Genomic DNA, 122,200 nt, shown 5'->3' on the forward strand with positions numbered 1-122,200 from the left:
TCTGGGTGTCCGAGAAGGCAGCCTGGGAAAGCTGCGCGCTGCCTTTCGCCAGGAAGCAGGAGGAGGACAATGGACCGGGAGCAGGGCCATCTTTAGCAGATGCAGAGGCTTGGGAGGGAAGCTGCGCACCCGCCAGCCATATAGTTGGTGGGCATGCAGGGAAAGGGGAGGCTGCCAGCAAAGCCACACAGCTCCCCCACTCGCTAGGGCGCCCCTGAGAGGCCAGCGCCCTGGCACAACGAACCACTAAGACCAATGGAAAAGACGGCTCTGGGCAGGGCTGGCACAATACCTTTTCCTGCCTGAAGCAAAAGACAGGGTGGCACCCACTTTGCGTTCTGTGCACAGAAGGTAACCAGACTGCCAGCTGAGTCTTATGCCAACACTGGTGATAGGGCAGCATCTCCCACACCTGAGAGTAGCAGGTTAATTTAGATGAAATTAGGATTACCTTAGGAAAAAAATAGGATAGGCCATGTGGCACATGCCACTCTGTCCTCCATGTCCTACCACTGCTCCTTGCCCTGCAGCACCTGAACCATCTCACCCTGCCCAATGGTAGAGCTGGCCTGTGAATAGGTTTAGAATTGTACTTGGAACAGGCAGAAAGAAACCAAGAAATACATCTAAAATGAATCAACACAGACCACAAAAAATTATTTGGCAGTTATCCTGTATTTGGATTACCTTATCAGGTTTACAATTCTGCAGTTTCTCAGTTCTAAAAGCGCAACATTCATTCATGTTAGCGATATACCAGTAGCATCAAATGACAGAAGGTACTCCAGAGGACTTGTCTACTGAGTATTCCCCCTGATTTGCTTACACAAAGCTTATGTGGAGTTTAGATTACATCTGGTCTTTATTTGGCATTTGTTCTGATTTGTTTGCTGGGAGGTTGTATTTGTGTGGCAGTTATACATCTTCCCATTAATCATTCATTCATCTGACATTTCTCAGTGGGTTTCCCTGTTGCTTTCCTAACTGCAAAAAACCCATTGCTGTTTTTTAAAGTGGGTTTGAGGTGCCAGGACAAGAACACCTTAATCCTACAAACCTACATTTGCACTTGATTCCCTCCCACAAAATACTGACCAACTTGGAGGTGACCAGAAAATATAAACAGCCATGGATATATACAGTAATATATAATATATAAACACCCAGGGATGATGCCTTGAGCTGAAACTGCTCATAACCCTGTTTTCCCAAGAGAGCATTATGTGCTGAGGTGGGATGTATTGCGGTCACAGTGAGCTGCAAATAACTGCACAGGCTCCCCCTCATCCACCACAGCTTTAGGCGGTCAGGTTGCACACCCAGCGGGGAAAACAAGCATTTGGTCTGATTGGGTGCAGCGTATTTGTGGGCTCAGAATGATCAGAAATATGCAACCATCATCCTATGCAAGTCTGTTCAGAAGTAATTCCCACTGAATTGAAATGAACTTTCTCTTAATTCAGTTGATTGCAGCAGCCTTACAGCCCAATCCAATGTATGTTTACCCAGGAGTAATGCCTACTGTGCTACTCCTAGGTGAGCATGCAACACTTTACTAGACATGTCTCAAATTGCTGTTTTGATCAGTACTTGCTAAAGACCTCTGTGTGGTCTCTGCACCTTGCATAGTCTTTCTACAATGAGTAAGCTTTTAAACAACACACACAAAAGTGGGGCTTCCTTCTGAATTGCATTGTGTGTTTAGGATGGCAGCTTTAAAGTCCAATGCTATGCATGTTTACTCAGAAGTAATTCTCTCTTGTTCAAACATCACAGTTTTAATATGTTGTGGGTCTGTAATGCATAACTGCTAAAATCTTAACCTGAAGCAGATTGTAAGATTCGTGTCTGACAAAACCCAGGTTTTCAGAATTATGCTGGCTGGTAACCTAGGATCTCTGTGTGTATTCTTTCAGAAAGAAGAACATGTGATGTTGAAGTAGCAGCTAACAGGCACCCTGCAGTACCATAAGCATTAGGGTGTCCCCTAGTGGCACCATGGAAAGACTCAGATTCTGATGCAGTCTGCATGTGGAGAGGGAAGGGATGTGATCTGTGCCCATTGTTTTGCAATTATGTAGATCCTAGTGTTATCCCCCACTATTCTACATGGGAATCATGGAACCAGTTTTGATGCCACAGGGAATCTGGCACATAATATACACAATGCAAAAACATGCCAAGTTTTTTAAAGTGTCAATCCGCATGCACAGAGACTGCTGGTATGTTATAACAGCTGAAAATGCATCTACCTGCATTATTGCAATAGCATACTGGAGACCCTTGCCTAGAGGTATCCTGAGCAGTGTTAACTCTTTCTATGCATGTATGGAGGGCTCTCTTTCACTCTGCTGTGGAATGAGAATGTGAAAAGGGATTTTGGATCTCAAACTGGAAGTTTCAGCAGAACCCAGAAAAAATAATTAAGGGCTGCAATCCTAAACACACTTACGAGGGAGTAAACCCCAAGTGAACATAATAGGAACTTTATTCTGAGTAAACATATGCACAGGATTGTGCTATAAACCAGATGAAACTAATCTAGATTGGAATCAAATGATTCTTCCCATTTTAACATGGAAAGTGTGGGTGGGGAAAATTCTTCTTCACAAGAACAGTATAATTCAGGGTCATCTACTGAAACTGATTGGCACTAAATAAAAAAATTCCTTCCAGTAGCACCTTAAAGACCAACTAAGTTAGTTCTTGGTATGAGCTTTCGTGTGCATGCACACTTCTTCAGATACTTCAGATGGTGTATCTGAAGAATCATAGAATCATAGAGTTGGAAGAGACCACAAGGGCCATCGAGTCCAACCCCCTGCCAAGCAGGAAACACCATCAGAGCACTCCTGACATATGGTTGTCAAGCCTCTGCTTAAAGACCTCCAAAAAAGAAGGAGACTCCACCACACTCCTTGGCAGAAAATTCCACTGTCAAACAGCTCTTACTGTCAGGAAGTTCTTCCTAATGTTTAGGTGGAATCTTCTTTCTTGTAGTTTGGATCCATTGCTCCGTGTCCGCTTCTCTGGAGCAGCAGAAAACAACCTTCCTCCCTCCTCTATGTGACATCCTTTTATATATTTGAACATGGCTATCATATCACCCCTTAACCTCCTCTTCTCCAGGCTAAACATGCCCAGCTCCCTTAGAAGTGTGCATGCACACGAAAGCTCATACCAAGAACTAACTTAGTTGGTCTTTAAGGTGCTACTGGAAGGAATTTTTTTATTTTGACTATGGCAGACCAACACGGCTACCTATCTGTGATTGGCACTAAGTCAGGGCAAGCAAAAGGAAGAACTTCATTGCACATAGTTTATTGCTGCATGATATATAATTCATTGCCACAGATACAACTACAATACTGTCATTACCATAGATTAGTTTTAAGGGTTTAGACAAATTATTTGAGAACAAGAATTTTATTTTTTTACTAATAGTTATTATCAATAGCAGCAAAAAAATGGAGCCTCCCTAATCAGACCTAGTATATCTTTGTTTGCTGCACATATCCTGCATCTCCATCATGCCTTCCATATGAGCTCCTCAGGGGCATCTGGCTAGAGACAGCTAAAAAACTGGGTGGAGTCAGCAACCTTTGTGCTGATCCAATTTAAAATAAAATTCAATATTTCCAACCAATTCTTAATGTTCTCAGTCTGGTGCAGTTGAGTAGGGTATCATTCTTTTGATGCTTACTTCCTTTTCAGTGCTAAAACAGTAAGCCAATGCAAGATGTAGCTATGTCTCAAATACTGAAATATTTCAAGATTATAGCTGTTCTAAGGCAGTTAACAATATACAATTTTATCAATGGTCAATTCAAATTACAGTCAATAAGACTGGTACAATGCTATTCAACAGCAAACGACAAAAAACTCCAGCAGCAGCATATATATGGTAAAACCTTCAATTAAAAGCCACAGAAAGCAAATGAGTTTTTAAAACTTTCTTAAAAGCTTGAACTGATGGAGCCAGTCATACATGTATTGAAAGGACTCCCCCCCCCCCCGAAGAATACAACCTCCACAGAGTTTGCCAGCCCAGAGATTTTATGTCCCAAGAAATGAAGAAAGCATGGTGATTGCTTTTAGTGATAGGAGTGGAAAGATGAAACTAGAGTGGGCACAGTCTAGAGAACTGCACGACTAAAAGCCCAGTGGGTACATGACTCCCATTCTCTCCCCTACCCCACAACAAAGAGCAACTCCTCACATTTCATTTGGGGATATATATTTTTTGCAGGTGAGTTTGCAGTATGCAGGCAATTAAGAGTTACACATCCCACAATGGTCTATTGATGTTTGTTTTTAATTTCTTTTTGCTTTTAACCGGTTTTTTTAACTTTTTGTGATTTTATTGCTTGGTTTTATGTTTTTATATTGTTGTAAACTGCTGTGGTGTATTTTTATGATACAGTGGTACTAAATATATATATATATATATATATATATATATATATATATATATATATGCAGGTTTTGGTGTCTTCGGGTGTCTTCCCGTGTAAGAGTCGGGGTGTCTGGGCGACGTTTCGACGAGGTCTCACTCGTCATCTTCAGGCTGGTGCTTTCGGCTTCTTGTTACTGGAACAGAGCAGAATCTGGTGTTTGAGTTCCTATAAATACTGTTGAGGGGTGTGGTGTATAGCCTCCAACGTTCTAGGCAGAGAGGAAGTTCCTAGATTAGTGTGCCTTTTCTTCTTTTGTTCCTTAATTACTTGAGGGATATCTTGAGTGATTTCATGAGTGATATTCTGAAATCACTCAAGATATCCCTCAAGTAATTAAGGAACAAAAGAAGAAAAGGCACACTAATCTAGGAACTTCCTCTCTGCCTAGAACGTTGGAGGCTATACACCACACCCCTCAACAGTATTTATAGGAACTCAAACACCAGATTCTGCTCTGTTCCAGTAACAAGAAGCCGAAAGCACCAGCCTGAAGATGACGAGTGAGACCTCGTCGAAACGTCGCCCAGACACCCCGACTCTTACACGGGAAGACACCCGAAGACACCAAAACCTGCATTCCTGTACCCGTGAAAATCTACGAAAGCAAATATATATATATATACACACACACACACACACACACACACAATAAATAAACAAATAAATATGGCAAAGAAGTCTCCTGCTTCCCATAGAGATGGGAGCTTTTACAGGTTGGAGTTGTCTTGGAGTGGAAAGCACTAGAGACGAGACTTATGGTGCCTATCTGCAGACGTGCAGGTTGAGGAGCCATAGGAGTGCAGAAGGCATTGCACAGCCAGGCAGTGCTAATCCTAAAGGCACAAAAGTCCCATGTCTTAAGGACTCAAACAAGTCATCCTTCTCTCTAAATAGGGTTTGCAATAAAAAATTAAAAATATTAGCAGATGCACTCAACGGGCTGCCTAGCAAAATGCTGAAAATCACCAGCTGTGTGTACTGGCTTTTTCTCATAACCACCATGTGTCAAAGTTGTTGAGAGAATGGGCCTTAACTCTATGATTCTGCAGTTCTAACTGCAATGTATAAGCTGAAGAACCAACAGCCAGAACAAGCTATAAGAAGAAAGCCCCCAGAACTCACCGTCTTGCAATGAGGATACAAGTCTCTTATTCTTCCTCCTGATGTTCCATTGCTATTGCATGAATGTTACAGGATGTTTACAGGCAAACTGGTACATAGCCTACCGTTTTATATTTTATTTAAATTGTGGCTTTGCCCATACCAGCAGTGTTCGGATGGCCCGAGACAAAAATTTCCTACTGCCTACTCTGCCAACCACTCAGGATGTGGTCAGCTCAGCAAAAATCTCATTTTCGGTGTCTGATTCATCTCACATACCTTGTGGATACCTCCAAGAGCATTTTCTCATAGGGTACACAGACAGGGCAACCTAGATATGCCCTAAGACTTCAGCCACCTGCTCTGATTTTTGTTGGGAGAAAAGACAGCAAGCACTTCACAAGGAATGTGACCAAGTTATTCTCAGAGTGCAATTCAGCTGTGGACTTGCAGTCGCCTGATGCAACTGAACTAGACCAGAACATAGTGGAATCTGGCTGACTGAGATGTCTTCAGAGGCGGTGACATCAGCTGGAAATTGCTGAATTCCATTCATTTTAGCAGCAGAACCAAGGAGTGTTGAAGCTGGAGCAGATTCATGTGTGTGTGTATCAGCAGCAGACTTCCAGTGTGAAGTCTGAAGCTCCAACAACTTTTCTAGAGTGTGATTTGGTTGTGCCACCCATAACTGTGTTTGACATACAGTGGTACCTCAGGTTAAGTACTTAATTCGTTCCAGAGGTCTGTTCTTAACCTGAAACTGTTCTTAACCTGAAGCACCACTTTAGCTAATGGGGCCTCCCGCTGCTGCCGGAGCCCGATTTCTGTTCTCACCCTGAAGTAAAGTTCTTAACCTGAAGCACTATTTCTGGGTTAGCGGAGTCTGTAACCTGAAGCGTATGTAACCTGAAGTGTATGTAACCTGAGATACCACTGTAATTAGTGCTGATCAGCAGACAGCATTTGGGAGAGTTGGCCCAGGGGTGTTGGGATCAGTTGGGGATTCATACCAGGAGCCCCTTGGTCTGTGCCCCTTGAGCCTACAGAGTGGAAGAAGCAGCAACAGTATAGTATTGTTCTCTTGGGTCCCAGAATAGTTTTACCTAGACAGCACACTGGTTCCTTCTGAGTTGACCTGGTTGTAAATGCTTCCAGGTCAGGGATGATCAATGCCAGACTTGCTAATTTGGTGGTCTAATCGGGGTTCATATTTTCAGTGCAATGGGACGCAAAACACAGTAAGTGGGAAAAGATCAGCACACACTCAAGGTAGTAACTTAAAATGAATTCATTGGTTTAGTGATGTATAATGCTTCATCCAAAGTACAATACCCATCTGACCTGAAGATTTGGCCTCCTCCTAGCATCCTCCAGCCCATATAATTACTGAACAGAATTTGTAAGTTCCCTAGCATGACCTAACTTCTAAGTGACCTAGCATCCAAGCACTTTGAAATAAAAGACATAGTTACTTACAGTTGTGGGGCAGGATCCTGTGGCCTTCAGCTGGGTAGGAGCATGTGAAGGACAGACAGACAGACAGACAAAGATTCTTGAAATATATTTATATTTATCAGGAACTGGACCAGGAAGATGGCACTTCCCATTTTTACAACTATTTCATTACTTCTGTAGGCACATAAGATAAGGACCAGCCTACCTCAAGCTGGCACCCTCCAGGTGTTTTGTACTACAACTCCCATTAACCCTACCCAGCATGCCCAATGCTAAAACAGGTTTGGACTTGGTCAGTGCCTGGATAGGTGACTACCTGGAAACCACATATATGCTGCCTTGGGGTCCATGCTGTAAGGAAGGCAGGATATAATAAGCAAGTTTTTAAGACAAGCTTTGCAAGAGGTTTGTTGTCAAAATTAAAGGTTTAGAATTTACAGCCACACAGAACCAAGTTGTTAAAATAGGCATCTAATCAAAATTGTAAGTCAGTACACAGTGTGTGTAAGATAGTGGAGCATGTTTACTTGCTTTACTTTATCAGATGTTGTTAGTACCCCAAGGTGGTACTCTGGAAGGCTAGCACAGGAAGACAAGATACAGGCAACTATTTTTTTCATTCTAGGTTAAAGTTAAACTAGATTTTTAAAGTGCCAGCTTTTCACTAGTTTGGGTCTTATCAGTGTTGTTGTCATCATGTTACACAAATGAACACGTGTCTATATATGGCAGGCTTGGAAACCCCCATGTCATGCATAAACACTGCAGTTGTATATGTGGTCAAGGCACTCTAGACAGCTACATAAACCAGCCTAAAACACTTACACCACCTGCACAAGCTGAGTATATTTTTCAGACACCGCAAAATCCTTCTGCAGAGGTTTACTGTTTCCTTATGTGAGCTAACATCCATTCTTCTAACCATTACACAAATCCCTAGTAAATGACAGGTTGTTCTTCAAAGACATTGTGTTCCACAAATAGGATTAAGAAAGCTGAAAAGGATATGGACTAGCACCAGGCAGCAGATTAGCGGCAGAAAGAAGAACAAAAATGCTTGTAATTTTGCAGAATCAGCAGCTCCAATTATGAATTTGCTGAGCTGGGATCCATTTCAAGGCCTTTTCGTACATGGGAAAAAACCTCTCCCCATGTTTTGCTGCTGTTGTGTGGGAGACATGGCACATCTGGAAAATTTGCAGTGGCATAACTGCTTTTTAAAAAGTGGGTTAAAATTTATGTATGCATGTTCCTCTTATCCCACACATCACTGAGCTTCTCCTGTTGCAAGAGTGGTATCGGCAAGTGCACACCTTCCATTAAACAGCCACACTAAAAATAAAAGCTACGTCAAGAACTCCCTATTTGTCCCTGCCCTGAGTAAGCATCTCTACTCTGCCGCCATGGCCACTGGTGCAGGATAAAACACAACCCTTGAAAGTGGAAAACAAACAAAATCTCTACACGAAACCAAGATTCTCACTAAAGAAGAAGAAAAAGTCAGCAGGAAAAAAGAGCTCTAAGCTGCCCTTCTTTGTACTGGGTAGTATATGTAAGAGCGAGAGTCTCCTGACTAGTAGCCATACTGAACATCTGCCTTCTAGCAGAGCTCTCTGGGTAGTCATAGAATCAGAGAATGGTAGAGTTGGAAGAGACCATGAAGGTCATATAGTCCAAACCCCTGCAATGCAGAAACCTTTCTTGTTTTTTATTTTGTTGCTGCATGTACAGTATTTAGTGCCATGAGTTTGAAGGAACTCTGGAAGTTAATCAGGGAAGCAGTACGATGGATAAATCCATACAGGGTGGAAAGCCTAACAAAGTGAAGTAACTGAAAGTGCTGCATTACACTTTACATATATATATCTGCATTTAGTGCATTGGCTGCCTGTGTCTCATACAGTACACTGGTCAAGAAGCAATAATCAGTGGGGGGTCTCTATTAGAGGTGGCCTTTCCAATAAACAGGAGACAGCAAGATGCCTCCAGCTGTTCCTTCTGAGTGCCTCAGCTATTCTCCTCTGCTGCCTCAGGTGTGGTGGAAGACACTATCCTGTCACCAGGGTTGAAGGAAGATTCGACTGCCCTTCTTGCTGGCTTCTGTGCACAGGAGGGAAGGCAGTGCCATCTTGACTTTCATCTCAGGCAGGAAAAAAATATTGGGCCAGCCCTGATCCCTATTAAGTGTAAATCATCTTGAGATGCTTGTTTAGAAGGGGGTTAAAAACAAATAAATAATGATGATAATAAACAAGTGTAAACTCAGTGGCCACAGCAGGTGTGTTTGTTTGCTACCATGTAATATTGAAACGGTCCTTAAATCTAGCATAGTGCTTTACTTGTGGGGTTGCTTTTAAAACAACAACAATAACACGCAGGCCTCCTGTGTCTTTAGTAACTGGATGAATGCAGAAATTCACTAGATAAAAAGCTTCTTATGCTGAGAATTCAGTGATGGGAAAGCTTCACCTGTTGCATTTCTGCTCTCAGCTTTGCTGGTCCTCACTTGGTCCACAGACAGAGATTTCAGAGATAAAGCCCTTCCTGTAATGGGTATTCAATGACGGATAAAGTCTCACCTGTTGGATTTCTGCCTGATCACTGATCCACAGCTGGTTCATGGGCCGACTCAACCCATAAAGCTTCTGACAGCCTTCTTCAGGCCAGACCATTTATTTAGCGACCCGTGTCAACTAGCTGCTTGGAGGGTTTAAAAAGGATTCGGTGTGGTTGTTTTTAGAGGGTTCAAAGATAGATCTCAGGTGGGTGACATCTGGCATCGCACACCAGCAGGGCTTTCCAGGGAAATGCAAACGAAAGCGCCTGGGCGCCACAGAGCAATAACATGAAATATCTCTTGCTTCGCGGGGCCTCCTCTCAGTGTCAACCTTTCCTGGGGCTACCTTCTCGCGGGGAGGCACCCCCCGCCCCTGCCCACTAACTTCTTGTTAGTTTGCCATTGTGTGTTGGGCCGAGAGTGCTGCTAATCCATCACTAATGCGACATTAATAGCCAGCTGCCGCGCACACTTTCCTTCTGGGCTGCCCTGAGGGAGAAGCGCCGCTCTCTCCCCGCGGCCATTCTTTCGCACGTTCGCCCCGGGTCTCCCCGCAGAAAAGCAACCACAGGGGGGTCATTGTGTGGCTTGGAAGAAGCGCTTTGATTCAGCAAATGACTCTTTCCTACCGCCAGGGCCGAGGCAATCCTGGCTGTAGAAAAGGGGGTCCCTGAAGGGAGGCTGTTCCCTCAAAGGGCGAAATTAATCAAACCCACCAATCTAGCAAACAAAAACTCGGTTGGGCCTGGCGTGTTGTTGTTTTTTTACGCCGCATTTCACAGAGACGCTCTCGGGGATTTCACATCCCCGTTGGGAAAGGAGAAGGGCAAGCAAGGCATTCACCCCTCTTTCCTTGGAGGGAGTGGTATGCCCCAGGGACAGATGTCTTCAGATCTTTTTAACATTTGGGATGCCGCCGATGCCGAAGTTAAATGAAATACCGCAAGGGGGGTGGAGAATTTAAGCAAGCGCACCAAAAGCATGGCAGCGGAGAAGCTCGCGCTCCCGGGGGGTAACGGGGAAACTCAAATCAACTGAGCAAAACACACACACACACACACACACACACACACACGAAAGGTAAGTGGAAACAGAACATAACTTTTTGTAAATGTAAAATTTAGAACTTCTAGCAGCTCACACCAGGTGAGTAAGCGTGCATTCCTTGGAGCTAAAGAGAAATAAGCAAAGAGCACTGCTGAATTAGCTGGTTCCTGGAAGTAATCTGCGACTGCCCAATTGTCGTTTTCTGCCCGGTTGTAGTTTCCTGAAATTTTCTGATTGGCGCTGCAGTTAATGGAAAGAGCAGACTAAAGCTTCTGCGGGGTTTCTTTGGCTTCCAGAGATTTAGGACCTGAACAAATGAATGCCTTAGCTCTGCAGGAAATGTTTTCAGGTTTATGGTTCTGGGGGGGAAATAGGCACCGCGATTTCACATTACTACTTGTAAGATACATGTTTTGGCGAGCACCTTGTCTGAAATTGCCTCTCCATTTAGATCAGAGGTGGGTGAACTTTGGGTTTGTTGGGTCTACTTTGTTTATTGTTGGGGGTTTTCCTGGATCTCTCCAATATCAACGAACCAGAGCCAGATTCAAAAGGCATACAACTTAGTATTAAAGGACAGGGTACCTCTGAGCCTTGGGATTTCATTTATGTTGGAGTATGAATTACACTTACAGCCCTTTCCCACAGAAGTTCAGTCCTAGTTAGCTTTTTTTATTTATTTCAGCAGCCTAAATGGGGGGTGGGTCGGAGTTGTTGTTGTTGTTGTTGTTGTTAAATGATTGGGTGTCGGAGACACCAATCTCTTGCAAATCAGTTGGTGGTCTCCCAATAGATCCTGATATATCTACTGCCTGCTCCTGATTTAAATCAGCTGCCCTGTATTTGACTGCTTCCTCCTCCTGAATAGAACTGTGGCCTAGTGGTAGCTTGCATGGTTCCTTTGTTTTAAGAAAGAAAATTATTGTTTCTGACCACAAAAAGCTTCTTAAGGGGGCAAATCTCAAGGACATATTTTTCCTTGTTTGTTTTTTACTGTGTTCTGCTTTCCATGTGAGTTAAAAGTTCTGAGGGTTGAATCTTCAGGAGGTTGCTATAACATTTTTGGCACATAGCAACAAACACAGAAGTTAAGGACTATTACTGAGAAGCATGTGTGAGGCTTAATTTGATCCAGGGCTGAATGGCAGAACCTAACTGGATAATGGATCAGAACCTGACTAGATAATGGGGCACAGCCTAAGAACATGTACAAAACTAACTTAAAAGCCCCTGTAAGCATGTGCAGAATGCACATCCTTACCACAATGCAATGTCAAGAAGCCCCCACACATCTGGGAGTAGGGCAGGAAATACTTCTAGGCAGTCCTGAGCTATATGATCTCTCACACTCACCACACACAGCATTTTTGTTGCTTGCATTAAGCTTACATGTTGTAAAGTTGGGCCAGAATTGTGGCATTGGATTTCTGATTTCTCACTCTGCTTGTCATTCCTTGCTCTAACATCTCACTGAGTGATGGAAAGGGTTCCTTTAAACAGTGCACTTTTACTTTTTAAAATGGATTTGCATAGTAACTTTGCACAAGGTAATTTTGGGTGTGTTTTTCTAGTGCTGTGCTTCTATGACATGTGACCCTTGGCTGTTTGTTTGCCTGCATCGGGGATTCAATGCAGTTGCAACAAGGTCACATTCAGTCGGCAGAGGATGAGACTTAATCTCTGGATCATGGACCCCATGTTCGACAAAAGATTCCTGCATTGCAGAGGGTTGGACTAGATGACCCTTGTGGCCCCTTCCAACCCTGCAATTCTATAGTCATTTTTAACGCACCTGTTTATGAAGAGGTTGGAGGACCTTAGTGATAGAGTCCTCAGCATTTTATTCAGAATTAAATCCAGTGGATATCAATGGGCTTTTACTTCCTAGTAAGCATGCTTACTAAGTTACAGCTTAAGTATACTGACTATGGCACATGCTATAGCTAATGTATGTGGAATTCACCATGAGGTGGTTTAGGCTGCAATTAGGCAGCCTAAAGTCTGCTGAGTCCCATAGACTTTGGAGGTTGGGAAACAGGTTGGCATAGCAGTTCACCCACAAAACAGTGTTGCAAGAGATGAGACTTGAAACCCAGATTTCTCAGATCAGACCACCACCTTTACTTCATAACCTTTTCGCACCCTATCCCAGCTTTTCCGCTCTGTATCATGCACACGGAAGCCTTTGCCTACAGAGCAGTGGAGCATTGGCACTAAGGCGAAGTATGACGGTCCCTTGAGATCCATGTGCAGACTGAGGCTTCTGTCCCCACCCCCTCAGTTGCTGAAAGTCTTCACCATCAATTCTGAAGCTCCCATTGCACGGGGGACAGCAATTTATCAAAGCTCTGCTAGTGTGAAATCGGCTTGGTTGGTGGGTGGAATGTTGCAGGTTCCATGCAGGATGGGAAGTAGGCAACTGCAGTGGCCTTTATCTCTCTGGAGCAGAGAAGTTGGCCTCTCCTCCCGGCCTTGATGGGATGATGGATGGCTTGCATGCAGGGGGCACTAAAAGGACATTTGTCCTTCAGTGTTCTTTATTTTCGGAGGGCACGTCTGGCAGCCAGCGGAGAGAGCGAAATGAATCCCTTCAGTGTTGTGGCGTTCCCTCCTGCGTGGCTGTCGAAGCCGACAGAGCCTGGGAGAAGGGAAGATGGGACATGGCTCTTTGGGAGGAGAGCCAAGAGGGATGATTGGAGTATTTATGATAAACTTCCTCCTCATAGTGTGGCTGGGAAGCCTCTCCGGAAAGCGCAATGTAACACAGGTTATTTTGTACAGTGTTTCCTTTGGCAAGGGGAAGCTTGGAAGGGAGGGGAGGAATAGCTGGCTTAAGAAGCCAGCCCAATTCTCAGAGACAGACAGGCATACAAAGCTCAAAAGAAGAGGTCGCTGTTTGCAGATCAACAGATTCTTTATCCAGTGGCACCTCCACAGAGTGTTCAAAACAGAACGTTTCACATGCATCCTCCAACGCTCAGTTGTGGTTGCTGGATAAATACCTCAACAAAGAGCCAAAGGAGCAAGCAAGCGGGGGCTTTTATTTATTTTAACAGGCCCTGTAATATATGATTCCTATTTTTCATAAGGACTGTTGCCCTTTCATCGAGTAAGTTAGGGAATTCCAAAAAATGGTTTCCCATTGACAGAAGTATTGGGGAAAGTTCAGAGTGTTCTTTCTCCTACATCCCAGAGTCATGAGGTACACATATGTCCATGCTGACAAGGAGAAATATAATGTGTGAGCTGTGGGTGGCAGATGGAGTTGGCACGTGGCCATTTCTGTTCTTATACTGGGTGCACAGTTATGTTGTACTTTGAGAACCCCCACATTGTTAAAATAACTAGAGTCACTTTTTTAAAGCACAAACGAAAACATCACCATTTCACTTCTCTCAGCAGCCCCTACAGTAACCCTCACAGGGCCAATTGACACATTACGTTAAATCATAGCTGTCAACTTTCCCCTTTTCTTGCGAGGAATCCTATTCGGAATAAGGGAATTTCCCTTAAAAAAGGGAAACGTTGACAGCTGTACGTTAAATGTGTGGCACTTAAAATGAACCCAGCATCCAAAGGAGGCTCGATCAAGATTGGCACCACAGCACAGAGGGAAGAGTTGTTATTATCTTTAAATTTATTACCTGCCCTTCACCAGCAGGTCCCAGGGTGGGTTATAACAATTTAATATTCAGAATTAAAAACAGAACAGATTACGCTCCCCCCTAAACATACCCTGCTCCCAATTAAAATATTGCTCCCTCCCAGGGTTGCCACCTTTGGTCGGGCAAAATAAGGCACAGGTTGGGGGGTTGAGGCATGCACACACACTCATGAGGCCAGATCCTTCACCACTTTGGGATGGGGGCTCCTTGCATTCACCTTCCCTCACCACCCTGGCCCCGCTCTTCCCCTCAACTCACATAGATGGGCAGGGGCCAGGGGTAGCCGGCCAGCTCCCATGGGCAATTTGAGCCACAGCTCCATCTTTTTGCCCATGCTGGCATTGGCTTGAGCGCAGAGGAAGAGGAGAGGTCAGGTTGGGGTGGCAGAAGGGGCCAAGCAGCGGCAGACCCACACCATGCCAGACCATCAGGCAGGGGCTGAGGAGAACCAGTGAGAGGGAAGGAGGGGGAGAGGGAGGAAGAGGACGTCACTCTTTCCCCCTTCTTCTGTTGTCGCTCTCGCTGGTCTGGGCTCCTCATCAGCCACACCAACAGTGACACTACCGCCATTTTGGGCCAGCCGAGCTTGAATATAGGAAAAAGGCTTGAAGTCCAAACAGGACAAGGACACTTTTTAAATATACATAATAATTTTTATTAATTTTTCCAAATATTTTTAAACATGACATACATCTTATATATAATACATAAAGACCAATTGACCATCTCGGCCTTAGACTTTCCTCCTCAACTAATGGTTTTCTTATTTATGCTCCAATATTGCATTTTGTTATTATTATTATCTTTAAATCCTAATCTTAAATAAATCAATTAAAAATCATACTTGATAATAATTGATAAATTTGACCCTACAAAACTTCTTGTAGCCCTACTTAGTGATGTTAATTGTTTACAATTGTCTTTCAAATACAACAAAAAATTATTCCAGTCCTGCTGGTTCTGAATCTTCCCATTTAATTTTGCCAATTTGGCATAGTCCATTAGCTTCATCTGCCACTCTTCTTTCGTCAGAATCTCTTCCTGCTTCCATCTTTGAGCCAATAATATTCTTGGTGCAGTTGTTGCATAAAGAAACAATGTTTTATCTTGCTTAAGCAAGACAGGACAAGGACACTTTTGTCCAAAAATGGGGCGATTCCCTTTTTTAAGGGATGGGTGGCAACCCAACTCCCTCCCTCCCCCGCCAAAAAAAAATTATTTACTGTAGGAAGTAAGCTGCTCTTGGGACAGTGGCTTACAGAGGAAAGGCTTTAAAACCCTTCTCCTTACAGTCATGATGGAGGACCCCCGGAACTGCTATTTTAGAAATACATAAAATGCAGTCGCACATTTAATGTAATGTGTAGTTTGGCATCGCAGTTCACAAAGATTCTGTTCTCTTAAAAGTAAGTGGAATGAATATATTGCGAGGAGCAATTGCCACTCCCAGCTTCCCTCACCCTCCCACCCACTCCAAGGCCAAAACATATAGGTTATCATCACAGTAGAAGGCATTCACACCTGTCCAGGAGTAATCAAGGTAAAGGTAAAGGTACCCCTGACCATTAGGTCCAATCGCAGATGACTCTGGGGTTGCAGCGCTCATCTCGCTTTATTGGCCGAGGGAGCCGGTGTACAGCTTCCGGGTCATGTGGCCAGCATGACTAAGCCGCTTCTGGTGAACCAGAGCAGCGCACAGAAACGCCATTTACCTACCTACCGGAGCGGTACCTATTTATCTACTTGCACTTTGATGTGCTGGAGCTCACCCCGTCACGGGATTCAAACTGCCGACCTTCTGATTGGCAAGTCCTAGGCCAGGGGTCAGCAAACTTTCTCAGCAGGGGGCCAGTCCACTGTCCCTCAGACCTTGTGGGGGGCCGGACTATATTTTGAAGAAGAAAAAAAGAATGAATACCTATGCCCCACAAATAACCCAGAGATGCATTTTAACTAAAAGCACACATTCTACTCATGTAAAAACACGCTGATTCCTGGACCATCCACGGGCCAGATTTAGAAGGCGATTGGGCCTTAGTTTGCCTACCCATGCCCTAGGCTCTGTTGTTTAACCAACAGCACCACCCCAGCTGGAGTAATAAGCATAATCTAACCCCACATTTCTTACTTGCTGGGGACAGGGCGGGAGGAATGGAAGATGCTGCATACTAGCGACCTCTACTGGCACAAGTATAATTATTCAAATAATGCAAATACAGTAGTAGAAACAGAAAGTGCTTGAGGAATTCAGTCTGCAGATTTTTCTACCTGATCTGTATCTCTTGGCCTAATATGCAGATTGGAGCTTAGCTATCCACCAAATATTGGAATGAATATTTGTGCTGATGAGTGTTTTATTTATTTATTAAATAGATTTCTGGACAGACATTCACCAAAAATGGACAGTTTTCAACAAAAGAAACGCAATATGAAACACAATACTGTACATTATAAGCAGAAACATTAAAAATTATTATACAGCACATAAAAATACATAATTAGCAGCATCACAACATAAAAAATGACATCAGCCTTTAAATACCTTTTTTTTAAAGTGAGTTTTTACCTTGTTTCTGGTGAATATAAAGTGGATCCTCCAAGATATTTGGAGTCTACACATTGAGGAAGGTTGGTTTAAACATTTTAAAAAATGCATTTAGATACATATTTTGAAATAAACCTGTATCTATACATTTAAATTGTATTTTGAGAGAAAATACACATTTAAATATACATCAAAGTATGTATTTACCTGCTTTTGAGAGGAAGTCAAAAAGAAATTTGCAGATCGTTGCAATGTGCAAAAATGTCCTGGACTGGAAATACACATATAAACCCATTCCTACTATATGCATAGCACCCCTGCCTGTTTATTTGCCATGGATTAAATAGAAGTTCTCTAGCTTGTTTGTTGCACAACCTTGCCTTTTTATTCTTTGAGAAGAATCAAAGAGAAGAAGCAGAGTTGGAGGTTATCTAAGTCATTTTCAGAAGACCTTGACTTGGTTTCATCAGGAGGTGGTTGGATCCCAGGCATTGTTTCTAGATGCTCCTTTAAGCACTTGGGAAGTGAAAATAGCCAGGGGCGGATCAGCTTATCAGTACATATTGGACAAACAGTTTACTTCTGGGGCCCTTTCTTGCGTATGCTTGCCACCTTTTTCCTGCAGAAACTCCTTTGCCTTTAACACCTGCGTTCCCAGCAAACAATTAAGAGAGCGAAGCATTTCTAGAAATGGCTAGCCAGGTGAGGTGGAGCTGCCATGCTAAATTCCTGGCAGGAGGGTCTCTATTATTTACCTGCACAAAGGGTGGATTGGTACAAATGCACCTGCTGGAATGCCAAATTGGTGGCACTGATGTGTTTGCCAGGCAGAGGGCCTTCTCGGTGGTGGCACCCGCCCTGTGGAACGCCCTCCCATCAGATGTCAAGGAAATGAACAACTATCTGACTTTTAGAAGACATCTGAAGGCAGCCTTGTTTAGGGAAGTTTTTAATGTTTGATGTTTTATTGTGTTTTTAATATTCTGTTGGGAGCTGCCCAGAGTGGCTGGGGAAACCCAGCAAGATGGGCAGGGTATAAATAGATGATGATGATGATGATGATGATGATTATTATTTATTAGCACTCTACTGACCTCCTCACCTCACTTCTTCCCAGTAAGCCAAGAGCACCCCATCTGCCAGGAATCGAGCATAATCAATCCACTTCACCCAGCAAGCTGCTTTGGAGCATTTCTCATCACTACATCTTGGAAAAAACTTTGCCTGTGTTGCAGGTCAGTTTTCTTTATTTATTATTACGTCTGTATCCCGCCTTTTCTCCAAGGAAGTCATTTTATCCTCACAGCAACCCTGAGGTAGGCTAGGTGATAGGGAAGGGCCTAAGGTTTCACGGCTGAGTAGAGATTTGAACCCTGGTCTCCCAGGTTCAGCGTTCTAACTGCTGCACCACACTGACACTCTCATCCAAAGAAAACAATTTGCTAGTGTTCGAAAACAGTTGCTCCCTTGTTGCCCCACCGTAAACCCCCCCACTCAAATATTAAATATAAAGAAACAGATTAGGGCCAGAGAGCAGATGATCCTGCGCTGTGTTTGTAGGGTGCTTCCAGACACGGGGGTGTTGTCTGATGGGTGCTACACATGCATGCAATTTTTTTCAAAACACTCACACGTTGTTGGTATCAAAATGCTGGCCTGTATTTTCCCCCATTTAATCTTTATTTATCCTTTTCAAGGGAAATCCGAGGGTGGTGGAAAACCTGTTTCCAGTGACTCATTTGTGATACCTAATCAGCCTGTTTGCAACATAAAACTGCTCTTTTTATATTAAGTAGCTAAGTCAGAAGGAAGAAAATACAAGAAAATGAGAAATCTAAAGGAGAAAGCAAGAAAAAAGGAAAAGAAAGAAAAAACTAAAGAAAGATAGAGGGTAAAATAAAAGGACTTCTGGCTCTCAGCAGCTACATATGATATTCGATCCAACCATTCTATAGTCTTTAAACCAGTATTTTTTTCAATTTTCAAATCCAGATATTACAAGTTCATTTTCTCTTTCACGCAAAAAATCCATAAGAAATTTCCAATCCTTTGCAAACATTAGTAATTATTTTTCTCTAATTAAACATGTTGGCAATTGTGTTTTCTATGGATGGCTGTTTGCTCCGATTCAGCAGTAAAGCATGGGATTTTGCAGAGAAAGAGCCAAGGCAAACAAAAACAAAAACCCTGCTCAGATAATGGAGCTTTAAAGTGCAGAGCTGTGCCTGGAAAGTGCAGCGCAGAAGGAAGTCTGCATGAGCCCTGAGTTCAAGAGGCGCTGATTTGGTAGTTCCTCATTAAAGTGCTTTAAAAAAATTATTTCTCCTCCATCCCTAGCAAACACTTATAAAAGTCTTGCTGTACTCTCCAGACACCAGTTCCAGACTTTAGTGGTCACCCCCGCCTCCTGTGATGCTGTCTGAACACGCATCGCCCTGCTGTGTGGCAGGGCCAGTCCAGTTTTGTACCTAGAGAAAACTTTCAAATTCTGTCTGGCAAAAAGATGATGATCCATCCCTGGCCATGTGCTGGGCCTTTCTTTCTCTGCTTGCTGTCTGGATATGTCTGCGTGATCCAGGAAATCTTCACACCATCACCAGAAAAGGCAAAAGTCATGCATCAGTCACTGTCTCTAAATAGGTACACAATGGGTGATTAGATTAGTCGCTGACTGTTTCTTTGAAATGATGCGTTCTGTTGGCGGGTGCTTTCGGAACTTGGTTTGCACACTATCTTTAGAGCATCCAAGTGGAATAAACCTCTTCAGATGCTATATATCAAATTGTGTGGCCTTGTCTATTGGAGATGTAATACTCTCTGATAAAGAAAGAACATACTACACCTTCCGTAAAGGTTTGAAAGTTCTTAGTCACCCGGCAGCCTTGTCTGTAAAGGTAAAGGTAAAGGGACCCCTGACCATTAGGTCCAGTCGCGGACGACTCTGGGGTTGCGGCGCTCATCTCGCTTTACTGGCCAGCATGACTAAGCCGCTTCTGGTGAACCAGAGCAGTGCACGGAAATGCCGTTTACTTTCCTGCCGGAGCGGTACCTACTTATCTACTTGCACTTTGATGTGCTTTCAAACTGCTAGGTTGGCAGGAGCAGGGACCGAGCAATGGGAGCTCACCCCATCGTGGGGATTCGAACTGCCGACCTTCTGATCGGCAAGTCCTAGGCTCTGTGGTTTAACCCACAGCGCCACCTGCATCCCTTGTCTGTATCTGCAGCCAAATACCTAGCCGGCTGGTGGCATCCACTGTTTCCCCCAAAAGGTGCAGTTAGGGTGACATATGCATGAATTGGGGCATTTGGGGTAGAAAGATAATGGGGAAATTGGGTGCAGCATGTTGCAAGTGAGCATAATATATGAGATTGTAGTATGTGTTTGCTGCTTATTTCAGGCCCAGGGGCCAAATGTGGTAATCTGGATCCCTCCATCTAACCTTAGGGCTCTTTCCAGGCAATACCACCCACCGGCTTACCTCACACCCTCCTTGAGTGTTTTTTGGCTGGGCTGCAATGTGCCCTTGAGCTCTCAGACTGATTATCGCTTGCCTAAATGGAGGAGAGAGGGAGATGTGTGTGTCGAAACTAGCGTACTATACAAAGGTGAAAACTACATTCATTGTTCTGCCCACTTTGCCAGAGCTAAGGCTCCTGCTAGTGCAATGGGGCTTCCCCTACTTTCCCCCAAATCCACTCTGGAGAGTCATGAGAACCACCCAGAAAAGAACGTAGGGAGAGGAGAAACAGAATAGTTCGGTCTGGCAATTACAAATGCTCATGCTGATCTGCCTCAGCAAAGCAGTGCCATGTAAAGTGTGTTACATTAGTACGTGTGACTGTGGCAAAGTCTGCCTTCCTCAGGACAATTTGCAGCTGGCACATCCCCGATATTGTGGAAAAGCACCCTTGGCCACAGCTGTCACTTGTCAATTCAGAAGCCGCGGTGGACTCGGACGTGCTTCCAAGTTGCAAACTTGCTCCTTAAGAGGGGACTGCAACTCCATTCAGAATGGGCTGGATTCCGTGAAAAGATGCTCTGCCAGAACCTCCATCTTGCCTTGATTGAGCTTCAGTTTGTCTGTTACATTATACCCCTCATGAGGCAGATTCTTCACACTTACAATGAGCAGAATTTTCAGGCTTTATAATGATATAATATGGAAAAAGCCAGCTGCCTTGACTCTACAGCTGCTCCCACAACTCCATAGTATATAGATAGATTACTGATAAGCCTAATCAGTGGTCGTATTGTATGACGGTCAGAGTTGAAGGGAAGATTACCACAAATATACTTTGGCATTTTACCTTGAAGTGTGGTAAACAACCCCAGAGGGTTTCTTCCTCTGAATAAACACCACACATTTCTTCAGTAACCCATAGAGCAGAGTGAGTAAAGTTTCCAGGGTAAGATTTTTGAGCTGTTCTGCGTGTTTGCCTGAACTGCAAATTAGTTGCTCAGAGCGGACTAAGAGGAAGCAGTTGTTATGACTGATAATCTTAATTAAAATAAATTAATTTATACCATGCCTAAGTGGCAATCATTTTGCAAGCACCATCTTATTCACCCAACACTATAGTACAGGTTATTCCTGCTTCGCAGATGGGGGATGGGGGCAGAGAAGCAAAATTTGCCCAAGGGAGTCCATTGGCTGAATTTTTGAAGTCTTCAAAAGTTCCAAGGTTCACATTTTACCCAGTGTGGTCTTGTAAGGGCTAAGCCAAGAGCAGCAGTCTGAGGTGGGAATCAAGAACCGTAGAACTAAGTCATCAGAACCAAAGAACAAACTGGGAAGCAGGGTTAAGAAACAAGACAGGAAGTTGGCTGGGTCAAGAAGAAGCCACACCTTAGGGCTGAAAAGCAAGTCAGGACTGTAGGAAAAACCGGGAGGCAGAATCAACAAGCAAGCCAGAACCAAAGAGCAACCAAGATATCAAAGCATGCAAAGACCTAGGAAGGTATTGTTTCTCAAACAAGTTTCAGCTGCAACAGGAAGCCTGCTTATATTGGAGTTTCCAATAACTAGCCTGGGTAAGCCTTTATTGAGCACCCAGGGTCTGAGAATACTTACTGTGAACCTCCCCCTGGAGTTCAGCTACCACTATGGAACATCTACCCGCAGATCCCACTAGTGGTTAAGCGTTGGGTATGAAAACAAGGAGCCCAGACTGTAATAGCAGCTTGTTTCCAAAGGGCAGTATGGGGAATCTATGCTCAAATAACTATTTGTTGTTTCTGATGTTTGGTTGGGAACAAGTGAGGAAACAGCTACACAGAGAGCGATTGGCTTTTGGCAATATAGGAAACAACTTGATTTTCTGCACCCTATTCTGAAGTACACTACTGGAGCAGGTGTCTTAAAAATGGTCTCCAAGCAACGTCTCTTCATCAGCGCTTCACTTTCTCCATGTCAACACAGGCTGCAAGGCAGCTTCTGTGTAGAAGTAGTGAGGCTTTTGAGACTGTCTGGGGACGGTATAACCAGTGGGTTTGAAAAATGATAACAAATGCCCTCCTCTTTGTGCCTTTGAATTAGCTGTGATGCACCCCCCCACACCCTCTTATTTGCTGTGCTGTCCAAAGGGAAATGCAGCTGGAGCCACACAGCTTCTGGCCTCAGTCCCACCTTGAGCAGGCTGGATCAGGCCAGTGCCCCATCTAAGTCAGCATCCCAATGGCCTGCCAGATGCTTGTGGGAGACGAGCAGGACCTGAGCACAAGAGCACTACGCCCCCCCCCCAAGTTTGAAACAGCTGTGGGAGGAAGGGGGGCTTGACCCTTCCCTTGCCTACTTCTTTCTCACTGCAATTTCTGCCCCAAGGCTGTTTTCCTTGCTTGCAAAGGTAAACATGATCAGGAATTAAAAACCGTGGAGAGGAAAATGTATTGCAGGGGAAGGGAAGGAGGGGCAGTGAAATAGTGGCAGATGTGGGGAGAGGAAAGCACCCCTCCTTTACTGCTGCAGACCACCATCTTCCCTAAGTTGTTTTTCCTTAATACAGTGGTATCTCGGGTTACAGACACTTCAGGTTACAGACTCCGCTAACTCAGAAATAGTATCTTGAGTTAAGAACTTTACTTCAGGGTGAGAACAGAAATCGTGCTTCGGCAGCGTGGCAGCAGCAGGAAGCCCCATTAACTAAAGTGGTGCTTCAGGTTAAGAACAGTTTCAGATTAAGAACGGACCTCCGGAACGAATTAAGTACTTAACCCGAGGTACCATTGTAGTAGCAGTTGTAGTAGTAGCAGCAGCAGCAGCTGTCAGGGTATTGTTAAATGTGTTTGAATGTAATGCATAGTAGTTTTACCCTCAGTACCAAGTACAAAACAGTGTTATAAAAAGTGGCCCCTGAGCTTTCTGAAGTGTAGCAACATCTGGTATCCAAATACTAATGATCTCATTACTTATCATTGGAGGGCTCAGAGTATGTTTATATTGCAATGAGTTATAAGTGTGGAATCAAATTAATTTTGGGTATGCAATGCCTGTGTGTTGGTCTGGATCTGGCTGCAGTGAAAGCAAACATACTGCAGCTTTCTCTTTTTCTTAAGGATCAGTTCAGGGGCGAGGGAGGGATTCCTGGTAGCCTTTTGCAAGAAAGAGGCTGTCCCTCCCCTTTGGTGCCATGCGTTGGCTTGTCCTTCTGTGCCTGGAAGGATTTGGCTGTGCTGATTCCACTGAGGCTGAAAAGGTATTGCTCACCTGCCCCTCCCCTCTGACTCAAGTCAAAACAAGTAACACAGTTTCTTTGGCAGAGCAAGACAGTGCCTGGAAGAGGGAAGCAGCCGAGGGGTCGGAAGTGTGAACTCAACGAAAAATCCAGCAGCTTTGGAGATTGGAACACTAGGACGGAACTGGCTTCCTCTCGCTCATTTTTCTCCTGATACCAGCTATTCTGAATCGGGGACCGAGCCCAGCAGGTAAGGGAGTCCTGTTGCTTTCTGATTCGAAAAGGGAGAGAGGGCTGTTGTTTATTGATGATCAATATTTCCAAATCATTAGAAAATGTTGTGGAGTATTTATTTTTCGGAATGTAAGTATCCAGCTTCCTGGTGTTCATGAGATAATTAGACATAGAATGGGACCTGTTACTTTATTGGGAATCCATTAATACTTGGTTGCATTTTTTTAAAAAAACAGCTCTGGTGAAATCAGCAATTCTCTTCCTCTTCTCTATGGGTTATTTCACATGTTGCAGATTCCCTGCTTAAAGGAAGTCACAACCATAGCATTAAAATCCACAGATGGGTTGCCATGCGTTGCATGTGCAAGCTTTTTGTCCTGGTCGTGGCTTCATGGCTTCTGAGTGTATGCGGTTACATCTACATGCTGCCTGCCTGTGATTTCTTACATGGAAGTTGTTTTTGTATTGGAAATCCATAATATGAGGTGCAGCTCTTGGTCTGCTGGGACCCTGGGCGCTGCCCTGTTGTTCTCTCTCTCTCTCTCTCTCTCTCTCTCTCTCTCTCTCTCTCTGTCCTCCCTGTTTCTGCGGGGCAATGCAGATGAAGTTCTCCTGGGCTAAAAGGTGGGAAGGCAGCCCGGTGGCTGGAGGCAGAGCAGAGACAGAAAGGGCCTCAAGACAATATCGTTTTCTGTGCTGATTATCTTGCCTGGTGGGAGGAAGGAACATTTGAAGTTTTTGGCAGGGACTGTATGCACATAGGAATGTAGGGTCCTGCAAAACTGGGGTTATTTCATGATGCTTTTATCCAGCCAGTAGTAACTGGGGAAGTGATACACTGGGGAGTAAGAGGCTGCCACCAATGAGGGATTACCAAAGGGCCGGCGAGCTAGATGCCTTTACCAGAGGGATGTGGCAGCAGAGATATAGGGGCTGCTAGGTCTGCAGGCATATGGCAGCTGACTAGCTGGCATCCCCCAAGCTTGGGCATGAGCTATGATACCAGCAGCTGACAATGGGTGTCAAATACCGTCGTACCTTGGATCCTGAATGCCCTGAAACTTAGATGTTTTGGCTCCCGAACGCCGCATACCCAGAAGTGATCGTTCCACTTTTTGGAACCCGAACGTCCAATGGGGCTTTTGTGGCTTCTGGTTGGCTGCAGGAAGATTTGATTTTCAAACATTTTGGAAGTCGAATGGACTTCCGGAACAGATTCTGTTCGACTTCCAAGGTATGGCTTTACCTGCAAGGTGCTGACTTAGCACCCTCACATGCCCCGGGCACTAATTCGTCAGATAGGGGCCCCTTACCCCTTGGCCACCATTCAATGTCCTCAGTGCACTGAGTGCCCCTTTTAAGCTCACTGCCTCATCTGCCAGCTGCTTCAGGCGATCTCCTAGTCCTACACATTTGCTGGCCAACTCCACATTATGGAACTGGGCTGGGGATAGTCTTGGTATGGCTGGGGTTAGTGGTGGTGTTCTTCATTTGAAGGAAGTGTTTCCTTGAACACTGCAAAAGGGGAACACACAGCCTTCAGTGGCAGCGGGATTGTGGGGAGGACCCCTAAACATTGGGGTGGGGCGTGTACATATAAGCCATTTCAAAATGGCACAGGGAGTAACTTGACAACTAGTATTGCTTCTAAAGGCACTATCCGCTTGCTATCCAGGACACCAGACCTCTTCCCTATACTGACCTAAGTGCAGCAGCCATTCTTGTTGGAGGCAGGCAGGGCCAGCCCTGCCATTGCACAGAGTAGGGCCACCACCTCAGGCAGCTGGTTGTGTATGTCATGCAAGGGCAGCAAATTCTCAAATTTTGTTTTTTCCCTTATTATATTTTTCCTGCTATAGGGGTTGCTTTTGGGATTTGCTGCCTCGGGTGTAAACATAACATTTCCAGCCTGGGATGCAGTGTGGCTTGAGGTGGGACGGGTGCCACTTGCTGCTTCAGGCAGCAAAATATATTGTGCCAACTCTGGGCTAGTGTTGCTGCTTCCCAGCAATTGGGGTTTGGTGGTTTCGCAGCTGCAACGCCACCGAATTCATTTTTGGTGCAATCGTTTTTCTGGTTTTCTGAAGTCTGTGGTATTCTTCCAGGCAAACAGATACACTTTGAAGATACGCTTCAGTGCTGAGTATATTTTAGCCACACGTTGGCAGCTGATACAAACAGGGAGAATATAGCAAACGAGGTATAATGGGAAGGTATTGAATTGTGGGAGCTCCTACCTGGATATGTGGAACCCTTCCTTCAGTGGAGGCAAAATAGACAGCCAAGCTTTTCAGGGTGTGGGGTATCTGGGAGGCTCCTTGGGGGAAAGGTGGTGATAATTATTGCTTAGTATTGAGATTTTAATCTCTTAATTGTTCAATTAATCAATTAAAACTGCACAGTTAATTAAAAATAATAATTCAACCAGTTGGCAGCCCTGTTTCTGCCTTGGTGTGTAGAAGACAAACGAAAAAGAGCTCACTCAGCATGAGTTACTTTTAAAACTGCCCAGGGGGTTGTTTAAACATCTCTGCGACTATGGGGGGGGGGCAGGAGGAGGGCTTGACTCACAGTCTGGGATTGGGCACCTGGAGGACTTTTCCGGATTATTGGTTTATTGCACGATAAACACACAGTTGTCCGTATTATGGTGGTAAATGTCTGACATGTCTTTCCTGAAGTAGGGGGTCTGTTCTGGCCAGGGATATTGTGTTTTCTGAGCACACGAATTGCTGTGATGTGGAATTGTAACACATTTGCCATAGCTTGCTCATCTATTTGTAGCGTTCAGCTCTGTCTGGACCAGGATACTGTTTTGTCTCTATTACAGAGATGGGTAGAGAAACTCTGGCCTTCCAGGTGTTGTCATTGGACTCCCACTCCCATCATCCACAAGCTAGTGCAGCCAATGGTCAGGAATGATGGGATCTGAAGTCCAACAATGAGGGTCATAGGTTCACTATCTATTGTTTTTGACATTGCTGGTGGCAAGCAGCATTCGTCATAGGGACATGGGAGGCTTCCTGAGCCCAACGATTGGTGTGCTTAGCTCATTACTGTCTCCACTGACTGGCAGCAGCTCTCCAGGGTTTCAGGGCTCTCTCCCAGTCCTACCTAGAGATGCTGGGATTGAATTTGGAACCTTTTACATGCCAAGTGTGTGCTATGCCACTGAGCCACAACTCTGAGATTATGTCCCAGTAACACTGCCACATATTTCCCTTCCCAGTCTTGCACAATTATATAAACTGTGTGGGGGGGGGTGGGTGTGGGTGTGGTGTGTGGTGTGTTTTGTTGCTGCTGCTGTACTTATTTCTCTGGAGTAGAATTGTGCCCTTGCTGTATTATTCCAGCACAAGAGAGCTTCATCACATCCATGTCCCATCAGTTTGTTAATCTTACCACCACCAGTCTTCCCCCCCAGTTCCAGGCTGTGCACTTATTTTCTTCAGCCCTGGAACATCTTGTGTTCAAAACCAAAAGTAGTGTTCTAAGTATAGGGGGAAAGGTAGGGGGCTTTTGGTGAAACCACACCTGCCTGCATTTTAGCTAAATCACAGTTTCGCTGTCACTTCTAAAAATGATAGCTATTTGGCCTCCAAGCCTGAGGCTCACCATCATCCCCTCTGGCCACCCTGAAATTTGAGCATGGAGAGCAGGGAGTAGGACTAAGGATGAATGGATCTGCCAATGTCTGTTTCCCAGAGTTTCTCATTATTCTGTGCTTCTTCCTTCCAATTCCTCAAGTCCTCATAAACGTTCATCAGCGTTTTAGTGCAGATCTCCCCTGCTAAACACATTTTTGGGGGAAGCAATTATCCCTAACATAATGCATTTTGGATGTAGTTTTCACTAATATATGCATTTCATGCACACTGTTCCCTGATGTACCCATTTTTGTACACATTCTTTGGCTGGACAACTGCTTTGCAAAATCTGGAGAAATCCAAATTTCTGAGGATGACTGTGTTTCAGTTTGCATATTGTTTTAGGAGGTGTGGAACAGGGAGTTTCGAATTGAAATGTGAACCAAGCATAATTTCTCTCAAACCCTTAGGCAGGACATTGCTCCACTGAGTCCAGCTAATAACCCCTCTTATTTAAACAAGCAAACCAAACTTTATTCATTGCTGTTATCTGGAAAGCCCCTGAGTATGTGTCAGTAGGTCAAAGCTGCAAACATATCCCGGAGGGAGTTTTGTCAGGCTGAGTAGTTGGGCAAGAAATGCGTAGAAGATAACGAATTTTCTTTGCAGAGCTGCAGGTGGGACACTACCAGCCCTTTGGAATTTGGGCTGCGATGCTTGATGATGACTGTGCTTCCCCCGAGTAGGCATGTCCAGCATTTCTAATCTTCCAATGGGGATTCTGCAGACATAGAAGGATATGGAGGCTGATTCCCATAACCATTAGCTGCATATTGGTTACTGCAACTCCACATGAAATTGATTCATGCGCTGAGCTGGTTGTGTGCAGGCCACCAATTAGGTGGGAAAGCCACCTGCAATTAGCCTCACCCACATGGTTCTTCTGGTGCCAACACCCATGTGGGGCATTAAGCCAAAGGAAAGTGACTCCCACATCCCACATGCATGTGAAGAGGGGCAGGCGCTTAGATGTTGACTGCATGTTACGCACAAGTGAGCCCTGGTGCTATATTCCTCTCCTTTTTTTTCCTTCTTTTTTTTCTTTTGAAAAGCCACTTTCCCAGCTATTTGCAGCAGTGAAACAACAGGCAGGGAGATGTTTTGGCATGCCTCCTCCCACTACTCCTCTGAAGTGCTTTTCTGTAATGATAATGATGGTGGTGGGGCTCTAATAGATGCATTTGATTATAATGAGTTGGCATCCCCTCCGTCTAGCTGACTTCCTACCCTGAGATTTCCCTTCCTTGAGGAGGGGGAGTCATGTGATTCCATTGCAACACGGCGGAGGTTTGATTACTCAATTATAAAACATCTTGTTTTGGTTCAAGACGCCAAGGTTTATGGCATGAGCACAGTTTCTCTACAGGAGCATGCAGACACACCTTTGGGTGCTAAAGTTTTCAGAGGGCGCACAACTGCCTTCCAGATTTTGCTGGGAAATGCTTGGAGTTTGCCAGTGATTCCTGCTAGTTAGAGCAGAACTTGGGAAGAGGATAGCCTGGACGAGAACAGACCACCAAGACAACTTTTACAATACTTCCTATTCCAATCTTGCTCTTTTACAAGGAGCTTGGAATTCCACAGTCTGCTTCCCAGCTTGGTATATTTGATATTACGTACATGCTCAGGAGTTAAATAAAAACTGGGCTCTGTGCCCAGGGAAACTAGTTCTTCTCTGGTAGAAAGGTTTATGCATCTACTCAGCGGCTGCCTGCAGCAAACTTCCTCTTGGCTAGCAAACAGGCAGCCTGAGTCTAATCCACGGGCGAGATAAGCTTATTTGGCACAGTGGACCACACTGGAAATGTTGTTTACCATCACATAGCCACACTTTTCTCTACAACCATGAGTGTTAGAAATATGCTGGTGTTATTTAAAATGAAAACTGGGAAGTCTTGGGATTCTAACAAGTCCATAGGTTGCCTAAAGGACCTTGCCTTATATGTTGCACAACCCTCTTCTAGTCTTTCCCAGGCATTGTTTGTGCAGCTTTAAAGAGGCCAAGTCAGCAGGGTAATAGCCCAGCGCGGGCAGAACAAAAGAGAGGGTGTAGACTTAGAATATTTGGATAGGAATTGGGCAGCTGAATAAATTCAGGAGGGGTGTGTGAGAATTGTTGGAACTAAACTTGCTTAGCAGCCTAGCATCTCTGCTTATTTTTGCAATCAAACTGGGAATAACCTATTTAAGGCCTGCATGTATTCCTGGTAACGTAGTGTCTTGCATCAGAATGGGTCTCTTCAGTTTTGGTGGTGCTTTAACATGCTTGGACATGTCATTAGGATGGGACTGGAGGCAGGAAGGACCAGTTAGAAGTATGTAGCCTTATTGGGTACACGAATGATCATGTCAGTCTTTGCATTCAGATACATGAATAGGAGAGAATGGAAACTGACTTGAATGAATGTTTCCTTCAGAAGCCCCTTGACTTGAAAACTTTGTTGACTGAAAAATTGCAGCCAGTTCACCCTACAGATTAGGATTCAGGGTTTGTGGCTTTATTGCTTGGTTGGATGTTATTCCTACACGTCAGTTTATTACGCTGTGTTATGTTATTATTTGCAGTGGACTGCAAAAGTTTCAGTATGCAAAGGTTGCATCTCTTTGTTCAAGTAGAATTGCGCTCTGGATTTTATGCTGATCTTTGGGGCCTCCCATAGGGCTCTTCAGGTTTGGATTATCATCCCTTTCATTGGGGCTTGCAAAGCACTGTGCCTTTGCCTGTGCAGTTTCATTAAAAACCACGTGGGCTAAAACAGGTCACCTGGTGTCATTGTGATGTCATAGGGATATAAGGGTCTAACCCATGGGTAGGCAAACTAAGGCCCGGGGGCCGGATCCAGCCCAATCGCCTTCTAAATCCGGCCCACAGAAGGTCCAGGAATCAGCGTGTTTTTACATGAGTAGAATGTGTCCTTTTATTTAAAATGCATCTCTGGGTAATTTGTGGGGCATAGGAATTCGTTCATTCACCCCCCCAAAAAAATATAGTCCGCCACCCCACCACCAAGGTCTGAGGGACAGTGGACCCGCCCCCTGCTGAAAAAGTTTGCTGACCCCTGGACTAACCTAACAGCCGGATCCAGTTCCCCACTCTGGATTTTGGCTTGGATATTTCTCTTTATTCATGCCACTTGATCCCTTAACAATACAGTAGAGTTTGGAATGGCTGTCCTTTTTGTTTCTTTGGAGTGTCACTCTCCAGTCATGCCTGTAATCATAGAACATAGGTGGGCTTCATCATCAGTGAATGTTGCAAATAGGAAACAGGCACAGTTCATGGTACTGCTTCAGCCACCCCTTCCTTGGTGGCTCTTGTCTTTCTACTTGTCCACGTTAACTAACTTCTGCTTTGTTTCATGGTGATAGCTGTCTGAATGTGTGAAATTGTGGATATATAAGCTGCACAACTTTGGTGAAGGAACACTTTGAAGCTTAATCAGAGTAATGGCAAAGGAGTGTTGGCACATCTTCACAGGGCAGGATCAAGTCCTGCTGGTTTGATACCTGTTTGGCCCATGTGAGGATGCTGGACTAGATGGTCTGATCCAGCAGGGCTCTTATTATATGCTCATGTGCTTATCTCATCACTAAATGCAAAGTGCAGTGAGTGATATCTGCAGAATGGATGGAGGCAGCAAGGGTGTGTTCCTTGTCTGCTGTTCATCTGACCTGGCCCTGCAATTTCCCATGTCTGCCCATTTTTTTATTCGCATTGATCAGATGTGGAGATTATCACATGTGAGCCTTGACAAACCCCATGTGAGCATGCACACTTTAGACAATATTTCATTTTGAAAAGAGATACGAAACATTGTTTCTCTCCTCCCCTCCTTTTTAAAAAAAGCTAGACTAAAAAGCTTGGCCATCTTGGCACCAGTCTTACTGTGGATCTTTGAAATATAATAGGTTTTGCTATGAAAGTCAAAGTGAAAACCCAACTTTGTTGAATTGCAAGTGCTGTGAATAGACAGCTCTGAAATGAACAATACTTTATTAGTCTTCATGGGAAGCTTATGCAGGCATATTCACTGTAACAGGAATCCCCAGTAAGGTGCCTGCGGGCACAATTGTGCCCTTTAGGATTTTTCCTGGCACCCGCAAAACCTCTGTCCCCTACTGCCTCCTTTGTCAGTTGTAAGCAACCCCAGTAAAAGGAACCCTGATCCACAGAACCTGACATTCAGCATGCCTCCCTAGGCAGCTTTGGTAGAAGAGGGAATTTCTGTAGGTAGAGGATGTCCACAACAACCTTCTGATGGACTCTCCTCCTTGACATAATTACTGAAAGTGCAGCAGCCCTGTCCTCTTTTGCTTCTGGCCACCTTCCCGTAGCTGCATTGGGATCAGCTGCAGAGTTGTGGCATCTTGTAGTTCTGAGGGGGGTACACTCTGCCATTGCAACTGTGCCGCTTAACTCAGTTTTATGGATGGGAATAATCTTCAAAGGTCTGAAGCAGTGTCGCCGTATTTCAGATCTCTGCTCAGTGCTGTGAACCTTGTCCGCCCAGGCCCAGCCCCCTTTGCATTTTGTTTACCAGGAGACTGGTAGGGCCAGGATAAGCTCCAGACAGAAACTCAGTGTGACTCTCAAATTGACTCACCCAGGTTGGGGCAGGGGAGTGGCGTGTAAACACCAGGGGTTTGCTGCAGGAGGTAGGCTTGGAGCCACCCCCAGCTGTAGGGAAAGTGAGAGACTATCCCTGCTGAATGACATGTCCCAACATCTGCAATGGGACCTTGAGCAGCTCTTCTGTTACTGGAGCTTGGGTTGGAGGATGGAGGAGTGTTCTTTTCATGGGGAAGCTCCTTTCATTCATTGCCAGAGCTGAGGAGCTGTTTGCTTAGCACACCCCGCCAGGATTAAGAGGAGGCTCCCCACAACTTTTCCCCTCCCAGCCTAGCAGGAAAGAGAAGAGTAGCAGGTGAACTAGTCAAGCACATGGGGAGCTGAGAATTGCCAATCAGGTTTCCTTCTGGAAGCCCTCATAAATTGCAGTTAACTGTGACAGAACACAGCATGAATATTTGCTTCAAGGACTATGTAGTGCTGGTAAGACATGGACCTGAGGCCAAAGAATAAATCTGCCCCTGCCTCCCCGCAACTTTCCCCAAACCAGAAAATCCTCTTTCCGGTGTAGATATAAAGAGCTGGTGGAGCCTAGAGGCCAAGCTACAAACCAGGATGTCCCCAGTTTGCTTCTCACTCTGCCATGAATTCACTCTGCAGCCTTAGGCAAGTCTCTTTCTCTGAGGCCAAGCCCTTCATCTCCCTCCCATCTGCCATACAGAATAATAGCACTGACCTACTTTATATTGAAATACTTTATTGTCACTTGTAGAATTTGTATACAGTGAGATTACTGTTGGGTTACTATAGGGTTGCTGTGTGATGTGCAACAAAAAAATGTAAGTGAAGTGTTTTGAAAACTAGGAAAACGCTAAATCAATTCTAAATTATTATTGTGTCTGTTACAGTTCATGCTCTGTGTGCTGCTACACTTGAATTGGGTCATAATATGAATATCCAACTTTGTATGCATCGGATAAATATTACCTGTGCGGTAGAGTTACAGACAAAGATTGATAATTCTGCTTGTTGGTTTGCAGAAGTTTATGGGTGTTTCTGAACAGGAGCTTTCCCTGCCTTTGTTTGGGTGCCCCAAACAAAGTGTCAAGACACCTGCTGTTGTTCTGCTGTGTGGGCTAATTTTGGTCTCACATAGTGCATTGGATTGCACAACAGCCAGGCTGTAGTGGCCCAGACCAGCTTTTATATTTTATCTTTGCTGAATAGATTGATAGATAACCAGCATGGAATGCTGGGTTTGGGTTTGCCAAAGGCCAGTTTACATAGGAGCCCTACAGTGAGGCTCCACTTGGTCGGATGCTTCTAGGTGACTATTTCATGTATCACTTGTGACAGATGCTGCAGTAATTGATAGAGAGCCCATATCTTGCATTCTCTCAGCCCTGTTATTGCCACTTGCCTGCTCCCTTCTTCCAGGACCTGAATTTCCTCCTTGTAGTAGTCGGAACCAAGGAAATCATTACAGGAATTTCTGCAGCACTGGGCTAAGGCATTTTGTCCCCCAAGATGTAGCAATGAAAGCCCCTCCCACAGTCATGGTGTACAGTATCCAAGGATTGTGGGGTGAGGGGAACAGCCACAAGCGCTTCTCTCCCCGCTTTCTGGCAGTCAAAATATAACGGTCAGAAATTAAATAGCTAATAATTTGCTACCCTTTCATGACGGCCAAGTTCAGCTGCTTGAGGCAGTTGCCCCACTATACCTAAGCGTAGAGCCGGCCCTGAACTTTGGAACTGGTAGGTCCTTTAGCAACATGGAGGCTCTGACCGTGTGGAAGCTCTATATAGAGGGGTTGTATATGAACTGGAGTGAAGATGTGGCATAAGTATATAAATAATGTGTGTGTAGCACACCTGTCTTTGCCTTATTGTGTTAGCAGGAGACATCACAGCACTTTCCAGGTGTGATCCTACTGCCTCCCTCCGTAGAGCTCGGTCATGAAGAGTAAGGATGAGACCAGTGACACAGACAGTGGGATCATAGTACAGTCAGGTGAGTGACGGATGGGGAAATTCCTGCTCATTATCATGTAGTGCCAGCATCGTCTCCTGGATTTGTTCCTGTGTCAACAGGTTTAAGCAAGAATGACTGCACTGTTTGGGGTGGGTGGGTGAGGGGTCTTCTTTCTGCCCCAAGCCTGTAAACTTACCATAGAAGATTAGACTAGAAGGTATCACCACAGCTGCATGGAGATCAAAGCACAGCTGTGAAAAGAACCCTCTGACTCATTAGTCATGGCTGGCTCCTTGTTGATTCTATTTCAGTCTGGCTTCCTCCTAGCTGGGCTATGATGTAGCCCAAAGTGTTCAGCTGGGGATGCCCAGGATACCAGAAAAGAGTGTGATCTTGCGTGGACACATGCAGACAGGAGCAAGGGCTATCAAGGGTGGTCTTGGATTTGGGGGGCTGGTGTTACATGGCGGAATCCTAGTGCTTTAAAAACAGGAGTGGGTAACCTGTCACACGTCAAATGTTGTGGGACTCCCATTAAGTGCAGCCAACTTGGCCAGTGTTAAGGGATTATGAGAGTTGTAGTCCAACAATATCCGAAAGACCACAGTTTCTCCCCTCCCCCTACCAGTTTAAAGTATCGTGCTTCTCAATCTCAGGCTTGTGGGTTCGAGCCCACATTGGGTAAAAGATTCCTCCATTTCAGGGGGTTGGACTAGATGATCCTTGTGGTCCCTTTCCAACTCTAGAATTCTATGATTCTATCTTGTGATATAACTGGTTCCTCATCATAAAAGATTTCTTTTCAAAAAACCTTAGTAGCATTGAAATACAGGCAGAGGGTAGTGTTCAACTTACTCAGGGTAGACCCATTGAAATTAATGGACCTAACTTAGTCATGCTCATTGATTTCATTGGTATTACTCTGAGTAAAACTTAGTTGAGTACCATCCGGGGTGTTGCAAAGTGGACGTAATCCCTACTGATGACTCCGTAGGAGGCTATTTCACTAAAATCCTTCGGCTGCCCGGTATGTGGCATACTTTCTGCATGAGTAATATCTGATCATTGTACTTACTTAGTTATATATAAACTTTAGAAACAGCTTCCATGAACAATTAGCGTAAAAGTGCTGAACAACATACTTGTGGTAGAAGTAAATAATCAGGCCACACTTAAGATGTGATGTTGTATATACAACAAGATTCCCTCTCATGTAGGAAGCTATGGCATATGATGCATCTCTTAATGGTTTTGAACTATCTGTGTGTACAGACAATGAATGGTAATCTTTTTTCATAGGGTGGGCTCATGCCAGTGAAAAGCACTACTTTGGGATCTATAGTGCGTGGCAGCTCTAAGCAAGAGTTGCAGTGGGGGATCCAGACAAACAAAATAATAAGAGAGTTCCTAGTCTGATTCCTTTTGCAACCCCAAGTGCTTATTTGATATCTCAGGGCACATCTGAATAGAAACTGCTCCCAGTTTAGCAAGTTAGTTCTAAACTGGAGACGTTTCTTCTACCATCACCACTCAGAAAGTGTTGTATGGTTTCACACAATCCTGCACCCACCCCTACACTTATGAGGGAATGGTCTCCTATTGTCCTGTATGAATGAGCTAGTGTGGGTTGAGATCTGACCTTTATGTGGCTTGTGAGGAGTCAACAATCTGGCTGAGTGCCTCTGATCTGTGGAAGAAGCAGCATGAGCTAAAATCTTCTGGAACTGCTGTCTTAAGGCTTACAAATATCAAAGACTCCTTTTTGTTCCGGTCTGTGAGCAGAGCACCCAATCTGTTTGCTTAGTTCTGTAATAAACTTAATGATCAGGAATATCACCATGGAGTCTCCTCCTTATCTGATCTGCGATGACCTTGAGGTGCTTGCAGCTTGGAAGTAAGAGCTAATCAGTCCTGGCTGTTGTACACATTCCATACCCCACCTGATGAGCTGTCAAGACAGCCTCTCCTTTGATGTCCCATGCCATTTTTATGATAACTGCTAATGACACCGGTCTTTAAGATGCATTCGCAAGACCTGCAGCTGGCTCCAGAAAGTTGCCCAAGGGCCTCTCTGTATGGGTCATTAAATATTGCTGCTTCCCTTCCCGCCCGTAGCACCTGACAGGTCATCAGTCTGTGTCTGTCTCAACCCTTCCAGGACTAGACAGCCCCATGTCTCCAATGAAGGATCTGACACAAGCTATGAGGAAACAGCAGAAGGCGCTGGAGGAGCGACTAGAGGCCTGTGTGCAGGAGCTGCGAAGGCTGTGTTTGCGCGAAGCGGTAAGGGGCCAGGAAGTCTGCCGGGTTGCCACACACCCTTTGGGCTGCATGAGGTGTCCTGCTAAAGTAAAGAGGGCCCATCTTTAAGGGCTGTGGTTCTTTGGACTCGGACGCTCACAGAAACTGGAGAGGCTTTCCTCAAAGATCAAAGACACTCAGACATGAGGGAGGGGCAATGTAACCCAAAGGTAGTACTAGGAGAAAATATCTGGGGGCGAATAAAGGGCAAAGACTGTATCAAGAACACTTTCCCCATTGGAGAGTTGCTCCTGCATTATTCAAGACGTTAACTTCTAAAGCAACCCATAATTAACAAGCTTAATTAAGCAAGCCTAGCCATATGCTGTAAGTGAATCTGATGAGGTAACTTTTCCCTCTTGACCTGAGATACTGCAAATAGTTAAAAATTGAACATGGAAGTTTCTCCCAGAGAAAATTTTCTGGGCCCCCTGGAACAGAACCAACCCATCAAACCAACCACTATTAGTTGTGGTATTTTAATGCGCCAAGGAGAAAATAATTAAAACAATAAACGACCCTTTCTAGCCTATTGCTATTACCCTCAGTTAAAAGAGTACACAACAAATGGGTTTTTGTTTGGTTGGTTGGTTTTGCAGGACACCAGAACTGTACCTTGCTCTCTTGAATGTTTTAGGGAATATTTTCCGGAACTTTCTATTACTTCCCCAGTCTATTTCCTACCTAACACTATCTCTTCATGTGCCTTGCCATTAGTTTTCAGGGGGGCACTGGAAATAATTGGATTTGTAAATAAGTTTAGGGGAAATGTTTTTTAAAGGGAAATTTAGAGCTGCCCAGTGGTTTGCCATTGTAATTGGAGCACAAAGCACACACTGCTACAACACACCTGTGCATCTTCGTGTGTGTGTGCGTGTGTGCATGTGTGCATACATACTTTCTTGCTTAGAGACACATTTCATGACATTTGGAAGCCTACAAAGAGTGGGAGAAAATCCCCAGAACTGGGAATCTGGCAGCACTAATGCAGAAGAGTGTTATAGTCAAACTTCACACAAGAGGAATCTTGAACTCCCAACTAACAGTGGAGTGTGGGGCATGTCTTTGGCAAAGGGAAGAGAAATGGGTATGGTTGAACAGGACCTGGTCTGCGGGAGTCTGGACTACTTAAATTACTTTTCACATTTTTATCAGTCACTTTTTCATCACCTAACATAATACAACTTTTGCATAATTTGAATTTTTGAACTGCCCACCTCCCCCCACCCAGTACCGTAACTGTCCATTTTAGGTCTGGCTGCACTTAAAAAAAAGCAGCTTTGGTTTGGAATGAACTCAGGCCTGGTTATTTTGTGTGGCATCTATCTATGGCTGTCGTCGCTGCCTGAGGTTAACTTGATGCCATGGGACACTGAGGAAATAGAAGAAGCTGCCAAGCTAACAAAATAATGGCATGAGATCCTATTTAGAGAGAGAGATTGATAGACAGGTATTTTGTAAGCTGCTCTGAAGACCCAGGGTGTGACTGAAAGTACACTGTTCTAGGAACTGAACCTTCCCTTTGCTGTTTTCTTGACAGGAACTGACAGGATTGCTTCCTTCAGAGTATCCTCTGAAACCAGGAGAAGTGGCCCCAAAGGTCCGACGTCGAATTGGTGCTGCTTTCAGACTGGATGAGAAGGCCTTTCTCTCCAGAGGAGTGGTAAGAGGAATATTGCTGAGGTGCTTGTCCCCCTGAGTTTAGGGAATATGGGCAGAAACAACATTTCCAATTATCCAGGGCGCTGCTTGGAAATCTGCTTGTGGTGGGAGTCACTATCAGCTGTCATGGCAACCCTTGCTGCAAGCACAGAAGTGTCCAGAATGAGATGGGAAGAAAAATGTTGTGCTGCTGATACTAGAGTCACTAGACCATTTTTTCCTGGCAGATGAAGCTGCAATTCAAAAGCAACTTCCCCTCTCTACTGGCAATCACCAGCAAACCACCTCACTGAGAATCAAACTGGTTTCTTCTGAGAGCCTTTACAGCCAGAGATAACAAAAAGCCACACAATTTCAATTTGCACAGTAAAAGAGTTCTCTGTGTCAAGTGCAAGAGGGCGAAAAGCAAGTTTCCCCCTGGTGAGGGCATGTACATACCCATGTAATTTTCCATCTGTAATCCCTTTCACCAATTGTCTACATGAACCTGCAGTTCTTAACAGGCAGGCAGCCTTTATAGAAGTGGGGAATTTATTTATTTTTTCACCGTTTTTGAAACCAAGTTAAACTAATCCAGGAACACCCCAAACACGTTTCTTTGTTGACAAGGGATGGCTTGCATTAGGATTATGCTGTGAATTCCCACTGAAGACGATACAGTGCCAGAAAGCAGCTGTCAGCTAAAAGAGGACTTTGGGGAATGATTAGGTTGTTTGGGTTCAGCATCCTGTTAGAAACTCCCAAAGGGACAGAGACGCTTCAGGCTCCAAACACACAGAGGGAGTTAGGCCTCATTTCCATCAAAGGTGTGGGATCTGTTCAGCTATGCAGTCTCACTCTCTTTCTCTCCCCTGCCATCTGTTTTAATAATAATCTTAGTAGGAGGCGGCCTAGGTGTGGTGCTGCTTATTATTTTTTTGCTGTGTGCCCATAGTGGGTGGCACAGGGTGTGGGCTCCGAGTGGAACTGTGTGTGTTTTGTACAAGTGTTCTTGCTTACCATAGCTTCTTTCTCTCTCACACACACTTAGCGTAACTTTGGAAAGCTTTTCATTTCACCTTCACCTTGCCGAATGTCACCTACTGACCTGCCTTTTTGCTCCCTTTCCCCAGCCATTAGGAAGCTCTTGCCCCAGAAACATAGAACATTTCCACTTAGTCTGTGGATAGTTTTCCTCCTTCAGAAGCCTGCTGGGCAGGGCAGACAGCTGGGAACTGGGCCCAGGACATCAGTCCTATGGCTCATACAGAAGAACACACCCCTGCCGATTTCTTAAATCCTGAATAATTACCATCACTGGCTCAGGATTCGCAAATCCCTAAACTGGATTAGAATCTCCCTTCTGCTCATAAGCAGGCATTGAAGGAGTGGGAAATCACCCGTCTATTGTTATTTAATTATCCTGACTGTGAGTGAGACAGAAAGATTTAGTTCAGCCTGTGATGCGCTCAGATGCAAAAGAAGACATTTGGGCTCGTGTGCTTTTAATATTTGAATTGCAGCTGGTGTCATGCAAGCTACATTTACTGAGGTTCCCACTTCTATGCAGCTATTAAAAATGCAAGAACCCTGCTATCTTTTCATCCGACCACTCTAGAATGCACATGGAATGTAACTGGGAGATGCATGAAAGTCAAACTCAGTAACTGATTTGATCTACCAAAGGACGTAAGGAAGGAGCCTATGATTTATGAGTTGAAGCAGGGGGTGGGGTAATGGTAGTAATGCCTTGGAAGCATCCAGCTGCCAAGAGTGCCCTAGAAATACAAGAAGCTGCCTAATGCCCAATCGGGCATTGGTCCATCTAGTTCAGTATTGTCTACACCCGTGTTTCTCAAAATTGGGTCTCTAGCTGTTTTTGGACTACAGTTCCCATGATCCCTGACCACTGATGCCTGCTAGCTAGGTATGATGGGAGTTGTAGTCCAAAAACAGCTAGAGACCCATGTTTGGGAAACCCTGGTGTATTACAAACTAGCAGGCAGCAGACTTCCCCAGCCCTAGCTGAAGATGCTGGAAATTGAACCTAGGATCTCTTGCAAGCTCTTCCACTGAGCTGTACAGCCCTTCCCCAGGCTTCTCCATTGCTGTGATTTTGGATTCTGCCACTTTAGTCCTCGTGTACCCCCTTTTGAAACGCTGGGTCGCTCCATCCTTTCCGAAGAGTTTCATAGTTTGGAATCCATGTCTGTTCTCCTCCGCAGGATCCTCTGAGCATGTTGGAGAGAGACCTAGCTCTGCAGCTGCAAATTGCTGAAGCAGCGCGATGTCTGTCCCGGGAAGAGAATCTCACCAAGCAGGTTCGGAAGCGCCGCAAAAGTGCTGTGCTGAAGGAGGAAAAGAAGCTGAAGGAGCTGGAGCAGTCTGTCACAGAGTGCCGCCAGGCAGCCAGGCATTCGTCACAGCTGAGGGCCAGTGCGCCAGCCTTACAAGGTGAGCTGGAGCTTAGAGTGGCAGGTCTGAGAAATGGGTCCTTTGCGTGTGGTGATAATGACAATAAAAATATACAAAGGGAGGTACAGTGGTACCTCGGGTTACATACGCTTCAGGTTACAGACTCCGCTAACCCAGAAATAGTGCTTCAGGTTAAGAACTTTGCTTCAGGATGAGAACAGAAATTGTGCTCTGGCGGTGCGGCAGCAGCGGCAGCAGGAGGCCCCATTAGCTAAAGTGGTGCTTCAGGTTAAGAACAGTTTCAGGTTAAGAACGGACCTCTGGAACAAATTAAGTACTTAACCTGAGGTACCACTGTATAGTAAAATTGTTCTTTGTGGCCACTGTACAGCAGGACAAAACTGAATGGTGATAAATTGAAATGAGTAAGTATAAGGAAGAGGGTTTATTAATTAAAAAAAACCCCAACCAAAAAACCTTGAGTTGTCAGGAAATGAAGACAGAGTCTGGAATTAAATATCTGTCCTTAGAAATCAGAAGTAGGTCAGACAGGCTTCTGACAGGCGTGGTTTAGTTGGAATTCATCCCAGTTCAAGGGAGGAAACTGACCTTTTATGGCTTCTTCCTGCCCCTGTAATCTACGCAAACTGCAGTTTTCTGTCAGCGGTTGCCAAAGTGAGCTCAATCAAGAACAGGGAGAGCCAGCTGGAGGAGGAAGCATGTAGAAACCTGCAGCGAATGACGCAAAGACCTGCAGTGCCAGATTAACCCTTAGGAAGGCGTAGAAAGTTAGATAGCTCTGGATCCAAATCTCTTGGTTTTATAGGGACTTGGGGAAGTTTGCTGCATAGGGAGCAATGGGAAATAAGCATGCAGGGGATGGCATTGTAACACTCACTCTACCCCCCCCCCGACCTATAGATCCACTCTCATAACACTAGAAACTGCAGGCACTCAATGAAGCTGAATATTGGAAGATGAAGGACCATGCACTGCGCTTCACACAGTGCATCGTTAAACTATGGAATTTGCTCCAACAGGAGGCAGTAGTGGCCCCCAGTTTGGATGGCTTTGTTAGAGAATTGGACAAATTCGTGGAGGGCAAGGCTATCTAGCCATGGTTGCTATTTTCTGCCTCTGCTGTCAGAGGCACCATGACTCTGAATACCAGTTCCTGGGAGCCACAGGTGGGCAGGCTGCTCATGTTCTGGCTTGCAGGCTTCCCTTGTGTGTCTGGTTGGCCACCGTGAGAACAGGAGGCTGGACAAGGTGGGCCATTGGCCACTGGCCCGATCCAGCAGACTCGCCTTACATTCTGATGGTTCTTGCCCAGGTATTCCATTAAGGAAGCATCTATATTGATAATAGGTCCACTGGTGTGGGTGGGTGGGCGGTTGCTTATATTCTCTGTCCAGCGTTTTTTGCGCAAGACTGCAGGAAGATGCAAGTTTGCACGTGAGAAATTGCTGCTTCCCTCCTCTGCCGCTTGCCTGAGGAATCCCTCAGCTGCCCTGCTGATGGACGAGATGTCTAGGCAGATTGGGCAAGAGGTCTCAGCTTCTGAATGAGGCCATCTGACCCTCCCGTTGGCCACAGAATCGCCTGGGGGCAGGCGGTAAAAGAAACTCAGTGGCTGGCAGCTGCATTTCAACACAGAGTTAAGCATGCTTAAGGCCTCCGAAAATCAATCAGCTTGAGGGCACTTAACTCTGCATTGGATTACGGCCAGTTTATAGCATCCATACTGCATTTGAAGAGTGAAAGAATTTTTAAAATATTAATTCGTAATTAAGTGTTTTGCCTGTTTGGGAAGAAGATTCCCAAAATATGACTCTAAATCCCCTCCCAATTGCTATTAATTCACTGCATCAGGGAATATCTCTTTGAGGAGCTTAAGTGTGTGAATGCAGGGCTTTGAATGATGTGGTTTGAGGCTCTGGGAATTAGCTCAGAACTAAGAAGTGTCTGAGAGAGAGAGAGAGGGAGAGGGAGCTTTTATTTCCCCTTTCTAGAAGCTCAGTGGGATTTATGAGCACATATTTCTAGGGAGCATCAGAGGGTTCTAATAACTGCTTGAAAATCTGATCATTGTTCCTCCTTGTCTGTGCCAATTCTTGTGTCTTCCCCAGGGTTCAGTGCCTCTGATGAGAACTCCTTGTTGGATGCTGTTGCGGTAGAAGAAGGTAAACTAGATAACTGTGATCTCTGCACTGTCATTACCGTGTGCTTGTGACTTTCCTTCACCTAGCGTAAAGTGGTAGTTAAGCCTTTGAAGAGACAAACTGTATCTGATCACTGCTCTCTGACATCTTGTCGAGGTTTGGCCCTGATTCATACCACATGACTAAGAATTAGGCCACAGCAGCCAGCTAGACTTGCAAGACAGAGAAGAGAGTTAGTGAATGGATCTCATCTAAATTTTCAAAAGATTCAAGTACAAAGGTGACTGATAAGTGGGTCTTTTATGACTGTGGATATCTGCTAAATTCCACATCCTGTTTTGGTTTAATCTAGAGTGATAAGAGTCTGTGATAAGTGATTTGGTATATTTTGAATGATATAGCCTAAACCAGTGGTTATTCATGCTTTTTAAAAAATCTATTATTAGATATCTTACTTGCCTTTTACTATAAGGTGCCAGGGTAGACTACAGCAATAAAATAAACAGTTTTGAAACAAGCAAAATAGTCACAACTATAAAACAAGAAAAGTGTAAAACAGTTAAAAACAGTTCTGTACATAAAACAATTACAATCAATTCCACATATGAAAACTGTTAAAAGTAGTTCCAGTATAGATGCAGTTTGGGATGAAGTCCTCCATTTAAATGGCTTGTTGGAACTGGAAAGTCTTCACAGGTTCTGAAAACACAACAGAGGGAATTCCAAGGGGCAGATTCCAGCACACTAAAGGCCCGATTCCTGTATTGTGCAGGGTTGACCCCATTACAATATGGTATTTGCAGGAGGCCCTCACCTGCAGAGTGCAGTGATTGAGTGGGTTTGTAAGGGGTGAGATGATATTTAGGTACCTTGGTCCCAAGATGCATGGGGATTTGTACACCAGTTCCAGCACCTTGAATGTAACTCAGTAGATAATGCTACCATCCAGGTTTTAGCGTTGCAATGCTGCAGTTCTTTCCTTTTCCTTTTCTGAAGAATCCCAGGTGCTGAGTGCCCATCTTCCGCCAATGCTCACAGCTTCAGCTCGCCTCCAACCCCCGCCTGGTTCTTCGGCTCAGCCTCTGCGTTCTGCGCTACTAGAAGGGCAAACCCACTACCAAGCCACGGACGTGGAGTGCTCTCCCATCCAAAACAGCCCATGGAAAGAGACCAGTCTGGACAAGCCCTATGAAAAGCCAAAGAAATCCACTGAGGCCAGCAGTGTGCCAAGGTCAAGACCTTTCTTCTCTCGCTCTTCTTTGGATATGCTTGCGTGGTCTTGAGATCAGCCTCTGTTAATGTTTGTTTGCATGCATGTAATATGGAAGCTACTGTAGAGTCTGTCCATTACTTCATTTTAAGAACAATAAGCATTGTATTGTTTTGCTGCTTTATTGTGATTGTGCAATGTTTCCATTTTTTTATTTCCACAAATCCACCTTAAAGTTGTTTAATTTAATAACATGAAATGAAATTGCCTGTAAATCCCAGCCAATATAGGCTTCACAATTGCATTGGGAAAAGTGTCCTTTGAGAACCACTGACCTAGAAACTTAGTAGTCCAATTAACTAAGCCAGAACAGCGGGTTTTGTGGACCCACTTGAGTCTTGCTTTCTCTTTTTACTCCTGTTTTTCACTCTTAGGGGAGATGAAAGGGAGGGGGATTTGACCCCTGACCAGAGCCTCTCACTCCTTTGCACACAAAGAAAGATGACAGGACTGCAGGCAGTTTCTTACTTGATGTTCTTATTGTGTTCTGTTATAGCAGTCCAGGCCTGCTGTCTCAACCGTCACCCAGCCGTACCCCTCAGACAACTGCTGAGGCATCGCCATGCCACTTTGTTCCTCCCAGGAAGCTGGAAGTAAGGAAACAGGCTGGTTCCAGTGCCCCACAGACACCTGAGTTCCTGGGAAGGAGAGGACAACCTCAACTCATGAGGTACTCTATGGACCTAGGGTCAATTCACGTACTCAAGCAGGTGGCCCTGCCTGTTGTTACCTAATCACTCTTTGAAGTTTGAACATGTCAGATACCTTGGGGTGAGGCTATATGTACGTTGTGCTTCTATTATCAGGCCTCACAAATGCAAAATTTAAAATTCAGCGTTTTGGGAATCTCAGCTCTCGGTTATTTTTGTTGTTGTTATTATTATTATTATTATTTTGCAAAAAGGGTTTTCTAGTCCTCCTAGCTATGAAAATAGGCTTGAAGGCAAATGAGCAATGTTTGGGAATATGTTGGAAGCTAGAGGAAGGGCAAACAGGATTTCCAGCAGTTAAGGGATGGGGCTTCAGTGCCCTGCATTGTTTAATGACCCTCCTTTTTCCAATTGCGTGCAGAATAAACTATACAAAGGAAGCACATAATAATGCAGAGTAGCTCTAAGGAGATTGCTGTGGCAGTGTAAGCATTTCTCCTTTCTCCTCCCCACATCTGACATAATGTTCTTGGAGTTCTCCTGACAATTCCTAGAGTGGTTTAACCAGTGCTGTTTTTTCTAAACTGCTCCCTTGTTCTCTTGTAATGGCAATGGCGCCCACCTGAGAGGTGCCATCACAGAGTTCCGGATGAAAAAAGCCCTGGATTTAACAATCAATCCTTCCTTGTAGGGAACTCTAAGAACTGTAGGTGTGTGAGGGGAAGGGGGCCTACTAATGACTCTCAGTGCCCTGAATGAACTACACCTCCCATAATCCTTAGGGGGAAGTGCTTCAAAGGTGTTAAGGTGGCCATTGCGAGCTTCTGATAGATGGTCTTAACTCTCTCCTTCTGGCCTCCAGGGTGTGTTCATCCCGGGACGGCTTCGAGTCCCGTGGAAGAAGCGCATTGCCAAGGCGGCGTCCCACCTACTACACTGTCACCGTCCCCGAGTACTGCTTCTCTGTGCCCAAGGCCAACCCAGCCGCCAAGCCCACCTACCACTCCGCCTCAGAAGACAGCAATTCGGATGTCTCCAGCATCTCCTATACCACCTCTGCTGGTAGCAGCAGCCCCGACATCTCCTTCCTGAAGCCAAGCTCCTCGGTCTCCGTGGAGGAGCCCCTGCAGCCGTTTCAGAACCAGACCTCCAAGGGGAATGGACCCGAATACCACTGCCAGTGTCCTCAGAAGCTGCTCTCACCGCTGGGCTACTTCTCTGCCGTAGAATATGACAACCACCTGCCGGCTGGGCGGGAGCTCGGCCACAGCCGGCCACCCTTCCTGTCTGTAAGCTCCGCCCATTTTGCCTACAAGGAAGAGGCGGTGCCTGTGCGGTTCCACCGGTCGGTTGTTTCTCACAGCAGGGTGGTGCGCACCCCATCTCTGAAGGACTGCTCCCCGATGGGGCCCCGAGTCCTCTCCAAGTCGGCCGTGACAGAAGAGCTAAAATCGTGGCACGAACGGACTCGGCTGCGTAATGCGCGGCCACATTCCCTGGACAGACAAGGGGCCTTTCGCATGCGCAGCGGGCCCGGCCGAGAGTTGCGCCCCTCCTGTTCCATGGGGCAGCAAATTCAGGTGAGGATCTTTGGGCAGGAAGGTGTCTTGGGGAGAGAGGAACCAGCCTCTTATTTACTGTTTCGGCAAGAGTTTCCTCAATATTCCAGCTAGACCTGATTAAGGAGAACATGCTAATGTGCCATGTTCATAGATAAGCTCATTTTCTATAAACAAATTAGTGCAGAAGCCTCTTAACGGGTGTGGGGAATCGGGAATCTGCAGCCCCCAGGTGTTACTGGGACTCCAACTCCCATCAGCCCCAGCCAGCAGGGCTAATAGTCAGCATGATGGATCTTGTAGCTCTCCAGATGTTGCTAGACTACAGGTTTCCATTCCTACTTTACAAGCTGTTAGTATCTGGGCACACAAGGAATTGAAAGCTCTGTGTGCGCGCCCATGTGGATAGGAAAAATAGAGGAAGGCTTTCATGAGTACTAGCAGATCTGTAGAAGCATGCTATAGTGCTGCCTCCTATGAGATGAAGGCAGGTGCCTCTCAGGTGCGATTCACTTCACTGTTCAGGTTGTTATGTTTCTTTTCAGTTTTTTGCGGCCTGCTATGGCTACCAAAATGTCGACTGTCTTACATATTCATGGGCAAAAGCTGCTGTTTTGGCACACCACCAGAATGTGTGTTGGTGGAAGCAGTATTTGCTCATGGCAACCAAGAAACATGGCCTGCTCTCCGTGAGTTGGAGAGCCATCCACAGGCTCAGGGAAAGGCAGAGTCCACAGACTGCTGTCGCCTCACAAAGGTGCACTGCACTGCTGGGCCTTTTTATAGCTTATGGGTTGGGGGGGGCAGCACAGCTAGTGGGTTTGGCTGCTTCTTTTGTGCTATTTTCTAGCAATGTTGTGAAAAGCTTTTTAATTATTTTAAAAGTGCATTTACAGGTCCACTGAAAGCACTATGCTTTGGAACAGACATTTGGCACAGCCCTACGACTAATTAGAAGTTAAGCACAAATGCATGCAACACTACCACAAATTCAATTTAAAGTAATAAGATAGTGCTTTGGGATGGACTGGGATGGGGACTTGAGAACGGTAGATCATGGGAGGCGTGCCTAAGCCTTTTCCCAAGGGCCATTCAGCTGCTTAAAATCACCACCCCAGTTTCAGATGTTTGTTTGCACTGAGAGCTGTTTGAGTGTTCCAAATTACTCATGAAGAGGAGTCTTCTGGCTCAGAGCCTATAAGAGTTGACTCATGTTTGTGGCAGAGGGGAAATTTCCAAGTTCTCTGCCCAGGTAATTTTAAAAATAATAGAGTTGTATCCAGTGTTAATCCTACTCAGGAGTAGACCCATTGAAGTTACTGGACAAGACTAACAGGCTCCTTAATGGCAGTAGGTCAACTCTAAGTAGGACTAGCACTGAATACAACACATTAAGTAGTATCCACTTCCTTGAACCTCAGTAAAGTCCAGTAGTCCTTAAGCTTGTTCTAGTTCTTGGTTCTGAAAGTGAGATGAGCGCCGCATCCCATAGTCGCCTTTGACTGGACTTAACTGTCCATGGGTCCTTTACTGTATTTTTTACTGTATGCTTGTTGGGCAGTTTGTTAGATAGGAAAAGGTTATGTTGCTGCTCCTTTGTTCTGATGGTTGGTGACAACGGCATTGCCTTCTGGCAACTCTGCATGCTGTTCCTTGAGAAACATAGTCAGTGAGAGGAATTCTGAAAGATATGAATCCTGGTGGTTCCGCTTGGAGAATTATGTTCTTTCAATGTGCAAAACTGTTGCACAATGAAGCACAGTTCTCTCCTCCTTGGGCATCTCCCTCGCCTGCAGCACAGGGCAGAAGCCCACAGCCATGCGAGCAAGAGCTTGCCCTTGGATTCCTCCCATCCTCTTCAATGCGTGCCTCCCCTCACCTGGAAACAGAGCTGTGAAATTTTAATCAGACAACTCTGTGCTGTGCTAGGAAGCATTCGCATGAGCAAGAGAAGACAGCGACCATAGATTGCACGTTAAGTGTTTGTCTAATCCATCTTCAGCACAAGGAAACCACCCAAAAATGCAACATCAGATAAATCCCTGGCAATTCTATGCCCATCAGTTGGGGCACATGTGCATTTTCAGGTAGTTTTATTTGTGAGTCCTAGAGGCCAGTTACGCTGTTTCAAAACCTCCTTTGGCCAGTTCATTTAAATCTGTGGTCCCCATTCAAGAGATAGGGGAGCTTTACTCACCTAAAAGGAGGAGCAATGAGGACAATCTCCTTGTATAAGCATCGGTTGAAATAGACTCCAGTCCGCAAAAGCTCATTACTTTATTAAGTCTTTAAGATGCCAGTTTGCTGCAACAGACTAAAATAGCCACCCCTCTGAGAGTGAGCTCACACTTCACGTTTGCAAGTGGGTGCTCCTCTGGACATGGCTGTGAATAATGGGTAGAAACCGTGGAAGCTTCACATTGATTAATAGTTAGAAGCTGTTTTGGTTTTGCACCCATGCATGGCAATATAAATATAAGAAGCTGCTTTGTAGTCAGTTAGACCATCTTATGCCAATATTGCTACTTTTAAAAGCCTCTTTTAGTCCTTAATGCATAAAGCTATGGCAAGCTCTGTTTATTTGCCTGCAGGGGCTCAGCTTTTTCCGTGAATACTTTAGGATGCTCTAGACACCTAATTTGTTTTACAGCAGGGATGGGGAGCTTGTGGTCTTCCATTTGTTGCTGGACTACAAGGCCCATCATCTCTGATCATTGGCCATGCCAGCGGGGGCTGCTGGGAGTCCCAGCCTCTTTGGCAGGGCCACAGGTGCCGGAGCCCTGTTGAAAAGTGCCAGAGCACCTCCTTTCCATGACTCACTATGTGGTGGGTCCTCTAGTCCAACCCCCAAAGGTGAAAGCGTGAATGGTAATCTGGCTGGAAAATATCACAGCATTTTAAAGACACTTAATTTAATGGCACTGAATGGAAAGGATAGGAAAGATTGCCCTGGAAACTTTATTTTTACACTGCGCTTAATGATGGGAGAGGAATTGATTTTATAGGCATGGAGAAACATAATGGGTCACATTTTCCTGAGGCAATCAAGATAGGAAGTGACCATCAGCTGCAACAAATGTTTTCATGTTTGATGAAGGAAATTGTATTTGGTGGTGGTGGGGTTGCTGCTGCTGGGGAGATGTGCTGGTGCGACAGTTCCATTAAGAGGCTCCTTTTTTTAACCTTCCAGGTTCCCCGTGTCCATATCCTGAAACGGTCTCCTGAGGGAGCCCCTGTGCAGGTCTACGTGCCAGAAAATGGAGAAATCATTACTCAGGTGTAGAGACTGCTGAATCACTGTGACTTCCTGCAATTCGGCAATGTCAGCAGGCTGGCTGCCTAGACTGACCCGTCTCCCCATTCCAGGTTGGAAAGACGAGGCTTTGTGTCAAACTTTGGTGCGTTCTTCGACCATCTGATCCTGCTTTATTAAAGAGAACACTTTAGGGGCTATTCTGCAACCTATGTGAGACTATATAGCTCAGTCTCTTCCTTTGTTCCTATGATGAACTGATGCAATAGACTACTGCAACAGACAGCTGGGTTTGCTGTCCTGTGCGGAATACAGAGCACAGCAAGATTCCTCACCCCTCTTAACTAGTGTTTGCTTGTCTGCCTATTTATTCACGTCTGTCTGTGGTGGAAAGATCTTGGGAGCCAGCTGTAGGTTATGAAAGCAAGAACTTTAGAACTTTTTATTGCTTTTCAGAAAAGAGCCAAGCCTGACTACATGAATTTTCTTTCCCCTGTGGAAGCAGAATCTGCCTGCCCTCACAAGTGCTAGATGGCAGGGGGGTTGGACTCGATGGCCCTTGTGGTCTCTTCCAACTCTATGATTCTATGATTCTATGTGGAGCCTCTGTTGTCTTCCTTTTTCTTGCATAAAGTAGTGTGATGTAGCAAACAGGCAATGGAGGCAAGCAAGCTTCCCCAAGTGTAGTTTGGTGTGCATGCCCTTTCCCTATTGTTTTCCCTTCACAACTGCTTTTCACAGCATTTGCCATGTTCTTGGTTCTGTATCTACATCACAACGATTCTTAAAAGGAGCCCTTTTCATGTGTGGCTCTATCTTTGTATGAAACCCATCACTTTGTGGAAGGGGTTTCTCATTATACAAGCATGTCACAAGGAACTGAGAGTGACTCTGTTTGGTCTCAGCCCAGAACCTTTTCAACTTACAAGTCATGGCAAAAAAAATGGGCATAAGCCTTCGTGCTTTTAAGGCTAGAAATGTCAGTTTTGAAAAAGAAAAGCAGATTCTCCGGATGCCAGGTTTGTACTTAATTTGTCGTGCAATCCTAGACTGGACAAAGACAAGATGTTTTGCTTAACCTCTACTACTTTCTATGGGGTCTTTTCTAAGTACCCGTCTCTCTTTAATATTGGTCTTTGCTTCTCGGGTAACCTAGGGATGTTAAAGCACTAATTATGGTATCATGATGATCAAGTGTGTGGTATTGCAACCAACACTGTTCTTGATATTAACTTATTTGTACAAGGTTTGCCAGTGGAGGGAGAGGGAATATGTATGATGTGCAACTATGAAAGTTACCTGGACTCAGCTCAAAACAGTGTTAAATCTACCTGAACATTTTTATATTGAATAGGATGCTTTTTCTGAGTCCTTGTGTGTTCTAATCCTTGCAAGTCATCATTTGGGAATTGACTCTGCTTTAATTACTTCTTTAGAAACAGTCAAAAACAATGTTTTGTTGTTGCCCCAAAGTGTGCTGTTAAGTACAGAAAAGGCAAAAAGCCAGGTCATGAAGATACAGTTATCAGATGACACTTAAATTCTGGCCAGGCTCGTTGCTTCTGGGTTTGTTTGTTTTTAACTTCCTAGATCAGAGCCACTTGCTCATACCTATATCAATATCCATTTCCTCATCAGCTCAATCTTTGTACCACTGAAAGAGCCTTTTGAACTTACACTTAATGGCCTGTTTTATTTTTATTAAAAATAATTATTCTCAGATCTTGTTTTGATGTTTATTTATTAAGAGGAGGAACAAACACATTCATTGGAAAACCATGTACAGCGGGAGCTTTAAATAACTTACACTATTTACATAGCGGTATAAAATAATTACACACCTTATCATGTACACACGCACACACACATACATACATGTGACCATTTTGCCTGATGGTACAAAACCCCCAAAGAAGCCCTGAACACACACGCCAGCCTTGAGGGGGAGAAAACACCTTTCAGGGCAAGAAAAGGCACCTGTCAACTGAAACATGATTATATATGTATACATAAACCAAGAGGTGGAGCAAACGGGCCTATGGTGTTTATGCACCCCAGCTCCTTTCTTGGAATGCAGGGATGGTGCATGTTATCCTACCACCAGGAGGCCTATTGCCAAAGCAAAGCCTTAAGAACACCAGGAGAACCTGGCAGAGATTTTCCCAGGGCTGCTAGATGAATCAAGCAGGTTGTGCAAACCCACTTTTGAATCTCGTTAATGACAGTGTTCTCTTAATGAACATGCACATTTACTCCCAAGGGCTACTCAAAGCAGACGAGGTTTTCAGTTTGCTTATTCTGACCCTTCCCACCGTCTGCTTCACGTAACTGTTCAGAGGAGGTAAAATGGCTCTCCTGGTTTGCACCCAATTTCATTTGCAGGGTTTTGCACTCTGTCACGTTGCTTGGATCAGGACTATTAAAAAATAAAGAGAGAAGGGGGTAGCTTCTTCAATATGAGAAAATATAATCCCATACCTAAAAAGCTAGCAATAGCACTGAGGCACATGGGACTATATGGCAATATGGTCAATAATTTAACAGTTAAGCAGAGTGCTGTCGGGCACAGTGCTTTCAGGTATATCAAGTAATACTTTACAAGACATTTCATATTTCTTGTACTAAACAGACTTCCTCCAAGGAAGAATGGAGGAAGTTTTAGGTGAACTGTGTGCAGCTAATTCACAATGTATTCCTAGAATATATTTTTTTACAGGCAACTACATTCACAGGTGGACTACAAGCTTCTGAAAATATCGGACAAGATAGCTTGTGTAGCCATGTGAAGGCGTGAGGATTGTGCTGATTTCATTACTGATGGAAGATGGTCCCTCTTCCAAGGCTTGAATCACTTGGGCCTCTCTGTTATTCTCAGCTGAGAATGCTAAGTCACGAGAAGACTGCAAAGGACACAGTGATTCAATAAATATCAGTCTTAACATTTAAGAAGAGCTTATTAAAATGGGTGCTGCTGGTGGACACAGTACAAGCTGTGAGCTTGAATGTAAATCAGTCAACAGCGAAGGCAAAGCACACTTGCTTTCACCTTGCCTTCATCTCACTTTTGGGACTTAGGGGTCAGTGGTAATGTGCGGTCCCCAGACTAATTCAAGTTTTATTAACATAAAAAACCCCCGAAGAGTAGAACTAGACACCTTGGACCATGAGGTAGGTTAACTCAAAACAAGCCCTCACCCTTTTTAAATTTCACTCATGCGCGTGCACATACACACACCCCTCTCCCTCCTGCTCCCCCATCCCCAAATAATGCACAAGACAATACACAGAACCTTTTGAACACCCATACAGAATTACAGTACAACAACCTACTCCCAATGGAAGAATCTGCAGCTTCACTGCATGGAGCGGATGAAGTTCACACCCAAACCCAGTTTATTAGAGCAGAAGACTCCTATAAACCAGGGGGCAGAGCTGTGGAATGGTCCACCAGTGTGCTGCTTACCCCAAGTCTGCTGGTTGAGGCATGAACTTGGTCCTTGGTCAGGAGAGCACAATGCATGTCAAAAGTCCATTTATACCACATATTAACAGCCAAGTGAGGAAACGAAGGTTTTGAGGAGTGCTCTGTGACTCTCCAGTGAGGGCTGGGACAGCCCTGCTGTGTTACACACAAACAGAAAGCTTCATCTCTTGCAAAGTGATGCTCACACAGGGTCCATGAGAACACTTAAGTGGGTTGAAACTCCACCAGTGAAAATTCAAGTTGATTGAAGCACAGAGAGAGAAGCTTCTCCTGCTTATTCATTGCAGAGTCTATTATAAAGACATGAGTATTGACATGAACGGATGCCAAGCAGGTGTAAGTAAACAAGTGATGGGGCAAGACTAAGAGGGCAAGTCTCATCATCCCACATCTGGGGAAATGTGAAGACAGGAACGCATCACCACACGCTTGTTCAAGTGTTTCTTACCCTGTTAAAAATCTAAAGGAAAAAAACTCACACATTTCTGTTCCAATGCTTAAAAGGGTCCTTTCTCCACCTGAGAGGAGAGAGTCAGTTTCTGTTGCCATTATTATTTTCTCTTATTGGAACAGGACAATGTAAACAGCTTCACAGATTGAAATAATGCATGTTTCTCCCCAGGCTGCCTGTGAAGACTTTCCCAGGGAGAAGCCAAAAACATATTCCAGTAGCTCACATCTTTTTTTTTCTTCTCCTGGGAAATCTAGCACTATGAAAAAAGGGACCAGCATTACAATTTCAAGTCAGAAGCTGGAACACAGAAAGCAACCATTCTTCCAAACTAACAGAAGTCTTGATTCCACAGTTGAAGAAAAAGTGATAATCCAAATCCCATATTAATCATCATCCATTTGACAGACCTCACTTATACAGTAGAGATTTTTCTTTTTTATGTTCTCTTGGTAGGGCTCTAAGCATTTGAAAAGGAAAACCTTTGGCGATTCTACTTTTGGAGCGAAAACTGAGAAATATCACATGTGCTTAACATTTTTTAAAAGGTGGCTAACTTTGCCACCCACCCTTCCCCCCTTCAGAAAATCACACACACACATACACACAGCCCATCAGTGGTGGGGTGGCAATAAGAGAAAGGAAGCCAGCACATTAACACTCATGAAAGATCTAACTAGAACAAGAAATACCCTCTAAAACACAACAATCAACTATGCAGGAAACACATCCAGGAAGCAGCTGGCATGTTTAGATTTCCTCTGGTCAGTTTCACTGTTAAGCTCTGAAGGAATGCCATAAGCAGGGCACAGGCGACCATAGGAGTCGATGGGTATGGATCGCTCAGGCGTGATGGAGTGAGGAATGAGGTTTCTTGCATCTTTCCTTGATAAACTCCCTTGGCCAATGAGCACCTAAAACCACCTATTTTGCAGAGCTTCTCACATAGCCTGGGGGGTGCCTGTTTGGGTGGCATGTGGATTCTGATAGGAGAAATGCTCTCAAATGCCTCAGCTTGACCTTCCTCCTTGGCTGACAATGCCATGGTGGGAGTTTCACAGTTCAGTGTCATTGCAAAATCCTACCAAGAAAAAGAGACGTGGAGCATGGAAACTGGAAAGGAAAGAAGGCTCCCTCACACCATCCAACCAACTCACTCACTGGGGCACATGGTACCAAAAAGCCAGGGTGCCATCTTTTCCTGAAGCCCTGAGTGTGTGAGATTCTGGTGGGAAGCTAAGCACGTCCTACCCTCGCAAGCATGGCTCAACAAGAGAACCACATCTTGTCTTCTCATGACCTCCACCGCAGTCACCATGTCCAAGTAGTTCCCCAGGTTCTATCTAGGTTGTGCTGTTCAGTAGCTTCCTTGCACTCCAGAGTTTCACTGTCCAGTCACTGGGGAATGAAGGGGAAAAGGTGGGAATGTGACATTTAGAAAGTCAAAAACCAAACACTGAACAAGCTCAGATAAAGGGAAAACGGAGGTGCAAACCACAGATTACATAAATAACATGCTTGTAAAAAGTGTGCTTAGTAGATTAGGTGAATATTTATTTTGAAGGAAAAGCAGCCACATGGGCTCCCAGTCTGGACCACACTCCTTAATCTGGGCACTGTGCTGATTTCCCACCCAAAATCCTTCCCCTCCTGCCTTTCACTCTCTTGCAATGCCCAAGGACACCATGAAGGCACACGGGCTACTCCAGAACAAATGCCCTGTTTAAAGCAAGAGAGAAATAATTCAAACACCTTCACTTACTGCAAAACCAGAATTCAAATTGGGACCTGCCTTGGGGGTTGTACTCCCCCACCCCCTACATCATCCCCATTGACATTTACACACACAACACACACACATACACACAATTTTATTTGTATGTCACCTTTCCACAGTTCAAACCATGCTCAAGGTGGCTTACAACATGAAAGGAAATGCGTAACTGCAACATAACAAAATTAGTCATAAACAATAAATAAAACATTAAAAACACACACAATCAAACTGAACAATTTCCACATAAATCACGCCAACCCTAAACATAGTTTATTAGAGGTTAGCTTCATTGATTTCAGTGGGACAGGCTTCCAAGTGAAGCATGCAGCCTTAATAATGCAACCAAGCAGGCATGTCAAAGAGGAAAGTGAGATGGGGTGTTTTTTTGCATGCCCACTTTGGAGGTGAACTGGGAAGTAATGTCTCCCTTGGAAAACACCTCCACTTACTGCCCTAAAGGGAAAGAAAAGCAAGTAAGCATTGCATACCGTTAAGAAGCAGCTGAGATCAGCTCGCAGAGAAAGGGGTTAGGGACGAGAAAGAGGGGAAGGGGGAACACAGCAAGAAAAAGTGAGCAGGAGAGTAGAGAAGACAGGAGGAGGGTCAAGGCAGACTGGTAGCACGGCCCTTGATGGCAAGGACGCGTCGTGGAAGGCAGGGGGTGAGCCCAGGCACGTAATTCCATAACTTTACCCGGCAGTCACTGTGGCACATAGAAACAGAGAGAGAGAAGAGAGACAGAGAGAGGAAGAGAGAAAAGGAAAAAAGAAACATGGTCGGAAAAGAGGAGATTAGACTCCAAAGGGGAAGAGAGTGAGTGGTGGGGCCTGGGTTGCCCTCCCTGGGGAAGCCCTCTTGCCAAGTCTTTGGCCCTTGCTCTGCCGGAATCTCCATGGGACCATGATGGGTTACCAAGAGTCCCCACAGCTCAGTTCAGTTCGTGACTGCTGGGACAAACCAGCTTGTTGTGCCTCAGTTGAGGAGCTATGTCCTTAGGTGCTAATCACTGGCTACTACAGCAAGGCACCCTTTCGTAAGGGGCAGTGCCAGAAATCAACCTGAGGTACAAACAAGGAAGCACCATGCAGAATCTCGCTGGAGATGTGATGAGGAAGAGATGAACTAAAGAACCATGAAAAAGCCGGTCCTTGCTCTCAAGGATGCACAGTAAGCGACTCTGGGAGATCGGTGTTGAGATGGACACCACTGCACTATGGCTCTGTGAGCAGGGCAGCCACAGAAGCAATGGCTTCCTCTGGCTCCTCCGTCAACCAGGTGCTTGGGCCTGTAACCAGCTCATCTCTGGTGGCCCCTCATTTTCTTGAGCAGCTTGACTACACATGATGGGATGCAGCGGGCAAAGAGTTCGTGGTAAAGAGAAGCCCTTGCCCTCAACACTCACCTGGAAGCTGTGAATATGTGCTTAGAATTGGTGCAGATGGCATTGATGGGGCTGTCGTGCCCCTTGATGTCCCCAACGGGGGTGAAGTTATCGACATTCCAGACCTTCACTGTCCCACCACGGCAGGCACTCAGCAGCATGGGCCGGCTAGGCACAAAGGCCAACGCACAAACCCAGTCTTTGTGTGCATTTGGGATTTGCTAGAAACAGGAGTCACAATGAGCTGAGTTAGCAAGGGCCTGTTGCCACACCCCAAAAACTTTTCCACCCACAGATTTCTGAATGAGATGACTTGGGAGTTAAAACAAAGCCCAAGGGAGTGGACTAGATACTAAAGAAGAACTGGAATAACACTGCCATTCATTGTAGGTGTTGGTTGTGCCATAAAAATAATGCCACCATGCCATTAATTTGTCCTGAAGGTTATGGCACAGTGGCAGCTAAAACCCAATTGGCCCACACACCAATCTTGCAAATGCAGGGGAATTCTTTCATTGGGCTTGTTCCTAATAATGCAAACAGTCTTAAAATGAGGACACCTAGCTGACACACCTCAGAAACCTGAACAAATGTTTGCAGATCGATATCACCACCTGGAATTGAGGCTAAATTTGAAATGGGGAACTGGCTATGCAAAAGCAAGGCCGCACACTTGAAAACTGTGAACACTGCAGCAACAAGAGGAGAATTCTGCATGAGCAGGGCCGACCCTTTCAACAGGGATTCCAATTCTTAACTAAGCCAGGACAACTTCCTTCCTTTGGTTCTTATGTGACACATTTGGCAAAGACAGAAGTTACTGGATTGCACTCAGAATGGCTGTTGGCTTGGCCTTCCCACAGCTCTTGCCAATGGCCACCCATTATAGGACCCACACAGAGGCTTGGAAAATTAGGGTAACATCAGAGGTACTTGTCCTCTATAAGCAGTTTTATCCATTTAACTCTAAAATAGTGCACCGAAGGGCATAGATCAGCAGTGCAATATCTGTGGCTTGCCTGATGTTTTTAGACCCCCAACTCCCATTGGCACCAGGCAGCATGGCCAATGTCTAGGGATTATGGGAGTTGCCCCAAGCTCCCCAAACTGGGCACACACATGCCTTGGGACTAATTGTGCTTGTTACCAGTAGTAAACTAGATAACCAAGTCAAGGACCACTAAATAGCTAGAATAATAAATAATACAACACACAGGCAATAAATAAGACCCCCCAAACAAGACTTTGAGGGCCAATGTTGTTTGACTGCTGAAATATACAATGGAAATATAAACTTATTAAAGGAAGATAGTAGGATTCTTTTACAACTGCTTTCCCTAGTCTGGTAGCCCTAAACATCTGGAGGAGGCCAGGTTCTACTAGATACTGCCAGCAAGTCAGTGCTCCAAGAGATTTGGTCCTTGCTCACCCTCTCTCTAGAACAGGCATAGGGTAACTTTGGCCCTCCAGATGTTTGGGACTACAATGCCCATCATCCCTGACCGCTGGTCCTGTTAGCTAGAGATGATGGGAATTGTAGTCCCAAACATCTGGAGGGCCGGAGTTTGCCTATGCCTGTTCTAGCATAATCACCCTGCTTTTTTGAAGAGGCTTACTGAGCTCAATACAATCACTATCTGAATTTCAGCATCTAAAATTTCCACTGGCCTCATGGTCCGCCCCCTTCAGGGATGTCAGCATGGGGCCTTCTTACCCCTGCACTACAAGAGGAATTTATGCACCAAATGTATATTGACACCCTCAGCATAATTCACACCACACAAATGGTATACCGCCTCTGTCTTTGAAAACCCAGCATCCTTCCCTATCACCCTTCATACCTGGATGAGCTCCTGCTGGTCCAGGTCCCATTTCTTGATTCCGTTGTCCCTGGAGCCGCTGAAGAGAACATCTCCCTGAATAGCTAGGCACTCAATGCCATCATAATGTGGGGGTTCAAAGTTGTGAGTGGGGCCAATGTTCCCAACAACGCCTTCCGCAATCTCAAACATCTGCAAAATGAGAAGTGGCAAAATAAGAATCCACAGCCCAGGTTCAACCTGCAGTTAACCCTGGGCTCAGTGTCCCACGCTTTCAGAAAGGTAGGCATTGTGCTAGATAGTCCTATAGCTTTCCCTGCTCCAGGGTAACTCTTAAAAATAATGGAATGGATTCAACCAATGAGTCTTGCTAATGGAAGGCTGTGCAATGACTTCTACTGGTGAAACAGGGCTTTCCCCCCCCTTCTCTGCCCATGCACCCCACCCAATTGACTTGATTGGGGAGAATAGCCCCCAGAATGGCATATGGTAGGAGGAGAGGAGGACTCATTCCCTCTAGCAAGCTGAAATCCTTGCACTGATGGAACATAGTGCTACTCTGAATTCTTCCCTTTTTTAATATGATATTTATTAAAGTTTCAAAGAAAAGATTACATAAATAAAAAGAGAAAAATAAAAAGAAATAAAAAAATAAAAATAAAAATATAAAATACAGAAAAAAGATAATAAACATTTAAAAAACACATCAATCTTTCCGTACCTTACATTTCATTTCCTTGCTTCCCTGACCTCCTCACACCTCCCTTTTTTGTATTCCAGTTCTATTAATTAATTCAGCAATTCCTTTCCCTCTTTGTTTTTATCTTAATCCTTTAACTTAATTATGACTTTGGATTTTCACCAGTTAACAATCTATTTTTACATACACCTTAATAACATTGCTGCTAAAACCACTTACTGTATTTTTTGCACCATAACACTCACTTTTTTCCTCCTAAAAAGTAAGGGGAAATGTCTGTGCGTGTCATGGAGGGAATGCCTACGGGTGGCATGCCTACGGATTTTCCTCCTCTAGAAACTACATGTGTGTTATGGTCGGGTGCGTGTTATAGAGCGAAAAATACGGTAACTTCATTCAGACATCATTCTAACATTCATTAATTTTGCAATATTTCTGTAAATAGTCTTTAAATTTCTTCCAATCTTCTTCTACCGACTCTTCTCCCTGGTCTCGGATTCTGCCAGTCATTTCCGCCAATTCCATATAGTCCATCACCTTCATCTGCCATTCTCTGAATTCTTCCCTACGTATGTTTGGTTATGTGGGGGACTAAGGATGCTGCCAACAGTGAACTCAGCAAAACGTAATTATTATGTCCAATACCTTGACATAATGATCTTTAGATCCCGTGATGACTAGGTCATGGTTGCTTGCAGTCCTGTTCACCGTGAGACACATCACTGGCCCAATATGGCCTGTCAGCTTCCCAATGGGCTGCAACCTAGTCAAAAAAGCAGAAAGGGTAGTGTTGAGAAATTAACAGCAGGAACACCCCCCCCCCAAGGCTAATGCTCCCCAAGTAATGCCCAAATACTAAACGTATTCATAAAGGGGTTGAGTTTCAAGTTCTTCAGTGTGAGTAATTGAGGAGTTTGGGTCATGGCAACAGTCTCTTGCCATTCTCTTCTGGGCATTTTTGCAGATTTCCAAACAGTTTGGAATTGTAGACAGTTCGCCTCCTCTCACCTGTTTAGCTCCCAGATGCGGACAGAATTGCCAGTAGCTGCATAGAGCATGGTGCCTGTGGGGTTAAGTGCAATCTGGTTGATCTGGTGCTCTCCTTGCACACTGGTGATGGTGCGGGTGGAGGTCCCAGCACAGGCATCCCCGGCAATCACCTGGCCTGATGAACTAATAGAGGGAAAGAGGAAAAGAGATATGATGGGGAGTCTCACAGAAGCAGGAATGGAGTTCAGCTGCAGGGCAAGAGACTGCAGATTTGCCTTTGCCTTTCGGAGGAGGCTACTCAGACAAAAGCAGCTCCAAAATAAAGAGCAAGGAAAGGTTCAACTCCATGAGGGCCAGGAACAGCAATATGTTTTCAAACCCACAGATCACCTGGAAGGAATTATTCCTCAGAGGAACAGTTCTAGCAGATTGAAAGGAGAGCCTACTGAGGGTTTGTCACAGGATTAGACCTGGTGTGCCATTTTTTATTCTTAAGAATAGTCAGTGCAGGAGCTCCTTGACTGGGACTGTCCTGATGTGACTTTGCTACGTTCATCCTTGCACACTGCACAGTAGGACTAAGCATGTGACAAATGACATGCATAATCTGGCCTGTAGATGTTGGAGGAAGCAAGTTTGGTGGGTAGAGAGATGGCCCTGTGTCAGATGTCAAGGCAAAGAAGCTGTGCCCTGTGGAGCATTGCGTTCCACTGCAAAACAGGACATAGTAGACCAGCAAGCAGGTGAGTAGCACCTGCAGATACAATGCTATCCAAACATCAGCAATCAGAAGCAGATTGTGGGATCTCACAGTTCACTTTCCCCTGCCTTATGCCGAAATGGATGATTTGGCACAATGTTGTGTGACCAGGGATAGCAATGGCTTATGCTCTTAAACCCCACTTTGTTAAACCTTACAAGGCCACAAATGAAGCTTCGAAAAACTCAAAAGCAGCAAAACAGAAAGCTGCCAAGTACTTACGTGAGAGTACGAATACACTTTGCAGAATCCCGGATGTCCCACACTTTGATGTAAGAGGTAGAGACTGTGAACACCAGGCCAGAGTGGTTACTGTACTTTATGGAAACCACATTGTTTGGGTGGCCTTTCAAGGAGGCAATTTCCTGGCCAGTCACCAAGTTCCACATTTTGCAACTCCGATCTTTGGAAAGAAGAGAGAACTTCAGTTGTGCCAGCAGTGCCCTGGTTTCCCATCTGAGAGCAGTAACCACCACTCTCTCCTAAGCAACATATTTCTTCAGTGATTCTAAGATGTGACTAATATTTTAAAATGTGGACATACAGCAGATAAGATGGAAAGCAGCCAGTTTTAATTCAAATTTGAAAGGTCCAGCAGTTGCAGAAATTTCTTTTTTTTCTGGGACAGCCATTGTCTTTATAGTCATCCTTAACTTTTTTGCCTCCCACTGCACTTATCGGAAAGAGACATGACACTTGTTATGCCCATGTGTGTGAGCAGGCACACACATGCTTGACTTGCCAAGGAAAATAGTGGGAGTGCAATATATCTAGAGGGCACTTGTCATGTGATATACCATACAGACTGAGCCTGCTCAAAACTGTCTCCATGCAGCGGCTACTCCACATGTGAAGCACTTTAATGTCACTGCTCACAGGGGCGGGGAAAATGGCTGTCCCAATTGCAGCCATGGGGGCAGCTTAGTTCCGGCAACCCTGTCCCTGGGGTGATGCAGCTGCATCATGACACAGAGTCCTTCAAACAGAGGTACTGGGGCAGGGGGGAAGGTTGCTGGGCAACTTGGGTAAGCTAGGGTAACTAGGGCGGGGAAGGCAATAGTATAAAAGGGTGGGGAAGGCAATAGTATACTTTTTCTTCCACCACCTCTGAAAATGCTAATTTTTTCACCATTTCTGAACATTGCTGGAAAAGCTCCAATCAGAACTTCTGGCTCAGTGTTCATTCATACCAGGCTTAAGCCACCAAAAGCAGCTCCCACCCCCCTCTCTCAAACACACACCTTTGGATCCAGAGAACAACAATTCATCTGTAGCATCCAGGCACAGGACAGGCTTGGTGTGTCCTTCTGCCACAGAGATGCATTGCAGTGGAGCTGTCCGGGCACTCCTGGACCCTCCCACAGGGTTGATAATGCCCCTTGCATGGGAGAAAAAGAGAAATGCTTTGAGAGATGGTTCCTGCAGCTGCAGCAATCAGGCATCCTTAGAGTAACCGATCATGCACCTGGGAATCACACTGCTCAGGAGACACTGGCGTGCCAGAGGGACCAGACCCACATTAAGCTTAAAAGAGAAAAAAAAGGTGGGGGAGCGACAGGCAGGCAAGCACATGCAGAATCAAGCTGAAGAGTATGTCACAAAGTTCTGGGCACAAACATCTTCAAGTTACAGGATGGGTGAGATGCTCCATCATTGGTTATATACTGGTGTCAGTATTATGCTGAAAGCTGATCCACTCAAATGCTCTTCAAGTGTTTTTTCCCAAAGAGGCAACATAGGTAAGAGGCAACATAGGTAAGAGCAGGGCTACAGGACACATGTTTAGGCCCCTTTCCAAGCACAATTCAAAGTGCTGGCACTACCCATTAAAGCCTTAAACAGCATCAGCCCTGTATACCTGAAGGAGTATCTCCACCTCTAGCCTGGACACCTCAGTCCTCCTCCGAGGGTCTTCTTCTGGTTCCCTCACTGTGAGAAGTGAAGCTTTAAGGAACCAGGTAGAGGGCCTTCTTGGTAGTTGCGCCTGCCCTGTGGAATGCCCTCCCATCAGATGTCAAGGAAATAAACAGTGATTTGTCTTTTAGAAGACATCTGAAGGCCGCCCTGTATCAGGAAGTTTTTAATGCTTGATGTTTAGTTGTGTTTTTATATTATGTTGGAAGCTGCCCATAGTAGGCGGGGTGTAAATAAACTATTAGTTGTTGCTATATTAAAGCCAACTAATGTTTTGTGCATTCATAGAAGTTCTTAATGGAATTGAAAACTGCAATGCACAGCCCTGAGCGCCAGAACGTGTGTATTTACATACAGCTTTGAATGGGAACACAGGAAGCCACTTTATGCTATTAATCAGTCCATCTCAGAACATTGACTGAAAGTGGTTCTCCAAGGTTTCAGGCAGGAATATTTACCAGCCTCACCTGGAGATATCATTGAACATGGAACCCGATGCATGCAAAGCATCCATAGAATGACAGCCCCTTCCTCATCAACAGCTCCAAGTTACTGCATTGGCTGCTTTGTTTCTGAAAGATTATTTCAAATTTCAGCCTCCAACTCTCTTTGTGCAAGATCAAGGTGCAATGTAACTAATATAGTTTTGTTATCACATGCCAAGAGAGGCACTGGCTCTTTGTAAGTAACAAAAATCTCCTTTATTTTTTGCTCTGAAATGAACACATGGGTCCAAATGATTGTAATTATTTTAATAATCCAGTTGGTCCCATCTAGCATCATGTCATGTTATTCTAGACCTATAATCTTTGTAACTTTGACAACTCAAACTCCTCTTCTCCAGAATGTCTCCATCTGAGTCGGGCATGAAATCGGGGCACCACCTTGTGGTCAACATGGAGAAACTTCAAACCTTCCCAGCAACAAGCTTTGTAACAGCTCTGAAAGTTGGCAGCAGTTTCTTATTTGAATACATGGGATCACCAAGACACATAAAGTTTAAAAAAGGAATGGAGCCCCTTCCCCAAAAATAAATCACATAAGAGTGAGTTAGAGGCTTGAACACGTCACACAAAACTTTTCTCCTAGATCAAAGTTGAGAAGCGGTAGTGTACAATACTGTTAAAACACATATCAAATATAGAAATGTAATGCAGTGAAAAAGTAGGGCAGAATTAAAGTGATAATATACTGAAACCAAGCTCCAGCTTGGGAGTACAAGTGAGTTTTTAAAAGATGCCTGATCAGCATCGATAGGGGCACTCACCTAAACTCAGAGGGAAAGTGGTTCTATAATAAGGGTGCCACTGCAGAAAAGGCCCTCCCGTTCTAATGGCCACTACCTGTACTTCAAAAGGCTGTAGCACAAGCATGAAGGCCTCATTAGACAATTGCACTGATTATGCAGGGTATCCTTTGCTGGGGCTGAAGGGAATGGTAACCCTAAACACCAGGAGGGCACTAGGTTGACAAAGGCTGGTGGTAGGTCAACAGGGAGAAAAGTTGATTTCCTTGGGTCCCAAGTTGTTCATGGATTTATGAGTCAATACCAAAATCTTAAACTTGGTCCAGTAGTTTATTGCCATTTTCAAAAAGTACGCACTCTTGATTATTAGGACAGAAATAAACATAACAGATTACATTTCCCTTACACATGTGCGCCCCTCCATCTTCAGTGGGGTTGGCTAACGTCTTGAAAGTTTATTCTACACCCAGAAATAAGGGAAAGGCATTGCCGCTTGCTGGAGTATCGCTTTAACACGAAATCCAGTGACCAGAATCAGCATTCAGGGCCTCCGATGTATTCACAGTACGAGGCTGGACTCCATTATGCAAATTTTAAAACTACCATCCATCCATTTTAGCAACTATGGCAAAAATAACTCGCCCCGGATAAAAAGAAAACAGGGGCTGGACTTCTGGGCTGTAGTGGCAGATGGAAAAGACATGGGGTGCTCCCATAGGCTTCATGAGAGCAGGACTGCCAAGAACTGGAAGCAAATGGGAAGTGTGGGGGAGGCAGGGAGCTGTGCCTGAAGGGCATGGAAATGTTCTCAACTCAAATGACTCCAAGACTCTGAGCCTGAAGGGGAGCTGCCTGGACATTTCCCAATATTCTTTCCACCACGAGGCCTAGAAACTACTCAAAAGCCACATTCGTGAAATCATGGCGCAATTACGACACATGCAAATGGTTAGCTCCTAACTCCAGGTTATAGACATGCACTACCTGCAGCTGTATGCTTGGTCCATTCCAAACAAAAACATGCCACAGGATGGCATCTATTAAGTGCCGGGGGAAAGAGACTTGAGATTTTCAGATACACGTGCATGTGTCCTAGTGAAGCATGCTGAGTGGGGTGAGCCCTACTGTTTCAGTTAACATAGGAAGGGGTCCCAATGGAGCACTCTAATCAGCTGGGAAGGCAAATCTACCAGCAAGTAGAAGCAGCACAAGGAAAGAAACGTCACACCGGGTTCAGTTACAAGCAGGTTTCAAATGCAGGGAGGGGAAAAGAACGAGAAAAGAGGAAAGCAAGAAGAGTTATATAATAAATAGTAAGTTTTATACCTCAGCACCTCCGAGACAGAGGAGTCACTGTCATCAGACCTAGGGACAGAAAATTAGCAGGATTATGGGTAATTAAAACCAGGAGAAGGAAAAGCAGCAGCATAGTCAGAAAAGGAAGGGTTGTTATTGCATCCAAGCTAGCAGGGCGGGCAGACATAGGAGAGCAGACCACAGACAGAAGGGATCAGGAACAGGGGGTGGGTGGGTGCGTAGCAGAAACCATCATGAGTTTTTAACTAGGTGCTTCACCACACACTTGCAAGCCTGTCATCGCAGCCATAAGGCTCGGAGCTTGGATTAAGAACAAAAAGGAAGTGGAGATTCTCAGGATGCTGAGTTATTGTGCATGTGTGGTTCTTCTGCAAAAGAAGGGAATGTGCACACATCTGGGAATGCCTGCCCAAGGCATAGCTATGGGTGGGCCAGCTTCTGAGAATGTTGGCGGTGACTCCCATGCCACCTCCAAATGGGAATATGGACCCAATGGTCACAGAGGTCACTCTAATGCCAGCTTAGCCCCAATAGGTTCCTTTGTTCATTTATTTATTGGGCTGCTGTTCTGTGTTTTGAAAATTCAGCATCATCCCTGTGTCCTTGAAGATCAAGGCAGCCCATGTTAGAGGAATCCCATTGTGTTAACTGAAGCTCTGTCAATGCTGCCACCAGCTGTCGTTCAGGAGGCTTGTGGAACACACTCCAGAAAGGGGTGGGGAACCCAAAGCTGACATGCTGGTGTTTAGAAAGCAGGACTCACACGACCTTGTTTTCCAATATCTTTCCAATATGAAGACATATCTGGAAGGCTTAACTTACACCTGTGCTGGAAAAAGCTTACCAATTCCTCCCCCACACTAAAACAGAGGTAACCTGTTAATAAAGGGGCACCAGAGCAGATGGCCCCTATAGGTTGCAGACAGGGTTGGAAAGAGATTCAGAACTGCTACCCATAACATATGGGGAGAATAGGGTGCTTTTGAGCTTAAAGCACCGACTCAGGTACTTGGCCGCAGAGACCAAGGACTTTGATTCACATGCCTCCACAACAGCGCATAAGTGGCTCCCTGAACGATTTGGCAGGTTTCACAGTAATTGCACCTAAGTGTCTAGCACCTAAGAGGCATGGTGCTAATTCCAGTGCAAATAGGGCCCAAACCTGGAAGTCAAAGGAAAACATGCCATTCTTGGTGCTGGGTAGAGTGGGACATAAGGGGACAATATCCCTGGCGCTGCCAGTTTATCCATTCTGTTGTCACCTTCTATGGGGATACAAGTTTCCCCAAGTTCCACAGGCGGCCTTACTTGTCTAGTGCTGAGCCCTGGCTCTGGTTGCTGGTGAGGCGGGAGAAAACATTCCGGTCGTTGCGTGGCCGGCTGGGAGGGGATGAAGGAGGAGTGAATCCAACGTCTGGGTTCCTAGGCAAGAAAGAGAGAAGCAGTGGGTTCCACTAATTATAGAACTATAATCTTGCAGCACTGTTAGATCCTGCATCACACAACAGTTCATTTTCTGCATTATGAGCAAAGTGTAAGAACTGCTGCCAATTGCACTCACTCACTTACACTCACCTGATAGGCTGGCCCCGGTCATATGACTTCCTCCTGGTGAGGGGTGATGTGTCTGCACCACGGGACTGTCTAGGGCTAGATGAGAGGCAGCCATGGTTAGTAAATACCCTATCCAAAGTTGGGCTCCCTCAGCTTTGAAGGAAACTGGGAGGAGCAAAGCCTTGACCAGCTGGTTCTCAGAGCAGATTCTAATATTCTCCAGGGCACACAGAACAGTCCTGCACCACATGCAGGGAATTCCTTCTTTGAAAGCTCCTCCACATCAGAATCTCCTTGCAGATGCCAAGCGACATAACAGGGAGGCTAGGATAAAAACATTCTTACTGCATGTGCCAGCTGTGTGTGCGCGCAGAGATTTTGATGTGGAAGCACATTCTGGGACATGTTTCTCTACGTGCATTACAAGATGGCACACTTCTTGGGAGGGCTGTACCAAGTGAGTTTCCATAAGGTCTGAAGTGGCCCTCATTCTGGGGACTGGGAGGACTATTTCAATTTTCAGCACTCTTGGTGTCCACAGGAGCTGCCTGCCCTGGTTCCTGCCTGGCTGATGGTGGGCTATGCAGTTCACACCACCTAGTTTTGTCCACCCACAGTAGCAGCATCTGGGGGAAAGGGGGGGGTGTCCCTGCCTTTCAAGTCTTTCACTATAGTTTGTAAACCAAGAGTACTTGAAGCTGCCAGTTTATAGGTCTGGGGAGAGGACTTGGGGAACAGTTTCACAAGAATGAGGGATCCGATGCCGCCGTGTCACGGCTACTCCCCATGGAAGACTGTGCCAGCGAAGAGGGAAACTGACTCTGACCCCAGAACAATGGGGTCAGAACATGACTTTCTGTTCTTTCCTTGGTTGCGCTCCCTTTGCCCACCAACTCTTCACCCTCAAGTAGGGCAGAAATCATGGCAGAAATCCAACCGTCCAAAGCCAGCAGTCACCTACACCACAGTTTCCCCAACACGATCCATACACAGATCACCAAGTACGCTACCATGGCTTACAATGTACTCCCTCGGATAGGCAGGCTGATGGTGCGGGAGACCTTCTCCTTGTAGTAAGGATCACGGATGGAGAAGCCAATCCCATCCTCTTTGATCTCCATGAGGGATGCCAACGACTTGGTGATGTTCTTGGTGGAGATGTCCAATGTGGGCCCTAGACACTCTGCAGACACAGCTTTCATCTGGCCAGACAGCTTGGGCTCCCCCTAAAACAAAGCCCCAGAAAACACAAAGCAAACTAAGGAGAAGCAGATGGCAGGGCAACACGGGAGCTATTCCCCGGTTGCCACTGTAGCTGGTGCTCAAATTCAGCCTGGGAAGGCTAGCATTTCTTGGTCACCTCTGTCTCAGAAACCCCTGCAAATATCCCAAGCAGCTTTCCAAGACCTTCCCACTTCACTCTGAAATTAACATGGACAACAACAGAACACGCCACCTACCACTGAGCAGCAATTGCTGGTCATTCAGAAGAGACCTAATGAAGTTCCTGTGCCCCCCACCCCCTCCATCCCACTAGAATTCAAGTAGGCCAGTCTGGGGCCAATTGTTTTCTCTGGATAAAAGGCTTATTCAACAGAGCCATGGCTAGGACAGACAGAGACATAACACACATCAGTCCAGGGCTTTGTTTTAATTTCATTGCCGATTCACTGGAGGAGGGCCAAAGCTTAAGAATCACCATCTGGATGTACAGCACCACGGCTAGCTGCCAAAATGCAGTACAAATATCATAACTTGGCCTCAGTGAAATGTAGGGAAGATAAAAAAAATGGTGCATATATCCGCGGGGGGCTGTCCACCATTTGGAAAGCTACAGAAGAAGAACGTGGCAAGGTCAAAGTGCCATGTTCCGCTTTAAAAACAAACATATATAAACAAATATAGCCAAACATAAATCTGACCACATGGGGCACCTTCAACAAGAAAAAAACATTTCTGTACAAAAATGACCAGGATATCCTACAACGTTGTCAACATTTTCATGTCACTGACCATTGTTCAGGTTGGTGAAAATCTTAAACTCCTTCCTGGCTATTTGAAGCTTTTGTTAGTTCTGGATGGATCTGCTAACCATCTTTCCTGGGAATTTCCATAATGAAAATGTATAACAACAACAACAAGAATTGGAAGTGTTTACCAGACTCAAGCTTACCCTACACTTGAAGTCATCCTGACTGGCAGAGCCCTTCATGGAGAAAGACTGGGAAAAGCTGCAGGGACACAGAGAGAGTTTTGTGTACACATAGTTTCAGTAAGAACTACAGAGGTGCAAACTAACTAAGAGACTCTCCATCCCAGCAGAGCTTCAGTCCTTAACTCAGGAGCCCACTTCATTCTTGCACCACAGGTTTTCTAGCTTAATTCCAGAATTTTACAGAAAAGAACCATGTAGGGGTTTCTTTCATACTCAAAGCTGACTTTGGAGGGTGGCTACATTGGTCAACACATGGAATTTACACTCTGCCCACCTTTTAAAGCCCACCACAGCCTAGAGGGAAAACAGGCAGAAAACACTCAACCTGTGCCCTGCGGTCTCTCTGGGTGCACAACTCACCTCCCCTCTGAGGCCATGCTGAATTCAGAGACTTCCTCATCTGTACTGGCATAGCCATTCTCTGTGCAAAAGGATAAAACAAAAACCAGGTAGAGCACATCCACTAGCACATGGGTACTTAGCTCTGGTAGAATCATAGAATCATAGAATCATAGAGTTGGAAGAGACCACAAGGGCCATCGAGTCCAACCCCCTGCCAAGCAGGAAACACCATCAGAGCACTCCTGACATATGGTTGTCAAGCCTCTGCTTAAAGACCTCCAAAGAAGGAGACTCCACCACACTCCTTGGCAGCAAATTCCACTGTCGAACAGCTCTTACTGTCAAAACATGTATGTTTTGGTGTTGGACCAAAACATACCCCTGCTTCCCTCTGACCCAGGTCATGAATTAGGGTAAGCAAAAAAGAGGATTTCTAAGCGAACATGATTCTATCTCAAAGAAGCAAAAGCTACTCCAAACTCCCACCTTGCTGCACGTTGTGGATGAGCGCCTGTAGCTCAGGGTGGGATTCTGCCTTTTCCCGCAAGGCATCCAGGATGTGGTGGTTCTGAGAGGAGCCAGTCACATCTGTCTGTCTCAAGCGGCCTTCCAGCAGGCGGATCTGGGCTTCCTTCTGGGCTACCTGCAGGCTCTGTTTTGCAAAAATTGGAGGATTAGGCACAAGCTCAGCGGCAGCTTTCCTACTTGTGAAATGCCCTCCCTAGTGAAACACCTCTGTCTCCCTCACTCCATTATAAGCAAAACTATTCAAAGAAGTTCATTAACCTTGTCCATCAGGACTGTTCAGTCTACTTGGGGCCTTTGAACAGACCAACTTTGAACAGACCAACTTGCAAAGCAAGATGTGGCTATCAGATCTCTGGTCCACATGAGAGAGAAAGGCTGCTTTTAAAAAATAATAACTTACCTTGTCTATGGATGCCTTGAGGAAATTGTCCAACAAAAGCCGTGCCTCAGCCAAGGAGCAGGAGCTGATCACCACAGAGGTGTCTGTGGAATCTAGTTCTTCCTAGAGACCCACAGGAGAAAAACAACAGAATGAGAAAGTCTGGGAAAGGGCAGTTGCAGTTTGCTACCCATGCCAGCAGTTGGACTGGTTCCTTTGCTAAAGATTTAGCTCCATAGGCTAAGTGGCTTTGCAAGAGACCCATCCAGCAGATTTGTGCATAAAAAGTAGTAGTCAGTCTCATATTATCAACTTGCTCCAGACCCTGAACCCAAATCGTATGCACTACAGAGTGGCCTTCCCCAAATGTGGTGCCTTCCAGATATTTTTGAACTATGACCCCCATCATCACCCCTGACCATTGGGCATGCTGGCCATGGCTGAAAGGCATTGGGAGTCCAAAACACCTGGAGGTCACCAGGCTGTGGAAGCTGTTATAGGCCAATCAGAAGCCTTTGTTTGAGATGACTACAGACCAGCAAGTTCACTTAGGATGCTGAGACTTTCACACAATTGCCAAATTCTCAGAACTCTTAATAACGGCTTGATACTATTTTGTTAAGAATTTGAATTGTTATAATGTTAGTACCACTGATACAAAACCATTTGTTTGGACTGCTATTTTATGCTTTTGAAAGGAACTGATACACAACCGTTTATTGTGTGTTCAGGGGGCATACATTTATGTGGAAAAGGAACATACCAAATAAGAAGGGGGGGGGGGAGAAATAGCAGTTCCTCAGAGGAAATAGCAGAGACCCAGGACTTTCCATATTCTACAAGTTAACTTCCCAGTCTCTGTGTCTTACATTCCCCCAGCCCACCCCTTTTAAGGAAGCAGTAACACACTGAAACAGCCCACTCAAAACTAAAGAGGCCTGGGAAAATGAAACAAGATTTTAACTCATTAAGGTAAGATCAGAAGACATAGTGCTTCCTGATCCACCCACTGTAACTGATTATCTACACAAGAGCTCAGCCAGCCAACCTCAGCTCATCACTGGGTCCAGGTCCAACTGCATTCCACCCTCCCAAACTGCTTGCATCATGGATAGATCAGACGCACCTTGGTCTCTTCAAGCTGCATGATGGTGGCCTGGCAGTCAGAAATGCCGTCATTGATGTAGTCAATGTTGGCTGCCAGCACCTCAATCTCCTCATTCAACTCCTGCAGCCCCTTCTGCTCTTCAGGGTTCTCTGTCTGCAGCTTCTCCCTCTTCCCCAGAAGCATCTCCTGCATCAGTGACAGCTCCTCACGTTTCTGAAAATGGGGAACAGAAGGCAGAATGTTTCCTCTTTGCCAGTGCTGTGCAGCCCCTTCTCTGGCTCTCTTCCCAGGCCCTTCGCCTTCTGCTCCAGTGAGAAACAGCCACTTTTCATCACCTTGATGAGTCGCTCCATATCCGACTCCAGATTGATGATGGTCATCCTCTGCATGACAATGTCAAAGACACGGCGCTCCAGGGACTGCCACTTCATGCGGGCTGTCTTACTGAAGGTTTGGTTTGCCCCTTTCTTTGCGAACTTCTTCCTGCCGATGGAAGTCATGTATGAAAAACTGAACAGCATGATCTTGGAATTATCCAAAACCAGAGATGGAAAGGCTCCCAGATGTTGCTGGGCTCCACCTTGCATCAGTCACAGCAAAATGGCAAAGTTGGAGTCCAGCAATATCTGGAGGGATCCTCATCCCCTTGCTAAATATTCTGGGTCATTCCTACCCAAGCATACTGGGTGGGTGGAAATGGGGGCTGCTCTGAATGCTGCCAGGTAAAGGAAGGCACATAGAAGCCAGTGGATTAGAAGACAAGACAGGCCTCAAAGGAATCTATATCAGATGGTTTTAGACACCTAGGTCAGTCTGACTTACCTAGAAAACTGTTAACTGGGCCAGTGTCTTACCTGACAGTTCGGGTCCCATTTGTGGAAGAAGGAGGGTCTCCCAGAAAGGTGTTGATTTTCCGATTCCATTGGCGCACAATGCTGGAGACAGAGCGAGAACTAGATTCTGGCTCGGAGGAGGTGGTGCTGGTGGAGACCTCTACACCCGAGTCCAGCATGGTTTGCTTCTGATTCATTCTTCCAGCAACCCGATCAGACATAGGTTTGGCCAGACGGCGCAGAGCAGAGACCTAGACAACAACACAACAAAGCAGTCCAGAAGAATGGAAAATATAGAGGTGATAACAGACAGATACAGTCTTAAGCAGGGCTGCTATGTGAAAATTTATTCAAAGTGTTAGCTGCTCAGTCTCCAGCCTCAAACCTAGTCTCTACTCATCCCTAACAGAGATCCACAAGTGCAAAGTGTCTGCTCACAGTATCAGCTGTTTTACGGATGTTCCCAGTAATATTGGACATTCATGTTAGAATGAGAAAAATGCCACAAGTTACCTACATATGAGCTCAAATGTGTAACGAAATAAAGAACCATGTTGGCAATCACACACTAAGCCATGTGTGACACAGCAGGTATGACACCCAGTTGGATGACACTGAACAACAAAGTTGCTCTGGATAAAAAGAGAGTGGGCATCCTAAAGGAAGAGAGAAATCGTGTAACCCACAATAGCTCAAAAGAATTTTGGATGCAAATTCTTTCTGTCAGATCATCCTGCTGTGTCCTATCTTTTCTGTGAAATATGAGGAAAATTGTAGCTTTGCCAGGGTTTTTTTCTGGTGGGGGGATAGGTTGTTTTTGTCTAGGTGAGATATTACATTCGTCTTTGTATTTTGGAAAGGTGGTTTAATTATTTTTAAGAAAAGAAAGAAATAGTTTGTCCATCATACACTGTTCCATGTAAAAAATTCCTGATGAGTGGGAGAAATATTCCTTGTCTGGTTCATTCATGTCTCCAGTCTGAGTGAGTGCTTATGACAGGTAAAAGCACACCCACCAAAAATATCCACAAGCCTTTCTGGATGACAGTGAGAGGCTTTCAATATAGCAAAAGCTAAGGCGAGTGTATTTTTAGAGGAAACTAAACATTTGACTTCCTTGTGAGCAAGAAGGTCACCACTCACCTCTTGGGTTTTCCTGCGAAGTACAATCTCCTGCTGCCGCTTCTGAGATTCTAGCGCTCGAATCTGAAACTGCAGGCACAGCATGATAAAAGTTATTAACAAAACCCACAGGCAGATGATCTCAATGGGGTGATGTCAGTCTTGACTTAAATGGAGACAAATGTGTATTGGTGTAAAAGGAATGTATGGAAGGAAGCCAACTCCTCCTAAACCACAATAGGTCTCAAGTTGCTTTGGAGCACAAGAGGGAGAATGCTGCTGCTCTCATGTCCTGCTAGTAGACTTCCCACAGGCAACTGGGTTGGCCACTGTGAGCACAGGACACCACACTAAATGGTCCTCTGGTCTGATCCAAGAGACCTCTTCTTATGTATTTGTAGACACACAAGTTATTTTTGTGAAGATGGCTGAAGGCACACCTTCGCTTTGCATAATTGCTCTGATTATACTGAGCGTCTTCCCCTCTCCTGTCCACCAGCAGTCTATGGGTTTTTGTAAGCTCTACTAGGAAGAGGCTTCTCAAAGCTTCAGCAGCCACAAATGGTGCTCTTGCCCACCTCCTGCCTCCTCTGCTCCTTCTTCAGCTGGGCAATCTCCCGGTTCCTTTTCGTCTCTGCCAATCTGCGCCGCTGCTGCTCCTCACGCATTTGTTTCATCAGTGCCACCTGTAGGGCACAAACAGACTCAATGCCAAGCATAATAACTGAGAAGCTGGCTTGCACCAGTGACTATCTAGGGCCACTTCACCCAGTTGGGTGCCCAAGCTGGGTGGGCTGAGGGTGGGAATCCAAAACACCCAGAAGGTGCCCTGTTGCTTGAACTTAGCCAAATGAAGAATTGCAAATTCCCAGGCAAGGTACCTTGGCTTTCTTCATCTCTGCCACTTCTGCATTCAGCTTCTTCAACTCTCGCTCATATCGCGACTGGTTCTTGAGGAGGCGGGCATGCTCCTTCTGGGCTGCCTGCAACTTTTGCAGGTCCCTGTTCATCTCCCTTAGACGCTTCTCATAATCTGCTTTGATCTTGTTCGCCTTCTCCTCTGTGTAGCATTCCATGGAACCTGAGGGAAAGAACAAAGGAAGTATATAGATTAGGAGTGATGGACTACAGCTCCCGACATCAATGACCAATTGGCCATGGTGCCTGGGGCTGATGGGAGTTGGAGTCCCAACAGCATCCTGGGTGCCACAGCTTCCACATCTCTGATGCAGATTTTAAGTACAGACAGACTGTACTCAGCGCCAATGTCACTGATTACACTTTAAGTGTATGGGTAGAAATGTTGCTTAAGCAATCTTTCCACCCTTGTATCACAGCCTCAGTTGAGAATCCAAATGCAAAATCTTTCATTATCAGCAAACGGATGCTGTTTGAACTGTCAAAATCCAATTTCACCCCAGTGGCATGCCCTTACTCAGGTTTTGCAGGACCCTGTCCCTCTCTTGCTGTGTGTCACGGATCTTGTTCTGCAGTAGAATCAGCTTCTCCTCATACTGGTGCTTCAGAGTTTGCAGGCGCCGCTGGCTGTTCTCCAGCTCATCTATTAGCTTCTGTTTGATCTCGATCTCACAGGTCAGGTCAGCCAGATCAGCTTGGAAATTTGCTGCTAGATAAGACACACACACAAAACAACAACAACAAAAAAACCCTTCACCATCTTGAAGATACTGGTATCTAAACTCATTACAACCTCCACTAAAGACTAGAAAAAGTTGTATCCCTTTTATGGAATTGAATGCTAAGAGAAAAAGCCTAGCATATGTACAGGCCTGTTTTTTGTGCTATTAAAAGGATTACAACGGTAGTGCCAGGTGGAAAGCATGGGGGCTGTGGATTCAACATTTCAAATCCAAATGAATTAAAGGCCATCCCCTCCATATATCTTGAAGACTGTGTGTGTTGTGTTCACCTAGATCCCTGCAGAGACTGCACTAAGAGTCATCAGCCTTTCAACACTTGCTGCAGTATCTTACCCTTTTCTTCAACATCCGAGTCAGAATCCACCAGGCTTTCTTCACTTCCCGAATCATCTTCCTCTTCCTCCTCCTGGCCGCCTTCTTCCTCACAGCCACTCTCATCCCGTTCCTCCTGAAAACAGAAGGTACAGTGATGAGAAAAAGGGGAGTGGTGATGCAGCTTGTTCCAAGGCATTGCAGTCCCAACCCTGTCCAACTTTTGGTTGCATATGGCAATCTGCTTCCCTTGGTTCGCTAATTTGTTCCAATGGCAATCCTTAATTCAAAGCATTTTGCACTGCTTAGGAACACAGGCACCATGGGGATGTTACTTCTTACAGTTCATACTTCCTTTCATGAATCCAACCTTCTGTTCTTCTAGCTGACGAATTAGCAAAACACTAGAAGATCAGCGCTTACCATTGTCCTGGACATGGATTCAGAAATCAAGCCGGATGTTGGGAAGTGAAGGCAGAGAAGATCTAACACACATCACCAACAACTCAATCAAACCATACTGTATTTTTCCTGGCCATTCATTCTACTAACTTCCAAGCCTTTGTCTTTCGACTCTGCTCTTCAAAGGAAGGACCCTAGAATGTAATCCCAGTGTACACAGCGGGCCTACTGCATTCCCAAATGTTCATCTTAAATATATCAATATAACAACTCCCTGCCCCCAAAACAAGAATCAGTGCAGAAATAATGTAATGACTGTGCACAGTCAAAATTATGCCTTTAGCAGTGCACTGTTATTTCCTCCAAAAATAAACAAGTGTGTCAGTTTTAACCAATTTATTTAACTTCATTTAAATCAAAGAATGTTTCCATTTTGTAATGTGCACAGCCCCAGGCTTTTAAGAATCCAATGGCATCCCACAGAGACATTCATGTTTTGAGACAGAAAAGCAAGACATACTTCACGTACTTAAAAAACACACCTATTTGTCAGCCTATTCTGCTCCATTTATCCAAGGGCGTTGGATTAAAGAGAAGCTTGCATTTCTCAGAGGAGATGGCAGGAGATATTTTATTGAGACTCAGGAGCCTAAGGAATTAGTATGGCAATTGCTGAGGTCAGGAAATGTTTGAAGCAGATGTTAAATCTGGCTGAAGGGAATAGCACTTGAGATGTCCTTTACGGCCAGTTTCTCATTATGCTGAAAAATTGCCACAGGGCTCATCCTGATGCCACCAAAGGCCAGCAGTAAGTTTGGCACCCTTAATAATTGCTCAAAAGAACCCAGAAGTTGTATGCAAGAGAAGGGCAAGATCTCTTACCTCTTCCACTTCATTCTCATCTGTCTCATCCGCCTCATTTCCCTGCTGCCTCCTCAACCTCTTCTTAAACCCTTCTTTCTCTGGGCTGCAGAAAAGAAGGCAGTTTTACATGAACATCTGTTTCTAAATCATTCATCTTTATTCCAGATTGCAGAGTCACAAAAACAGGCCGTCAGGGCAGCTAAGAAAACAAACACCACTCCAATAACAACAAATCAAATCAAAACAAAACAAAACATTTCATCTGCATAACTAATGGGAAGGGGACATTTGGCTAAGCTCTTTGCTTGCAGTCACTCTCACAAAGCTTTCTGCAAGTATTTACCATCCTTACAATACAGAAGGGAAAATCAAAGCTCAACACAGAAAAGGGTGTTGTATTGTAGATCACGAGAGCTGCATTACAGGAGTCTCATAGAGTGAGAATGATGGAAAACAAATATATTTTGATACTTCTAAAAAGTTCTGAAGGCCCAGCAGCCTAACCAGAATAGAAGGGTCCTGAGCAGATGCAACACAGAGGAACCCGTTTTACCTTTTCCTTCGCAGCTTAGTTTCCTTCTTCAACCGTTCTATATCTTGCTTGGCCCACTGGATGACTTCTGAGGCCTCAGCTTGCACAGAGGAGACAGGGCTATTTGAAGCTCCCAACCCAGGAGATGAAGATAAGCCCAGGGAATAAGGAAGCCTAGAGGAAACTCGTGATAGACCGCGACGCAGTGATTCATTCATCGCTTCGCTCTCCAAGAGCTTTGTCCTACAAAGAAGACAAGAGATAGCAGTCACCTCATAGTGTCCATTATATACTGAAGTGCTGGCATGAAGACAGAGACAGATTCCTATGGGAACTGTGGGGAGGGGAGTATCTGCTAGCCCAGAATCACATGGATACAAGTCCATCTGATGCCCTCATTGACACGCAATTAAGGGACTCCAAAAGACCATAAGGGAGGATGCTCAGCTCTTAACTCTTGACAGCACACAGCTTCATTAACAGGAATGAGCAGGACCCAAAAGGCAATATAATGTATAATCTCTTGACTCAGCAGAAAAGAAAATCTGAGGGGGGAAATACTCGGGGGAGTTTGGGGAGGACCTGAGAAACCTGCTAGTTATGATAATTCTTGATGTGAGGGGGGGAAAGAAGATGGAGTGCTGGGGGACACACACTCATTCCTCATGATGTCTACAAAGCAGTTATCTCGGATAAAGGGAAGGGGCCATTGCTCTGCGGTAGAACACATGCTTTTCAATGAAGAAGACCCGAAATTCAACTCTTGGCATCTCCAGTAAAAAAAGAAGCCCAAGTGCAAGGTGCTGCGGAGATCTTGGAGTGACACTGTCAACTGGAGCCATTTGTACTTATCAAATGCAAATTTTGATATCCTAAATTCTGTTAGTCAGAACATCAGAAAATCAAGGAAGTCATGCTACTAATATGATTCTTTGACATTCTGAAGCAGAATATTCCACTACCTTATTACTTGCATCTGCTTCTATTCCCCCAGCAACATGCTTGGCTATCTGCATCCCTGTATCACTCCTGTTGCATGCCTGGCCAGCAGGGGGCTCATGCTGCTACATGCTTGTGTACTTGTGGCAGCTTCAGCTGTTTATTCCTGCATCTGTGGCATACTGCTGCAAGCTTATGTGCATGTGGGACCTGCAACTGCTGCTCTCAACGTTATTGCCTTTGTGTGGCTGTGAAAGCCACCACTGCAGACAATGAGGTTATTTTAGGCACCTTTGTTTACAATGCCCATACCTTGGGAGCGCACAAGTGAATTTATAAGTACCACAAGTCTCTTATATCAAAAGGTTGTTTCTTTTTTTATTATTAAAGATTTCTTAGTTTACAAAAATACAGGCATTGTCTCTTTTTTTAAGTTGTGTTTTCTGCAGAGACATTAGTGTTGCATGCAGTATTAGGTTGGGAAGAAAAGAGGGGAAAAGAGGAGGACAGGGGATGGACAATGTGGGGTGGACAATGCTTCTATTCTTCTCCTTAGTGTATGTGTGGGGTTTTGTGTCAGCATCACTTGTATGGGTTCTCTTATTACTCGCAAAGGGTTGTTTCTGATCCTAAAGTGCTCATCATTTGAAGATTACAGTACACAAAGGGCGAGACGCCACAGGGGTGAAAGTACTGGCTTAGAGCTACTTGAATAGTCACCAGTTTAGAAGATAGATATATTTCTCTTTCAAGAAGGTATGGCCACTTGCAAAAAGAATAAAAGTGGATGGGGGAATCCATTGGACTACTCCATCTTACCTGAGCTCCTCTATTTCCCGGATGTAGTTCTGAATCAGAGCACCAATAGCCTCGTTGCCATCACCTGGGAGAACAATGACGCAAAGACACAGAAATTAAATTCTAAACAATAATGGAGAAAGCTAGACAAGAGCAATCAAGATCCCAAAGAAATCAGAGAAGCCCAATTGCTATGGAAAACAAAAGCAGCCAGGCTAAGCATGCTTCACTGAACATATGGCTAACATCATGCACAGTTTGGTCCTTCATAAAACCAACCCTGAAATCTGTAAACGCAATTTTTCTCTTTTGACTTTAAGGAATATATAGTGCCATTTGTATGCTGTCTAATGAAATGGTCTCGAGACCCCAACCAGTTGCCCCTCTCAGCCTCACCTGCCTTGGCAAGAATCAAGTTGGCTTCTTGGCTCATCAAGTGTGTGACACGGACATTGATGGCATCAATAGCTTCTTGCATGGCCTTCACACGCATACGCAAAGTGGTGTTCTCCTTCTGTAGCATGGCATTCTCCTGGAACAGGTCACTGTAGCCTTCAGAGCCATCCTCTCCAATGACACGCTTACCCTTTGGAGACAGAAATGAATGAAAACACCAGTAGGAAGGGCTGGAGAGAACATGGACTGGGGTGGAAGACAGTCGCCCTGTGCGCATCCCAATTAAGGGGCATAATCATCACAGTATACGTCAGTCATCTCAAGCCTTCTGCCTGTAATGGCAGTCTTGCACATACAGGAAGGCTCTGAAGTTGGGGTACTTTTCAAGTATTTTATAATCCACCTTCCTGCAGAAATAGTTCAGTGACTGCCATGTTTGTCAAACCAGCTCTTAAAAGAGTTGCATAAAAGATTTATATTTATGTTTATACGCCAGTCTTTGATCATTGGGGCTTCTCAAAGTAGAGTATTGCACTTTAAAAGACAGTAAAATCTATCACCTGAACTTTTTAAAAAGAGATTAAAAGACCACCAATAAAAGTGTACCACAAGCAAGAGCTTGTGGCAAAATCATGCAATGGTGGACTTTGGGCTCTCAAATTTCAGCGGCGCACTATATACTGGGTTTGCTCTCTCCAAAGTAGGTTGCTATCATCCCTATTTTGAAGATGGAGAAACTAAAGCTTAAAGAGACCTGCCAATGTTCATCTATAGCAAATCATCTGCAGAATTAGAACTTTTCAAATAAAAAAAGGGAGTAGGCCAAATACGGCATTGAGATATTTTCTCCAGGGGAATTTAACTGGGTGTGCAACATTCCTAAAGAGAGGGGGAGAGAGAAAACACCACTAGGGACAAGGGACTTCAAGTGCTGAAGTTGTGCCACTCAATGCAAAATGCTCCTGACATCTCCTTACCGCCTTGTACTCCATGAGCTCCATCTGAAGGCGAGCAATTTCAGCTCGCAGGGCACTGATCTGCTGGCTCGTCTTATCCTGGTTCACCACCACTTTGTTCTTGATGTTGCGAGCTCTGTTGGCATACTTAAGGGTATTCAGGGTCTCCATAAAATCCCGATCAGAAGGGCTCACGCAGGCAATCATTATGGTTTGGCTACGAAGGTGGGAGAACAAATAAGGTCAAGCACAGGAGGGCTGCTAGGCTCCCTGCCACACCAGCTACCTCCCAGGGAGAGTAGCAGTGCAGAGGTCAAGCCATTTCCAATGTTGGCAGTCTGGCAGCTCAAACCAACCAGCTGCAGAGGGCTCCAATTTGTTGAATGGTGAATCAGAGTTCAGACAAGAGTTCTGAACAACCTTGCCCCCCCCCACTTGCCTTGGGCAAATTACCAAATAGTCTGCCAAACAGAAAGCAGGAGTTCCCAAATCCAAAAGGCCATGATAAGACAGACAAAGAACATGAAGGAAATTTGGGTGGGGGGGGGAGAGAAGGGCAGCTGTAAAAGGAAACAGACTAGAAAAGAGGGGGAAAGAAGAGATTACAGTGATCCCATGTTAGGAGGTACACTTGCCAGAATTCTGGATCAAAAACAGCTTAGGCATATTATGTAAGCATCTATTCTGCAAAAGCCAATAATCACATTTGGAACCCAGCAAGAAATGAGGCCCGGGATGTGTTTAAAATACGTTCCTTGGCACATCTGCTGTGGCCTTGCCTTGGGACCTCTCATTAAGGGCTCCCATGGCTATGCAGTGTTAATTATAACACACAATCCAGACAGGCTCCTCACCTGCAACCCCCAATGCCAGTAACCCTGCAAAAGCTACAAACAGCTGTTCTAGTGCCTCTTTCCATTACCTGTTGCCACCAAGGGAATCTTGGAGGAGCCGAGTCAGCTTTGAATCTCGGTAGGGCACATGCAAGGCTCTCTTGCTCTGGTCCCCAAGGGCACTGATGACATTTCCCAGTGCTAGCTATCAAGAAAAAGGACAAGTCGGCGAATAAGAGATGGACCCTTCCCTTGTGCCTTTATTCTGGCACCATATATTCCTCATAGAAAAGTCAATGCAGCTTCAAGCAGTTATTCCCTTTTTGAGGTCACAAATCAGCCCCCCACCCCCACTTACTGGGCTGAAACTTATACTGGTAAACACCATGACTTTTCCATTACAGGGATGAACCATATAAACCACTTAAACTTTGTTGCTATATCATCATGACTGAACCTTAGTCTACAGAATCTGGCTTTCACAGAAGCATCCATCCAACCCTAGAAAATCTCAACTCATTTTTAAAAAGATACAAGCACCAATATTATACCTGTATTATACATGCTTGCAAATGTCACTGTCACTTTCAGACTATACTATAGTTCCATTTCCACAATTCCCTGTCTCTTAAATTTGCAGTGGCTTCAGGGACAGAGCCTTGCCCACCAGAAACAACATAGATTTCATGGCTTACCCCAAGGGTCGGCAACTTAAGGCCCAAGGGCCACAAGTGGCCCGCGGGAGTCGTTTATGTTATGTTGTGGGCGAACATATCAGACGACACAGCGATTCTTCAAACAGCTCTTGTATATTCAAAGGCCAGAACAGAACTGAACTGAAGAGCTCAGTCAGCCTCCTTATATAGAGCTCCAGAACAACGTAACTGTAGCAACTTTCTAAAACTATCCAATCACTGAACGTCACTTTCGATCCTTCATTTGCATACAAACTATCCAATCACTGAACGTCACTTTTGATCCTTCATTTGCATAACTATCTACAGTATCCCCCTGGTGGCCCAGGGTGAGAACTTCAGTACATAACAGTTTAACTGACCCACGAGCCTCCCCTGAACTGAGTCGCCCGCTCAGTGAGTCCCCGTGCACTGCGCTAAACCAGCGCAACACAGTGCGGGGGCTCACTTCCGCGGCACCAGAAATCGCGTCTGCGCAGATGCAGATGCTGGAAATCGCAGGTACGTGCGCTCCGGACCACGGAAAGATCTTTGCTGGAGTGAGCCGGCCCAGGCGAGGTAAACCTTGCAACCCTGGTGTATCCCATTCCATGAAGCCTGCATGCTACAACAAAGAGCTCTTATATGCCTAGACCAAGCCATGGTTTGTGGAAACTCCAAAACAGTAACAAAGGTGCTGGACAATACTTGGTTTGCCAGACAAAATATTACAGGACCTGGCACCTGTTGCCATATCCAATGCTGACCCATTTGTATGATAAAGGCCATACCAAACCACAGTTGATGGAGATCCCTTCCTTGGCTCTCTCGCCAGTTGCACCAGTCCGCTTCAACCTCTCTGAGCCAGCCAGGTCAACAAAGTGGAATTTGGCTGTTCGCGTCTCATATTCACTAGAAGGCTGGGATCCCTCCAGGAGACTGTTGGAGTCTCCATTCACCTGCAATCGGAACACATCCCAGAATCATTTCCCGAGGTGTAATGGATTCTGCAACTGCTCTACCCCTGTCCTCCCCTTCTCATGTCCTTACCAAGTGTACAGGGGAGCAGACGCGCATTTGGCAAAGGTAGATGGTGAAGATGGCATGGGAGCGGGAGCTCTGGACATTCATCTGGGTGCTGGCTGTGGTTCGAGAGAGAGCTCCCTGCTTCAGGCACTGAATCAGCTGCAGGGACAGAAGAGATATGGGATGGTGGTTACGCTTTCTACCAAGATGCAAGGCAACACATGCACACACAAAAGCAAACTGAATCATTTTTCAACCTTGCTTGAACAGGCATACAGCTTCCTGCTGGATGCTATTTCATCACTAGCTCTTGCAAAAGTCAACCCCCTACAGAACTATAACAATCAGGATCGAGCTAGATCTGACATGCAGTCGTGTGTCTCTTTCTCCTGACAGGGCCAGAAGGGAGAGTGACGAGGAGGCCAGGTTGGTAGCGTTGTTCAACTCTGTCTCCTCTGGGTTTTTCTCAGCTCAAAATCGTACACACTCCTAGCTCCAAATACAATTTAGTACTTTGTTGAGGAGGTGTTAATTATTACCACTGGATCACTTATATAAACTAAATTATACAGCGACAGAAAACCTGGCGAGACAGGATTTGCAAATTTATCTGAACTTACAAGATTTCTTGGAAAGACTGGCTTTCTTTGATAAAGTAATGACTGTGGTGCCTGTTTTCTAATGCTTCTAATTGCTTCCTGTTTCACTGTCAATATGTAAATGACAGAGATAGTGAGATACTGATTTTGTCCGTTTCTTCTTATAAATATGCAAGAACACACAAAGGAACATACACAACAATATAAATATTTATGTATAAATAATATGTCTGACACACAAACCCCTCCACTGCTTAGGGTCACAGCCACCTCAGGCATTTCAAGCACATGAACCACAGCTCTGCGGAGGGTAAACTACAGTTTCCAGTATTATCTGGAGGAATTCTTCAAATGTATTTTAAGTGTATGGTGTTGGTGCAATCCATGTGCACACTCGCGCGCATGCACACACACACACAGACCTCCTATTGAATATAATACTTCTGGCAAATGTCCACAGATGCTTATCCCATAATAAATTTGTCTGTCTTAGTTGTTTATAATTGAAAGGAAATCCAGTCAATATTATATAAAATTAAGCTTGTCCAACAAATGCACTAGCAGTTTATGGCACACGCCAAAGAAGACACCTAAGAATGGAGATCTGGGATTACCTATTAAATTAAATGACAACACTTGTCAGATTCAGATGATAGCACAAGAAAGCTTCGTATGTAACGTACTGAACTGAGTCAAACCCTTGGGTCCCTCTAGCTCAGTACTGACTGGCAGAAGATCTTTGGGATTTTAGACAGGGGTCTCTCCCAGCCCTACCTGGAGATGTCAGGGATTGAATTTGGGATCTTCTGAATGAAGGGTGCTGTACCACTCAACAACAGACCCTCTTGAGATACAGAAAGGGCAGTTTGAACAGAAACGTCTTTACATCCTTTTCAGGGGTGTTTATTACAGACACCTGTATGGCTAAGGACTCCATGAACTAATAAAAAGATAACCATTTTCTTAAAGGTCTGGAATGAAATACAAATGTGATCATCTATCTCTCCCCATGCCACACTCTTCTTAAAGACTTTCAACTACCAAAATGAGGCATTTTTCAATACTGCAGAAATTGCCTTGGTGAGTTTTAAGGTATTGGGCAAGACAGTAGTTTCACTGCACATGAAGACCAAGCGCCAAAAGGGAAAATAGAAGGAGAGTGCCAGTGTTTCAGCTTCTTTGTAATTAAGACACTCTCTTATCTAAACTCTGAAACAATTGCCTAAGAGCTCTGGCAATATATGAACTGTGCATCTGAATCAAATGAAGGCCATGATATCTAGAAATTCACGGCGAATTATGGGACGAGATATTAATTTCTCACTGTAAGAAATAATTAAATGGTCAACTGAATTGTGATAGTTAGAGTTCTGAAAAGGGCTTTTTTGTCCTATTTGCATAAGCAAATTATTTCCTATATTTTTAACCTGCTTTTCAGACAAATTATTGTCTCTGAAAACGACATGCATCAATTAAAAAAAGAAAGTGACACTCAGAAAAAGCCTGCCCATCTGGTTTGCAAACTGAAAAAAGACACATACAAGAACTCAGTGAAGGGAAAAATTATGAGAGGGGCACATTCTATATGGATTGCTAGATGGTGTATATTCCTTAGTCTTTGGGGAGGTGGAAATATTGTTTGTGCTTGGGGCTCCTGCTGGAAAAATTGTGGTTCAAGGGGAGCATTCTTACCCATGTGGTTGAGTTGGCTCAAAATTAAATATTTCTGGTATGGGATATTAAATATAATGACTTTAATTACTAGTTATGTATTGCCATTCAGGGCCAAAGGAATTCTGACTTGGAATATTAAAATTTCATATTCAAGAAAAGCATTGTCATATCTATTGATGGTTGCTAGGTTATGCATTGCAAATGTCTGGAAACATGCAGAAATTCCCAGTGATTAAATGTGGTTTAAAAAGATACCAGACCCTAGCCGTTATGGAGAAAGTGATGAGTATCTTTCAAACGAGAGAAGTGAGGATTCATGCAGATAAATTCACTAGAATAATGGCAGCTGTTCATTGCCTTCCAGAAGAATCACACTCATGAATAGATATTTTCGAATATGGATTGTGAATTATTTGATTCATTTTATATTGTGAATAAATTTTATACGGTATTTGCAGGTTGTGTGTGATGGTGTGAGCTTCGTCTTAACATTCTGGAACTATATTATTTACTATAGAAAGATCTATGCCACCATGCAGTATAAATTCCCAGAGTGGGAACTTCTGTGAAACAAAACCCTTTCCTGGCTGCTATTGTCTTGCAGGTGGGAAGGGGTGGCTCTGTCTTCGTTGCTGGTGGAAAAGAAGTTTTATGCATTACATAAAATAATAATTGTAACTGGGGAAATAGATCCAGGACCTGCATATAAATTCTAGCAGCTCTCAGACTCTGCAAAGGAACAAAGAGACTATCTACTATCCAGGATCACTGTGATAACAAATATTAGTGAAACTCATAATGCTCCCAACCATATTCTATATTCCAATATATAGGATATTCTATATTCCAACATATAGAATAGCAGCTAGAAAAAAAGGGATCATCATTTCCACCAAGGGGGAGAAATGTGGAAAAACCACCAGAAAGTTTAAGGAGTATATTCCGCATTATTAAAAGCAAAATGCATAAGAATTAGAGCGCTGACTCACGGCTGAAAAGTGGGTTATGTTATGGACTCCACCCAAATAAAGCACACAAACAACTGAGTTCTGCCATGCAGACTGGTAGCATCTGCAGTGAGATCAGGATACAATTAAGCAGCAGCCTGAAACACAGCTAAGGAATTCTCATCTCATAATGTTTCCATGGGAAAACAGCCATGGCTTATTCTTATACTCAAGATCACTTACAGCTTAGAACTCTTTAACCACCTCATAAGATTTGCACCACATGCACACCCACTGCAGCACACCCACTCACTTACATTAGACGCATAATGATGGCTGAAGTGGAGACTGTTATCTTAAGCCCTCTCCAGGCATTCAAAAAACTCACGAGGGCATAAACAGTTGAGTGCCAGTAGAGCTGCACACACCAGCGCTGCCTCCAATGTCTCTGCTGGCTCCACCCAACCTGCCCCCAATGCCCCTGTTCCTGTTGGCTCCATCCAACAGGCTGAACATGCTTAGAATCCCACAATCAGGAATGCCTAAAGAGGACTTTCACTGAACATGGAATCAAGACATTGGAGCTACTAATTAACATGAAACACAAAGCTGAGGTCTAATGTATGGTCACGTACCTCGTCCTGCGAGCCAATGAGACGTGATGTGACACCTGTGGTGTAGATCCCACCACTGGTATCTTCATGGATTTTGATGTTTGACTTCCGGTGGCGGCAATCAGGGTCTCGTGAGCTATCAAAGAGGTCCAGGATCTCTTCGTTATACAGCTGAATAAAGACATGGGTGGGGGGTGGAATTGATACTAGGTTCATTGATTCATGAAGGGCTCCACAGGTACAAAATGATAGAAATGGGTATTTGGGCTTGCAGTGTGCCTTGAAGATCAAAGCAGAGCTTGACATTTAGCTAAGGATTGGCCCTGTTGATTACAGCATGAGAGGTTGGTTCTGTAGTCAACAGCAAATCTGCAATTCTCTTCTAACAGGAAATTCAAATCACAGCAATTTTATGGGGAACAGGGCTAGTAACAGGAAGAAAAACTGGAAGAACTAGAGATTCATAATCGTCTGGAGCAATAAATGTAAAAGCTGCATGGAATTCTTCACTCCTCTCACCACTGACAAGCCTACCAGAGAGATGAAATCTTAAATTGGCTGAGGCTGCTGCATCCCCAGAAGCAGGTCTGCATCATTATTGCAATCTGTTGACTGATGCATGAATCAGCTGCATTTCCTCTATGAAAATGTTTACGCATTGTCAAGGTCAAGCGACGCCTTTAATGGGTCTTCTGTGCATGATAGCATAGTGGTGGTATAAAAGGAAGCAAGTGCCAAGTTCTGTCCCTGAGTGAAGGAGCATCATGCCCCCTCATTTTCAAATGCAAATTCTAATTTAATCTCCTTCACTTACTCTTGGATGTACAGGCATGCCCCATGCTGTAATTTGTATGTTAACCCAGACCCAGATTAAATTGTGCCCCTACACTGCATTTAAAGGTACCCTTGCCCGTACGGGCCAGTCGTGTCCGACTCTAGGGTTGTGCGCCCATCTCACTTAAGAGGCCGGGGGCCAGCTCTGTCCGGAGACACTTCCGGGTCACATGGGCAGCGTGACGAAGCTGCTCTGGCGAGCCAGCACCAGTGCAGCACACGGAAACGCCGTTTACCTTCCCGCTATAAAGCGGTACCTATTTATCTACTTGCACTTAGGGGTGCTTTCGAACTGCTAGGTGGGCAGGAGCTGGGACCGAAAGATGGGAGCTCACCCCACCGCGGGGATTCGAACCACCGACCATGCAATTGGCAAGTCCTAGGCACTGAGGTTTTACCCACAGTGCCACCCGCGTCCCACACTGCACTTACTGCTGCAGAAATTAAAGAAGAAATTAAAAAGCCCACTTCATTCAGTAGCCTCAGGCATACCTGTATGTGAACTTATGCCCTCCTTCTCACACTCCCATCTCCCTACAGACACCAAGGCACCTACCTCCAAGAACTGTGCACTGACTTTAAACTCTGGTACTGGCACACCCTGTTCCTGCGCTGCCCGCTTGCGCTCCTCTATGCCAGAGAATAGGTGGGTAATGGCCCGTGGAATTATGCCATTCTCATCTTCGGAAATGTTCACGTCAAAGCCGGTTCCCATGGTGTACGTCTTACCTGCACCTGTCTAAAAGTAAACAGAAGAGATGCTTTATGAGAGCCCAGCTTCACTATGAGGACTAAAGGGGGAAACATGCTAAGAGGAAGGCACACTTGGCAAACCCTCACTATGATCAACTCCTGCCTAGAAAACTATGTCCCCACTGTGGAAGGAGGTGTGGATCCAGAATTGGCCTCCACAGACACTTATGGACTCACTGTTAAAACCGTGTTTATGGAAGACAATCTTACTCGGCTACAAGTGATCACCAAAGAAGAAGAAGAAGATTCCCTGGGACTCTCCACTACTGCTCCTTAAACCCACCACACAGAGGGAAGTACTTGAGCAAGTTTTACTCAGAGGAGACCCACCAAAATGAATGGACCTGAATAAAACTTAAGTTGAATAGCACTCAGAATCTTTACAAACCCTTCATTGCACTTTATAATTCCAGTTCAGACACTCCATTCCCCATACTTATCTTGGTTATTCAGCCAGCTTAGAGTCCACGTATATCTATTGCAGAGCAGAGGGAAATAATATCACCATGGCAAGTAACTCAGTGTAAAATTAAAGTGAGCATTGTATTCCATGCTAATTTGCAATTATTTTATTTTGTTTACAAAACACTCTTCTTACACCTAATTAGTTCATTTCAAATTCTCTTCTACCCTTTCCCAAGGTTGTGGTGAAAGCCAGTGTGGTGCAATGGCTAGGGCAATGGGCTGCGAGATGGGAAACCTCGCTCCAGATCCTCACATAGCTATGAAACACACTGGGTGGCCTTGAGCAAGCCAATGTTTCCCAGCCTCACCCACCTCATAGGGTTCTTGGGAAGCTAAAGTGCCACTCCTGAGGTGGTGTCTCTTGGAAGAAGGGTGCAAACCAGTGGCATAGCGTGGGGGGTGCAGGGGGGGCCGGCTGCACCGGGCGCAACATCTGGGGGGTAGAGTTAGGGGGCGCAAATCCACGGGTTAGGGGGTGCAAATTACTTGCCTTGCCCCGGGTGCTGACAACCCACGCTACGCCACTGGTGCAAACCAACAAAGGCTGAGTCAATGATTGTTGGGGGAGGGAGAGAAACAACAGTGGGATAAACACAAGAACAATGTGATATGAAATGGCTATGAGATATGATATGGAAGAAAAAGAAGTGATCCAATAGAAAAAATGATATAAAAGCAGAATATAATGCCCAGGTTAAAATATGCTATATGTTATAGTGTTGGGCTAAGACCTGGGACACTGGGGTTCTGGTCCCCACTTGACCATGAAGCTAACTAGGTGACTTTAGGGCAGTCACTGTCTCTCTGCCTAACCTACCTCACAGTGTTGTTGTGAGGATACAATGGGTGGGGAGAACCATGGACAACACCTTGAGGAAAGGTGGGGTATATAAGGGCACTAAATAAATTAAGAAGGAGAAAGAAAGAAAGAAAGAAAGAAAGAAAGAAAGAGGCTTCGACAGCAGGACATTTCATTTTCAACCTTGCATGGCTGAAGTCTTGCCAGCTGAAATTGTGCAAATTAAATGCACACAAGGTAGAGACTTTAAAAGCTCTTTCTGCATCAGGTTTCCCCAGTGCAGAGTTTTTAAGGTCTTTGGCGTGTTTGGAAGGGGAGAGGGGTAAAGCCTTCTCAGAAAGGTAAGGAAGCTCTGCAGGGGCAGTTCAAGTACACACATCTTTGCATGTATGTGCCATCTCTGGAACGTAACCTCCACACAACGATTGATCGTACTGTACTTCTTCATATAGTGAATAGTTTAACTATGCAAATTGCTCCCAGAAGCAGTACTAATGTCCGTCAACTTGGAAAATAAGGATATCAACGGCTACTAGACATGATGGCTATTTTTTATCTGCCTCTGCCTCTGAACACCAGTTGCTAGGAATCACAAGTTGGGCAGCACTGTTGCACTCAGGTCCTGCTGGTGGTTTTCCCATCTGGTTGGCCACTGTGGAAGCTGAACCAAATGGGCCACTGACCTGATCCAGCAGACTCTTCTTACCTTCTCAAGGTTGGCATAATTCTGATGCAAATGGTAGCCTGAACCACTGCACTAATGAATTGGGTGTGTCCACCAGCTACCAGCTGGCTTTTTGTCATCATCAGCATTGACTCCAGGTATTGCTTGGGCAAGATACCTTCAGTGTGGCAACCCCATGTGTGGGCCCTCCTCCTCCTCCTCCCCGCTGTCACCACTGCTCATTTGTTGACCATCTCCCATTGGGCTCAATCTGCTCAGCTTCCCAGAGGGATCAAGCAACACAACCACAGTATGCTTATCTATTTCCTCACTCATTACACAAGACAAAACCTCTGAGGCTGACATCTTCAAGTGATCTCCACATTTTTTTTAAAAAACCCACACAATTTTGTGAAGCAGCCCTTTGTTTGGTTATCAGTGGGTCTCTGAAAGGTGATAGATGGCACTCACTGTATGTGAATGCACCAACCTTACAGAATTAAGGTCAATTTTAAAAACTGCAGTCAGAAGAGCTATTTTGCTGCTATTAATATTCATGCCTCTGGAGAAAACCTCTGTTCCAGCTGTTCAGATGCAGCATATGTCACTCTTAATAAATATCTATGACCAAGACAGCCTTCAGCAGCTAAATACTGGAGAAACTTGTGGGGTTACTGGCAAAAAAATCTTGGGAAAGCCCCAGTGTGGTTCTTCAAGTCATACCAATACATTGGGTTGTATTTAGCACTCTGGTTTCTCTTCAGATCATATAAATCTTTTGCCTTTTTCAATGTAGCACTAAAGAGATTTTCCCATCAGTGCAAGCATTTCTGCTTGTGCAATGGAACAGGCTCTTCTTCTCCTGCATGTTGTTCTAATGGATCTCCCCACCCCCCACCCCAGCAGCAGATTTGGGGAGAGAACAAATTTCAGAACTGACCTAGCTCTATGTCATTTCATGTCTATGTACCTAAACACACAATGTTTGCAATGGAAACATACATTTAGCATAAACTTCAGAAACTTAACTACATGTTGGTGCTAAAATGCTTTTCCATATATTTATATTTAAAATATAGAAATATATACAAAATATGTTTTAAAAACTGCTTCCATGAAAATAGCTAGCAAGTGATAAATGAATAAGTATTTTGGTGCTGATTTAAAAATTGAGTTTAATGGATTTCTCAGGATTTAATTGTTTTTAAAGGGCCACTCAGGGGAACTGGACTTTCTCCCTCTTCACCCCCGGGGCTATGTCATGGTCAACAGTATGGATGAAACACAGCAAGATACAGACACAAAAAAGTGTCGTATTTCCAATAGAATAGAAATCGATTGCCGTTCCACTTGTAGCTCACAGCAGAAGAGCAATGCTTAGTAGCTCTAGGAACTTCTCTAAGCAAGTGTCTGAAGTGGGTTTCACCTTTTCTGAAGGTTTAAGAAATTAGTTTATAATGCAAAGTATCAACCCTTCCCCAAAAAACATTTCCCCACTACCACCTCCCCTCAAGCCACCACCATCTTTGAAGCAATTATTTCACAAACATAAAAACGTGGTTCCATCTTTGGGCAATTTGGCCTCAGGAAGCACCTGTAGGGTTTTGAAGAGGTTTAGATGTGCACCCACCAAATTCTAGAGTACAGTATGAAGGCATGTGATGCAGCAACTTTGCTGGTCTGTGCTTGGATGGCAGGCTACCTGGGAACCCCACCTTGAGGTTGAAAGGTTGAAAGGAGGAAAAGATCTAAGTGCACAGAGGCTTAGTAACCACCATACAGTAAAAGCACATGGTCCCCTTCAAAGAATCATGGGAACTATAGTTTACCCCCAGGGAGCTACCACTCCCAGAACCCCTAACAAACTTCAGCTCCCAGAATTCTTTGGGTGGAAGCTTGTTTGGTGTATACACAGCCATAATCTGACCCCCCAGAATAAATTCAGCTTTTCCCTTAACTATCAGCAATGCAGACAAAAGTCATGACTGGACTAATACATGTGTGATCCATTCATGGCAAGCACTGCACATGGAAATACAACCTTGCTTTCCCCCAGGTATGTGCTGTGTCCTCTTCCCACAGCCCCATTGTCACCACTGTCTCTAGCACTCCACAGATGTACTCCAATCAAATAGCCATTTGCAAAAAAAGAACAGCATGAAAGTAGCTTCGGGAGCCTGTCAAAGTTCTGTTTCCTAGTAACAATGACCAAAAAAAGTCAACCAACCACTAATAGTGGTTGTTCCCTATGTTTATCCTCTTCCAGACAAAGACTGTTCCATGCTAAATTAAGATGATAAACCTGAAAAGGCAACAAATACTCTGAACAGCTCCTGGCAGAGACTGTGAAGACGGTAAAGGAGCCACCTACCTGGCCATATGCCAACACAGTCGCGTTGTACCCCTCGAAGCAGCCCTCGATGAGTTTGCTCACACAGGTCATGTAGATTTGTTCCTGCCACGTATCCAGGTCGAAGACAAAGTCGTAGGTAAAGGCTTTGTCCTTTCCCAGGAGCACCTGGGGTTCGCCAGGTGTGACTGATGTGCAGATGTGGCATCCTTCTATCTTCTCCTTTGGCATCTGAGGACGGATCCTGGAGAGAAAATGGAGGGGGAGGAGTGAGGACAAGTTCCCTTTATTTCGCAAGCCAGGGATGGGGAACACTTGTCAGCCAAAAGTCTGATAAACCCTGGTTGTTGACACCTGAGATGTATATACTTAGGACCCATCTTCTTTCTTTGATTGGAAGTTTTTAAACACTGTGCTTTAATTATTGTCACCGACCTGTCAGGGTGACACTGACAGATAAATAACAACGATAATCATAATAATAACAACTCCTTCATGGGCAACCTTCCTGAGGCTGCATATCCATGGTATGAGTGACAAAACTGGGTGTGGTCAGACACACAACTCTCTCCGTCCAGGCAACAAGAGGTATGTGCATCAACCAATTCTGCAGCAACACTAAAGAATTCCTTAGGGAGTGAGATGTCACATCCAGTAGCTATTCCAGGGCACAAACACCACAGAGGATTTGGGGCATATTAAAATTAATATTGATTGATTCCAAGTAAACAGATTCTCATGGTGCATCCCTAGTGTACAAATTCTGAAATATATCATCAACAACACTGTAGTTTAATCTGCATGCTGCCTTTCCACAGTTAAAATCATGCTCAAGGTGGCTTACAACGTGAAATGATTTACATGATTACAAACAAAAGTAGTCATAAACAATAAGGAAAACATATCAAAAAGTACACAACCATAATTGAACAATTTCAGCATAAATCATTATAAGATCTAAAAACAGAGAATGTATTGACTAATTTCCGTGCAAAACAAAACAAAACAAACCTCTAAGCAGTTAACAAAGTGCCATATATAAGCTTGGCACTATGTTAGTAATGTGGACTAGCCAATTTGCTATTTTTTAAAAAAACCCAAAACAGAGTCCTGTGGAACCTGAAAGACTTATCAGCTTTCAGGGGCTACTAGAGACATGAAACGTTAATCTCAGTTGACATGTTATATATAGCTGCACACGGGTGTACACACAGAAGAGGTGCATGCAGAAAGGAGGATTTTTTAACAGAAGGGCTAAAGGCCTTGAAATGCAGGAGGTGCATCTGTTACACTGCTATGCAAAGATCAAAATGTAGACAAGATAGATAGAGTGATTCATGTGTTATCTCAGGGAAGGGGAAATCAGTATTTTCTACCATGGACTCCAGGAAAGGGGGTGTGGGAAAGAGGGGAGAATTAAAACATCCCATCCTGTCCATGGCACTCGGGAGAGCAAAAGGAAACGACACAACAAAAACTGCCTTGCATTCTGGTGCCCAAAAGGGAACAAAGCAGCTCCTTCCTACATCTGCTACTTGCACAGATCCTGCTCAGCTTTGACCATGCGGTGTTTGTGCTCAGAACCAAGGCTCTGGACTTTTGTTTCCTGGAACTTCAAAAGCCAGCACCACACAGAAGCCACTTACAAAATTCAGGGGAGTTTCAAAATCCATTTGTGATATGGAATGGGGTGGGGTGCCAGATCGGGGCGAGGCCTACTGTGCCAAAATAAAATAATGTCAGAAAGTCCTGCTGGGGATCCAAAAGACCTTTGACAAAATGAATCTAATTCAACAGGTTGTGGTCTTTCGAGCTGTTCACTAGGAAGGCTGTAGCTGCTAGGAAATCATCTCCATGATGGGCTGTTAATCATAAAATCAATAATGGCTCAGAGTCAAAGGGCAGCAGGTTGATGAAGGCCGGCTTAGGCTCTGAGGGTGGGGAACATATCCAGTAGGATAAGGCTGTCTCAAAAGGCTGTTTAATGCCCCCCTTTACCTCAACCCACCCCGCCATCCCAGAGCATTCGCCACCCTACACCACCTGCACCTAGAAGAACTGGCAGCTTTGCATTAGAGAGATGGAAGCAGCTAAGCTATTACTCCATGTAACCCAGGCTTAACGAGTCACAAGGTGACTGGTAATAGCACTAACATGACCTGGCAGGTGTCACCCTTCTGAGCTGTTATGTCATAGCTTGGCGAACACAAGAGCGCCACAGGCACAATAGGCTTTATTCATCCAATACAAGGACCTCACAAATCCGCATTAGAAAAGACCCATTGACGGCTCATTCCACTCCAAGCCCTTTGGCCAAGCTGCTGTCCCTTTTTCCTAGCAGGAGGGGGAAATAAACTGGTATTTCACCAACTGGCTAGCTTAACCCTGCTGCATGTGGGCTGGAAGTATTAGACAAAAACGAGGGTCACGCCAGGACTTGCTTTAACACCCTTGCTGTGGAGCCATCTGCCATTACCTCTTCATTAAGAAATGGTGAGGAGATGCGGTGGGATTTAAAGGTCTTCTAAGCATTGCCCACAAGAGGGTGTTGGGGCCTCAGCCTCAACCGAATCTCAATCATGTACATGCAGACGGCTCTCTCAGCTTCAGGGTCTGACACAAAACCCCAAAGGGTGTCTTCCAAAGACTTCAAAATCCACTTGTTAGCAGTCAATAGGAATTAGAAAAGGCCAGAATTAGAGAGGTATCTCATTGTCATAGGAAGCTGACTGACTGTGACTGACAGTGGCCCTCCAGGATATTGGGCAGGAGCCTTTCCCAGCCCTAGCTGGAGACACCAGGGATTGAACCTGGGACCCTCTGCATGCTAAGCATGAGTTCTACCACTGAGCTACAACACTTCCATGAAGATCAAGCGAGGAAAGCTTTGCACTAAGCTCGTTGCCTGGCCCACAGCAACTGAAGTTATCCAAGCCCAACTTCAAAAAGCAACCTCTCATTGGCAAAGGTAGGCACCTGACTGACAAATAATCAGCTGCTTTGAGTGACGGGGCAGATGACAATGGATAGCACCCCATCACTGGAAGTGTCACTCTAAACTTTTGAGTCCTGCAATTATCAGCTCACCTTTCATTCAGTCTTGCAACTGTGTACCAACAAAACAAACACATAGTATATGGTTGTTAGGCAGAAGCACTGTCTGCTTCGCCAGAGAAGAATTCTTGGCAATGTCATATTCCTGACCTATAAAACTAGAATGCATGAAACCAAAACCCAGATGAGCCGTCCTGGCAGCAATTGCTTTTTTGACCTTTTAGCACCCGAATCATCAAGCGATGCATCATCTATCATCTCTTGAAATTGCTGATGCTAACAAGCCACTTCCTCTGTTCCGAATAATTATTTATTTCTAAAGAAGCTTGATTTCCATTATTATTATTATTATTATTATTATTATTATTATTATTATTATTATTATTATATAATGGCAAATTTTCATTTTGGTATTTCCACCAACAGAGACACTCTTTGAACAACTGGGTGAGAGACATGGATATAGCATCTTCAGTGAGATGCTATTTGTGCAAACCTGTGTTCAGCCTCCTCTCCTCAGAGCCAGGTAAGTTGCCAAGAACACCAGATCTGATGCTTTGTGGAAGAGGCATACATTGCCATCTGGGGCTCTAGTCAAGCCCATGAGTGTGGTGGCATCAGGTATGTCTGACACTGAGAGTCACAAGACTGCAACCTCTAGCGAGAGGTTTACCATGTGCCAGCAAGGCCACGTCCACTTTGCAAAGGACGTTCAGAAACGGTGGGGCTGCTCCCTTGGGTAGGCTACATATGAGCCTTTCTGTGCCTCCAGGATGGAAAAGCAGCAGCCCCCATGACATGATTGCCATGACAACCGAGTCTCGGCAGCAGCAGGAGGGAATAAGACAACCCAAAAAGGGAACACACACTGACACACTATACAAAACACCACTCGGGCAGTTTCTCCAGTGGCCCCGACACACACACAATGGCCTGGCTGTTTAGCTCCATCAGCAAAAGCCAACATTTATAGAGAGGGGAACCAATTGGGCTGGCATCCAAAGCACAAATGGGCTCTAGTCTTAAGAGTGAAAGCCACAGCCCTGAGGCCAAGAAGGAGCTTTCCCCCTTCCCCACCTCCTTGGCAGCCTCGCTACATAGAAATGTCTGATCCAGGAAGATTCCCCACAGAGAGGATTCTGTCCTCTTATTTCCCTGTCAGCCCAGACTCTGTCCTAATCTTGTTTTTGACAGCAGAATGCATCCTAAAACTATCCCTGCTAAAAACTGAGATCAGATTCTTTCTCACATACGGCTAGTACAGCGCTGTGCCTAGCAACTGCCCGCCAGTAATGAACAGCCTGAGTTGTGAGTGAGTTTATTAAGAGCTTCGGCTCACTGTTTCATGATCCACCATGGAGGACGTCTCCCTTCCTTTGCTTTCCAGTCAGATCAGAGGGTTTTCTTGCATTGGTCAGAACAGATAGGATAACTTGGGGACTCTTGTTATCAACATAAGCTGCTCATTTCCCTGTTTTATTCTGCAGCTGTTGAGAACTAGAAACTTAGGAAGCAGAGAAGCACAGTCTAGAACAATTTCAAAGTTAAGTACCTAATTGACATGGATAGAAAGCCCAAGTAATTGGAGAAAAGCCTGAGCCTATCAGACTCAATCAGCAAATGCTTTTTCTTGCTACTCAGCTTGAGAGAGACCATTAGCTCTTCTGTAAGAGCATTAGTGCTATCCTGAAAGTGCCTGTAGGAAGCCATTTCTGACTTCATCAAAGAAATGGGTAGTGGAAGTACCGAGAGAGAGCCCGGACTTTCAAGCACTTTTGCTAAGAGCATACGTAATGAAGGAAGAGTCTAGAAAAAGCACGGGTTGCATCATGCCAGAGCAATGAATATAGCTCAGTAGACCATGTGCTTTTATTTCCCCTCTCCATCACACCTTCCCCTCCTCTCATCACAAAGCACACAGAGAGAGAGAGTGAAACAGAAGGAAACCAATCCACACTATGGAGGATAATGACACAGGGAGTTCTGCTGACCATGCTTCTCTTGATATATCTGCAATACAAAATCTAGCTAATGTTCAACTTTATGGGAACGAAAATTAGACCTTTCAGTGGCAGACATAGCTATGTACAGGGAATGCCAAAGCATACTTTTGGAGATTTTTCAGTGTGTTTGTGAATTTCCATCTAGCCTGAAGTCACTAATTCCTTATTTGGTAAGAGTCAGCCTTATCTTTTATCACTTTTCAGGGAACCAAGCGCTTTTCAACAAGGCATTATGCTGATATAGCAGTCAGCAAGCAAGGAAGACTTTGTTAATAAACCATACAGTACTAACTTTCAGGACTGCAATTTAAACATAAATTAGAAACCTCTCTCCTCCCATGAGTAGGTACAGTGGTGCCTTGCAAGACGAAATTAATTCGTTCCGCAAGTTTTTTCGTCTAGCGAATTTTTCGTCTTGCGAAGCACGGTGTCGGAAAAGTTTTGGAAAAGCTTCAAAAATCACCAAAAACTTCAAAAAAGGCTACCACACTGCGTTCTATGAGTTGCTCCTCGAAGTCAAGTCGCAACTTATTAACGCTGTTAAGAAAAAGGAAACAAACTTGCAAGACGTTTTCGTCTTGCGTAGCAAGCCCATAGGGAAATTCATCTTGCGAAGCAGCTCAAAAACCACAAAGCCCTTTCATCTAGCGAGTTTTTCGTCTTGCGAGGCATTCGTCTTGCGGGGCACCACTGTACCTGGTAGGGTACTCTATATGTTCTTAGCATGTCTCCATGCAAGTAGTAGGAGGAGTTTTGATATGCTCCAGCAGCTATTACTCTGTGAAGAAAACAATCCCACATTTCCAGCTGTATCAAATAACTAGGATTGAAAGAGACAATTTCCTACATCAAGCCACCAGGCTTAAGCAAACAATTAAGAAACATGTTTCCCATAAAAGTCAGGTGGCGATCTGTTTTAATTTTTGTGTGGTTTTTATTGCATTGTAATACATGCAGACTATACATGTAGACTGCTTTGATGTTATGAAATTGCAGTGTACAATTTTTTATTATTATGAATGGATAAATATTTTGGACTTCGCCCAAATGAGGGAAGCCTTTCCATTAGCAGCAAGAATAAAAGACATTCTCCTCATTAAAACCGGCTGTAGAAAATCGGCATCATTTTGCCATTACCGGCCTGCAGACGTCTACAACCACTACTCCGAAAGGCAGGCCCCTGGACAGGGCAGAATAAGGCAAGACTTTATGAAGGGATTCAAATTTCAAACAGAAACAAATGTACACAGCTGGGGGGAGGGGGGGAGCTGGATACAAAAGAAGGAAATTAGTGTTTTGTTTTGAATTACCCCTGCCAGTATTACACTAGGGGGCTTGTTGGAGGCCTCTGCTTATGGACGTCCTTGAAGGCCGAATAATACTAACCCTGATCGATCCTATACAGTGGTACCTTGGTTTACAAACTTAATCCATTCTAGAAGTCCCTTCTTAAACCAAAGCGTTCTTAAACCAAGGCATGCTTTCCTATAGCAGCCGGGGACTCAATTTACAAATGGAACACACTCAACAGGAAGCAAAACATGTTCTGCTTCCAAGGCAAAGTTCACAAACCAAAACACCTACTTCCGGGTTTGCAGCATTCTTAATCCAAGTTGTTCACTAAACTGCTCTTAAACCAAGGTACCACTGTACTGGCACTGCCTTATGGGACAGAAGGCCTCAGAAGATCTCTCTTTCAGGATATTTTCAAAACCTTAGGGAAAGACATTGATTTACAGTGGTACCTCGCAAGACGAATGCCTCGCAAGACGAAAAACTCGCTAGACGAAAGGTTTTTCCGTTTTCGATTTGCCTCGCAAGACGAATTTCCCTATGGGCTTGCTTCGCAAGACGAAAACTTTTCGCGACTTTGTTTCCTATGGGAAACCATGCATCGCAAGACGAAAAATTCGCTAGACGACAAAACTTGCGGAATGAATTAATTTCGTCTTGCGAGGCACCACTGTATATGGATTCAGCAATCTACTTTCCACAGGGCATTATACTCACAAATGCTTCTAATTAACACAGACTATAAAAAGCGGAGAAATTCTGAAGTAGGCACTCAGGGCAGCTTCTGCAATCTATAAAGCAGCTCACATTCAGTGGTACAGTTAGGTAACTTGGGACTTGGGACTTAAAAGTCTTATGGGGTGGGGGTTGCCCCTCTTTAGATGGATTTGTGAATTACTTCACTTACTTCAAACTGTGGTAAGCCAGTCCTGCTGTATTTGGAACAGACCCCTGGACTTTTCTGCACTGCCATCGCCAGGGCTCCCACTCCCAACTTCAAATACAGTGTCTGAGTTACCATTATCAAATGCACCAGTTGCATGCAGAACCACATTTGTATCATTTGTACGAATTGGAACAGAATTCCCCCAAAGGGGAATGCCACTCCCCGGTGTCACACTTCATGTCAAATGTAAGGACAAATTGTGATATAAGGGACAGCTGGAGTCAGAACAGCTAATATTATTGAATCACTGTACATTTCCAAATCTTTGCCTGGATTAGTCAAGGCTATGAAGTACTCTCCTAAGGATACTAAAATACAGATTATACAGCAAGACAACAGATTCACTGCAACTCATAAGAGAACCATACACTTCAAGAACCAGCCAGGTCCTTTAAACAAATGCTCCATCTTCCCTGGGCATAATTCAACATGTAAGAAGATCAAGGAAGAGGCTATTTAAGCCATAATGTCCATGACCAGGGGACTATTACCATGAAATATAGATTAGACAAGGCACAAATGATGAGGCTTCAGGGTCCCATTTATCATGGGAAGAGCTATTATCATCCCAAATGTAGGCTGGGAAACAGGAATGGCAGATACTAGCATAATCTGGGATGGTTGCATAAGAGGCATAGCCTGTCTTGCTTCTAGTGCTAGACTTCTGAATTTTGTTCTTCCACTGGATAGGGCTACATTAAAGGTTTTCCACACATCAGTATTGGCCTATATTTACTTTATTAGGTAACTGGACCTGGAGCATCTATGCCATGAACCCCCAAACTCGGCCCTCCAGCTGTTTTGGGACTACAACTCCCATCATCCCTAGCTAACAGGACCAGTGGTCAGGGATGATGGGAGTTGTAGTCCCAAAACAGCTGGAGGGCTGAGTTTGGGGTTGCCTGATCTATGCTAACAATGTTTAGAAATGACTGGACAACTCAAGAGTGTCTTTACAAGGGACATTCTCTTATAAGAGAGCAAAATTTTCTTGCATGGCCATATTTCTTAAAATTGCCAATGTGTCTCTCTGACTTCAGTTTTCTTCCCCCCCACCCAACCCGATCCTCTTAATCCATTCTGCCTTGTACCATGAAGACAACTCTTCCAGAAAAGTCTGTTTCCAATCTTGTTTATATTATGATCTTTGAAGCGGACATGCCCATTGCTCTTACTCTTCACAATGAGTTTTGATCAGCTTGCATTTTTAATGCAAACAGCTGCTGAATCATGTCACCCAAGCGATACAAATTGAGCAAAATGGCAAAAACTAGCACCATTTGCAAATGATTTTGCTTCTTGCAACCATTAAGAAGGGAAGGAGTTATACAAAGCACTGAAGCACCTTTTCCTGATCACTGAAAGTTCTGCAAAGCCCCCATGCAAAGCTCCTAGACATTCACGGTGTACTGCCAAACAGTTTCAAGCCTTGAGAAAAAGGTATTTGCATTTTTTGAGCCGAGATCCTCAGGATGTTGAATTCTGTGCTCAGTACAAATTTCAGAACTGACCTAGCTCTATGTCATTTCATTTTGATGTACCTAAACACACAATGTTTGCAATGGAAACATACATGTAGCATAAACTCCAGAAACTTAACTACATGTTGGTGCTAAAATGCTTTTCCATATATTTATATTTAAAATATTGAAATATATAGAAAATATGTTTTTAAAACTGCTTCCATGAAAATAGCTAGCAAGTGATAAATGAATAGGTACTTTGGTGCTGATTTAAAAATTGAGTTTAATGGATTTCTCAGGATTTATTTGTTTTTAAAGGGCCACTCAGGGGAACTGGACTTTCTCCCTCTCCACCCACAGGGCTATGTCATGGTCAACAGTATGGATTGTAATCGATTGCCGTTCCACTTGTAGCTCGCAGCAGAAGAGCAATGCTTAGTAGCTCTAAGAACTCCCAGTCTGGAAGCAACCCTGGGTTACAACATGCTTAACCTCTACACATGTCTGCAATTGCAAGGGGAAGACTGTCCCCATTTAACAGGAACAGAAATTGCACAACATTCACAGCACCACTGCCTCCTCGCTTATACCTCCCAGGAGAGGGCATCTGGGTTAGATTTGCATGTAAAACTCCTCTTTGCACACACCAAGTCCCAGGCCTGTCCTTAGTTTCATGTAACAACGCAGAATATTTTGACAGCATCTGGTACAGGATACTCCCTCAGAGCCCAGGAGGTCAGATCAACCATGAAGAAAGAGCTAGGGAATAAATAGCCAAGCTTTCCTGTTCTCTGCAACCCCAAAACCTGCTGGGGAGGAAAGCCACTTCTCTTCCACAGACAACTACAAAGAACTGTGTTAAAAATATCCTGCCCCTCCCCTTAATAGTTTTGCCCCTGTACTTCTCAGGACAAAGGCCCTGTTCATGGAAGGATTTATGTACTCAGTAAAATACCACTTAGATTCTGAGTAGTGAACAGTATTCTCTAGCCTTAAGAATGTTCAAAGTATTTTACAGAGAGAGAGAGAGAGAGAGAGAGAGAAAGAGAAAGAGAGAGAGAGAGAGAGAGAGAGAGAGAGAGAGAGACAGACAGACAGACAGACAGACAGACAATTTCTCAGTCATTTTAGTACATATGTTAAACAACATGTATTACATGAATTCTCTAGGCTGAAGTTGATAATATATCTTCAGAGTGCAGTGCCACAGCTACAAGCAAGAGCAGTTAAGACTGATATCAGCATCTTTACTCAAACCAACATTACTGGAAAAACTACCACCTACTGCAAATATGGGTAACAGTAAGCAAACCATTCATTTACCCCTAACAACTCATTTTGTTTAATAAGAAGCTATGGAGGAATAAAGGGATGAACCTTAAATTTCATTCTTTTCCTTAATTCAGGAGCAACCTTTTAGACCTTAGGGCCACATTCATACTCTGTCAGCTCTCTGTGGGCCAACAGTAAATGTGCTTGATGTCTAAGATATTTGTCAGTTAAAACAAGATGTCTTGACAAATGTCTCAACGGATCGTAGGATGTGGAAGCCTAGCAATGTTTTCCCATTCCCATTTACATATTCAAATATTGCTGCAACAGAGTGAAGAAGGGAATTGATTTTAATTTGGCATTTGCACTTTTTCACTCTAGAAAACACCTTAGGCATTTCCTCTATTCTTTGACTGGCTCTCATAGACCATCAGAAGATGTATTGTGGACCACATTCTGCTACCACAGAATGTAGTAGAAAACAACAAAAGTCCTGTATTTCAGATTTTGCAGCTCCTAAAGGTCTAAATTACAAATATGCAGGAAATCAGAAATTGGATCCCACAATGTGTGTGCCTGCTTTTATTGAAATGCAGCTGGGAGAAATTGCCCTTTTTTCTGAGCCACAACTGGGATGGGGTGGGGAAAACAGGATTTTGATTAGGAAAAGCGTTAAGTATCACTTACTAGTGATCATAAAACCAAAAACAAAACCCTAACAACCCTCACCCCCAGGTGAGTAACAACTTTTTTAAAAAAGAAAATGAATTGGAAGTTCTAATTATTATTGCCTCATGATGTGCTGTTTGGTCTTACACACCTCTTATTTTTGAACAGCTCTATCTGCCTCACCTGACTATTCACAAATTGGTATATGAAAGTAGGACTTGCTGGCCCAGCAGCATTTACTGCACATACTAAACAACATATCACCCTCCCCAGACACTGAGATCTCAACCAGAGGCCCTCTTGTGTTCACACACCCACACATCCACACACCCTAGGTCTGTGAGGTGGTACCCAGAGACAAGGCCTTTTGTGTGGCGACTTTTTGAGGCTTTTGGGGACCCCCAAAAGATTTATGCAGTTCAAGTGGTCTTCCCTCAAGTAATTTTTGTCCCATTTGCTGGACTGGATTATGTTGTGGAGGAGAGGAATGAGTTTTATTGTTTTGAAGTGTACTGGTAACACTTATTTTAGTGTTGTTTTATTGTTGCAAAGCACTTTGGAGAGTCTTCGTCCAGAAAAGCAACACAGAAATGTTTTAAAATAAATAATACCAAAATAACTAAACTGGGATAAATTGTGCACCACCATGCTGCTAAAAGCTTTTATGTCTGGGACAAATGCCCTGGTGTGTCATCACAATGCCAGGGTGAAAGGGCATTCTGTGTAGAGCAGGGGTGCCCAAACTTTTTTCAAAGAGGACCAGATTTGATGAAGTAAATATGAGTGAGGGCTGAGCATTTTTTAGGATTTAAGTTGTTGAACTTTTTTTTTTACCCCAAAGTTGTTGTGGTTTTTTTTAGGATTTTACCCCTGGACATATACTGCCATGGGGGCCAGATTAAATTGACCACTGGGCCCCCCGAAATAGACTTTGGACATTCCTAGTATAGAGGAATTCACCGATCTTAAGTGCTTAAGCATGTTTTTAAAAGGTCCACTTTGTTTTTAATGGAACCCACCTTGTTCATGGAAAAGCACAAGAACTCTGTGGTGCAATCCTGTTCATGTATAGGCAGAAGTAAGCCCCACTGAGTTCAACAGGACTATGTTTCAAGTAAGTGTGTGTAGGACTGCAGCCTAGAAGTCTGACATAACTTTCACTGTGCAGAAAACATGACAAGAGGAATCACCCAGAGACCAGAATGGTAACTGTCATCAATCCATTCCCTTTATTTGTATCACATGTTCAGAGCCCTCAAGGCGAGATTTAGCACAAAGAAAAGCAGAACTGTCTGAAGCTCAGCCCAGGCAGGAACTAACCTCATAACTCTCACCACTGGAACTCACACTCTTCAAACATGACAGTCCCATTTGCATAGGGGCCAGAAAAATTAGACTAAGCGGATGGGGAGGTAGCTTTGTGAATGTGATGCTAGTCAACAGCATTCTGGTTCCTACAGAAAGAAGCTTGCCAGATGGGAAAAGAGACTAGAGCCCTGCTTGAAGCATGATGCTTGAAGAGGGAACAGAAACATGAATGGGAGTGAGGGGCAGTGCGTGCCAGCTTCCTCACACACATCCTTGCATGGGGCAGCAGCACCCTCTCCACCACTGACCTTCTTGCATTGAACTGGAATGTCTGAAGTGGGGTGCTAAGCACATTTTCCATGATAAGAAGCTTCCTCACAACCAGGGTCCCAGTAACATCACAGGGCTCCTAATAATTGGGAGGCTTGAGACCTTCCCAGGCAAGGCAAGAAGGACAAGGGTGGAATGGACAGGAATGTTGGGGTGTGGATGGCATGGACATCTCCCTGGTTGTGTTGCCATGCCCTGTTCAGGTATAAAGTCTGAAACAAGTCTTCAGTTCTCCAGGACAGAAGCTGGAGAGGCAAGAAGGAAAAGTGAGGGAGACCCGATCCAAATTACCATATTCTGCACTGCTACAAATAGGTAATGCAGCCTGAGCCATGCAGCAATAGACCATGCAGAAATAGAGGAATGGCAGGAATATATACCCAACCCAGGGGCTCATAGGAATCTTTGAAGGGGGAATCAAAGTCAGACACTGAAAGGGGGAAGCAGGCTTATTTCTCACTCACACACACAAAAGATAAGAAAAGTGCTTGTTCATTTTGCCTCATATTTCAGGTTCTACAAATGCTAGAAACTGACATTAAAAAAGAAAACTGCAGAGCTAAAGTTTTAGCCATTCAGAGGGGCCATTCAGGGGGGCAACTTCTTCCCTTTGCCCTCCTTGTGGACCCCAATGACACTCCCCCCATCTTTTGTGTTGCAAATGAGGCAGAATTATTGTTTCAGAAAGCATTTGGAGGAGCTTTATTTTAGTGTATGCTGAATTTTAACGATTTTAATTCTGTGATTCTTATTACTATTTGTTTTGCATTTGGGGGGGTTCCAAAAACACCCTGCTGAGTACAGATCTGTATAACAACTTAGAAAGAAATGAAAAGCTAGAGATGTGTATCATTGTATCAGAATGAATGAAACATTGAACCAAACTGTTTATTTATGAACCAATGTACTTCTAGGCCGATTACAAAGTAAAAAAGCATCATACAATGATACAAGCATTAGAGCATCAGATAAACAGTTGAGAGTTTAATCTCATTTGTTTTGAAATGAAAGCACATTTCCCATTGTTCCCATTCATTTTTCTAGTGGCAGCAGACCTGATCTCTGCAGCCATTCCTGGCTACCACAGCCCAGAACACGGCACCCCAATTCCTTCTCTTGTTACATACTTTCTCACAGATCCATATTCCTACCTATTCCTAATGGCAATCCAATGGCCAGTCCCACCTGCCATTCAAGAACAGCAGCATCAGCTCTGCTGGTTACTGCATGAAAGTTCCAGAGCAGAGCACACAAGCCGGCTGTCCTTTGCTAGCTCCTACTGTGTCTTTCTTGCGTGGATGGATTCAGTGATGCCAAATGAAATCTTGTTGACATGACATCAGACCTTCCAAAACCCTAGGAAGAAAGGCCCCATTTGTGCCAAGAATTAGCCAATAGCAGCATTTGCATCCCTTCACACGGGGTAAGTACTGTATTAGACAGCGCCATCCCCTTGGCAATGCTTACGCCAACTGACAGCTTTGTAGCCAAGGCAATAATATGCCTCCCAAGCCAGAGAAATAATGTCTCATCCAAGAAGCTACCATGATAAGACTCCTCCATTCAGGATTGTCATCCCCTCCAAACTATCCTTTGCATACCTGACAAGCATGCAAGTGTAGATCCCACATACATTATGGCACACTTGAGATGCTCCAGCAGCAGTGTGGAGAGATGTTTCTCCATGGCTTCATTCCAATGCACTGCTATAATGTTTTAAAGGTCTGGCACCACTAGTTCCCACTGAACTTAGGTGGTTCCTTCAGATTGCTATGATGCTGTAGTACCAAAGTGGGTTCCAGGTGGGCAGCTCTGGCCATCCAGAGGAGGACAGTTCTTGTACTGCTCCCTCATACCATACATATGCACTGGAAGGGTTCAACTTGCCTCTCATCCAAAACATGGAGGTATTTACAGCCTCTTCCATATGACAGCTACAAAATGCTTTGCAAAGATCTGATCCCTCGGTTTCTTTGTTCCAATTCAGCTCCCATCCTGTGCAGGTTCCATCTTTACAAGCAATGTTTTAAATGTGCTTTTGAGCCTCATTCACTATTTCTGCTGCATGTTGTTAACACGATCACAGAATCATAGAACTGCCGAGCTGGAAGGCACCCACAAGGATCATCTAGTCCAACTCTCACAATGAAGGAATCGCAGCTGAAAAATCCCTGACAGGTGGCCATCCAACTTACGTTTAAAAACCTTTTAAAAATCCGCAACTTTCCAAGTTCAGAACATAACAGGAACATCAATGCACACTGCAAAACTGACACCAGCTACAATCAGTTTTACACACCAGTTTAACTCATGGAAACATGAAGAACCTGCTACGCCAGTGTTTCTTAAACTGTGGGCCAGGGACCATCAAACAAGCATTAGCATCACAGCCTATCCCCTGGTCATGCTGCAGCCTTCTGATTGGATGCACCCTAGCAGCAGCTCCCCGCATGTGCAGGGCATGAACATGCCTTGGAGCTGGAGTCAGGTTAAACAGCAGAGGCAAGAGTGAGAGCGTAGCATGCAGATTTGCAATGGAAGAAATCATAGCAAGGGGGAAATAGATAATGTGCCAGGAAAGGAACAGGAAGAAGGGAGGTAAAAGAGTCAAAGTGGCTGTGGGAGGTGAAAAGGAGAAGACCCCGGGAGCAGCTGCTGAGACTTCTGGGTCCTCTGCTTTACACACATGCCCACAAACCACAGCTGGCCTCCTACTGAGCCAGGAAGCCTTTCCCGCCTCCTCTGAGGTGAAGGAGTCAAAGGGGCCACTGAAGGAAGTCAGAGAGACAAAAGTTGAATATTTTAATAAATAATAATAAACTGGGAATAGAGGTGAAGGGGATGCTCACTCTGCCAAGCTGTCAAAGAAGAGGAAGAAGTGAATGTTAAATGGAGCCAGGGAAGAGGAACGAAATAAACTGGCAGTGGAAACAGGGAACAAGTTAGAGTGTGAAAGGAGGATAAATAACAGCAGACAACTAAAGATACTTTTGAGAGAGATGTGCTGGGGTGAAATATAAAATAAAACAAACCCTTCTACACTTAGACCCTCTGGATCAGCAATTCTGCTTAAAATGGGGAGGCTGGATCACAATACTTCCAATCCCTTGACTTAGCTTGAGAGAACTGTGGAACTCTCTGCCACAAGGAAATCACCATGGCAAAGAATTTAGCGAAGAAGGATTAGATATCAGTAGAAAATGATGCAATTAATATTCTCTGCCTCCATCTCTCCCCACTATTTTTCCTGCATCTACTCTGCCATTTTGTTACATCAATTCTGAGCCCTCTCAAGTGGGTCCTCAGAGTAGACAGTTTGAGGACCCCTGTACTAAGTGCTTCCTGTTTCTGATATATCTTTTTATTTCCTGGCCTAAAGCAATCCAATATAATGGACAGCAACAGCTTCTACCTTCCCTGCACCCTGTGGAAACAGACAATTTATACTGATGACACACCTATTTAGGAAGAAACCAGCATTTTCACTCCCTCTCCCCCACTTCCATCTATACCCGCCAATTACATCCTTCACGTCTTCCTGAGGCTTGAATGACATCAGAGTAAATACTGGCAGCGTGGGAGCAAGGAGCTACTGGGAAGCGGGGGGCACACTTTGTGTTCTTTCACCAAGCATAGCGCCATTAACAAGTTGGCAAGCTATCATCTGAAACCAATTCCTATGGAATACTCCTGCTTTTTGCCCCAAAGGGGCTAGTACTGAAAACTTACCATTTCACCCCCGCCCCTTACAAAAAGGAAAAGCCACTAGGCATATGCTGGAGTAAGACATGAGGAGGGAGGGGGCAGTGTTACTAGCAGCAGGGGGCTCCATCTCTTGGAGAGATCAAGGACATGGCATGCTTCAGCAAGAATGTTTACAGAAGTGGCTGAGGTCTGGAGGTTGCAAGGGTTTAAATAAACTTGAGAAATCTACTTCCTCCCCCCAGTTTCACAAGCTCCATTTCCTGGCCCTCCTCAGCTCTGACAAGAGCTCTCAGACACTTCAGGAAGTGCTCCGAGGCCAATCTAATTTTTCTAATTTTTATTTCTTGAAAGCACACATCTCTGGCAATTGGTATGCAACAGGTTTGTTTGTTCTGTTTAGCTCTTTTGCCTAGCAGTTCTAAACCAGGCCCATAGAAACCCTGTGATTCTCAAACCAGTGAAAAACAATGGCACACAATACGCCATCACCGCAGAGCAACCTTAAAACCGGCCACACTAAGTGCTATCATTCAGGTTTACTGATATCACAAGCTTGCATTTTCAGTGGAAACAACCCATCCTGGGTGACTGAGCTGGACTCTACATAGTTATTTGCTGAAACACTAAACAGCCCAGAAGAGACTAGGAGCAATCTTTGCGAAGCCAAGAGCTGAAGAATATGAGCATGCAACAATGGGCGTGGGTAATTTCTGAACTAAGGCGGGCAGAGCCTGCTAGATCATAGTGCAAGCAAGCAGGAAACCCACAAAGTACCGTAATCAGTTTATCTCCTGCAAAGCCACTTTTGACGACAGCCAGAGACTGAGTTTTTATGCTCAGATTATTTCCACCTTCAAAACCAAACCAAGTTAACATAATGCCAGACTTAAAACAGCCTTCATTAAATTGGTCCCAAAAGCTACGCAGACATTCAGAATGACCAGAAATTGCACTGTGGTGTCTGAGATTGGTCTGGAGTGGACATTAGGCAGACTTAAAACTTAATGAAGCACATGTAAACGAATTTAAGCAAATAAGCTTTTAAGACAATCCACAAACAAGATAAATGTGATTATTTTTTAGTCTGCCCAGGGTCTGATGGCCCTTCTTCCTGCTGTGGGTGTCATTTTAAAGCAGTACAAAATGCACTTCTGTACAAAATGACAGTGTTTCTGTTTCAAGCACATTCAGATTGGGGGGTGGGGGGGAAATCCTTGATCAAACTTGTTCTTAAGTATTTAAAAGGGGGTGGAATGGCAAATAATACATACACGAGCTCTACACAACTGATGCAGCACGTATAGATTTAATTTTGCACTCTGGTCCCTGTATGCAAGAAAAGCTGCTCTTAGCTGCTTGAATTAAACTACTGTATCAAAAACCCTGATCTGCAGGAAGATTCTGTGTCATCAGTTAGCAAATGGTGTCAATGGCTTCCCAAGTCAGAAGTAGGCCTGGCCTCCCTAGGGATGTGCAGTTCTCTCAGAAGATACAAACTTAACTCCATTCAGATCCCCCCATTGTTTGTATGTGGGACTTGATTGTTAGGAAGGCAGAACACCATTCCCTCTGTATCCTACCCCTTTTCAGTACAAAGGGCAATGACATGAGAGACTTTTCACTGGTTTTTGGTTTCTCTAGGATTTAGTTTCTCATCCTTTACCTCCACTGTCTCTCTAGTGTATTGCAGTCAATGCTCCCCTAACAACTCCTCCCTTTAAAAAAACACACCAATCTGGCCACGTGCAAATCTGGCATTTCCCATTTAAATCAGTTCCATTGCAAGGTGCCTCTTGGACAGTTCCCCAACCCCCTCTTGTAAACCACTGAAGAAGCTGAAAGGTTTGACATCACATGCTATAGCATTGCAATTAAAGTAAGAACAAAAATCCTTTATTTCTTTCACACATGTCAGTTCCTTGGTTTGAGATGCCATTTCCTAAGCTGCATTGAAGTCTGTAAAAAAAATGAGAGGGCATATAAAACCTCAATCTCTACTGCAAATTCAAAAGAGAGAGAGAAATATATGGGGAATGACTCAGATACAAGCCTGTTTGAAACAGTCCTCATCACACCTAAAGAACCAACAGAGGCAGAAAAGCAGATTTCTTCCACTTTCAAAGAATGTGTCTCTAAGTATTCCACACAGACCTCTCTAAGCCTGCAAGTTGGCATCATAAACTAAAAACGGTTTATTATTTATTTTTTTAAAAAATCATCATGTGAAAAAGATTAAAGAGAAATCTGGATAAACGGATCAGCTGGTAAGGCAAACGGCAACCCATTCTGTTGGAAGCTGGCAGGGAGGCAGACATCGAGAGAAGGATGATCATTACCAATTTTTCTATATATAAAAAAGAAGGCCCCCACATAGAGGTATGTGGTTGCACCACTTGAAAGAAAGTGTTACTGTCCTTGCTGTTTGTTTGAGAAGCTTAAAAAGGCTTCTGCTTGCAGGACACACTCAGTGACAGACAAAAGTAGAACAAAGATAATTATTAGATGTGGAAGAAAATAACACAAGAGGCAACATGGAGTCGCTGAAGGTTAATTGTGCAGCCACTGTCTGGCACAACACCACAGTCCCAGGCTACAAGGGAAAGAACATTTATCCATCACCTGGCATGTCACAACAAGACATGAATGGAGTGGCGTGTAGAGCTCTAGGGGAGGTGGGAGGAAGTGGGGGAGAGAGAGCGTTGTGCAGGCTTCTGCCAGACTAATCTGATATTCTTTTTTGAGAAGATAATTGGTTTTCTGGGCAAAGGAAATGCCATAAAGCATTCGCTGCAGTACCACATCAGCAATTATTAATGAAACTGGAGGATATATATGTACAGTAAGATGGATAAGGAACTGGCTACAGTAAATGGAGAAAGGGTTTTGTTAAAAGGCAGACCTTCAAACCAGAGTGGAGTTAAGGGGTGGAGTTTCTCAGTGATCAATCCAGAAGCCCATTTTTAACCAGTATTTTCATTCAGTTGGCTTCAGTTGGCAAGGAAACTATAAGTGAAATCTGCTGATGATGCAAATTAGAAGATGCTACCGATAAAATGGAGAATCATGAAGCAACAAAGAATTGGCCCACTCCTTAAATATCAAAGCACTGGCATGTGGAGAGTCACTTTTCCATGGGTGTGTCCCACGATGGTGCTGCAACATTTAAAGGGACGCCACACCATGTCTAGGACCAACTGCATCAGAACCAGCTGTATGACAGCTGAAGACAAGGATCCACATGGCTGGCTCTGCCCACACCATAGCAGGCCCAAAAATGTTAAAGCTGCACCAACTAAATGACCTTTTACTCACTAGTCTTATGACTGGTTCACACGAACACAATTTTATTGTGGGATGGAGGGTGAAAATCCACTCTCTGCAGACACTGTGGACAGGTTACAATGACCACAGAGAATGAAAACAACATGCCAATGGAAACTTCTCAGTGCCACAATTCTAATATGATGGCAGCCTGCTGTACAGATCCTCATCTCTGCATAAGGAGTTTCCATGGCCTCACAGGATATCTCTAGAAGTGCTTGGGAAAGGTATGGAGGTTCTCCATTCAATGATGGCTGCCCATGTGATAAGCTACTCTACATTACAGCTCCAGAATGGAAAACTCACCATGGGAATGTGGTTCTCAGCAGCATCCTTATTGGCTACTGTAATGTGTCAGTCCTTCTTTTATATCAGGGTTGAGCAATTTGTGGCCCCTCCAGATGCTTCTGGAGTACAAACTCTCCTCATCCCTGACCACTGACCATGATAGCTAGGGTGGATGGGGGCTGTAGTCCAACATCTAGAGCACCACAGGTTCCCTACCTCTACTCTATAGATATTAAGCAGTGTTTGATCTGCTTCTCAGATGTTACTATGCAACCATCTCCCTTCTGTCTGCTCCATATTCAAGGAGCTGAGCCACATTATCAGAAAGGTCCATCCACTGACTAGTATGCTGGCTGTTTGGCTGTAATAATAAATGTTCATTCAATCAATCAATCCACTGACAGATCTTCTCCATTCCACATGTGTAGGTTGTACTACCCACCGAAGGCTGAGTGATCATCCAGACGCCCTTCTGTTTTTCACCCCACTTCCCACTTACTATTATTATTTATTCACTTTTATTAATTTTTTTATATCACCCTTCATTCAAAAATCAGAGGGTGGTTTAAATATTAAAAATGCAAAAGTACAAGCCTAATAACAGACAATAGCAGTAACCCCACACACAGTTTAAAAGGCCATAGATTGTTTAATTAGCCAAAGGACTGGGAGAAGAGGAATGTTTTTTGTCCAGGTCAATTCATATGTGGAGAGGACAGCTCGAGGTATTGTGGTCCTGAACTGTTTTATAGGTCAAAACCAGCATTTACTACGTATATCCTGCATCCATTGCAAATACTTGTGCATTGCTCAGATGAAGAAGAGTTCCAATGAATTCTCTCAGAATTCTTAGCTCATCGCTCAAGTACATGTAGCCTTGTAGCTGTCCTAAGAGAACAATTTTGCTTTCTGAACATGTTTCTCTAAGTAAGCTAGCACACTGTACATATCGACATCAGAGTGCTTGAATATTGTCAAGAGGAGATCTATGAGTCAATGGATGGAGATGTCAAATTCACTTTCTCAGGAAGGGAGCCCAAGACACCCCTCAAAACTGTCATCTGAACACAGGCCAGATCAGCTTCAAATACAGGGGGAAGGCAATTAAGGTTTCATACTTCCCCAAATATATTCCAAGTCATTCCCTTCTTTCACATTTTTCAGTCACAGTGTGAAGAATGAGCTCAGCTCTTGAGCACAAAGCATTTCTGATGTCTGCTTCAGTGACTGCTAAGAGCTTCTGAAAATCTACCCATCTATATGCATTGTTAGAAGATTAAGAACTGGGCTTTCCTGTGGCCAGTTCCCAATGGGAAGGAGGGAGTGGAGGGAGAAGAAGATGGGAATGGCTGCATTTTCTGTATTGTTTGGGCAGGATGCAGCCTCAATTTGCCCTTAAAATAAACTCATTCCCCTCCCTTTAGTTTCTGAAATGGCCAAAGGCAAAAGAAAAAAAAAAGCAGTTTCTACTGGATTCAGTCAAAACAGAGAGCAGACAAAGCAGGCTACCTTCCGTTTATAAAGAGAAGAATTGCACAGGTGGAACCAGAGAGAGAGGGGCAGATGTCTGTCAAAGGCACAGGCAAGACCCCCACCCATCTCTTCTCTAACTGGCCTTCTCACCTCAGCTCAGTCCCCTTCTCATCTCACCATACTTGCAGTTTGACAAACACTTTCAAATGAAATGAATGATGCCCGATGCCAGTCCTCACGGCCCCCTGCTTAAGCACATTTAACTGAAACAGCACATCTTCTTCCACTGCCTCGTTTCTTTGTTGTCTCCCCAGCGTCAAATTATAGAATGTGTTTAAAAATCTGTCGGAATTATGCAAATTAAGAAGGCTTGCATATATCTGCTTAACTAAGAGCACTTGCAGAGGAGGGGAAAGATAAGCAGCTAAGATGAAAACTGAAGAATGACTTCCTCCTCACCTCAGGAAATCCTGCTGTGTCCCACTTGGCTTGAGAATGCACTCGACACAAGTCTCAGGTTCTCACCGAACCACTAGCAATCTAGGGGGGCCTGTGGCACCTTGAAGAACAGCACTGCTTTTATTGAGGTGTATGTTTTTGTAGACTAAAGCCCAGTTTGTTAGATGCCTGAAGTGAAATCTCAGTTAGGAGGTATATATACACACAAGAGTAAAAATAAGAAAAATGTAAGGTTGGAGTTGAATGGCAATGACAAGGACTTTTTGAAACACATTGCCCTTCAACTGACACCTTACATATTTTTCTCTTTTATGCACATACCTGCCAACTGTGATTTCACTTCATGCATCTTAGGTCCATGAAAACTTCAGTCCATGAAAGCTTATGCCATGATAGATAGATGATAGATAGATAGATAGATAGATAGAAATGTGTTAGTCTTTAACCACAGTACTCTTGGTTAATTTTGCTGCTATAGACTAACCCATGGTCATCCATTTGGAAAGCTAAACCATAAGGTCTAGAAACTTGGGATTGTTGAAAATAAAAGCTGAGTTTCTAAGGAGGAGAAGTGTCTGCACCAAATAAGGAGCCCTGTGCTAGTGTGATGCAAATGTAGACACTTAAATAGTCACAACACTAATAGGTAAAGCCTGTTCCCCATAGAGAAGTACACCTGTCTGGAGCAATAATGCCAAAATCATATGTAAGATCCAGTGCCTCCCCCTACACTCTGAGCAGGGAAAAAGAAGGGTCAATTTTCAGCACCAGGTCTGATGGACTGGAGGTCTGCCCAACTTTCTGTTTCATTATCTACACATACTCAGAGGCTCATCTGCTCGACTGAAAAATGTTCTCCTGTATTCCTGCCACAGAAGAACACTAACTTGGCAAGGAGGAGGTGGTTTTGTAAACTACAGTTCTCTCCTTTGACCTCCCTGCTTAAAACAACCAGATCCTGAGTATCTCAGAGATGCCCTACACACACACACATCCAAAGGTTCTAAGGGTGGAGAGTTCACAAGCCAGGAAAGAGAGGCAGGAAAACCACCCTGTTTTCACAGTCCTCAGGCCAATAAATTAATGGTCTTTGGACAAACCTGGCCAGATGGGAAGTGCTTGTGATCACACAGCAAGAGATTTCAGGATTCCCGCCCATCCATCCTTGCTTCTGTGTACCAATGGTACCCTGCTATGCAAGGAGCAAAACAATACAAGGCTCCATTTCTCAGGCTTTTTAAAAAGGTGCTCTGTCACTTTAGATTCAAAATGAAGAAGCCCAAACAGAAACCATGCTATGTCCAGGTGAGCGTCTCTGCGGTAGTGGCCTCACCCACACTTGGCATGTCTGATCTTAATACAGGGTTTTGCACACAAATGTGCCTCCCACCCTTACAGAGGCAATGAAGGGTTGCCAAAATGGCAGCTCCTGGTATCTGTGCTCAGCATACACTAGTCTGGTGTTCGGATAAATTCTCCCATCACCGTTTCAATTCCATTTGACAAAGACCACTTAACGTCTCCAGATGACAGACTGCATTGGGAACTGAAGGCAATATCCTGAGACAGCCATCGCTAACCCTCCCCACTCTAAAACACAGCTCTCCCTGTGCAGAGCTCATGGACTCCACTGGCCACAGTGCCTCTGTTTCTTTTATTAAAGAGCCTTCAAATGCACAGACACATCCAAAGGGCATACATCTTCAGCGGCAAGAGTCAATACAAAGGAAGAAACCTTGGGCAGTCTGCCACTGCATTAACACCGCCCTTCTCCTGCAGTGGGAAAGCAAATTGCCTGGTTTCAGGTGAACCGAAAGGGGAAGGTTGTACTTGCAATGCAATTATTACTTTCACAAGAAGCAAAATGGCTAGGGAGCGACAGCATTTGGCAAAGTGTGTGAGAGGGGGAGAGAGAAAGAGATGGGTGTGAAGCAGTCCTGCCATTCACAGAAGACACTGCATAGGCAGACTCACCCCACCCCCACCCCAAACGAAAGGATGATGCTCAAAAGATATCAGGCACCTGCATATGGCAGATTAAAGCACAAACTCTGGTTAGAGGGAAAATGAACTGACAGCCAAACAAAACAGATTTCGTTGTTGTTGGAGGGAGATAAGAGCTCAACAAGGGGAAGGAACCAGCCAGCCCGTACGGAAACCTGACAGCAGCGGATTTATCTGAAATATCAATAACGGGGATAAATGGAGTGTGCAAAGAGAGACAGAGGCAGAGACGGGGCTGAAAGGAAAGGCAGCAAAACGCAGAGCAAATGTGCAAAATACAGGATTTCCTTGTCTCTCTTGCTTTGACTTCAGAAAAAAATAGGGAGGGGCAGCTCTAGGTCTCTTCAGGAGACAAATACTCCAAACCTGCTTCTTGCACATTACTTATGGAAGCAGCAGAAAACTGGCTTCCACAGACAGAAACAGGATTTCATTGTAAGAAGAGGTTTGGGTTTAAACTCACAGGGTAAAAGAGGAGAGGCAAAAAGGAGGAGAAAAAAGGACGGTGTGAGGTGCGGCTGCCAAAATATTGATGTGGCTAATCACATGCGCATAAACACAGAGACCGATCAGCCCAGCAATTGAACAGTACAGTCCCCCCACTCCGGGTGACCCTCTGCAGCAGAGACAAAGAGGAACAGGACAATACGGATCGGAGTGTGTATGTGTCACACATGCCCCACAACCGGTAAAGCTCACACGCCCCTGCCTGCAGACGGAGGCGCGCGCCTCTCCCCAAGGATGCCCGTCTAACAGTCCCCCAAACGCGGGTCTGTGTGCCAAGGGCAGGATCACCGCTGTAGGCAAGTCAGCCCAGCCCACGCCGCTTCCAAAAATGCCCATGTCACCTGAGGGAAGACCAATGGCACAAGCTCCCCTCTGCCGTAGGGAGGCTCCCCTCCCCACCCCCGACAGATCGGAATGAATGGACCGGCCTGCAGCGAGCGGCGCGAGGGACACCCTTTGTCTGCGCCCACCTGCGCCGAACGTCTTTCTTTCCCAGCCCGCCCCCGCCCCCCCCGCTCTTTTCTGCCGAGCTCACCTCACGGCCACCTTGACGCTGCAGCTGTCCCCCTGGGCGGCCATGCCTTCCTCCTTCTCGTTCTCTGCCGCCTCCCCGCGCCGCAGCAGAGCGCTGCCCCCCAACCACCATGGGGCCGGGGCCAAGACGAGGCTGAGGCGGCGACTCGGCTAAGAAGAGCGCAAGGCGCGGAGGCCGCCTGGGGCAGGAGAGGGCATGCTGGGCGGCGGCGGCGGCTGCTCTTCCTACGGCCAGCCGCGCTCTCTCGCTTCCTGCCTGGGAGAGGAGGCAGCGGCGGCGGCGGCGGCGGCGCGCAAAGCTACGCAGCGCCCTTCTCCCTCCTGCCCGCCCCGCGGCAGTAGCGGGACTGCTGAGGGAGCCCGCGCGGCAAGCGAGCCTCCAGCTGCCCAGCGCAGGGGGCGGGGAGGGGGAGGGGCGCCGAAAACGTCGCCCCCCCGCCCCTTCCGTCGAGGAAAAAGGTGGGGGAGGGATTCATTCGGATTTGGGGCGGTGGGAGGCGAAAGCCGAGGGGGGGGCGCACTACCATTAGGACTCAGTTCGGAGGTAGGGAGGGACTCGAGAGCGTGCTCTCCATGCAGGCAGGGGTTTAAAAAAACAAAACACCAACCAAAAGTCCTTTAAAGACGGGGCGGGTTTTTAGTGAGGCATAAGCTGCAGCCCCTTTCATCTCTTAAGCGTGTGCAGAGTGCCTTGATCTACCCACAGCCGCCCATGGTGCATTCAAAGAAGAGCCGGAATGAGCTTGGAAGTTGCCACGAATTTCAAGTGTGAGCACATGGATCGTGGGACTGTCCCCCCCGCTAATGTAATATATATGTGTGCGAACCGGGTGCAATGCGGAGTAGGAGGAGTGAAGCTGCAGGACAGAGCTTTTGTGCTCTTAAAAGATATGATGCGAATCTCCCCTTCAGCGCTGCGGATACAGTGGTACCTCGGGTTAAGTATTTAATTCGTTCCGGAGGTCCGTATTTAACCTGAAACTGTTCTTAACCTGAAGCACCACTTTAGCTAATGGGGCCTCCCGCTGCCGCTGCGCCGCCAGAGCACTATTTCTGTTCTCATCCTGAAGCAAAGTTCTTAACCTGAGGTACTATTTCTGGGTTAGCGGAGTCTGTAACCTGAAGCGTATGTAACCCGAGGTACCACTGTAAACTGAGACGGCAATCGTAATTTCATGGGAATCATTGCCTTTGAACTCAGTGTGACTTACTTCTGAGTAGACCCACATAGGACTGCGGTGTGGAGATGCCCAGCAGCCTTTTCTCTTACTGATGGGTAAGAGATGTGAACTGTGTTAAGTCCTAATAAGGGGGCAGGAGAGAGACGCTTAAGTTTAGGGCAGTAGCAGCTTGAGATAGAGTCTCTTCTGCCCCCTACTGGCCACAGATGGCCAAGCTGCCCACCTTGCATCCGAAATAACTAAACAAAAGTCCCCTCTTGTAAATGATGCTCTAAACCAGCGTTGGTCAGCCACCTGGTTCCCTCCAGCTGCTACGTGGGGCTGATGGGAGCTGGAGTCCAACAACATGTGCAGGAACACAGATCTCCCCATCTCTGATGCAGGTGGCCTTTCTCCATTTCTGTGAGCATGGGAGGGATGCTTGTTTGCCTGTCCAGAGAGAGGGACTGCCTGTATAGCAAACAGGAGTTCCCAGTAGTTTGTAACTGGAACTGGAAACCTGTGCCTGCACACATTTCTGCTTTTTATTTATCACATTTATTGATCACTTGGTGTCCTACTAGTTGCAGTGGGTGGGAGAAGTGGGCAGGCAACACAACCAGGGAGATAATAGATGAGGGAAGCCAAGGCTGAACAAGAAGCACACATGCATGTTCTCTGGATTGGGTGCTGGCAATTCTTTTAGTGCATCTCTACCTGCCATGTGTCTTCTTCATCTCACAATAGGATAAATGTGTGTGATTGACGTGTTCTTTGTAGGTTAATTAAAAGCCAGAGGCTCTGGCTAGTGTGTTTCTGTTTAAGATGTTATAAATAATTTGTTTCAAGCAGTCATATTGGCTGGGGATATATATATATCTCCTTCTGCTTCCCTTAGCTTGTCTTCTTGTTAGGCAAGCAATGTTGAAATCCTGGTTTATGATGACCATTATAGCCAGCTGGCTAAGCTGGTTACCTTCCTTCCTGGGGAGTAATTAATAGCTCCCTTTCACATTTAAATACTGAGCCTTTGTATTGATGGATCACAGAAAGCCCTGCTGAGAAGACAGAGATGTGCTAATGGGGCCAGTATCAGTTCCTGGCATCCTTGGGCAGCTGCCAGGGCCCCAGAAGGGTCACTGCTTATAGCTGCCCTGGAAAGCTGGACCCAGGACAGGGATAGGAAACCTGTGGCCCTCCAGATGTTGTTGGATTATGGCTCTCATTGGGCAGGACCACTGGCCAAATGAGGCACAGCTTTAGACTTTCCCATTACCCAAACATTTTAGATGGTATTTTAGGAGTTCTTCAGTTTTACGTCTTTAGTCGGATCTATAGGTTGTTGGTGGTCTAAACAACAGAGCCTAGGGCTTGCTGATCAAAAGGTCGGCTGTTCAAATCCCCGCAATGGGGTGAGCTCCCATTCTCGATCCCTGTTCCTGCTAACCTAGCAGTTTGAAAGCATGTCAAAGTAGTAAATAAATAGGTACCGCTCTGGTGGGAAGGTAAATGTTTACATGCGCTGCTTTGGTTCGTCAGAGTCATGCTGGCCACATGACCCAGAAGCTGTACGCTGGCTCCCTCGGCCAATAAAGCGAGATGAGCGTTGTTGGTGGCTGTTTGTTTCTTTGTTTAAATATAACTTCAGTGCCCTGAAATCTTCTGATGAAGGGCAGTTTAAAATGTTATAAATAAAATGAATGGATTTACATAAATGTCAGGTGGTTGGTATTAACTATTAATTAGCTTGTTGATTTTATTTTTTTAACTTTTAGATAGTTATTTCCAACAGTCTTTTACTGATAATTCTACTGTTTATTCTTTTTGTAAACCGTTTTGAGGTTTTAGTACAATGAAGCTGTATATAAATCTCTGAACATTTATACTTTTGTAGCTCCCAACTGCAAACCCAGAGCTTCAAGACGTTTATCCTTTGTCAACATCCAGCGGATGTATTTTATTGTTATAGCACTGCGTGTGTATAATATATATGATGAATTGGTCAGTGTTTCACAAGCACTAACTGTATGATGGGTGGATTCATCATCTTTATTGTACTGCATGACACACTAACCCCTTTCTGATTGCTTAAGGAAGCTTTTTTATGGGATGCTTAATTTTGAATGCCTAATGCCAGCTGGCAAAAATACTAACCTCGAATGATGGCGCAAATGATGGAACATTTCCATCTCTGTTTAATGATAACTGGTTGTCAACATGCATCTTCTCAATGAAGGCTAAGTGGACTATATATTGGCATCTCTAGCTTCTATCACAACGTTGATTCTGCACCAATGTGCTGCAAAGTCTTCTCAGCAAAGTGTTTTAATCAGTTGAGAGAAAAACTCTAGACAGCCTTTGGGGAGGGAATGACTTTGACAAGTCAAAGGAGGAAAGTTGATCATAATTTGCCTTGACATAAAGAGCACAATTGATTGATTTCCTTGCTTAAACAACAGATACTTTGCTTAAACAGCGGATACTGAAGAGTCCATTCAATTCCAAATTTACCCCCAACCCAAACATAAAAACTTTGCTGTTTATTTGGTAGTAAATATCGAAAGCTTCTCTATACAAATGAGGCTTGATAAATTGGCTTCTTTGCATCTCACATCCACCTTTGCTGTCTAATGTTAAAAATTGTTAATGGTGGAGTCAGCGCAAAGGAAGGAATGGTGGCAACAGAGACTGTGGCAGATTTCAGAAATGATGATGATATGTAGGGCTTTTTTTTCCAGAGGGAACTCAGTTCTGTCACCTCTCATGTGGGAGAGTCCCAGCACCTCTCTGGTGGGTGCCATTGCCATTCTGAAGGTGAGTTCTGACACCTCTTTTTCTAGACTCCTCTTGCCATTTGCTTCTCTTCCTAACTGTAATTTGTAATTAAATGCTTTGAAATGGAAACAATTTATTGGACAGCTGGGCATGTAACTAGTACTCACTGCTCCAGGGTGGTTCAGGATCCCTGGCTGGCTATAGCAGAGTTTGGCCTCCAGAGGGAAGAGGATTTTCTTTAAGCACCCTAGAGAGAACCCTCTCCAGCTCAATATTCACAATGGCTTGGCTGTGCATTCTGCTTCCCAGCAGCCCTTTATCCATTCCCCATTTTTTTGACTTAACAAATAAAGGCCCTGAGAGCGGCCAGGCTCTATTGATTCAGCACCTCCCCGGGGATGCATAATTCCTCCGTATTTTAATATCTATTAGCGTTGAGATGAAGCCAGTTGTGTGGAAGGAGCTGGCTGCTGAGATTGTGTTGGGCTTTAAAACGCAGGATATATTAGGAGGTGGGGTGTCGTGGCACAAGAGGCACACCAGGCAGGAGCAGCAACGAGGAGCTACGGCAGCTTTTGTTGTCTGCAAAAGTGGTAACAGAATTTAGCTGCTTCTCTCTCCACTCCACCCCAGGAGCTTTTATAGGAGTAGCACCAACTGACAAGGGGGGGGAAAGAGCCTGCTTCTCTGACTTTTATAGCTCAATCTGCAGCAATCGGCAAGCAAGCCTTTTCATATCATAAAGATAAACATTATCCCCTACTAATGTCTGCAGATCAAGCTGCTGATAGCAGGCAAAAAAAGAGGTTATGGCTGTATTATAAAGTCATAGAAAAGAGCACTGGGTAAGATACCCTTCCTCAAAGTTTTCACACACCCGATGTGGACTGAGGAGCTAAGCTAAGTGCAGTGGGTAGACTATAACTCAAGAATATAACTCATGTTCAAATCCTCCCATAGCCTTGAAGATCACTGGATGACCTTGAGATGGCCACGTCTGAGGCTGTGGGTTTTGTGTACTTCTGTTATTTCATTTATATCTGGTAGCACTAGGCTCTAGAGAAGCTGTCTGGTTCTGACTCATAATGTCTTTGAAGATAGAACCATAGTCAGTGATACTTTGCAGCTCAGGATTGCATCATACACTTTCAGATTTGTTCAGATTTGTTGTCCAGCTCTTCAGATTTTCATCTTTGTATGGCTGTCACTGTGGTTCTAGGACTTTAGTCCTTGCGGCAGTAGAGGCATGACTAAGTCAACATTTTGCAGATGAAAATTTCTGAAACTCATTGTGCCCTGAAGGATTGTTTCTTCCCCTTTTGAATGTTGCTGGTCCCTCTTCATTATTTCATCCATTAATCAACTCCAGAAACACACAGGGAGGCAATCTTGGGGGCTGCACCCAACCCAACAACAAAATTCCTTATACATATAATTATGGAATT

At 44.8% G+C, this 122,200-nt stretch overlaps 2 protein-coding genes across 9 annotated transcripts; one reads left to right on the top strand and one right to left on the bottom strand.

The window, feature by feature from the left end:
• The first annotated feature begins 17,944 nt into the window (after positions 1-17,944).
• INAVA (innate immunity activator) lies at positions 17,945-49,706 on the top strand. 4 transcript variants are annotated; one of them, XM_082227075.1, is made up of 11 exons: positions 17,945-18,062; positions 23,588-23,752; positions 33,854-33,966; positions 36,086-36,210; positions 37,769-37,891; positions 40,095-40,323; positions 42,414-42,467; positions 43,443-43,677; positions 44,213-44,386; positions 45,229-45,946; positions 49,116-49,706. In XM_082227075.1, the coding sequence occupies exons 3-11, from the start codon at positions 33,912-33,914 to the stop codon at positions 49,206-49,208; spliced, it is 1,806 nt and encodes a 601-aa protein (XP_082083201.1). In that variant the 5' UTR covers positions 17,945-18,062; positions 23,588-23,752; positions 33,854-33,911; the 3' UTR covers positions 49,209-49,706. The 4 variants fall into 4 exon arrangements, with proteins under 4 accessions (XP_082083201.1, XP_082083203.1, XP_082083202.1 ...); XM_082227077.1 differs by lacking the exon at positions 17,945-18,062 and having other exon boundaries at positions 23,483-23,752; positions 44,216-44,386; XM_082227076.1 differs by lacking the exon at positions 17,945-18,062 and having other exon boundaries at positions 23,485-23,752; positions 33,851-33,966.
• Positions 49,707-50,900: 1,194 nt separating this feature from the next.
• On the bottom strand, positions 50,901-117,173 carry KIF21B (kinesin family member 21B). 5 transcript variants are annotated; one of them, XM_082227056.1, is made up of 36 exons: positions 116,822-117,173; positions 92,213-92,435; positions 87,717-87,899; positions 86,348-86,497; positions 82,517-82,651; positions 82,258-82,425; positions 80,882-80,997; positions 79,981-80,176; positions 79,004-79,193; positions 78,629-78,692; positions 76,892-77,113; positions 76,357-76,441; positions 75,094-75,208; positions 74,535-74,723; positions 73,981-74,180; positions 73,678-73,785; positions 73,121-73,189; positions 71,999-72,228; positions 71,480-71,627; positions 71,163-71,357; positions 70,058-70,159; positions 69,616-69,781; positions 69,148-69,208; positions 68,746-68,803; positions 67,593-67,798; positions 66,594-66,668; positions 66,327-66,440; positions 65,028-65,066; positions 61,783-61,919; positions 60,764-60,944; positions 59,800-59,964; positions 59,437-59,554; positions 58,113-58,283; positions 56,293-56,492; positions 55,379-55,593; positions 50,901-54,511 (listed from the first exon to the last, which is right to left on the bottom strand). In XM_082227056.1, the coding sequence occupies exons 1-35, from the start codon at positions 116,863-116,865 to the stop codon at positions 55,494-55,496; spliced, it is 4,923 nt and encodes a 1,640-aa protein (XP_082083182.1). In that variant the 5' UTR covers positions 116,866-117,173; the 3' UTR covers positions 50,901-54,511; positions 55,379-55,493. The 5 variants fall into 5 exon arrangements, with proteins under 5 accessions (XP_082083182.1, XP_082083181.1, XP_082083183.1 ...); XM_082227055.1 differs by having other exon boundaries at positions 74,535-74,726; positions 116,822-117,172; XM_082227057.1 differs by lacking the exon at positions 65,028-65,066 and having other exon boundaries at positions 74,535-74,726; positions 116,822-117,172.
• Positions 117,174-122,200: the final 5,027 nt, after the last annotated feature.

The sequence above is a fragment of the Podarcis vaucheri genome (assembly GCF_965113315.1).
Source record: "Podarcis vaucheri genome assembly, chromosome: 6".
Classification (NCBI taxonomy): domain Eukaryota; kingdom Metazoa; phylum Chordata; class Lepidosauria; order Squamata; family Lacertidae; genus Podarcis; species Podarcis vaucheri.

Coding starts and splice junctions, on each gene's coding strand:
- INAVA (XM_082227075.1), top strand. CDS start 33,912: ATGAAGAGTAAGGATGAGACCAGTGACACAGACAGTGGGATCATAGTA. Junction 36,211..37,768: donor GGCTGTGTTTGCGCGAAGCG/GTAAGGGGCCAG, acceptor TTTTCTTGACAG/GAACTGACAGGATTGCTTCC. Junction 44,387..45,228: donor GGACAACCTCAACTCATGAG/GTACTCTATGGA, acceptor TCTGGCCTCCAG/GGTGTGTTCATCCCGGGACG.
- KIF21B (XM_082227055.1), bottom strand. CDS start 116,865: ATGGCCGCCCAGGGGGACAGCTGCAGCGTCAAGGTGGCCGTGAG. Junction 76,442..76,891: donor ACTAAGCTGCGAAGGAAAAG/GTAAAACGGGTT, acceptor TCTTTTCTGCAG/CCCAGAGAAAGAAGGGTTTA. Junction 68,804..69,147: donor AGCATGGCCTCAGAGGGGAG/GTGAGTTGTGCA, acceptor GTGTCCCTGCAG/CTTTTCCCAGTCTTTCTCCA.